General features: G+C 44.6%; 1 protein-coding gene across 1 annotated transcript; it reads right to left on the reverse strand.

The window, feature by feature from the left end:
* Positions 1 to 5400: 5400 nt before the first annotated feature.
* On the reverse strand, positions 5401 to 79305 carry GAS2L1 (growth arrest specific 2 like 1). The gene is made up of 6 exons (XM_077461236.1): positions 78847 to 79305; positions 69878 to 70527; positions 49141 to 49248; positions 36572 to 36668; positions 27173 to 27419; positions 5401 to 11942 (listed from the first exon to the last, which is right to left on the reverse strand). The coding sequence occupies exons 2-6, from the start codon at positions 70499 to 70501 to the stop codon at positions 10889 to 10891; spliced, it is 2130 nt and encodes a 709-aa protein (XP_077317362.1). The 5' UTR covers positions 70502 to 70527; positions 78847 to 79305; the 3' UTR covers positions 5401 to 10888.
* Positions 79306 to 141340: the final 62035 nt, after the last annotated feature.

The following is a 141340-nucleotide window of genomic DNA, read 5'->3' on the forward strand; positions in this document are numbered from 1 at the left end:
CTGTAATGTATTTCATTTATCTTTCAAACCTGGCCTGTTAGTGGGCCCTGAGGACAGGGATGGTGACCGCTGCCCTAAGTGGTTCAGTTATAATTTCTGGTTCAGATGGTCTTATTTAAAGGAATTGTAAACATTCAATTGTTTTTGTTGTTTTAACTAGGTAATAGTGTAGTTATATTTACTCTGTTATATTTACTCTGTCATTTGCATGCCCTAACTTGTAATGATTGGCTCACATGTTGTGGCTGCAGTTTGTAGTGTCACGCTCGATCAATTCCCCTATGCCCATGTATTCTTTCCCTTAGCTTGTCCCTATTAGCTAAAGGAACAGGAAACTTCTTGTTTTGGCTCACACAACATCAAATCCATGCCTTGCCACATTTGCCTCACAAATGCGGGGGTGCTAATGTGATGAAAAACGATATGGTGGTCTCTCTGTTAATTGTTCTGCCTGCTTGTGTCTGTGTCAGATCTAATTACTGTTTAATTCTCACCTGCACAGTACTAGACTGAGAGACCCACTAATTGTTTCTTCACAGGAAGTGTCAGTTCTTAGACTGCTGAAAGAGGTCATGCATTACCCCGTGTAGTGCCATGCTGCGTGCTTCATGATTGAATACAAACAGAAACGTAAACCAGAATTTGAAGATTTACTTTACTATAGGCTGTGTGTACAGGACAACAGATGACACCATGAAACTACACAAACAATGCACATCTCTTACAGCTGAAAAACACACACAAAGTCTTAGCTATATCCAGTTTTATTTGAACCACAATTTGTATATAGCAAAATACAAGATTTTTATGACAGCAAATATCTGTTTGTGACCACATATAAAAGACAGCGCTGCTCAAAAGCCTGTTGCCAGCCATTTCATCATTTCTTCTTCTACAGTGGGTGCCAGTCCCCCCAGGAGCACGTTTCACTCCATGAGACAACCATAACAGCAAGCTTAGGGGCACACTCCACCATAATCAGCCACATCTGCTGGTAAACAATGGAGGCTCCAGTTACAGTCCTCACATCTTGGCCACATACCTCTGACACTTTTTACCCTGATTGGGCTTAGCTGTAGAGCAAATGTCTCATAATATCCTCATTACCCACATCCATTAAATGATTTATGATAATCTTTCAAAAGTAGAAGTCCAGTTACTAACTACGCTATAACCTGCTCCCTCCACAATTTTAAGCCTATTATAACTACCCTGTAAAGGAAAGATGTCTATTATTACCTATTTTGAGGGAGCTCCGGTCCAGTCACATGATCACCCCAGTGGCAGCTTCAGTGAAGAGGTGAGAGCCTGGGAGATGATGTCATTTATAGGCTTACTATGGGGCTTCTGTTGTCAGCTGTCCCTCCTCTACAAAGAAGCCGCCACTGGGAGCTGATCATGTGACCAGAGCACTATCAGCATAGGTAGGTGTAGACATCTTTCCTTACAGGATAGTTACTATAGAGAATGGGAGCAGGTTTAAGCATTGTTCGTATTTGCACTTGTAGTGCAAAGTGGATTTGCCTTTCGTAAATAACCCCCGTTGTTTCAGTCTTTTTTGTTTATAGCGCAAAAAATAAAAACCACAGAGGTGATCAAACACCATCAAAAGAAAGCTCTATTTGTGGGAAAAATTATCAAAATGTGGGTACAGTGTTGTATGACCGTGCAATTGTCATTCGAAGCGTGATAGCGCTGAAAGCTGAAAACTGGCCTGGGCAGGAAGGGGGTGAAAATGCCCCGTATTAAAGTGGTTAAAAGAGGGTCTGAGGGAACAACTGACTAAGGCACTCAATAGCAACTGCAATGAGTCTAGGCAGTTAAAAAAACGCCCATTGTGATTGCCCTGACATATGTAACAGGGCTCAGTAACCCTGAGTTACATATATGGCATATTTTTATGCAAAATATAAAGCAGTAGCTTGAAACTGGAAGATTTTTTTTGGTCTATAAAACAGTCCAAAGTACATTTTATGTAAATCACTACCCATTTAACAGGAACTCAAACAAGTTACGTTAATATGCTGTGCAAGTATTTGAGGTTTCCCCTGCTCAAAGTGGGATTTAATGGTTATGTGGTCTATTACCATTGGGATCTAGAAGCATTTGTGAATACCACTTCCTCAGCATGAAGGTGATTCTATGGTCTTCCTTTTCTTGGCTCATCTTAATCAGCTTCAGGATGACCTTATTCCTGTGTATTAGATATATTATCGAGACACATTTGGATACAAGTGATTAAAGTGTAACCACAAACTGCATTACTTCATAAAATAAGCTGGTATGTCAGTAAACACAAGACATGTATGATCACACAGACGTGCGCAATTTGATAACAGACTTGCAATTTGGTAAAGCAGGTTAAATTTTTAAATGTTTAAATTCCTTTTTTTTTGTTCTGAATGGTGTTACAAAATTGCTAGATATTTATTTTTGCTGCTCCAACATACTCCAAAATACAAGATTTGGTATCACTTATTAGTGGCTATATTTTCTCACCAACCAGACTTTTGTTGTTCTTAACAACTGTTTTGGAGACCACACACATATCACAGTGTGAAAAAAATATTTAAAAAAGGAAAAAGCAGAGGAGTTATCAATAGGATTCAGATGGTCTGTTGCAGAGAATAATGAGAGCCTGCTTGCATCACCAAACCCACAGAAATTCTCTAACCAACTAATCCAGGATGGCTAATGGTGTGTTCCTTTTCTCTATAGAATGACTGGCAAACCACTACTTTGATGTTTTCAAACATTTTGGAAGATGTAAATTTGTGATAATGAGCATTCCAGTGCCCTTTATCGTTACAGTTCATGACAGCCACAGGCAAGGCAAACATTTGGCCATATTAGATTTAATTGGTATCTGTATGTAAACCCTTAGAAGCCCAAATTAAACATCTGCTTTCTATTTTCTAACAATATTTCCCCTCTCCTTTAATGTCTGGCCAGGCTGGTGGGCAGTAAGGAAACTGGTAACATGATCTGATCTTCAAACAGTTCTTTCAATTTATTATTGTTAGAAGTAATTTTTAGGACCCCTATTGTCACAGTCAGAGGTGAGACCAGTAGCTATAGCAGTAGAGAGGCTCCCACCAACCAGCTGGATAGGTGAACAAGCATGTCACCCTGGCAGATGACGCAAGTTCACTCGAGGTGCAGTGTCCATGTACTAACTAGTGTTTACCAGCGCTCCTGATGGTGGAGATGGGTTTTGTTTGCTGTGTGTTAGTACCAGGACGTGGTCCTCAGGATCGCCCCACCAGAAGGGGAGCAAGCCAGGGTCCAGTAGCAGATAGGGATCAAGCAGAAGTGCAGTCAGTAAACAAGCCAAAGGTTGGTAACAAGCGGTTGCAGGCTGGGGTCAAGCAAAAGCATAGTCAAGGAACAAGCCAAAGGTTGGTAACGATTAGTAGCAAAGATACAGACATCAGCAAGAGTGACAAGAGTGAGATATTGCCTGAAGAGCACACAATAGTCCAGCAAACAGGCAGTGCAGACACATGGCTTAAATCAGCAAGTTCATGGGAGGAGCAAAGAGTTCAAGGTTCACGAGAAGCAAGATATAAGGCAAGATTGTCTAAGCAATCAGGTAGGAAGCTGTCCGTATATCTCAGCAGAAGCCCAGGTTCAGGTCCAGGCCCTGACACCTAGGCAAGAAAAGGAATCACCCTCCCCATAATATGACTTTGGCAAGCTGAAGTTTTTGCATAAATTCAGAGAGGGAAAAATATGAATATATAGTATGACCTCTAATAGATTGCCCATGGTAATGTATAGAGGATTAACTTGATCTATCGACAATTAGAAATCAGCTGCTAAACCAAGTGTGACCTTGGATGGCCATGCCAGATATTGAGGTAGATCTATCTGTTAGATTAATTCATTAAGCCTTTACAATACTCACAACAGATACAAATATGAGTACACATTGCTGCAAATTGTATTTAAAACAGTGTGGAATTTTTTTTTTTCAAAGAAAATATTATTATTATTATTATTTACACGTTCAACATGTAAATAATAATAATGGAAAATTAATAATGTATATATCAGTCATCCACATGGGTGTAGCATAAGGGGTTACAGGGGTCACAATCACAACCCGGCCCCTAGCTCCAAGGGCCCCTGCAGCCTTCCTGTCATTGTATCATATCCTCCATAAAATCCAGCTCTGATCTGCCCTAGGGCCCCGGCAGCCACGCTCCAGTACTGGGCTTCCTGGGCTTACTTTGCCTTCCACAGTCCACACCCCTCCATTTCCATTGGCTGGGGAGAAGCTGTGAGCCATTTCCCGAATGGAAAGGAGGACGAAGTGAGAACAGCCCAGGTTGGGGAAGTGTCTGTGCTGGAAACATGGAATGGTAACCAAGCTCAGCGAGGCAAAAGCAGGAGAGTGACGTCCTGTAGCCACGATGGGACTGCTGTCACTGGTGAGGTATGACACCGCTCAGTGTCTCCTAATCACAAGCTGGGATTCTCTGTACCCCCCCACACGGGGATGTCTACTTAGTCCACTTCCCTGACAATTGGGAAAAAGACACAAACCTCCGGGGGGTGACCTTCTCCCAACACCTGCCAACACTGACAGAGAAACCTTCAGAAATTGCTAAATCAAATCCCTTAACACCCCCTCGGGGGGTGCCCTGAAGGGCTGCAAGCTCCAGTTTTTGTGTTACATGGCTTTGCCATCCCAGATCTAAGTTGCACCCCGACCACCCCCTCCACCCTGCATGCTATGCCCGGGCTGCTGAGCTCCTTTCACATTACAACACTCTATACTGTTCCTCCTCCGCAGGGCTGAAATCAAATTCCTTTACAACACAGCCAGTTAGCCATGATTTGCATAGGGTGTATCTGCCTACAGCAACTACACTGCTGTTCCGAACAGAGAATTTCACAGGTCAGAAGGGCAACATAAAAGCCAGATACACACCTGTGTGTGATTTCAGCATTGTGTAGTGTGTGTGTGCGTGTGTGTAGGGGCTGTATACAGTGCTGGGATGGTAAAGGAGCTCTGCCAAGTGACCTGCCAGGGGTCCTTGTCCTCTGATTCTCCAGCGGTGTTCCCTGTCTTCTGATTCTCCAGCGGTAATCCCTGTCTTCTGATGTAAAGAGGAACTGTGGGAACTCTAAACTCTTAAACCACTTTGAGTATCTTGGTGTGTGGTGGATGTATCTGCACGCACGTTGGAAGTAGTGGGGGGCCCAGATCAACTTTTGCATCGGGACCCACAAGCTTCAAGCTACGCCTCTGGTCATCCATAATGTTGAGTGGCATGTACTAATGTGAAACCCATATAAGTTGTGCTAAGAACACCTGTGTCACCAAAAGGCAATGAAGAAATGTTGTACAGTGATTTCTGGATTGTCATTGTCACACAAAAAACAACACCGGAGTTTATCAAAAGATTTAATCAGCAGCAACAGATCAGAATTGACAGCATACATTGGGTCACATACATTTTCCTTAGCATCGATGTCCATGACCATCCATTGATTCGCATACAATTGTGAGATCTGAGTCCACCCCCACAAACTTTAGGATCAAATACAAAAGCAAAAAAGTGCAGTTCAAGTAATACAAAATGCATTATGCATCACAATCAGTTTCTGTCTAATGCCCATATTTTATAGCTACATCCCAGATTAATTATAAGCATGTTGTAGCATATAAATACCTTATCCTGTGTCGACTTGATTAGGCAAGTTTTGTTTTCAGCCAAAGGCTTATGTAAATGATATTGGGCAGGGCACATTAGGTTAATCATTACAGTAAAACATAACACAACTTTTTAGCCTGTGCAAAATAGTTTATATTTTTTATGTTCTCAGGGAAAGGAAAGATAAAACAATTGTATTGTGATATCTCTTGTGGGTCTTTTTCAATTTATTTTCCATGCAAAATTAAAATGTGCTCTACTGAAACCTTCATAACAATAAAGACAAATTTGATGTTCTCTCATTCCGAATAATGTTTTCTCAGATCACAGTAGATGTCCCTGCACTTAAGGGCCATTACTATGTCGTCTGTCTTTGGGCTTATTGACTAATTCAGGGGCCCAAACACTACATTTTTCATTCACTGCTTTGGAACATTTAGAATAGATTTTGTACTTCCTTGTACATGGCCTGAAGTTAAGTGTATCACTGGCTGATGACCCCTTAAAGCTGTGCAGCCCAGGTACAACAGTCATATTGGAGTTAATCTTAGCAACCAGACTTCGTCTCACCCATGAACACAGAAAAGGGAAGCAGAGTGGAGAGACAGATACATGGGGAGACCTGAAGAAAGGTGTAGGCTTGGGAGGAGTGCACCAGAGTGCTGAGCTCTTTCACCTGGCCTTTGGAACATGTGTTCCAATCATCATTACCAAGCTGAGATCTTGCGGACTGTGCATCCATTTCCATCTGGTCTGCTAAAGCAGGTATTAGACTGCAGACTGCTCAAGAGAGCATCTGACGGGTATCTGAGTGGCCTCTGAGAAGGCCTTTGTCCACTCTTGTGGGTACTGAACCTGTTCATTACTGCAGGATTGTGCTGCTGCCAGTGGAATTCTTGATTTACCCTAGGATACTTTGAGAGTATTATTCCTCTTTCAGCTTACAAATACCTTAATTTGAAGGTTGAGCACTCCCATGCCAAGTTAAAGAGCCCCACTACCGACAGACTTTATATTTATTTTTCCACTGGCCAGTGGCCAGTGTTTTAGTCCTTACTAAAGCATTACAGATAGTCCACATGGTTACTTGCATTCTCTCACAATTCTGTGACATTCACCTTTGTGACTGCTGTTACTTTTGTTGGTAATTTTTCTCTAATTTGCCTAGCATCTTCTGGCATTGCCCTTCACAAGCAATTAAAGGGATCAACCCTTTTTCTGTTTCACTTTGAATATTTACACCGCCCTAGTGTTTTGTTGGGTCCAGTACAGGATGGGTCTCCACTGGACATGATAGGAGAACCCTACATAGATAATCATAGACATGGGAGGGTAGGTGAACTAAGAACTCTAGTGGGGAAATTTCAATGCTGAAGCCCCAATTAATAAAAAAGAAAGAACCTCTACCATCCTGCTTTTAGTGAATGCAGACTTTAATGAAGGCAGAGGTGATATGAGGCTAGACTTTACAAAATGTATTATGGCATATATATATATATATATATATATATATATATATATATATTTTTTTTTTTTAACAGAGCTCAACAAAGACAAATGGGCATGTACCAGGTTATCCAAACAGAAAATTTGTGTGATGCATGAAACGCAATTTTTTTGCTTTTTTTGTAAATTGCCTTTTGATAATCGTCCCATTAATTCAATAACATCACTGTTAATTTTTGCACTCCACAGTGTCAACATTCACTCCCATTCCTCTGCTCGCACACATCATTCTCCCTCCATACAATATTATAATGACAACATTAAATTCCACCCCGGAATAGCATTACAGCAGAAACGGTTTTAGGCAGGGGTCAAGACAGACAGAAAACCATTGGGTACACTCTACCTGTATAAATTAGGGGACATGCTTTAGGATTACAGCATCTGACATTAATACTCAAGCTCTTTCCTGCTTGGCCAAACAGTGAACACTACATTAAATTAGAAATTAAAAAAATAAAGCTAGCACCAGAACCCAGCAGCTGTAAAACTCCCATATTTAAAATACATTTTAAGAATGAATACAATCGCTGTCAGTTCCTAAACAGTCAACAAACACTAACCTGGATGAACAACTCTTGATTATGGTGACAAAACAACTGTTTTCAATGGATAAGTTAAACATAGTTCATATACTCTATACAGAGCAATGAGCCTTATTTATAAAAGTATCATAAGACCAATTTATATTAAAAAGCTTCTGCCTTTCATTTTGTAAACTGCAATAGCAAGAAGTGACTGATCGATTGATAATGGTCCAGCCTTTCCCGACCTTTTTCCCCCGAGAGGTACCCTTAAAATAATTTTCATGTCTTATGAACCCGAATTAAAACCAATTCATAGGGGTCCCTAGGAAAAGTTTCCCTTGCATTTGTGAATGAATGTCCCCCATACAGTGGTGGTACTAATGGCACCTTTAAAGATAGCTAAAAATAAAATATTTGTCTTGCTGCTTGTGCTGCTAAGTGGCGCTGATCCTGGAACTCTGTAGGCACCATCAAACTGAATGTCAATTAGTTATAGCTCAAGCAAGTTCTGGAGGAATCCTAAAGTTTCATGGAACCCAGGTTGAGAAAGGCTACCATAGGCTATACAGACTTTTCCTTTGATGCTTTTATACGAGGCCCAATTATAAAGATTTCTTAGCAAGGTGAGCTTACAAGACATTAAGACAAGAGTTTCTACATGCAGTTAAGTGGATAACACATTTTGCTGTACCTACCTAGTGACATTAATTGATTCTGCTAAAAAAAAAAAATTCCAAAAAAACAACACTGACGTATTTTCAAATACCGCACATTGAAAAGCAGTTAAAACAATTCATGTGCACATTAAGTGGATTTATACATAACAGCCATATTTTCTGTGATATTCAAGAAAATAAAAATAATTTAGGTTTACCTTTATCAGTTAGATAAAGAGTGGTCAAGTATTACACAAGAGAATAAACCCCTTGATGCCTATCTATATTAACAGAAACTGCTTGTATTAGGAAAAAAATAAAGTTTTATACTTCACATTTAATAAACCTTTTATTATGACACATAATCCCTTTCTTTAACATTCTAATTTTTACAACCTATAAACTACCCCTATTGCTTTGCATACATTTCCCTGTAGCAGTTTTGTATACATTCTACTATAACAAGTGTTTCAAACTAACTTGCCTGTCTGACACTTCTCAAACTTGAAAGTGATGACTACACAAATATGCAAAAAACTGAATTTAGATTAGATTATCGGCATGACATTTCCTGAAGAGACCCTGCCACCAACATAAAACAAAAAAAAAATACTAATAAAAATAACAAAAAAAGTGGTTACATGCTTACTTGCAGCCTTTTTCTTTTCTATAAATGAATATGTAGCTGTTGGGGAAAAAAACTGAATAATATAGAATGTCACTTAAGTGACAGCACTGAGTCTTCTGGAGCTACTGACATCATCAAACTTGCAGTGCCATTGGTTTTTGATATCTACACATGGGGGGCTTTTACAGATATAGAATATGCATAAGATACATTAAATGCACATAATAATCTTAAACACTTTTTTTTTTTAATAAATGGTCTGTCGACAGGGTTTCTTTAAGAACGTGGAGGTCATACAAAATCTGATATTTGCAAGAGATGGGACAGGCATAATTTTTTTGGCCATTGAGAAAGAAACTGCCCTATCGTCACGTCTTGACTTAACATCTTTGCGTTTGAGAAAAACTGCAATACTTATTTATTCTTATAGAGCAATGGCAGATATATAACCACTATCATTCACCGTGAGAGATCTGCCTATATATGGTTAGGCATAGAATTTTGATTTTTAATGATACATAACCATAACTTTGAAGGGCTGAAAAAAATTAAACCAATCTGGAATGAATGATGCAGGTAACTATGTTTGTCGCATTTAACTTATGGGTCATTCCTTTTAAACATTCAGTTATCTCCAGTAGGCAACTATTACCTTTCAAAATGTTAAATAACTATAGCTAGGATGATCACTATCAGTTAGGAAACCAAATATCTGTAACCTTCTACACTTCCTCTTATTGCTATATACACATTCATACTTTCCATTTATCTATATAACACCTTCTCTGTCTCCCTTTTATATCAACTCATTCTTTAATTTTCACACCTACTTACAATGTCATTTTTAAAAGCTGAACTCCAAGTAAACAGCTATACAGCCGAAATACATACAGTACACAATTGCTGTTTTTTTTAACTTCCAAAGGATCTGTTTTCTACTATTTGGTCCTGAGATATTGTGTTGTTTTAATTGAGTTTTAATATGTATTATTTATGACAGACGATTTATGGATGATGCTATTGTCTGAATTTACCTGCTTTGATAGTCTACATATAAACTGTCATCTCTTGGAACAGGAAATAATCTTTAAATGCTTGTCTTCAGAAATTCAGGATAGACACGTCCCACCCTCCCCCCTCAAAAAAAAAATCTATTTAGTGATCGTCGCTTTATAACCTAGCTAAATCGTATAGAAAAGTTACATGGCAAAATTAGATATTATTAATATCCTTTGACCATATAACCATGCTGATATTGTGACTGCTAGTTTGTTTCCTGAGAAATTACTTACAGTACATACAGCAGTGACAGTGTTCTTAGACAGTATATACAGCAGGCTTGGAATATATATTACAGAGAGCCATGAAGTAAGAATTTATTATCTTTTGGAGGGTCATCAGCAGCAAAGATGAAGATATATACCAAACCCATGTAGAGGGCATGGCCATTTTCTAACTTTGAACACTATTCTCTAAATAACTGCCCCCACTGTATAAAAGAGCAGAACCCTTGATTGCCTAGCTAGGTATAGCAAAATAAAGAGCATTCTATCCTGAGTAATGGTAACAACCTGGGATGTTGCGCTTCTCTTCTAGCATGTAACAGAATAAATGGCTTTATCCAACAGCAGGAATGAAGATAAAATGATTTTTGTTCCTTACACTTTCAACAAGTGCATGCATGCACATGCTGTAATATTCTATAGCGTATGGATGTGTAGTCATGCTAGCACTGTTGAGCATTCATGTGCAAAGTGTAGTCTACAATTGGTGAGGATTCATGAATAGCTCTGATTATTTTCCCCCATCCTAAAATCATTAGGACTAAAGCATAATTTGCAGTATATCAATTTCTAGCAAACTGCATGTATCAGAATAGAGTGAGGATAACTATACCAAAGAATTGACTCAGCCACCAGGATGATCTGCTTGTACTCCTGAATCAGAAAAGAAAACAGACTGAAGGGCTCTCCATGAACGTCGAGTGGTTGCAGGTTTAGGTGGAGAGCTTGCAGTTCTATAATTAAATGGGGTGGGAATTCGAGATGGTGACTTGTCTGGTTGAGTGTCTACTCGTGGTCTGATCTTTGGGCGCAGTTTGAGTTTATAGATGGAAGGTACTCTATCTGGGCGTTTCGAGGATTTTTTTGGTCGTAAGACCACCGCATCAGAATCAGCTTCAGCTGCCTCAGATGGCTCTTCTGGCTCCCCTTCCTCCTGAAGGTCCTCAGAAGCAGGTGGGCAGGAACTATCATCTGAAGAGCTGGACAGAGCAGGAAGTCTTCTCCAAGTAAATGGAGGAAGTACTACAGTGTTTCCGTCTGCATTCTGCTCTCTTCCACCTCCACTGATATAGAAGTTGAGTGAGGAAGATGATGAGCTAGAAGAACAGTATGCAGAGTCTATAACAGCTGGCTCAGAAGAGGGTGGACTTAGCAAGATGGTTCCCTGTGCTCCTCCAGCATTCTCTGAGGTCCCAAGGAGTCGTGAATTTTCAAGGAATTCTTTCTCAAAGCTACGATACATTTGTTGTTCCTGGCAAGCATCCAAAGGCTGTGAGGTGTATCCCAGCTGTCTTCTTGCATGTGTTTTGGGAGGCTCTGTTTGAGGACAAGTAATAGGGGGCTTGGAAGCATTAGGAGTTGTCACTGAATGTTGTCCTTCCTTATCCCGTGTAATCATCAACACTGTCTTCTTGTTACTTGAGGGCCCTTGACTTCGGGCACGCCTTGTTGAAGGGCCAGTACTTGAAATACCTTGGGTTCTGCCTCGATCAGACACTGCAGGCTGGGATACCTGGGATCGCCGGGAAAGAGGTCCGCGGTCCTGGGACTGACTGCGTGTTACTGAAGCACGGAATCCTGGTCTTAACACTTCGGATGATTTTCTGCCAGCAGGGGCACTCTGGACAGAGGAGGCAGAAGAGTCACTGTCACCAGAATAGCGTCGGGAACGAGGAGGCCTGAGACAGAAGGAAGGAGTGAGATGTAGCAAAGACAGTAAGTAAATTAACAGAAATTTTCAAGAAAAGCAAAATATGGCAGAAGGTTAAAGTTACCAAAGAAGAGTTTGTATTACATGATGCAACTCCAACACGTAGCAGTATATACCGTACACATTCAATCTCAGATAATCTCAATCTCACATACCAAAATGACAAGACTAGTTTAAGAATTTTTTATATTGTAAGACAATACTGTTAAACATTTTACTGGATGCATGTAAGTGGCCTCGGTACAGTGCATCTGGAAAGTATTCACAACACATCACTTGTTACACATTTGTTATGTTACAGACTTATTCCAAAATGGAATAAATTAATTTTTTCCTCAAAATTCTACAAACAATACCCCATAATGACAACGTGAAAGAAGTTTGTTTGAAATCTTTGCAAATGTAGTAAAAATAAAAAAGGAAAAAATCCCATGTATTCACAGCCTTTGCCATGACACTCAAAATTGTGCTCATGTTCATCCCGTTTCCACTGATTTACCTTGAGATGTTTTTACAACTTAATTGGAGTGCACCTATGGTAAATTCAGTTGATTGGACATGATTTGGAAAGGCACATACTTTTCTATATACGGTCCCACAGTTAACAGTGCATGTCTGAGAAAAAAACCAAGCCATAAAGTCCATGGAATTGTCTGTAGACCTCTGAGACGGGATTGTATGGAGGCACAGATCTGGGGAAGAGTACAGAAAAATTTCTGCAGCATTAAAAGTCCCATTGAGCACAGTAGCCTCCATCATTCATAAATGGAAGAAGTTTGGAACCAATAGGACTCTTCCTAGAGCAGGCCGCCCTGGCCAAACTGAGCAATTGGGGGAGAAGGGCCTTAGTCAGGGAGGTGACCAAGAACTTAAATGGTCACTCTGAGAGAGTTCCAGTGTTTCTCAGTGGAGAGAAACTTCCAGAAGAACCACGATCTCTACAGCACTCCATCCAGGGGCGGGTCCAGAGGGGAGGGGCATGGGGCAATTGCTCTTCCCGAGAAAATAGTGAGTGGGCCAGGGGTGAGCAGGCTAGTGAGCGGGCAGGCAGTCATGCCAGTAAGCAGGCTGGTAAGTGAGGGGGAAGGCAGGACAGTGACAGCCCTCAACGCCCTCCCTGCATCACTGCAGATCAGCCCTAACTGTGCAGCCACGGGCAGCAGACATATTACAACATCTCTCACTGCCTGCCCTCACTCTGGGCCACTGGCAAGTGATAATCTGCATCTGGTGGCAAGCAACACAACCACTGGCAAGTGACAATTCGAATCTTGTGGCAGGTGGCATGGCAAGTGACAATCCACATCTGGTGGCAGGTGACATGACAAGTAACAATTCGCATCTGGTGGCTGGCAAGGTGGCAAGTTGCAATCCGTATCTGGTGGCAGGCGACATGACAAGTGTCAATCTGCATCTGCTGGCAGGTGAGGTTATGTGACAATCTGAATCTGAAGGCAGGTGAGGTGGCAAGTGACAAGCTGCATTTGGTGGCAGGTGAAGTGGCAAATGACAAGCTGCATCTTGTGGCAGGTGACACAGATCCTCAGTAAAAGGCACATGACAGTCCACCTGGAGTTTGCCAAAAGGCACCTGAAGGACTCTGAGACCTTGAGAAACCAAATTCTCTTGTCTGATGAAACAAATATTTAACTCTTTGGCCAGAATGGCAAGCGCCATGTCTGGAGGAAACCAGCCACCGCTCATCATCTGGCCAATACCATTTCTACAGTGAAGCATTGTGGTGGCAGCATCATGCTGCGGGGATGTTTTTCAGCTGCAGGAATTGGGAGACTAGTCAGGATCGAGGGAAAGGTGAATGCAGCAATGTACATCAACATCCTTGATGAAAACCTGCTCCAGAGAAATTTGCAAAGATTTCAAATAAACTTCTTTCACGTTGTCATTAGGGGGTATTGTTTGTAGAATCTTGAGGAAAATAATGAATTTAATCCATTTTGGAATAAGGCTGTAACATAACAAAATGTGGAAAAAGTGAAGCGCTGTGAATACTTTCCGGATGCACTGTAAATATAGTCGCCTGAGCTGCTACAAACAGAGACCTGTACTGAAGTGATATACAAGGCATGGCGATGGGGGACAAGAGCAGGTAGGGCAAGGTTCGGTAGTCCTGTCTGGTTTCTATTTCCTAAATCAGAAGGGTGAGTGAATGTTGTTATTTTATGGATGGATGTGTCTTACTGGTAGAATCCCCAGGTGAAAAAAAAGGAAAAAACAGCTTGAAAAAAGAAAATGAATGTAGCCACCACATCTGGTAAGCTGAACTGGATGTGAAATTAGATATGAGTTAACAACAAGGCACATAATTTATAGCATATTTGAGCATCTAAAAAAAGGATAAGATTTGTAGCTTTGGTATACCATTTAGCTTTAAAGTATTGTTAAAAAAAAGTATATATATATTTTTTTTTTCTTTTAAATATATATACAGTATCTCACAAAAGTGAGTAGACCCCTCACATTTTTGTAAATATTTTATTATATCTTTTCCTGTGACAATACTGAAGAAATTACACTTTTCTACAATGTAAAGTAGTGAGTGTACAGGTTGTATAACAGTGTAAATTTGCTGTCCCCTCAAAATAACTCAACACACAGCCATTAATGTCTAAACCTCTGGCAACAAAAGTGAGTACCCCCCCAAGTGAAAATGTCCAAACTGGGCTCAAAGCGTCAATATTTCGTGTGGCCACTGTTATTTTCCAGCACTGCCTTAACCCTCTTGGGCATGGAGTTCACGAGAGCTTGACAGGTTGCCACTGGCGTCCTCTTCCACTCCTTCATGATGACATCATGGAGCTGGTGGATGTCAGAGAACTTGCGCTCCTCCACCTTCCATTTGAGGATGCCCCACAGGTGAACAAATAAGGTTTAGGTCTGGAGACATGTTTGGCCAGTCCATCACCATTACCCTCAGCTTCTTTAGCAAGGCAGTGGTCGTCTTGGAGGTGTGTTTGGGGTCGTTATCATGTTGGAATACTGCCCTGTGGCCCAGTCTCGGAAGGGAGGGGATCATGCTCTGCTTCAGTATGTCACAGTACTTGTTGGCATTAATGGTTCCCTCAATGAACTGTAGCTCCCCAGTGCCGGCAGCACTTATGCAGGCCCAGACCATAACACTCCCACCACCATACTTGACTGTAGGCAAGACACACTTGTCTTTGTACTCCTCACCTGGTTGCCGCACACACGCTTGACACCATCTGAACAAATTAAGTTTATCTTGGTCTCATCAGACCACAGGACATGGTTCCAGTAATCCATGTCCTTAGTCTGGTTGTCTTCAGCAAACCATTTGCAGCCTTTCTTGTGCATCATCTTTAGAAGAGGCTTCTTTCTGGGACTACAGCCATGCAGACCAATTTGATGCAGTGTACAGCCTATGGTCTGAGCACTAACAGGCTGACCCCCCCCCCCCCCTCCCCGGTTAAACCTCTGAAGCAATGCTGGCAGCACTTATAGTCTATTTCCCAAAGACAACCTCTGGATATAACGCTGAGCATGTGCACTCAACTTCTTTTGTTGACCATGGGGAGGCCTGTTCTGAGTGGGACCTGTCCTGTTAAACCACTGTATGGTCTTGGCCACCGTGCTGAAGCTCAGTTTCAGGGTCTTAGCAATCTTCTTATAGCTTAGGTCATCTTTATGTAGAGCAACAATTCTTTTTTTTTAGATCCTCAGAGAGTTCTTTGCCATGAGGTGCCATGTTGAACTTCCAGTGACCAGTATGAGAGAGTAACAGCAATTACACCAAATTTAACACACCTGCTACCCATTCGCACCTGAGACCTTGTAACACAAATGAGTCACATGACACTGGGGAGGGAAAATGGCTAATTGGGCCCAATTTATGTGCAATCACATTAATGGCTGTGTGTTGAGTTATTTTGAGGGGACAGCAAATTTACACTGTTATACAAGCTGTAGACTCACTACTTTACATTGTAGCAAAGTGTCATTTCTTCAGTGTTGTCACATGAAAAGATATAATAAAATATTTACAAAAATGTGAGGGGTGTACTCACTTTTGTGAGATACTGTATATATATTTAAAATAAAATAAATTTGTATATTTTTTGGAAAAAATGTTTTTGTTTGGACTTAAGATAGTTGAGCTATATGCAGCTACCTCCAGGCGATATGACACTGGAAGAAGCCTGCTGAGACATACCCCATATAACTCCTCCCACATCTAGCCTTAGTTTTGTAGCAAGCCATAGGGAAATCATATAAACAGAAGGGAGTGTTCTGTGACATCAAAAAGTAATCCAACTGAGGGGTGGACAATACAGTAAACAATGCCAACAGGCCCACATAACAACCAAATGGTTCAAGAAGACTCAAAAACTTAGGGAGCAGCCTGCAGCGTCTTACGCCAAAAACTGTCATCAGAAGAGGCTTTAACATTCACATGGTAAACCTTAAATCTAAGCTCCAGGTTTACTATGACATTATGGGTCAAGCTGGCCCCAACAAATTATTTCCTTGCCTAAGAGGTATGGCCGATGAGAGCATCAGATACAGTGCCTTGAAAAATTATTCATACCCCTTGACATTTCCCACATTTTGTCATGTTACAACCAAAAATGGAAATGTATTTTATTGGGATTTTATGTGATAAACAACACAAAGTGGCACACAATTGTGAAGTGGAAATAAAAAGGATAAATGGTTTTCAAAATCTTTTTACAAATAAATATGTGAAAAGTGTGGTGTGCATTTGTATTCAGCCCCCCTGAATCAATACTTTATAGAATCACCTTTCACTGCAATTACAGCCGCAAGTCATTTTGGGTATGTCTCTACCAGCTTTGCATATCTAGAGTGAAATTTTTGCCCATTCTTCTTTGCAAAATAGCTCAAGCTCTGTCAGATTGGATGGAGATCACATGTGAACAGTCTTGCCACTGATTCTCTATTGGATTTAGGTCTGGACTTTGACTGAGCCATTCTAACACATGAATATGCTTTAATCTAAACCATTCCATTGTAGCTCTGGCTGTATGTTTAGGGTCATTTTCCTGCTGGAAGGTGGACCTCTGCCCAGTCTCAAGTCTTTTGCAGACTCTAATAGGTTTGGCTGTATTTGGCTCCATCTATCTTCCCATCAAATCTGACAAGCTTCGCTGTGCTTGCTGAAGAAAATGGTGTGTTCAGGGTGATGTGCAGTGCAAGTTTTCTGCCACACATATCGTTTTGCTTTTCAGCCCAAAAGTTCAATTTTGGTCTCATCTGATAGGGGCACCATCTTCCACATGTTTGCTGTGCCCCCCCCCATATGTTTTCTCGCAAACTGTAAATGGGACTTCTTATGGCTTTCTTTCAACAATGGCTTTCTTCTTGCCACTCTTCAATAAAGGCCGGATTTGTGGAATGCACAACTAATAGTTGTCCTGTGGACAGATTCTTCCACCTGAGGTGTGGATCTCTGCTCCTGGCCTGTCAGCTTAGGTGACCATGTCTTTGTAGGTTTGCAGTTGTGGCATACCCTTTCCATTTTCAGATGATGGATTGAACAGTGGTCCTTGAGATGTTTAAAGCTTGGGATATTTTTTTATGATCTAACCCTGCTTTAAACGTCTCCACAACCCTGGCCTGTCTGGTGTGTTCCTTGGCCTTCATGATGTTGTTTGTTCACCAAGGTTCTCTAACAAACCTTTGAGGGCTTCACAGAATAGCTCTATTTATGCTGAAAAATTACACACAGGTGGACTATTTAATAATTAGGTGACTTCTGAAGGCGATTGGTTCCACTAGATTTTAGTTAGGGGTATCAGAATAAAGAGGGCTGAATACAAATGCATGCCACACTTTTCAAATATTTATTTGTAAAACATTTTGAAAACCATTTATTATTTTTCTTCCAATTCACAATTATGTGCCACTTTGTGTTGGTCTATCACATAAAATCCCAACAAAATCCATTTACATTTTTGGTTGTAACATGACAAAATGTGGAAAACGACAAGGAGTATGAATACTTTTTCAAGGCACTGTACATACAGTATACAGCGCTCTGTTCTGGCAGTGAGACAGGGACTTCCATCCCGTTCCCAGAACAAATTTGAGTCAGACAGCATTGCTCAGCCATTCATAGGAAGCCTTGTATTTATATGAATAAATATAAAACTGGTAGAGATTATAGGGTCATCTGCCCACCGCTCCACCTCAGTCAATCAGAAGAAGCATCTGAACAAACTATTTAAAGCAATATTAAACCTGGAGTACATTTTTAACAAATGTGTGAACAGAAGCCTTGCAGATCTGTACTTATCTAGTAAAGTATGTTCTAGCAGGAAAGAGAGGGACCCTATCCTCCAGGCTATAGATGTCACAATAATCTGTCAAACCCACATAGTAATGATGTTATGAGATACAGCAAGACCCTTGTGTGAGCCCTCAGGAAGCACAAAGAGGGAACCTGATTTTCAAATATGAATCAGTAGCAGAGAGGTAAACTTTTACAGCATACACAATGTTCAAACAGTGCAGAGAAATTTCCTTGGGATGCTTTGGAGCAGAATACAAGGAAAGAAGAAGAATATTCCACAACGTATTTAAGGTGGAATATTGGACAGAAGAGATGTGAGCTATGCCCTGGATAAAGGTCTTAAATAGAACATGAGAGTCCAAAGGTATCTTAAAAAAGAATGGCCAAGGCCATTCCCTTGCTGATATTTACAGCCAGATGTTAGTCCAGACCAGACTAGAGGAAGGATGAAATGTGTCTAAGGGGGTTTTAAAGTGGTTGTAAATCCTTACAAACCACTTTGACCTACAGGTAAGCCTAGATTAAGGCTTACCTGTAGGTCCAAGAAATATCTCCTAAACCTACAAGATTTAGGAGATATTTGCCAAAACACAGGCACCGCTGTCTATGGCGCATGCGCCGTAGACAGTGGCGTGCAGGCGCACAGAGCCCGGCTGTTGACGGTGATATGCCGCGAGTGGCGGCTCCCGTGTGCATGCGCGGGAGTGACGTCATCGCAGCTTCGTTGTGTGACAGCGCCGGAGCAGTGAGACCCACCAAGAAGATGGAGGCTCCGTACACAAGGGGACAGCGGTGACTTCACTGGCTCCTGTGTCAGGTAAGTGACACATAATGGACTACTATGCGATGCATAGTAGTCCATTATGCTTTATCTTTGCAGGGAATCAAAGAGGAAGTAAACCCATCAGGGTTTACTTCCTTTTTAAGCCTAGCACACACTATCAGCTTTTTTTTATGACAGCTCCAATTGTACTAAACATCCGACGTTAGTACAACGATCTCCCCTGTTGAGCTGTGGACAATCCCCCCCCCCCCCGCAAGAACCATCCAGTCAGTGCTCTCAGCCATTGAATGAGAGTGCTGATCGGGAGCTGGTCGGTCGGTTGCAGCATGCACGCAGACCAGCTGCCATGCACAGGCCAAATGTCGGCCATTTTTTTTTTAATCGGCCGATGTCGTCCGACATTTGTGTACTAGGCTTAACCTCTGAAACAGGTTAGCCTTCCATAAATGAATAGGTGGCACTACCTACAGCTTGAGTTTTTGTTTGACACGCCTGTTTTTATATATGTTTGTGAGTATGCAATTGTTTTTGGATTTAATAAATGTTAATGGTGGTAATGTGCTAGGCGTTTGTGCCCTTCTGTGTGCGTTTTTGCAGTTTGAAGATGACCAGATTTAAGGGGGGCTGCATCGAGTAAAACATTACGTGCCAGGATTTTATAAGAAGTACCTTTGTTTGAGCGCTCGAGTTTTTAGACTTTCTCAGCTTGGTGGAAATAGTCACAAAGTCCTTCATAGTTTAGAAATGTATCAGAAGAGAAATAAAGGCTCCCCTTTCATGAAGATATTCAAATTGGGAGTCTTGAAAGTTTTTTTAGGGCAACTGTGACCTCAGTATAGGAGTAAGGCTGGGTTCACACCGATGCAGCAGCGAGAACCGGATGTGATTCGCACCGCACTGCAGTGCAAATCACATCCAATCTCTTGTGCGATGCGAGTTCAGCCATACAGATAGTATGGCTGAATTCGCATCGCACCCACCGCAAACTCGCACGGGACCCTTTTTTTGGTCCGCAGCAGAATCGGATCGCATGGGTGTTCACACCATGCGATCCGATTCCTGTCCGAGTTTGCAGATTGCACTGCGATATACAAACTGATCTGGGGGTGTCATTAACATTTCACTGACACTCCCAGCAGTCCGCATAGGGCAGTGTGAACTGCCGGCGGGAGGCATGCGATGCAGGAAAACGCCGCGGATTTGCGGCGTTCCTGCATCGTTCCAGTGTGAACCCAGCCTCAGGGTGGAAGGAGTAGATGAAATGTTATGGCTGTACAAGAGAGATTTAGCTATTTTCTGTGTTACCAACTTGAACTTTGGTAGGGGCATTGGTCTGTGCAGGGACCCTACTGATAAAAGTGATGAGGAACATAGAGTTTGGTAGGTATTTGTGCTTCTGAGCTAGGGATGTTTTTTAGAAATGTATAGAGAGAAAGCTTTTAAAAAGTCAATGGGGTAATTTACTAAAGTAAAATCCACTTTGCACTGAAAGTGCACTTGGAAGTAAAGTCGCTGTAGATCCGAGGGGGACATGCAAGGAAAATAAAAAACAGCATTTTAGCTTGCACATGATTGGATGATAAAATCAGCAGAGCTTCCACTCATTTCAGATCTACCCCCTAGATATAGAGCAACTGCACTTTCAAGTGCACTTTCAGTGCAAAGTGGATTTGCCTTTTGTAAGTAACCCCCATTGTATACATGATGCATACAAGCAGGTTTTCATTAACTTTTTTTTTGTTATCATTCAGGAAATAAACAAATTCTTGCTGGTGCAGCTAGCACCATATACTGCAGTACATGGTAGGATGGTAAAAATGGCTGATGATCTGTTAAGATAACTAATAGATTGAACTACATGTTACCTTTTACCCGATTCTCATTTGTTTGTAAATGCAGCCAAGTCAAGAATGAATAAATGATTAATAATGAGAATGAACTTTGCACATACACAGAATGCCCTTGTTAATAAAAAAAAACTCATAATCTTTGTAAAAACAGTAAGCTAATTATTAGAAGCAAGTTAAAATGGCATAGCCAAAATAAAATATTATAAAAAAGAAAAAGCATAGAATGGTCAAGAAGTCAATGGTTTCCTTTCTACTAATAAATGTTTATTTATGTCAGTCGTCTTGAGCAGCTGACTATCCATAAGGCTTGCATTAACTATCTGCTGAAACCAGCGTTTCCTCGTGATCCTTTTCTGTTATTGTGGATGTTTTTTGACTTTCTGGAATCATAATTAAAAAGACATCCTCTTAAAACTATAGAAACACATTATGACTATTAACATTACATTTACTCCTGGTAAGGAGTGTGGCTTTAACTGTAGTTGTTTTGAGTGCTTCATTTAAAAAAATAAGTGCATTTTGACATACTGTATTTCATCTTCTTTAATTTAAATGTTCAAGCAAATCAAGTGTTGAAATATATCTTTTCGCATACCTATAATGTACAGTAATGCACGAAAGGCTCACATGTGATGAGTACAGAAGCTAACACCTGGCCAGGTACTGGAGACAGACAGTAGAAGTCCTATTCTATCTATAGTCCTTCTGTCATGCTTTATACGGGTAAAAGGAGGACCAGTAGTTGTGAGGGCCCTACTTTTATCATTTTTCAAATTGTGTTACAACTGTTTACCTTTTTTCTTATCCCCCAGGGAATTCTTCCAGGATCATCAGTGTCCTGCAAGTTTAAGGCTGGATTCACACCTATGCATTTCTAGTGCTCTTTGCATTTTTCACTACAGAACGTGTTCCATAGGAAACAATGTTAAATGGCCTGTAGTGCAAATCTGCAAACTGCAAAAAGCATTAAAACTGCATATGTGTGAATCCAGCCTTAATGACCTAGCTAATGATTAATAAAGTCATCACCAGACAAAGGACTCTATGGACAGATTTAGGCTACATTCACATGGGCGCTAACATTTTACTGATCTAATTACACATGCTTTTTACGCATCTAATTATGCATGCATGCACAAGAGTTCTTGCGTAATGATCAGTAAATACTTTTGTAAAATTGTCCTTTTTTTTAACCAATGCCTGTATCTGGCATACGTGTATTTGTATGTCTTCAGATGCAGATTTTTGGATTTTGTGTTACTGATCTGAACGCAGTGCATGTTTACACACCTGTGTGAATGTCTCAATTGAAAACAATGGAGCTGCGTTCAGATCCATAAATAAAAACCTCTTGTAAATGTGTTTTTTCTGTTCGTTTTTACGCCTGTGTGATTTAGGCTACAGTACATTCACAATTTTACTGATCTTATTTTACGTTTTTTGTTCTAGCACAAAAGTTCTTGCATAATGATCAGTAAATATTTGCGTAAAATTATCCTGCTTTTTTTTCCAAATGACTGCTTCTTTATAAGTGTATACACTCCATGGTCATATCTCGCCTCGACTACAAAAACTCCCTCCTCATTGGCTTACCCCTACATAGGCTATCCTCCCTTCAAGTGATTATAAAGTCTTGTTTTTTTTCAATAAAAATAACAAACCTGTTATACTTACCTGTCCTGTGCAGTGGATTTGCATAGAGCAGCCCAGGTCACCCTCTTCTAGGGTGCCTCTTCTGTGCTCCTGGCCCCTCCCTTCTGTCAAGTGCCCCCACAGCAAGCAGCTTGCTATGGAGGCACCCGAACCACAGCTCCCCAGATTCACAGCTCCCTAATTCCATTCAGACACGGAGCTGTGGCCTAGCCCCTCTCTGTCCTGATTGGCTGATCATAGTCAGTCAGCCAATCAGGAAAGAGAGTCTCGGACTGCCAAGACACTCATGGACATCGCTGCACAGAGAGGGGGCTCAGGTGAGTATTAGGATAAAAAACCTTCTGACTTTACAACTCCTTTCGGTCTGTCATGAATTCTGCTGCCAGGCTCATCCACCTTACCAACCGCTCTGTGTCTGCTACTCCTCTCTGCCAATCCCTCCACTGGCTTACCCTCACCCAATGTATTAAATTCAAAATACTAGCAACAACTTTACAAAGCCATCCACGACGTGGCCTCCAGCTACGTCACTAACCTAGTCTCAAAATACCAACCAAATCGTTCTCTTTGTTCCTCTCAAGACCTCCTGCATTCTAGTTCCCTTGTCAACTCCCATGCTTGCCTTCAGGACTTTTCCAGAGCTTCTCCTATCCTTTGGAATTCCCTACCCCAAACTGACTGACCTATTCTGTCCACTTTCAGACAATCCCTGAAAACTCATCTCTTCAGAGAAGCCTATCTGGCCCCCACCCAACAATTGTATAGTTATTTTCTCCATCAGCCCACCCCCCACAGTTATTACCCTTTGTTTCTCTTGACCCTCCCTCTTAGATTATAAGCTCTAATGAGCAGGGCACTCTGATTCCTACTGTATTCAATTTTATTGTAATTTTACTGTCTGCCCTTATGCTGTAAAGCGCTGGGTAAACTGTTGGACCTATATAAATCCTGTATCATAATAATACAGTGCCTTGAAAAAGTATTCATACTCCTTGAAAGTTTCCACATTTTGTCATGTTACAGCAAAAAACATAAATGTATTTTATTGGGATTTTTTGTGATAGACCAACACAAAGTGGCACATAATTGTGAAGTGGAAGGAAAACATTTTTTTACAAATAAATATGTGAAAAGTGTGGTGTGCATTTGTATTCAGCCCCCCTGAGTTAATACCTTGTAGAACCACCTTTTGCTGCAATTCCAGCTGCAAGTCTTTTTGGGTATGTCTCTACCAGCTTTTTGGCCATTCTTCTTTGTAAAATAGTTCAAGCTCTGTCAGATTGGATGGAGAGCATCTGCGAACAGCAATTTTCAAGTCTTGCCACAGATTCTAAATAGGATTTAGGTCTGGACTTTGACTGGGCCATTCTAACAGATGAATATGCTTTGATCTAAACAATTTCATTGTAGCTCTGGCTGTATGTTTAGGGTCATTGTCCTGCTGGAAGATGAACCTCCACCCCAGTCTCAAGTCTTTTGTAGACTAACAGGTTTTCTTCTAAGATTGCCTTCTATTTATCAAGATCCATCTTCCCATAAACTCTGACCAGCTTCCCTGTCCCTGCTGAAGAAAAGCATCCCCACAACATGATGCTGCCACCACCATGTTTCACAATGGGGATGGTGTGTTCAGGGGGGGTGTGCAGTGTTAATTTCCACCACACATGGCATTTTGCTTTTAGGTCCAAGAGTTCAATTTTGGTCTCATCTGACCAGAGCACCTTCTACCACATGTTTGCTGTGTCCCCCCACATGATTTCTCGCAAACTGCAAACGGGACTTCTTATGGCTTTCTTTCAACAATGACTTTCTTCTTGCCCCTCCTCCATAAAGGCCAGATTTGTGGCGTGCACAACTAATAGTTGTCCTGTGGACAGATTCTCCTACCTGAGCTGTAGATCTCGGCAGCATGGGCATTTTGGCTGATTCTATGTTTAAGCTCTCCTTGCCCGGCCTGTCAGTTTAGGTAGATGGCCATGTCTTGGTAGGTTTTCAGTTGTGCCATACTCTTTCCATTTTTAAATGATAAATGAAACAGTGCTCCGTGGGATGTTTAAAGCTTGAGATATTTTTTTTTTTTAATAATCTAACCCTGCTTTAAACGTTTCCACAACTTTATCCCTGACCTGTCTGGTGTGTTCCTTTGGCCTTCATGATGCTGTTTGCTCACTAAGGTTCTCTAACAAACCTTCGAGGGCTACACAGAACAGCTGTATTTATACTGAGATTAAATTACACACAGGTGACTCTATTTACTAGTTAGGTGACTTCTGAAGGCAATTTGTTCCACTAGATTTTAGTTAGGGGTATCAGAGTAATGGGGGCTGATTACAAATGTACTCCACACTTTTTCCAAATTTATTTGTAAAAATTAAAACCATTTATCATTTTCCTTCCACGTCACAGTTATGTGCAACTTTGTGTTGGTCTATCACATAAAATCCCAATAAAATACATTTACCTTTTTGGTTTTAACATGAAAAAATGTGGAAAATTTCAAGGGGTGTAAATACTTTTTCAAGACACTGTAATATCTCCTCAGATACAGATTTTTGGATTTTGCGCTATGGATCTGAACGCAGAGCATGTTTACGCACAAGTGTGAATGCCTTCAAACAAAACAGCTGTGTTCAGATCTGTACATAAAAAAACACTTTTTGTTTTTGACAGAAAGATCCTGAGTATAATGTTACGTGCATAAAATTCTTCTTCATCCTCTTCTAGTTGCCAGTGTTGCAATATATTCATATATGGCTCTGTACTGATCGCTGTATTAGAGATCTTTACGCAGCTGTGTGCATTGTTCCATCCATCCATTGTTCCTAAAATAGTTCTTAAGCCTCCCTCTTCTTATCTTGTTGTGTTGTGTTCAGGGCTAGGGCAAGGTAGGGGGGCAGAGGCACATGCCCTGGGTACAGTGTTGATATGTTGAAGGGGTAGATGGCTCACTGGGAGTTTTGACTACTGTGTTTTCCAGCATTTCAGTGACAGAAGGGACTACAGCATCATTCCTGTCAGGAGAGATAGGATGACCCCTAAAAACATACCTCCATCTTAGCGTGGCACCACTGGAGAGTGAAGGCAGATCTATCTTCCTGACTCGCTCTGTCATGTGACATATTACATGACCTGAGATGGGAAGAAGAGGGAGCTGCCTTCATTCCCAGTGGGCACCATGCTTAGAAGGAGATCTGAACTGAGTAAGTACGCCCCTCTACTATCCGTACACATTGGACACCAGCCTGCAGGCTAGAATTGATCAAATAGGCCCTTAAAATGTTTGTAAAGTCACATTGTGACTCTACAGGTATCCCTTCTGGATTATGCAAGCATTAACTATAGTTTGTGTGTTTTAAAAAAAAAATGAAACAGCTAAATACCTTTTCTCACACTGCAGCTGTGCGGTCACATGATCCCACCTCCGCTCTCCTTCCCCGATCTATGGGGAGCAGCAGGAGGGGCTGAGATTCCACTATAACGTCAGCCAGCCAGCAAAGGAAAGTCACGTGACCGCACAGCAGCAGTGTAAGAAAAGGTATTTGGCCTTTTCATATTAAAAGAACACAAACACTATTGTTAATGCCAGCATAAGGGGATGCATGTATGTTTGCTGAATATTGCAGCTGAATAGTGACAGGAGGGGCGGGCAGGAGAGCCGCTCTCACGCTGACAGGCAGGGAGGGAGGGGGAGAGACTCACAGCAGAAAGTGGGATGACAGAGGCACGTAAACTGACCCAGCTCAAAAGCCATGATTACCATGGTCAGCACAGACAGGGGGACCCAGGGACAAATGACATAACACAAGCACTATGCTACAGATCAGGACTTTTGTTTTTTTAGGGTTTAAACTACACTATATTATGTCTTCACTGGTTACTCCTTCCCCCCCATGCTAATGAAATTATTATATAAGACTATATATCTGGGAAGGCACAGAGATGATTTGTCACCTTGCTTACAGAAAGCAGGCAGCAGTGACCAGTCCCTATCACAGTAAACACTGGTGTGCAGAAAGGCCACCTTTTCATGAATGTTAGAGTGCACAGGGTCACCAAACATGAAAAGACACATGGATGTGTGACACGTATGCCACAATTTAACTTATTAGCTTTACCACACTTTTAACTGTTCAGCTGCAAGCAATTGCCCATTTTAGAAAAGCTTAGGGTAATGATAATTTTAGGGCAGCAAACTGCTGAGCATACATAAACCAGATATGAGAAGCAACATATCAGTTACCATTTTTAAATAACGGTGCACTTATTTTTTAAAAAGCAGCTCAGTCTAAAGTTTGATGCTTATCAGGAAGCTTAGATCCTGAAAGAAAGCTCTCTGCACTGTGATAGGGCTTAGTCAGCTATCTGGGCAGCTGTATCATTTAGCAGCGAAAAATCCACCGCAAGAGTGAATTTCTTTCACTTTTCGGAGATATAACAAATATATACGAGAGGAGAGCCATTTTATGATCAGGAATAGGCCACCTTTCCCAGTTATCAGATCATAAATAGAAATTTGACAAGTCCCTTTCATAACTGGTCCTTAAGGTTCATTTGTAGACGCCATGGTGGCACAATGCCAATATCATTTGCAATCAGTGAGTGCGTTCACTTGGTAGACATACCTGAATGAATTAATGCCATGTAGTCCTGGACGCTCCTTTTGAGATGATGGCGTCTTGGAGGTGTTGTTCAATGAAGAAGAGGGGGCTGGAGTGGATCGTCGCGGAGTGCTTGGTTCTGGCTTCTGAGCGTTCCTGGGCAGGCCCTCAGAATTACGTCCGCGGGATGGGCTGGAGGTGCGGGGAGGAGCAACATTGGACATTCGTTGGGGGGAAAATGTTGTGGGACGTGATGTCTGCACACGATGGGCTATGAAGTAAATGAGAACTGATGAAGACATGTAGCTAATGAATTGATGACCCTCAAGAAACATATAATGCAGCATACATACCACATCTAGTCTATAAACACACTACACAGTGATTTGGCCATCCAGGCAATAGGCTATTAAGCAATGTGCACATGTTAACAGACATATGGAACATAATAACATTTCAAAGCTATACTCTTATATTAATACACTTACATATTCATTAATAGATCATTATTGTATTTTTAAAGTAATACTAAAGCCTCTTTTTTTAACCTAAAATTAAAAAAGAGGTTTATACTTACCTGCTCTGTGCAAGGATATTGCACAGATCAGCCTCTTACCTCCTCTTCTGGGTTCCCCCACTAATGCTGGCCATTTCTCTCCTGAGCGTGCCCCCATAGCAACCCGTGTGCTATGGTGGCACACATGCGGGTGTGTTCCCAAGTCATGTTGTGTGTGTCCATAGACACACAGCACGGCTTGGCCCTGCTGCCTCCTTACTGGATCTGACTGAGAGCAGCAGGAGCCAATGCCTCCCACTGGTATTGGTCTGTACTCTGATAGCAACTAGAAAGGACAGCGCTTCTGCAGCTGGACACAGTGCTGGATCGAGAGAGGACCCAGGTAAGTATTTAGAGAGGGGGAAGGGGGAAAAACAGCAAGGTGAAGGTATTTTACCTTAATGCATGTATTAGGGTACAAAAACTTTTGACTTTAGAATAGCTACTGTAAGTACTTGAATTACTCCTGAAAACTTTTGTAGCAGCACTTAGACTGAAAGAGGGAGGGATAACACCTTGCTACATGCTCTGCTGCAGGCACATAATCTGACAAGGAACATGTTACTAGAAGGACCGAACAAAGTGAAAAGAGTGCTGCTGTGCCTTTGCAGTCTGTAAGCTGGGATGTTTTCTTAACCACACTTTACTGTAGCAGCGGAAGTCCGGGACCCGGTTGTACTGTCTAGTAGATGTGCCTGGATCACTGGCTGCACAAAATTACTAGTCCTTTGGCAGGTTACACACTTCCTATTTATGTAGTTCAAGTGTGTTTTTAGCTGCTAGCTTGGAGTTCAAGCAGGTAGCTAAAAACACATGGCCTATGCTAGTTAGGTATATTCATAACATAGCTATCATTTATACTACGGTGAAACACTACAAAAGCAGCATAAATGAAAATTAAATAGGGATCATTCTGCAACCATGAAACTTGGTTTATATACATCGTACAGACTATAAGTGACCCTTTTTTTTGGTTGGCATTCAGTTTCTATGTGTCTGAGCTTACAAGCATAACTTACTTCTTATAGTTTTTTTAATTATTTTTTTTTTTTAATGATCTATAATATCTGGAAAGCTGCTACAAGATTTCTATATATACTACCAAAAGTGTGCGCCTTCAAGAATGGGAAAGCTTTGGGATATAACGAAGGTATGATATATGGCAGTATGCACTGTAGAGGACTGCAGGGAGTGTGATAGCAGACAGTATGTGAAGTAAAGGAGGGCGGGGGGTGTGGCAGGATGCAGTATTCACAGGAGAGGAAAGCATTGTGCATGACAGAGGACAGGATGTGCAAGAGAGGTGTGCAGAGGGTATAACAGAGGGCAGGATGCGCAGAAGAGTAGTGCAGAGGGTATGACAGAGGGCAGCATGTGCAGGAGAGGACAGCACTGGGTATGACAGAGGGCAAGGTGTGCAGGAGAGGAGAACATTGAGTATGACAGAAGGCAGGATGTGCAGGAGAGGAACGCATTGAGTATGACAGAGTGCAGGATGTGCAGGAGAGGGGAGCACTGAGTATGACAGAGTGCAGGATGTGCAGGAGCGAACAGCACTGGGCAAGACAGAGGGCAGGACGTGCAGGAGAGGAGAACATTGAGTATGAAAGAGGGCAGGATATGCAGGAGCGAACAGCACTGGGTATGATAGAGAGCAGGATGTGTAGGAGATGAGAACACTGTGTATGACAGAAGGCAGGATGTGCAGGAGAGGGGAGCATTGAGTATAGCAGAGGGCCGGATGTGCAGGAGAGAACAGCACTGGGTATGACAGAGGACAGGATGTGCAGGAGAGGAGAAAACTGGGTATGACAGAGGGCAGGATGTGCAGGAGAGGGGAGCATTAAATATGACAGAGGGCACAATGTGCAGGAGAGAACATTGGGTACGACAGAGGGCAGGATGTGCAGGAGAGAACATTGGGTATGGCAGATTGCAGGATGTGCAGAAGAGAAGTTCAGAGGGTGTGACAGAGGGCAGGATGTGCAGGAGAGGAGAACACTGGGTATGAAAGAGGGCAGGATGTGTAGGAGAGGAGAATACTGGGTATGACAGTAAGCAGGATGTGCAGGAGAGGAGAGCATTGAGTATGAAAGAGGGCAGAATGCGCAGTAGAGGAAAGCATTGAGCATGACAGAAGGCGGGGTGTGCAGGCGAGAACAGTACTGGGTATGACAGAGGGCAGGACGTGCAGGAAAGGAGAACACTGGGTATGACAGAGGGCAGTATGTGTAGGAGAGGGGGGCATTGAGTATGACAGATGGCAGGATGTGCAGGAGAGAACATTGGGTATGACAGAGGGCAAGTCATGCAGGAAAAGAGAACACTGGGTATGACAGAGGGCAGGATGTGCAGGAGAGAACATTGGGTATGACAGAGGGGAGGATTTGCAGGAGAGGAGTTTAGAGGGTATGGCAAAGAGCAGGATGTGCAGAAGAGGAGAACATTGGGTATGAAAGTAGACAATATGCGGAGGAGAGAAGTGCAGAGGATATGCCAGGTAGTAATATATGCAGGAGGAGAGAACACCATGTATGAAAGCAGACAGTTTGGGTCAGAGCGAGGATATTACCAGGGGGAAATACACTATATTGCCAAAAGTATTGGGACACCTGCCTTTACATAACAACTTCAACTCTTCTGGGAAGGCTGTCCACAAGGTTTAGGAGTGTGTCTATGGGAATGTTTGACCATTCTTCCAGAAGTACATTTGTGAGGTTAAGCACTGATGTAGATGAGAAGGCCTGGCTTGCAGTATAAGCTCTAATTCATCCCAAAGGTGTTCTATCGGGCCCCGGACAGTCAAAATCCTCCACGCCAAACTGTCTCATCCATGTCTTTATGGACCTTGCTTTGTGCACTGGTCCAAATCATTTGGAGGAGGGAGGATTTTGGTGTGGGGTTGTTTTTTTAGAGTTTGGGCTTTGCCCCTTAGTTCCAGTGAAGGGAACTTTTAAGTCGTCAGCATACCACGGCATTTTGGACAATTTCATGCTCCCAAATTTGTGAAAACAGTTTGGGGATGGCCCCTTCCTGTTCCAACATGACTACACACCAGTGCACAAAGCAAGATCCATAAAGACATGGATGAGCGAGTTTGGGCCTTCTTGTCCAACATCAGTGACTGACCTCACAAATGCGCTTCTGGAAGAATGGTCAAACATTCCCATAGACACACTCCTAAACCTTGTGGACAGCCTTCCCAGAAGAGTTGAAGCTGTTATAGCTGCAAAGGGTGGGCCAACTCAATATTGAACCCTACAGACTAATGCCGCGTACACACGTAGCCGACTATCCGGCGGACTTAGTCCGGCGGACTTCCCGCTGCATTGTCCGCCGGACTTTCCAAATGGGCTACTTGCCCACACACGGCACTTTTTCAGCGGACTAATACGGCGTACTAAGTCAGCCGGACTATCCGCCGTACTTTTGAAATGAACGGACTCGCCCACACACGCGGAGGAAAGTCCGCTCATTTTGAGTGCGTCTCCAGGTAGGCGGGGCCCGCGAAGGAGACGTCGCTGGCCCCGCCACCTGGTATGGACTTAAAGGGGAACCCCAACGCCGAAAAAAATCGGCGTGGGGCCCCCCCCGGTCCACATCAGACCCTTGTCCAAACGCGCTACCCAGCCATCCAGGAAAGGGGGGGACGAGCGAGCGCTCCCCCCTCCTGAGCCGTACCAGGCCGCGTGCCCTCAACATGGGGGGGTGCCTTGGGGAAGGGGGGGCCGTGTGGCCCCCTACCCCAAAGCACCTTGTCCCCATGTTGATGAGGACAAGGGCCTCTTCCCGACAACCCAGGCCGTTGGTTGTCGGGGTCTGTGGGCGGGGGGCTTATCGGAATCCGGGAGCTCCCTTTAATAAGGGGGCCCCCGGATCCCGGCCCCCCACCCTATGTGAATGAGGCACCCCCCATGTTGAGGGCACGCGGCCTGGTACGGCTCAGGAGGGGGGGGGCGCTTGCTCGTCCCCCCCCTTTCCTGGCCGGCCGGGTAGCGTGCTCGGACAAGGGTCTGATGTGGACCTGAGGGGGACCCCCATGCCGATTTTTTCCGGCATTGGGGTTCCCCTTTAAGTCCATACCAGGTGGCGGGGCCAGCAACGTCTCCTTCGCGGGCCCCGCCTACCTGGAGACGCGCTCAAAATGAGCGGACTTTTCTCTGCGCGGGAAAAGTCCGCTCATTTCAAAATTACGTCGGACTGGCATACCAACGGCCGGATTGTCCGCCGAAATGCAAGTCCGGCGGGAAGATTGGAGTGCAAAAATACTTTCTAAGTCCGCCGTACTTTCGGGTAAAAAAAAGTCCGCCGGAGGCTACACACGGGGAATTGTCCGGTGGACTTGAGTTTGCCAGACTTTTCCACCCGTTTGTTTGATCGTGTGTACGCGGCATAAGACTGGGATACCATTAAAGTTCATGTGCGTGTAAAGGCGGGTGTCCCAATACTTTTGGTAATATAGTGTAAGTGCATGAGAGAAATATAGAAGGTATGACAGTGGGCAGTATGTGCAAGAGTGGAGCATGAGGGGGTATGACAGTGAGGAGTAGAAGAGACCAGAGGTAAGACCGGGGCAGTATGGGCAGGAGAAAATTGTGGAAAGTGTAACAACAGGCAATTTGTGCAGGAGAAAAGTTTGGAGGGTATGACAGCAGGAAGAATAGTCATTGCCATACAATTAAATGACAGGGGTGAAGAAATGTGACTAATAATGCATTTGGCACCAATTGACAAAACTGAGTAATAACAGAGCAGTAGCATGGGAGCCAAGCAGAGCAGAATAGAGGTTACAACCAGCGTCCAGGAAATGGTCTGGATGGAATGGAAGCAGGCTACTCTAGGACAGTGTAGGTGGTGGGTTGGACACTGAAAAAGGCAGACACGAGAATTGAATCAGGTTTTTAGCAGGGACTGTTTTTATAGAGTCCAGGAACAGCAGAAGTGGTGATAAGGATGTGGGAAATGAGGCAGGGCTTTGTTACTGGCGATTGTTTAAAGAGGAAATGGGGCACTGGAGCTGAGATTACCACTTGGCCAAAATAAGTGCAAGTAAGATATCTGGTGTGATGCACTGAAAAAAGTTTCATTGCACATGTGCTGGAGACTAAGTGCTAAGGGGATAACACACATGACTTGGGAATAGAGGGGTTATTACCCATGCGCGGGGTACTGGCTGCTGAGGGGTAAATGCACATGCGCTGGATATTGGCAGCTAAGGGGTTAATGCACATAAGCAGAAGAATGGGTGCTGAGAGGTTAAAGCACATCCACTGGGTACTGGAGGATTAACCTACATGAGCTGGCTACTGGGCTCTGAGCAGTTAACATACATGCAAAGGGGGCAATTGAAAAGATGATGCACATGTGCTAAGGACTGGATGATAATGAGTTATCACATAAGCGAAGAATAACAGGAGCTGAGCGGATAACGCACCTGATCTGGGCCTAGGGGATTATTTCTTATACACTGATCAGCAATAACTTTATGACCACTGACAGGTAAAGTGAATAACATTGATTATCTTATTATTAGGCAGCAAGTGAACATGTTGTCCCTGAAGTTAATTGCCCCTGTTGAAGACTTTGAGGTCGAAACGCGTAGGGCCAGCAGTTGTTTGCTCCCCACATTGCTATTGTTTTTATGTATCACGTGATTTTATAATTTTAGTTCTGTCTATCAGAATTGTTTTTCAATAAACCATCATTGGTTGTATTTTACCATGCGAGGCGTTTTTTATGCTTTGTTCCTTTTATGGTGAACCCTCACGAGATTTCTGGCACCAAGCCCTACAGCAGTTTATGGTACGGAAACCCTACTCACATTCCCCATCCGGATACCGTAAGGAACCCTGAGAGGAAAACAACATCTGGTCGGTGTACTGGGGTGAGTGGCTGGAGCCCCCCCATAAGCTTGCAAGACACACTACTATAAGGTGGATGTGTCCAACCCATCTGGTAAGGGTATCTACTTTCTCTACTTGCCTATAACCCATTTTCAAGAGTTTTTGAGGTCTGAGAACGTGGCAAGATAATTTACCTTGAATGCCATCTGTGGACTTTTAACCAAGCTCTAGATGCACCAGAGTGATTCATTTTGGGACTGTTCTTAAATATTTCATGGACTTTCCATTCACTTGTTTGTTCGTTAGTTATGCACAATTTTTTTTCACCCATTTAAATAGGTGCCTTTAAGCGCAGCACTAATTTATATAAGACCATAATGGCCGAGAGTCCGAAGACCCTATTGGCCGGGAAGAGAAACAACAGCCAGGACACAGAGGATATGGAGGGGGGATGCCGCCGCAGCCATGACCTGCATGTGGTAAGAGGGCGAGCGGGTGCTGGAGGTTGTGGGTATGGTGTGCGGGTGGGCTCAAGCATAGGGTTAGTATGGGGCGGCCAGCTGGACCAACGGAGGTGGGGGGGATGTCTGCCGCACCCCCCCCCCCCAGCCGATGGAGCACCAGCGGCCACTGCAGGGTAACGAGGGGTGACCGGTCACTGGACAGACTGATCAGTGAAGGGTTATTGCACATACACTTCAGATTTGTTAATACACATACACTGCAGACTGGTTATTAATACACATCTTCCTCTGAAAACAGGCTAAAGAGCTCTGTGCATTGGGGAGTGATGTGTGTTCAGGGGGAAGATTACAGATTAACTGACTCTCTGATGGAAGAAATGCTCTGACAATCATTTTCCGTTTGTCACTCATGTGTACCCAACTTAACTTTGCTTGAACTGGACTTTGGCTACCCCTTCCGAATGCAAATATCCTTCCTTCTGATTTTCTTTTTTTTATTCTTCTTTTCACTTTCCTTTTAATATCCCATCATACCTTCTCTTTCATGCCCTTCCTTCCCTCAATTGACTGAACTGCCTTTATGTCCCCAGATTATAGGTTGACTGTCTATATGTCTTAACATACTGTGCTTTTTGTGCTACCATAAAGCGCCGTACACGCGGTCGGACCTTCCGACGGAAAATGTGCGATCGGATTTTGTTGTCGGAAAATCCGATCGTGTGTGGGCTCCATCTGACTTTTTCCGTCTGAATTTCCGACACACAAAGTTTGAGAGCTGGATCTAAATTTTTCCGACAACAAAATCCGATCATTTAAATTCCGATTGTGTGTGGACAAAGTGCCACGCATGCTCAGAATAAATTACGAGACGAAAGCTATTGGCTACTGGCCCGTTTATAGTCCCGTCGTACGTGTTCTACGTCACCGCGTTCATTTGGATTTTCCGACTACTTTGTGTGACCGTGTGTATGCAAGACAAGTTTGGGCCAAAATCCGTCGGGAAAAAAAATCTGACGGATTTTGTCGTCGGAAAGTCCGACAGTGTGTACAGGGCATAAGAGTGGTTTGGTTGGCCACTAGATATGCATTATATTGAAACTGCTAGCTTGTATGCCATTTAAACTGTGTGTTCATGCTGATTGTATTTGAAAGATTTTTTTCTATAAATAAAATTTTCTGTTAAAAAAAAAAAACAACAACTGCATTCTTATTTATGCAGTGGGTTCCAATCCACACCCACCCACACCCTTTCATTCACATCTCACAATTCTCATATCAACCGTTCTTCTCACAACCCAGGGTACTAAATGACAGGTACTAAAAACTTCAGCCAATCTCACCCTTGTCATTCATAAACGGTTTAAGCCTCCATTTTATTACCCCCCCACCCTAACAAACTAAAGGCAAATATGGTCCCTCCACACATGCCAAGGGTCCTGGGTGTGATCCTTGACTCTGAGATCTCCTTCAGCCCCCATATCCAATCACTGGCTAAATCCTGCCGCCTTCACCTCCACAATATCTCCAGAATTCGACCCTTCCCGACTAATGACACCGCAAAGCAACTCGTTCACTCCTTGATTATTCCCCACCTTGACTACTGCAACTCTCTCCTTAATGGCCTACCCTTAAGCAGGCTATCCCCCCTTCAGTCTATTATTAATGCTGCTGCTAGACTAATACACCTCTCTAATCGATCTGTGACTGCCGCCCCTCTCTGCCAATCCCTTCACTGGCTTCCCCCACCCCACCGTGTAAAATTCAAAATGCTAACCATAACATACAAAGCCATCCACAACTTCGCCCCCATCTACATCACCAACCTCATCTGTAGATATTGCCCAAATTGTCCCCTCCGCTCCTCCCAGGACCTCCTGCTTTCTAGCTCCCTTGTTACCTCCTCCCATGCTCGCCTTCATGACTTCTCCAGAGCCTCTCCCATCCTCTGGAACTCCCTACCCCAGTCTGTCCAATCAGCCCCCACCCTGTCCCCCTTTAGGAGATCCCTGAAAACTCATTTATTCAGGGAAGCCTATCCCATGCCCACCTAACTGTCCCCGAGCCACCCCCATCAAATCATTCTCTGCACCTATTACCTTTTGTACCACCACCCCCTCCCTTTAGAATGTAAGCTCTACGAGCAGGGCCCTTCTATACCTTTTGTATTGTACTGTAATTGTGTTGTCCCCCCCTATACATTGTAAAGCGCTGCATAAACTGTTGGCGCTATATAAATCATGTATAATAATAAAATAATAATAATGGCCAATTTATGCACAGTATAGGACCATATCCATTGTACCTTATACCTTCCTAGGGGGACCCCTAGCTCTTTCTCAAGCCTGTTTATATAGCTCTTTCTCAAGCCTGTTTATATGTGTTGTCACTTTAACCTGATTCTTACCAACCTGTACACTGATACATCTATTGTTATGTATAACATCTCTTTTGAAATTTGTCGAAAAATCATTAAAATACTTATGGGAAAAAACGTTTTGTAACCTAGTACATTAGGCTCCTAAGAAAGGCTTATGCAATCTTTTATTGGCATAATACTTACAAGCAAACTGACACCTGCAGGGATCATGCTTATCCAGATAATGTTCTAGCGTGTCCCATCCTCCCCCAACACGCACCATGACATGACTCCGTAGAACCTACAAAGAATAGAAGGTTTATGAAAAGGTTTGCTGGTCATTCCATCATCCTGTATAATAATAATAATAATAATAATAATAATGGTGCAATTACCACTAATGTCCTGCAATGTAACTACCAGTGAGATTTCAGATTAAAGTGCGTACAGTCAAAACTTTTTTTTTTAACTTTGGATAGACTATGAAGTGTTAAAATATGTCAGGTTATTTTTTGCTGTGTGTGCACCATTGGGAAAATCTCCCTTCAATTCCTGCCCCAGAGACACAACAGGAATTCCCCTCTTAGACAGTTGTCCCTGGTACATGTGTTCTGTGAGCAACTCCAAATCTTGGATTAATCTTCACTTTATTTCTCAGTGACATTTTCTTAGCACAAATAGAGGGAAGTTCCCCAATGGGGACCTTAGACAGCAATAAAAACATATGGACTACATTTTGCTGAAGTGTAAATTGTTGTTTCGTTTGATTACACTAACGGGCCATACAGTACACACGGGCCTAATGTCGGGCAGCATCAGCCAGTACAATAGAAACTGTCCGACATTTTACCTGCAACCCTCTGTCAGAACACAATAGCGGAGCGGGGGAGATGGCTGTACTAACATTGGATAGTTAGTACAGACAGCGGCTTCTCCCGAGCTCTTCCATTTTTTTTCGTTCAGCCTGCTGGACTGCAAACTGCAGCCAGAAATGTGTGAACCTAGCAATACAGCACAAAATGTACAGGATCATCAATAAAATTGATGCAAATAGTGAATATTGTACTAATAAATGACTACACAAAGGTGAAATCAACATTTTGGGAATAATAACAAGCAAAATTGTGATAATTCTATGTGCGGGTGGGGCTATGGGATCACGATGATCAAAGAAACCTTATATCTGGTGGCTTGGAATTGGTAGAATAAACAGGGTTCAGAAAAGTAGCCAAAGTGTGTCCTTTTCAGGCTCAGTATAATACACATACAAAGGCTCAGCTCAATAATATGACCATAATGTACACTGCATATATACAGTGTAAATATGTTGAATGTAGAGCAAATAGTGTACATCAGATGTGTAGTATATAATACACAGTAAAATATATACAACAAAGCACTTCAGAGTTTATAACATAGTATAGCATAGTTTATGTAGTTAAGAACTATGGAGTGTATAATGCAAAGTACAGTGTATACAGCTGACAGTAGCACATAATATAAGATATACAGCATTATGGCCCTCTGATTCCTCTTGTATTGAACTGTATTGTACCTGTACTGTCTGCCTTTATGTTGAAGAGTGCTGTGCAATCTGTTGGTGCTATATAAATCCTGTATAATAATAATAATAATAATAATAATATTGTCTAATAGTGTGCAGTGTAAACTTTATAAAGAAGAGCACAGTGTGGATTATATCATGTAAAGCACAATTTATATAATAAAACAGTGTGAAATATGAAAATACACTGCACAATGTGTACAACCAAGACGTATCTGTTTGGAAATGGACTTTTATTTCTATTACAGTGGAGAAAATAATTATTTGTGCCACTTCAGATTTTGTAAGTTTGCCCACTTAGAAAGAAAGACAGAATATCGAATATCAAATGTTTGTTGTCGGACTTTCCGATCATGTGTACACAAGTCCGTCAGACAAAAGTCCACGCATACTCGGAATCAGCTACGAGCTGGAAGTGCTCGGTCTTGTAAAACCAGCGTTCTTAATGGAGACATCACATACGTCTTGTACATCATTACGTTCGTAATTGTTGGCCAACATTTGTGTGACCGTGTGTATGCAAGACAAGTTGGAGCCAACACCCTTCGAACAAAAATTCACGGTTTTGTTGTCGAAAAGTCCAATCGCATGTATGGGGCATTACTCCAACACTGGTTGCTTTTATGCTCTAGTGCAGCCTTTCTCAACCTTTTCAGCACAGAGGAACCCTTGAAATAGTTGTCCGGAACCCTTGCTAAAAATTAGAAATCTACAACTCATGATACATTAGTGTGATGGCCAGTGGGAAGAATGGTCCTTACACTTGTGGTCATTGGGAAGAAGGATCCTTACACTTGTGGTCATTGGGAAGAATGATCCTTACACTTGTGGTCATTGGGAAGAAGGATCCTTACACTTGTGGTCATTGGGAAGAAGGGTCCTTACACATGTGGTCATTGGGAAGAAGGATCCTTACACTTGTGGTCATTGGGAAGTAGGATCCTTACACTTGTGGTCATTGGGAAGAAGGATCCTTATACTTGTGGTCATTGGGAAGAAGGATCCTTATACTTGTGGTCATTGGGAAGTAGGATCCTTACACTTGTGGTCATTGGGAAGAAGGATTCTTACACTTGTGGTCATTGGGAAGAAGGACCCTTACACTTGTGGTCATTGGGAAGAAGGATCCTTACACTTGTGGTCATTGGGAAGAAGGATCCTTACACTTGTGGTCATTGGGAAGTAGGATCCTTACACTTGTAGTCATTGGGAAGAAGGATCCTTACACTTGTGGTCATTGGGAAGAAGGATCCTTACACTTGTGGTCATTGGGAAGAAGGATCCTTACACTTGTGGTCATTGGGAAGAAGGATCCTTACACTTGTGGTCATTGGGAAGAAGGATCCTTACACTTGTGGTCATTGGGAAGTAGGATCCTTACACTTGTAGTCATTGGGAAGAAGGATCCTTACACTTGTAGTCATTGGGAAGAAGGATCCTTACACTTGTGGTCATTGGGAAGAAGGATCCTTACACTTGTGGTCATTGGGAAGAAGGATCCTTACACTTGTGGTCATTGGGAAGAAGGATCCTTACACTTGTGGTCATTGGGAAGTAGGATCCTTACACTTGTAGTCATTGGGAAGAAGGATCCTTACACTTGTGGTCATTGGGAAGAAGGATCCTTACACTTGTGGTCATTGGGAAGTAGGATCCTTACACTTGTAGTCATTGGGAAGAAGGATCCTTACACTTGTGGTCATTGGGAAGAAGGATCCTTACACTTGTGGTCATTGGGAAGAAGGATCCTTACACTTGTGGTCATTGGGAAGAATTACCTCCTTACAGATAGCTAAAAAGATCAATGGTGTCAGTGGAAACTTATCTGAGTTAATGCTGAAGGAACCCCTAGCAACCTCTGGAGGAACCGTAGGGTTCCACAAAACCCTGGCTGAGAATAACTGCTCTAGTGCTTCTTCCTCCTATTTCTATAAATCAAGTAATCAGTATATAAAACAATAATAAAGTACATATAGAATAGGAATGAGAGCCGGAAGTAAATGTTCTCCATTTGATGACGTGTCATTTTTGCAGCTATCAGTGTTCCATTTATCTTTATCCATTTCGTTTGGAACTAAGACCTTATTGTGCCCTGAAATGCTGCATTTTACAGACATACATATGTTATTCATTTCTGGTAATATGACATTCAGAAACCAGTGTCAGAGAGAGCATAGCATGGACACCATGTTGAGGCAGTACAATATAACATGGTGTACGCCTGTCAGTACACAGCATGCACACAACTGAAAAGCAGCCTGGCTCCTCTGCCATACCAAGGGAAGCAATGAAACGCAGTCTATAATGTGGGGATCCATAATGAATGAAATATGAGAGGAGAGCACAGCAGAGTAGAAAGAACAAGGTGACTTAACCTCAGTCCTAAATAATTCAAGCTACAGCTCATGTTCCACGTTTACTTACTCACCAGTCCCATTGTCAGAATCCAATGGAGAGTAACTGAGGTTATTAACCTTTTTACTTCACATGTCTGGAAATAAGATCTTTCATATCTCAGCACACTAGATCCCTTGTACCTAACTAGCCTTTCTAAAGGACAATGGAAACTGAAAATAATGTTTCCACTTTACATTTGCCATTGTGTGACAAACATTGAATTTTCCTGCAATCCAGCTCAAAACATGAACATACGCACTATCAATGTCTATTTACCATTCATGGTCATGTAAAGAAAGGATTTCAAATGTTTCAAATGGATTTGTTCGTTGAATGTAAATACATTTGAAAGCCTGAAAAATCTATGGTTATATAGTTAAAGTGTTACTAAACCCACAACAGTAAAATCAGTGTGTATATGCAGTAAAGCATGCTTGTTATGCTCACTGTGGAATCTAAGGGGTTAGTCCACTGTATTATGTAAAAAGGCTGTTTGATCCTGTCTTCTTTGATCCTCCCCTTCCTCCACAGTCCCCAATCTCCTGATAGTACAGAGCCTTGGGGACACTCTGCAGATACCAAATTTGGTGTGTATTGCTAGAGAATTTCTTGGAAGGATGCATGTGATCAGCACAGGGCCAATCAGCACTGTCCAGACAGAGGGTCAGGGGTCCTGCAGCCTCGTAGTCCACAGTCCATATTCCTATTGCACGTGTTCCTGGAATAAGCTCTTTTAGGCTACTGGGTGCTGTAGAGCTGTAGTGACCGCCAGTTGGATACTGGATCCTACGCAATATGTCGATTTTCGCCAGCACACTAGGGATCATCAATTTCCTCCAAAACTAAATTGATGATCTTTGGTTACATAGTTACATAGTTAGTCAGGTTGAAAAAAGACACAAGTCCATCCAGTTCAACCACAAAAAAAAAATAATAATAATAATATCATACAATCCCATATACCCAATTCTATACCCACAATTGATCCAGAGCAAGGCAAAAAAAAAACAGCAGAGCATGGTGTGCTGGCGAATATCTACATACTGCAGCCTCATAGGACAATAAGGGGAGATTGAAGTTTTAACCAGACACTGATAGAAGTCACAAGACTGCTATAGACTACCGATGAGAAAAGGTATTGAGCAGTTTATATTTACTAAAATAATTGCATTTCCATGTTCTGTGTACTGTGGGAGACCAGATATAGTGAATGCATGGTCCTGGGTTTAGTAACACAGCACAATTCATTTAACTGCTATCCAAGGCTTTAGAGAGATATTGCCCTATTACTGTCACCATAAAGAAAGTGAGGGAACAGGGATTAAAAGCTGTTGGCGGTTTTAGTATTTCTCTATTTCTGGATTCACATAAAGTTTAAAAAGAAAAACACTAACCCCTGGTTCACACCGATGAGATTTTGGATGCATTCCAGAATGCATTTATTTGGATGACAAGTGAAATAACATGTGTAGCTATGGAGGCCATTAAAACATATGCAGACAGAACACAATGTGACTTTAAAAATGGTCCTGTGTGTGTTTGGTGCGATGTGGTGCAATTTTAAGCCCCATATAGTTTTATGGAAAGTGATTGGAGATTGTTCAAATACATTGCAATTTCAGTGTATTTTCTAGGACTCCGTGCCTCGTTTCTCAGGAGCGAGAAAACCAGCAGGCCACAGCAAACACAGTGGAATCACAGATGAACACGGCTGAAGTCGCACTGGCTTTTATCCTTCAAATTGCACTACAAAACTCATTCAAATTGTACCGCATCGGTGCCAAAAACGAATTTTCCCCTGGGAAAGTCTTAGCAAGGACAATACACATTACAAAACACAGCTATATTGTAAACTAGTTTGAAAAAAGATAAAGGCGCATCAGACCTATGAAGTCCAAATATAAACTGCATTTCCAGACTTTCCGGCAAACTAGGTCCGATGAAATCAGTATGTCGGACAATCTGATTGTGTGTGGGCTAATCTGATCGTTTTTCGTAAAAAAAAAAAAATCAGATGGACATAGAAATAGAACATGTTTCAAATCTGTCCAACTAACTCAATTCCTATCTGGAAAACCGTTCGTCTGTATGCTGGTCCGACGGACCAAATACGACGCAAGGGAAGCTATTGGCTACTGGCTATTGAACTTCCTTTTTTAGTCCCGTCTTATGTCATCACGCTCAAAATAAACTGACTTTCAATCTGACTTAGTCCGTCCGTGTGTGGCCAAGTCCGTTCGTTCGGAAAGTCCGTTGGAACTCCGCTGAAAGTCCGTCGGGAAGACCGTCAGACCTAGTCTGCCGGAAAGTCCCGTCATGTGTACGCGGCATTACAGTATTCAACCTTGTCATGATGAGTGTTCAAGGTGAATGTCATGGATGGTGCCGTGCCAGAACCAGATGCAAAGATATAAAGTCACCAGCACTCAAAACAAATGCAAAGGTGCCAAAGGGCAGTATTTGGCTTTTGGCCACAGGTTGGGTGCCAGGGGTGTATATCAATAATTTTAAGAAAATCATCCAGTCCCTTTTTAAATTACATTATTGATTTTGTAAATAATACCCCTTGCAGGTGCATTTTGCAAGTTAAAGAGAAGTTCAAAAAAGTACAACAAATGAAGCTGTGCTAAAGTCAGAAAGTTAAAGGTGGTATTTAGCTAAAAAAAAAAACACAAAACCCTACAACTGTAGTCACATCATTTACAGTGAGGGAAAAAAGTATTTGATCCCCTGCTGATTTTGTACATTTGCCCACTGACGAAGAAATGCTCAGCCTATAATTTTAATGGTAGGTTTATTTTAACAGTGAGAGACAGAATAACAACAAAAATATCCAAGAAAATGCATTTCAAAAAGATTACAAATTGATTTGCATTTTAATGAGTGAAAGAAGTATTTGACCCCTTCGCAAAACATGACTTAGTACTTGGTGGCAAAACCCTTGTTGGCAATCACAGAAGTCGGACGTTTCTTGTAGTTGGCCACCAGGTTTGCACACATCGCAGGAGGGATTTTGTCCCATTCCTCTTTGCAGATCCTCTCCAAGTTATTAAGGTTTCAAGGCTGATGTTTGGTAACTCAACCCTTCAGCTCCCTCCACTTATTTTCTATGGGATTAAGGTCTGGAAACTGGCTAGGGCACTCCAGGACCTTAATGTGCTTCTTCTTGAGCCACTACTTTGTTGCCTTGGCCGTGTGTTTTAGGTCATTTTCTTGCTGGAAGACCCATCCACAAGCCATTTTCAATGCCCTGGCTGAGGGAAGGAGGTTTCCACCCAAGATTTGACAGTACATGGCCCCGTCCATCGTCCCTTTGATGCAATGAATTTGTCCTGCCCCCTTAGCAGGAAAACACTCCCAAAGCATAATGTTTCAACCTCCATGTTTGATGGTGGGGATGGTGTTCTTGGGGTGAGAGGAAGCATTCCTCCTCTTCCAAACATGGTGAGTTGAGTTGAAGCCAAAGAGCTTGATTTTGGTCTCATCTGACTATAACACTTTCACCCAGTTCTCCTCCGAATCATTCAGATGTTCATTAGCAGACTTCAGATGGGCCTGTACATGTGCTTTCTTTAGCAGGGGGACCTTGCGGGCGCTGCAGGATTTCAGTACTTCATGGAGTAGTATGTTACCAATTGTTTTCTTGGTGAGTCTGGTTCCAGCTGCCTTGAGATCATTGACAATATTCTCCCGTGTAGTTCTGGGCTGATTCCTCACCGTTCTCATAATCATTGATACTCCATGAGGTGAGAACTTGCATGGAGCCCCAAACCAAGGGAGATTGACTGTTATTTTGTGTTTCTCATAAAGCTGATTGGCAATGGTCTTGTAGCCCATTCTTGTCCCTGACCTCCTTGGACAGCTCTTTGGTCTTGGCCATGGTGGAGAGATTGCAATCTGATTGATTGCTTCTGTGGACAGGTACTTTTATACAGGTAACAAGCTTAGATAAGGAACAATCCCTTTAAGAGAGTGCTCCTAATCTCAGCTCATTACCTGTATAGAAGACACCTGGGAGCCAGAAATCTTGCTGATTGATAGGGGATCAAATACTTATTTCGCTCATTAAAATGCAAATCAATATAGAACTTTTTTTAAATTAGTTTTTCTGGATATTTTTGTTGTTATTCTGTCTCTCATTGTTAAAATAAACATACTATTACAATTTTAGACTGATCATTTCTTTGTCAGTGGGCAAACATACAAAATCAGCAGGGGATCAAATACTTTTTTCCCCTCACTGTAACTGTTATATAGTACAGTATTTGAAAAATTGTAGAAGCAGCTGGATTTTGGAGAAATCTTCACTGCAAGGATGCCTGTCCTCTTCCTGTCTCTGCACTTCCAGCACTGCAGTGGTTAACAGCTTCGGCCTTCAGACAGAACAGCAGTACAGATGGCCTGATGGGGATACACCACCTCCTTTCTGTTCAATTGTTAAAAATTCTTGCCCTGATTACACTGCTTGTAACTTGATCTGTGATTGGGGGAATCAGGCACAGGATTCTCTCCCTCATTCACACACTGAAGCTGGTAACCTCTGCAGTGCTAAAAATTCAGTAACAGAAAAGGACAGGCATCCCTGCAGTGAAGATTTTTCCAGGATCCAGCTGCCTCTATAATGTGGGACATATTTAATTCTAAGTAAGTATAAAGCTGTAGAGATTTTTTGAATCACTTCCTCTCTGGCAGATTTACCCCCCCTTTCAGACCAAGCCATTTTTTGCGATTCGGCACTGCGTTATTTTAACAGACAATTGCTCAGTTGTGCGACACTGTACCCAAATAAAATTGATGTCCTTTTATTCCCAAAAATGTCTGTGGTTTTTATTTTTTGCGCTATAAAAAATGACCGACAATTTTTTGCTTACTTTCTGCTATAAAACAGATCCAATAAAAATGTAAAAAATTTAATTTCTTCATGAATTTAGGCCACTATTAACTTTCTTTTTTTTAGGCAAATTTTTCTTCTTTATTTTCACCTAGTGAACCTGCCAGCAAAACACTTCCAGCCCTAGAGTGACAACACTCTACTCTACAACACTCACTGTACTGTATCTAGGGACAAGCAGCCTTGTCACTCTAGGACAGGACTACAGAACACCTCCCCCTCTCCCACTGAAAAAAGTGCAGGAAGATACCAGCTGGGAAGATCATATTTTTTTCACTTATTACACAGATTACAATAAAATGGTATATTTAACAGACCAAATTGGAGCAAACAAAAGCAAATTATTGTTAGGCTTTACATACATTTCAATGTGAACTCCTCCACTGGGTCACTGGGAGTGTATTTCCTGAAGCTTCTATTGTTCAATCTTTCTAAATTCTGTGTTTTCAATCAAATTAAAACATCCAAGGAATATTTGACTTTGATTGTTCTTTGTAAACATGACTTTGTACTGTATTATTATTATTTTTTCACTTCAGCCTTCCTGTATGTGGCAAGCAGCAAGAAACCAATAGTGGGTATAGCTAAGAATAGCTCTAGTTCTCAGTTCACCAAATTAATTATAAAGGAGATGAGCTACTCTGGTACATTACATCAATGTCTGCATGAAACATGGAAGTTCTGAGAATGTAGGTCATAGTCCTTGTATTCATATTATGGTTTCATTTTCAGTTTGACTGGTGACTTACCTTTAATTACTCTTATTATAAAGAATCCCTTCCAAAAACGGATTGTAACATGTTCTTTACTTTATATGCAACTGATGTCCCCTTATGATTTACACAGCCAATGAGATTAATGCCGCCTACACACGACCGGACTTTCCGGCAGACTAGGTCCGACAGTCTTCCCAACTGACTTTTCTGCGGAGTTCCGACGGACTTATGAACGAACAGACTTGGCCACACATGAACGGACTAAGTCAGTTCATTTTGAACGTGATGAAGTAAGACGGGACTAAAAAAGGAAGTTCAATATCCAGTAACCAATAGCTTCCCTTGCGTCGGTTTTCTCAATAGGAATTTAGTCCGTCGGACAGATTTGAAACATGTTCTATTTCTAGTTCCGTCGTTTTTTTAAATGGAAAATCTTCGGATTAGCCTACACACAATCGGATTGTCCGATGGACTAATTCCGTCAGACCTAGTCTGGTCGCGTGTACACGGCATAACAGGTCAATCATGTCATTTATACATTAAACTATAACTAAAGGCAAAACTTTTTAGTTTTGGATAGAGGAAAGGTGGATTAGAACACCTATCAGTTTGTATTAATATCTGTGTACCCAATACGGAGATTCATCCTCTCTATTTGGCCTGCTTAACATTGTCGTTGAAAGTGAAAGTAAAAGGAGATCCCAAATTATTATTATTATGCCTTATTTAGAAAGCATCAACAGTTTACGCAGCCTTTTACAATATAAAGGGAGACACTACAGCCACAATACAAATCAATACAAGAGGGTTAGGAGAGCTTAGAGGGTTATACAATTTTGGGTTGTAGAACGGAAATATTCCAATGGGGACACTAGTTCTGGGGATACCCAAGAGATTACCTAATTTCTGTTTTGGGTATGGGACAGGAAGAGAAGTTAAATTTCCCCAATGGGAAAACAGTGGAAAACATTGGCAAAAATAAACCTTACAGGGGTTATAACCAACCTTTTCTCTATCCAAAATGAAAAAAACAAAAAAAAGTTTTCATATAGTCTTACTTTAACCTTATTCGCTGTATGAAGGAGTTTCCATCCCTTTAATAATCATGTTGTCTTTATCCAACCCCTTTTTAAAACCCCCATATCCTTCTTACAATATGATGCCCAAAACTATACCCCATATTCTAAATGTGACTATAAATGAATGTACTGTATACACTAGCATCAAGTGTTTTTATCTTTCTTTTTATACATCCAAAGATAGTGTTTGCTTTTGCAGCCGCTACATGACCTGAGTGATTACACCAGTAATCTCAAGTCTTTTTCCAAACTATGTTTTACGCAACTACTAATTTTACATTTAATGTATGAGAAGCAAAGCTGTTATGATGGCCTAAATGCGTGCTTTCAAATTTTCCAACATGGCATCTGCTATTTACCTGATCATGTTGCCAGTTTGTTGAGATTGTTCTTTATGATGGAACAATCCTTCTGTGAATTTATATCTCTAAATAAACATAAATGTCTGTCATTAGCAAAAGTTAGTAGTAGTATAACATCAGAAAGAAGATCCCAAAAACTGCCTTTAAAAAAAAGGCATTCATACCCTAGTCTGACCTTCTAATTTCTTGAGATGGAACCCATCTGCACTAATGTTATGCTAGCTAAGCATTCACTGTATTTAAGAAATGGCTCCTTCAGGGTATAAGTTTTATTCCTTAAAATCCTACATAAGTGACTCTGTCATTAGAAAAGTATGGGGCTTTACAGATGTGAGACAAGCATGCTATTAAATGAGTGCCACAAAAGTGTCTGAAATACTTAACTCCATACTGGTTCTGGGTTAGAAAATCAGAAAAAGCTGAATTACAAGAGTTCAGCCTCTTTGTAAAAAGAGTAGAGAACACTATGACTTAAGTCCAAGGAGATGCATGACATGAACTTATCTCTATTATTTATATATGGTGAGTTTGTGGCTCTGCTGCAGCCGGGCTGTGAGAGAGGAGAGAGAGGCACACCAGCTATGCCTGGTCCTTCCCTTTGCTGCCCATTCAGAGAAGCCTTTGCATTTTGTGAATGAGTTCACATAATACAAAACCTTCTGTGATTGGGCAGGAGGAAGGGAGGGGCAGCCATAGCAGCTGCACAGACTAATGTTGAAGATGCTTAGACCTGAAGCATCAGCGCTGGGCTCCCAGAAATACAGCCGTTAGCTGTCTTCCAGAAATGCAATAAATCTGTCAGATGTAAATAGTAGAGATAAATCCAGGAGATGTCATGCAGCTCCTTGGACATAACTCAAAGTGTGCCTTCACTTTTTACAAAGGAGCTGAGTTCAGGAATTCAGCTTTAAAGCCAAAGAAAGACAGCCAGAGAACTAATATTCTCGAATGACAGGTAGCAATGGCAGCCAAAAATACTTTTCTCGCGACAGAGTCATTAGTGAATATGATCAGTGTACAGTAAATAATTTTATCAAGGAATAATAATTTTTTATTTAAAACAAATTGCTACTGTGCATAGTTTATGATTGCGTACAAAGAAGCAGATATATTTGCCCATTAAAAACCCAGGCTCTGCTTCCTACCTTCCTACTTAGTAGTACTGCACAATAACTATACTTCACTTCTACCTCATTGTAAGTCTATGGTCAGGTCAAGACCACATTGAAAACTATGGAATCTTTGCTTAATTTTCTCACAACCAACCAGATAAAAACAAGCAACACTGCCATTTTAAAGCATCTTAGGAACCTAATTATATATCCTATCTATATGTTCTATTTCACACTTATAGCAGTAGTTTGCATGGTCACCGAGGACTAGGACCCAGTGTTGGAAATCTGTTGTCCTAAGGCGTGTCTGCACATCTATGACCAACCTTATGCTAGCCATATAAGACTCAAATTTTTGCCAATCTGTGCCGAGTCAGACAAAATTTGAATCATGGTTGTACACAGAATAAAATTATGGCTATTTTTACAAACATATGCCTCTGTTTAGTTTTCAGTACAGCTAAATTTATAGTCTTAAAGGTCAATTCCATCTAAAACTTATATTTTTAGTTTTGAGTTGAAGCATTAGTGAGATTTTTCTGTAGCATACCATGACTTGGCTGTGTAATGGCAGTGACAAAATTTAAAAATACTAAATTAAAATTCAATTAGGCAAACATCAGTTTTGAGTAAAGCTACAATTCATTCTTACCCGCACAAAGATGAGTGTATTACTGTCCCCAACTTGATATTTTCCCTCTGATACTTTAATCATTGGAAACTGAGATGGACAGCGGCAGCAGCCTAATATCTCACGAACCTACAGACAAAAAAAACAACAACGTTAGGAGGCAACAAGCTGACAGTATGAACCAACTAAAATGAGTGCGCCTGCATGCCTGAGCTAAGGGCAGATATATTCCAGGAAGTAAATGCTACATCAGGGATATGCAATTAGTGGACCTCCAGCTGTTGCAGAACTACAAGTCCCATGATGCATATCAAGACTCTGACAGCCACAAGCATGACACCCAGAGGCAGAGGCATGGAGGTCCGCTAATTGAATATTCCTGTGCTACATGATTCATCTGCCCTTACTCAAAATGAAGAGAGATAAGAAAACACTGCAGATATATGTGTCCAGCTCAAATTTCATGAATTGTGTTTACATCCACTTTAAGTAACATTTACAGCAGGGCTCAACAAACCCCAAGCGACCAGAAGTTTTGCCCTGGCGCCTAGGGTGCGGTCCAAATTCTCCTCACTCCCCGCTATGTATCTCCAGACCTCCTTCATAACGCTAAACTGATGACCTAAGGGGGGCTTTTAGAGCGTTGTTTGTGGAAAATATAAGGTACGGACATGTTCAAGGTTTGACATGTTGAGTATGTATTTACTTGGTGCAACCTCAGTTTTTATACTTTAGCAAAAAATTGGGTAATTTATAGCATTTTTGTGCCCCCTAAAATTAAGTTTTAATGTGCCTTTTTACTGAAATGTTGTGTTTCCTAGACCTTTGCCATAATATTGTGTGACATAAATTGGAACTACCACTATTTTATTCTCTAGGGTGTCTTCTTTCAGAAAATATATAATGTTTGGGGGTTTTATGTAATCTTCAGGCCTAAAATGATTTTTTAAGCGTGTGAAAAAATGCAAAAAATGGCATTAAAGGGTTAAAGGATAAGTTCCCCCGTCGGGAACATGTTACATGTTCCAACCGTATAATTTATTAGTTAAAAAGAAAAAAGCTCCTAACTTTTTTAGCTGGCTCCTATATTCGAAGCAAATTTGTCAAGCCCTTACAGGTCTTGTCCATCCCCAACCCCGTGACTGGACAGTGAAAGGAGAAGCAGTAGACTGAGCTCAGCTCTTTGTTACTTTGCTCCTTCCTTCTATTAGCATGTCCTTTATTAGCACATAAGCAATGCAGCAAGGCTGATTGGCCACTTGTACTGCTTTTCCTTCACCCAGTCTGAGTACTGCTGTACATGAATTGCAAGGCCGATGCCAGGTCAAATTCATGTACTTACACTGCATGCATTAAAATACATTTAATTATGTATTAATAAACACAGAGCTGCATCATGTGTGTCTTTTTTATCTACCTAGAGTTCAACTTTAAACAAGATATTGTCATTGCAGATAATGGACATTGATGTGGACATAGTGTTCCTCCATATTTGCTGTTAAATGCATATATCTGATTTTAAACTTTATGAACTTGATACTTTGTGATGAATTGGTAAACAACGTAACAGGTGCAAACGTTATATTATATGGACTCTACTCTATTGATCTATCACTCATTTTTACAGCACACAAGTTTCGGTGGAAACCATGTGATCAAACTGGCACAGTACACAGACTTAGAATAAATAATAGCTGGGGAGAATATACTTTATCACCTATCACACGCCCTTTCTTAGAATATCATAAAGGGTGAATCCACCCAATAGTAAATCTTCCTCCAAAGACAAAGGGATTATTTTATTGATCTATATGCATACATCCTCTAGGATAGGAAAACTTATTTTGCATATTTTTTACAGTAATCAAACAGATATTTGCATCTATGTTCTTATATACGCAAAAATAGAGGAATGACAACAGCCTGACTTGTGGAACGCAAACACTTTCCATTCCTTCTTGTTAATACTATAACTTAAAGTGGTACTAAAGGCAACAATCAAAAATGACATATATTATCTACTTCCGGACCGGATCACGCCGATTTACATCAGAACCTTGAAGAGGGATATGGTTGTTATGGCGGCAGCTAGCTACCATAACCCCAGTATCCTCTTCTACAGTGAGCGGTCCGGTTTCACAAAAAAGTGGCCTCTGTGGCAGATTCGCTGCGAGATCACATTTATCGGAGGCGGGAGAGGGCCTTCCTACTGTTCTGCGGTGCCCTCCACCGCTTACCGGAGCCGTCGGTAGTGGCGGAGGTGATCTGGTCCTCTCCCTGTTGTCAGTAGTGGCAGAGGCGATCTGGTCCTCTCCCTGTTGTCGGTAGTGGTGGAGGCGATCTGGTCCTCTCCCTGTTGTCGGTAGTGGCAAAAGCGATCTGGTCCTCTCTCTGTTGTGGTAGTGGCGGAGGCGATCTGGTCCTCTCCCTGTTGTCGGTAGTGGTGGAGGCGATCTGGTCCTCTCCCTGTTGTCGGTAGTGGCAAAAGCGATCTGGTCCTCTCTCTGTTGTGGTAGTGGCGGAGGCGATCTGGTCCTCTCCCTGTTGTCGGTAGTGGCAAAGGCGATCTGGTCCTCTCTCTGTTGTCAGTAGTGGCGGAGGCGATCTGGGCCTCTCCCTTTATGGTATGGAGCTGAGTGAGGGGAAGATGGCCCCCACCTGTCTCCATACCATTGCAGGGTGTAAGCAACCTCAAAATGTCACTTCCGCCTGTAGCTCTTAAAGAGACTTTTTTTTTATTACATGTAATTGTTTTTTTTATTGCATTTTAACGTAAATATGAGATCTGGGGTCTTTTTGATCCCAGATCTCATATTTAAGTGGTCCTGTCATGTTTTTTTTCTATTACAAGGGATGTTTACATTCCTTGTAATAGGAATAAAAGTGACACTATTTTATTTTTTTTTTTACAAGAACAGTGTAAAAATAAAATTTAAATTAAAGTGGATCTAAACCCTCCCATCCTTTACAGCTAAAACAATTTGCCATTTTAGCCTCTGTTTGATCTGCGGTTGCCATGGTGCTGCACATGTAATCAGTCATGACACCAGTCATTTCCTGGCTTGCAAGTTTGGCTGGGAGCACAAGCAACAGTCATCATTGATGGAATGCCTTAAATGTAACTGTCTGAAACAGTTAAATTGATGGGTTTTATTTCCCCTTTAACAAAACAGTCTTTGTTTTTCCAATAACAGACAGGCACTTAGTAAAGTGCTGGATGAAAAAAAGCCCCCTTTCTAATAAGAAATTCTTATTTAGGACACTTTCACACTGAGGCGGTTTACAGGTGCTATATCGCTAAAAATAGTGCCTGCAAAGCGCCTGTAAAGCGCCTCTCCTGTCACTCCAGTGTGAAAGCCCTCGCTTAAAAAAGTCCTGCAAGCAGCATCTTTGAGGTGCTTTAGGAGCGGTGTACACACCGCTCCTAAAGCACCCCTGCCCATTGAAATGGGAAGCGCCGGCAAATCGCAGATGCAGTGGTGCTTTTATCCCTCTTTCGGCCGATAGCGGGAGTTAAAAGCGCTCCGCTAGCGGCTGAAAAATCGCTGCTAAAACGACGGTAAAGTGCCGCTAAAAATTAGCGATGCTCTACCACCGACGCTGCAGCGCCTCAGTGTGAAAGTGCCCTTGATATAACCAGGGTTAAAGGAGGGCCACCATCCTTATTTTACTCAGGATGGTGGTCCTCCTTTACCCCTGGTTACATTACTAGAACTTTACTAAGAGGCTGTCTATTATTGGATATATATGCAGGTTATGGACAGGAGTGACATCTGTGTCCAGCATACTATGTTATCTCAAAAGCTGGAGTTGGCTTTTAATTTATTCACTTATGTAAAGTTCTTCTAGTCCATCTGACACTACCCTCTACAGACAGTGCTTTTGGCCAAGGGTGTTTCCGTTGCTACTCTGTGAATAGAGGAGACGCTCTAATGCCCTGTACACACGGTCGGACTTTCTGACGGAAAATGTGCGATCGGATCATGTTGTCGGAAATTCCGATCGTGTGTGGGCTCCATCGGACTTTTTCCGTCGGAATTTCCAAAACACAAAGTTTGAGAGCTGGATCTAAACTTTTCCGACAACAACATCCGACTGCTTAAATTCCGATTGTGTGTAGACAATTCTGACAGACAAAGTGCCACGCATGCTCAGAATAAATTACGAGACGAAAGCTATTGGCTTCTTTATAGTTCCGTCGTATGTGGTTTACGTCACCTTGTTCTGAACGATCGTATTTCCTGACAACTTTGTGCAACCGTGTGTATGCAAGACAAGTTTGGGCCAAAATCCATCGGAAAACATCCAACGGATTTTGTGTGCCTGTACACACGGGGCCTTGTCTAACGCCCTGTGTGTACAGGGCATTAGACAAGGTCTGTGCTACTGATCTGATTACTGGGTAAAAAAAATAAAAAATAAAAGAGAAAAACGAATGCAATCGCCACATGTAAGAACTGGTAAACTGCAATATATTACATTTGGTTTGTGGATTTAGGTATACGCTTTAACTCACGCTCCCTGCAGCTTTTTATATCTTACAGGGACCCTATGCAGAAGTCTGCATCTCAAATTCTTTCCACAAATGTACTCACTTTTATGTAAGTAATGGATAATTCATGGGTAGGGGAGGATGGGGTGTGTTTGGGAGGGGGGGGGTGACACCATTATTCAGTTGTAATGCCTGTGGAATATGGGTAAAATTGGAAATTCAGGTTGGATTTCCTACTATATATGTCCTCAAGAGAGATAAACAGCCAGCAGATGATGTTCCCTGACAGGCACAATGTAAAACCAAGGTATCTGTTTTTAATGGTGTTTACCTTTAAGCACTTGACTGCTGGGCACTTTTACTCCCTTTCTGCCCAGGCCAATTTTCAGTTTTCATCGCTGTCACACTTTGAATGACAATTGCATGGTCATGCAACACTGTACTCAAATAACATTTTTTTTTCAAACAAATACAGCTTTCTTTTTGTAGTATTTAACCACTTTCAGACCGGACCATTTTGCTGGTAAATGACCAGAGGTCTTTTTACAATTTGGCACTGCGCTGCTTTAACTGGTAATTGCGCGGTCATGCAATGTTGTACCCAAACAAAATTTGCGTCCTTTTCTTCCCACAAATAGCGCTTTCGTTTGATGGTATTTGATTGCCTCTGCGATTTTTATTTTTTGCGATATAAACGTAAAAAGACCGCAAATTTTGAAAAAAAATGATATTTTCTACTTTTTGTTATTAGAAAAATCCAATAAACTCAATTTTAGTCATACATTTAGGCCAAAATGTATTCAGCCACATGTCTTTGGTAAAAAAAAAGTCAATAACTGTATATTTATTGGTTTGCGCAAAAGTTGTCACATCTACAAACTAAGGTACGTTTTCTGGAATTTACGCAGCTTTTAGTTTACGACTGCCTATCTCATTTCTTGAGGTGCTAAAATGGCAGGGCAGTACAAAACCCCCCCAAATGACCCCATTTTGGAAAGTAGACCCCCTAAGGAAATTGATAAGTGGCATGTTGAGCCCATTGAATATTTTATTTTTTTGCCTCAAGCGATTGAATAATGACAAAAAAAATTTTTTATTTTTTTTTACACAAAGTTGTCACTAATTGATATATTGCTCACACATGCTATGGGCATATGTGAAATGACACCCCAAAATAAATTCTGCTGCTTCTCCTGAGTACGGGGATACCACATGTGTGGGATTTTTTGGGAGCCTAGCCGCGTACGGGGCCCCGAAAGCCAAGAACCGCCTTCAGGTTTTCTAAGGGCGTAAATATTTGACTTCACTCCTCACTACCTATTACAGTTTTGAAGGCCATAAAATGCCAAGATGGCACAAAACCCCCACAAATTACCCCATTTTAGAAAGTAGACACCCCAAGCTATTTGCTGAGAGGCATGTTGAGTCCATGGAATATTTTATATTTTGCCACAAGTTGCGGGAAAATTACAAACTTTAATTGTTTTTTATTTTTTTTTCACAAAGTTGTCACTAAATGATATATTGCTCACACATGCCATGGGCATATGTGAAATGACACCCCAAAATAAATTCTGCTGCTTCTCCTGAGTACGGGGATACCACATGTGTGGGATTTTTTGGGAGCCTAGCCGCGTACGGGGCCCCGAAAGCCAAGAACCGCCTTCAGGTTTTCTAAGGGCGTAAATATTTGACTTCACTCCTCACTACCTATTACAGTTTTGAAGGCCATAAAATGCCAAGATGGCACAAAACCCCCACAAATGACCCAATTTTAGAAAGTAGACACCCCAAGCTATTTGCTGAGAGGCATGTTGAGTCCATGGAATATTTTATATTTTGCCACAAGTTGCGGGAAAATTACAAACTTTTTTTTTTTTTTTTTTTTTTCACAAAGTTGTCACTAAATGATATATTGCTCACGCATGCCATGGGCTTATGTGAAATGACACCCCAAAATAAATTCTGCTGCTTCTCCTGAGTACGGGGATACCACATATGTGGGACTTTTTGGGAGCCTAGCCGCGTACGGGGCCCCGAAAACCAAGCACCGCCTTCAGGCTTTCTAAGGGCGTTACAGTTTTGAAGGCCATAAAATGCCAAGATGGCACAAACGCCCCCCAAATGACCCCATTTTGGAAAGTAGACACCCCTAAATTTAGGGGTACACTAGTGAGACTAGGTAATAAATGGCGGGTGCCCTGAAACTATAAAAAAATAACTAACCAACCAGCGTCACCTGTAACCGTTATATGGTGATCACTGGTGAAAGGGTTAACTAGGGGGCAATCAGGGGGCTTTATGCGGTAGTATATGGGGGTCCCTGGCGCTATAAAAAGCTGCGGCGAACCTAAATACCTACCTGCCTAATTAGCGTCACCTGTGACACTAATACAGCGATCAGAAAAACGATCGCTTATTAGGCTGGGTTCACACTGGAGCGATGCAGGAACGCCACAAATCCGCGGCGGGTTCCCGCATCGCATGCCTCCCGGCGGCAGTTCACACTGCCCTATGCGAACTGCTGGGAGTGTCAGTGAAATGTTAATGACACCCCCAGATCAGTTCGCATATCGCAGTGCGATCTGCAAACTCGGATCGCATGGTGTGAACACCCATGCGATCCGATTCTGCTGCGGACCAAAAAAAGGGTCCCGTGCGAATTTGCGGCGGGTGCGGCGCGAATTCAGCCATACTATCTGTATGGCTGAACTCGAATCGCACAGAGATCGGATGTGATTTGCACTGCACTGCGGTGCGAATCACATCCGTTCTCATAAACCGCTGCAATGTGAACCCAGCCTTAGTGACACTGGCGACGGGGGGTGATCACGGGGTTAAACCTTTATTGGGGGGGGTTAGGGGGGCACATTAGAACTAAAGGGGGCTAACCCTAACTGCCCTAACAGTTATTACAGTCACAAATGACACCAATGCAAAAAAAAAAAAAAAATGCAATTGGTGTCACTGTGACTGGGGGGGCAGGGGTAATTGGGGGGGTGATCGGGGGTAAAGGGGGGGTGTGAGTGTGCCTGGCATGTTCTACTGTACGTGTGGTGTGTTGGTGCAACTCACCGATCCTCTCTGCTCGGTGCCGGAATGAAAAATACCGACACGGAGGAGAGATCACATCACTTCCTCTCCTGTGAGGAGAGGAAGTGATGTCACGGAGCATTTTCATTCGTCGGGAGCGATCGCGAGGGGGTGGCCATGAATGAATGGCCGCCCCCTCATTCCGGATCGCTCCCGAACGAATGCCGACCGCCGCAGGCACCGGGGGGGGCCCGATCGGGCCCCCCACCCGCGGGAAGGCAGGGACTTATATATACGCCCATATGCCTGCCCGTGCCATTCTGCCGACGTATATCGTCGTGCGGCGGTCGGCAAGTGGTTAATCACCACTGGGTTTTTATTTTTTGCTAAATAAGCAAATAAAGACAGATTTTTTTTTTTTAATAAACAAACTCTTTCATAGTTTTTTGCAAAATTTTGCAAACAGGTAATTTTTCTCCTTCAATGTGGACTGATGAGGCAGCACTGATAGGCACTGATAGGCAGCACCGATGGGCACTAATAGGCAGCACTGATGGGTACTGGTAGGCGGCACTGATGGGCACTGGTATGTGGCACTGATAGGTGACACTGACGAAGAGACACTGGTGGGCACTGATTGGCAGCACTGGTGGGCACTGTTGGGATGGCACTGATAATCCGGACACTGATAATCGGTGCCCTAATTATTAGTGTACATGTCCCTTTTAGAGAAGCTGGTTATCGACTCTCTTCTCCTCAGGCTGTCAGCATGAGAAAAAGAGTGCCAATAGCCGCTTCTGATGACATCTCTGATCAGCTGTGATTAGACACATCTGATCATCTGGTAAAGAGCCATTGATTGGCTCTTTACCTCAATATGTTTTCAGCAGTGTCCTGCAGACACTATGATCAGAGAGTGAACTGCCTGCTCCCCGCAGAGGGCCTAATCATGGGACGCTGTCATATGACGGCATCCCAGAAGTTGACGCTTTAATGATTAAAGCGGCATTAAACCCAAAACTAAAAATTTTATATATTGCAGCTTATCAATCATTAGATGTGGTGGCTTTCTTTTCTTTGTCTTTTTCCCTCTGCTTAATATATTGGTGAGACACAAATCTGTATGAATGAGAACAGGAGGCACAGCAGGCAGTAAACTTGTCAGTCTGGGGGTAGGGTAGTGTTAGATGTATTAGCAGATTTAAATACACTAACAACTTGAAGCCAAACTGCAGCTCACACTTGAACGCTGTTTTTTTTTCCTTTTGATATAAAGGTTTTACATGAATAAAAGCGGATCATTTTAATCACCTCAGTGTTAAATGGTCTATCTCATCCCTGTAAACTGATACATTCTGCTGAAGAGCTTGTTCTTTTGAAAAATTAACAGACTTACTGGCTGGATCACCAGATGACAACAGAAGAAAGAAAGCCAAAAAAAGGAAACGAATGCAGCAATCACATCTAAGAATTAATAAGCTGCAATATAAGAAATGTTTGCTTTTGGGTTTACTACCACTTTAACCAGTTCCCGACCAGCGCACGCCGATGTACATTGGCAGAATGGCACGGGCAGGCATATTGGTGTACAGGTACATCCATTTTTAAATGCCACCCTGCCATCGCGAGTGCGCCGGCGGCGGCACGCTTGTGTACCGGTCGGGGCCCCCGTGAGTCCGGTCGCAGGTCCCATGGACTCGATTGCCACGGGGATACCCGCGATCGTATCACGAGGAGGCTGAACGGGGAGATGCCGTTGTAAACAGCATTTCCCCGTTCTGCCTAGCAACAAGTGACGCTGATCTCTGCTCCATGTGATTGGAGCAGAGATCAGTGTTCACTTACACAAAGCCCAGCCCCCCACAGTTAGTAACACGCCCCTAGGAACACTTAACCCCTACACTGCCACCCCTGGTTAACCCCTTCACTGCCAGTGTCATTTACACAGGAATCAATGCATTTGTATAGCATTGATTGCTGTATAAATGACAATGGTCCCAAAAATGTGTCAAAAATGTACGATGTGTACGCCACAATGTCGCAGTCACAATAAAAATCGCTGATCGCCGCCATTAGTAAAAAAAAATAATTATTAATAATAATGCCATAAAACTATCCCCTATTTTGTAAATGCTATAACTTTTGCGCAAACCAATCAATAATCGCTTATTGCGATTTCTTTTATCATAAATATGTAGAAGAATACGTATTGGCCTAAACTGAGGGAAAAAAATGTTTTTTTATATATTTTTGGGGGATATTTATTATAACAAAAAGTAAACAATTATGCGTTTTTTTCAAAATTGTCTTTTTTTTGTTTATAGCGCAAAAAATAAAAAACGCAGGAGTGATCAAATACCACCAAAAGAAAGCTCTATTTGTGGGAAAAAAAGGACGTCAATTTTGTCTGGGAGCCACGTCGCATGACCGCGCAATTGTCAGTTAAAGCGACGCAGTGCCAAATCGCAAAAAAGTGGTCTGGTCTTAAGTCAGCAAAATGGTCCGGTCTGAAAGTGGTTAAGAGTATTAACTCACGGGTTTTCCTGTTCTCTGAGATGTAGATTTAAATGTATGATTGTTCTGAGAATCAGGACACCGGAGTTTATTCAATTTTCCGCAGGAAGTCTTAGTCTCTGCGTTACCTTGGAAACACAAACATTTAGGGAAAGTCTACAGACTGGGTTGACATACAAGAACTGCGGGCAGGAAAAACATGTCATGATATCACTTCCTTTTTACGAGGTAGTGATGGGTCATTGTACAGAACGCTCCTACGCTGGTGTTCTGCATAATGCAGACTTAAATCACGCAAAATGACTCAACAGCAAAAACACATTTACATGTGACAATAATAATAATAATAATTTAGTGTGAGGAGTAAAATTCTATTCTTTTTTCAACCATGTAACCCATAGTTGATTAAAATTGTATAAATTTTAATTACAACATTTAAAGAGATCACCTCTTAAAAAAATCTGTCTCAGGAACCTGCAAAGTGGCAATATGTCACACTAATCACTGAAATATTCCCAAATGAAGGGACATATGACACTGTGATATGTGTGTTGTTTAACCCCACCAACAATAACTGCTTCCAAATCACTGGGGTGAATGTAGTTTAATGCTGGGGCCACTATGATCTGAGCCCAGGGTGAAATTAAATACAGAACTTCTATTGTTCATAAAGTCTGACACAATTCTACTTCAATGCCAAAACTAACCAACGATACAACCCATGCCTTATTAGCAGCCTTTAGCAAAGTCCAATGCCGCGTACACCCAAGCGGAATGTCTGACAGAAAAAGTCAGACGGAAGCTTTTCACCGTATATTCCGATCGTGTGTGGGCTCCATCAGACTTTTTACGTTGAAAATTCTGACAGACCTAGAAATAGAACATGTTCTAAAAATTTCCAACTGAACCAATTCCTATCAGGAAAACAGCTCGTCTGTATGCTGTTCCGACGGACCAAAAACGACGCATGCTCTGAAGCAAGTACTAGATGGAAGCTATTGGCTACTGGCTATTGAACGTCCTTTTTCTAGTCCCGTCATACGTTTTGTATGTCACCGCGTTCCTGACGGTCGGACTTTGGTGTGATCGTGTGTACGCAGGACAGTTTCAGAGGAACTCCGTTGGAAAAACCTTCAGAGTTTATTCCGATGGAAAAAACGGTCGTGCGTATGGGGCATTAGGTGGCCTTCATAGGGCTCCTTCATATGAAAACCTAGTGTCATTGTACCCTTCTATTATTATCTGAAAGATTAAATCTGCTCATGGAATTTAGAGGGCGGTTGGGTTTGCAGAATCCTCCATAAAATTGTAATCTCGGCTAAGATTTCAAGTTTATTTTAAAGTTGGTGGGAGAGGCAGTGAACAGTAGAAGGTAATCTCCTGCTTTTTTTCTAAGAACATTACCAAATGTTGGACAATTAGAAAGAATGATTGGCTATTGTAACTGTACCACGTCCATTGTATTTAGCATTTCAAAGAACCATATATGTTGGACTTTAATGGTGTTGGAAGGGACAAGCACATAGAGTTATATAAAATAAATATGAATTTCTATTGCAAATATTTCAAATACGATATTAAAATAATATATTAAAACCATTGTTTTTTCATATATAGGTCCTGGTATACTTCTATTTAGTATGTATCACCCCAACATAGTCAGCTGACCATGCCAGCTACATACTGACACCCGCCATTCGATTACCGTCTCTCTGCCAGACTCCCTAAACATCATGTAAGTGGCACAGATGATAATGAATAATGAGAAATACATTATGATGATGTTATATAGTATGCTTTTATTGGGTATATTTTTTTCATTTAGGCCAACTTTGCTGCCATGATTAAAGGTCCTAAAAAAGCTACCGATGTGAAACGCATCGACCTCTTAGTTATACAGCAAAAATTAAAATAAGGTATAGGCCAAAAGTTAGGATTAAGGAAAGGTTGGTGACTTACAAAGATCACTTAAAGCGTTTGTATACCGCTGGAGTTTTTTTTTTCTGCAAAGTAAAGTCCAAAATGTGCTAATTATGTGAAACAAATCTGTTCCAGCGCCGGCAATGTCAGCGCTGCAGCCACTTCCATCTTCACCCATCTTGCTTCTGGATTCACAGGCTCCAGCTCTGTGACTGGCCGGAGCCACAATGACATCACTCCCGTGAGATGACATGCGTGCAGGAGCCACTGTTTATGGCACAGAGCTCGGAATGAACAGTACGGGTGGTCGTTCCTTCACAGCGCATGCGCTGGAAATGTAACTGGCTGCATATATTGTAAATATCTCCTAAACGGCGCACATTTAGTAGATATTTACTCTACCTATAGGTAAGCCTTATTATATGCTTACCTATAGGTAAATGACAGCAAGGGAAGTTTACTTAAAAAAAAGTTGAAGATGTTGAAGTAGAGGACCTTTTACTTAAAGTGATTGTAAAGTCTCGTTTTTAAAAAGTAAAAATTATCAAACATGTCATACTTACCTCTCTGTGCTGTGGTTTTGCACAGAACAGCCTGTATCCTCCTCATCTCGGGTCCCTTTTTGCTGCTCCTAGCCCCCCCCCCCCTCCTGTCGAGTGCTCCCACAGCAAGCAGCTTGCTATGGGGGCACCCAAGCTGAGCTGCAGCTTCATGTGTCCATTCAGACACAGAGCTGTCATTTGGCCCCTGCCCCTCTCTCTCCCGATTGGCTAACTGACTTTGATCAACAGCCATGGGAGCCCATGGCACCGTTGCTGTGTTTTAGCCAATCAGGAGGGAGAGGGATGGCCGAGGGACTTGTGGACATCGCTGGACAGAGAGGGGGCTCAGGTAAGTATTAGGAGGTGCTGGGGGCGGCTGCTATGCACAGAAGGCTTTTTATCTTAATGCATAACAACAAAATGCATAACAAAAACCACAGTGGAGGCATTCTAATGGATACTTGCCCTCATCTATCCATTAGAATGCATGTGCCTCCACTGTGGGGACACTCATATTTTAGTGTTAGGACCACACATACTAGGGTGCCTTGATGAGGCTCTGTGGCTTACGCATGCGTTTGCAAATGCGTGCGGACTAAATCCCTGTTTTTAACGTACTGTTTGACAGGTTAATTTGGTTGTCTGCGAGCTGGTGGTAAGTAGGCTTGGGTTTTTCCCGGGCATTCCCCTGGGTTTTGTTGTTATCTGACTCAGCCTTCCAATGCCTCTTACTGCTATAGCCAGCTATAGATGAAGGCGGTGGCGAGTTTTTTCATATTTTATCTTAATGCATAGAATGCTTTAAGATAAAAAAAACTTCTGCCTTTACAACTACTTTTAAAGCAACACTATAATGGTCTGGGACCAATTTATTTCGTGTTTTTGTTTTTACTTATTAAACTGTTTTTATATCTGCTTTATTATATATGAACAATCTTTGTTTTACCCCAATTCCAAAAAAGTTGGGACGCTGTTTTAAATTTACATAAAAACAAAATGCATTGATTTGCAATCCTCATAAACCTATATTTTATTGCAACACACACACAGCTACTTTTTTTTTCTTTTTTTGTATAAACTTTTTTTGAAGTGTACAAAAATACACTTCATTCATGCTTGCATGTTCCATGCAATTCTGCACTGCACACCACGATAAAATGTAGCATGTCTGCATTTTATAGCAGCACATTGCTACACAGCCATGGGCTGCATTGCAGTGTGAATGATACACCCATAAAATGATTGTTTTAATATGCAAGGCCTTCTCTGAAAAATACATTGTCTGGATGGAAGCATATGCTGCTCCAAAACCTGGATATTTCTTTCAGCATTATTGGTCCCTTTCCAGATGTGCAAACTGCCTATTCCATACACACTAATGCACCCCCATATCATCAGAGATGCAGGCTTTTGAACTGAATGCTGATAACAAGCTGGAAGGTCCCTTTCCTCTTTAGTCTGGAGGATGCGGAGCCCAAGATTGCTAGAAAGAACGGCAAATTTTGATTTGTCTGACCACAGAACAGTTTTCCACTTTGCAAAAGACCATTTAACCACTTCTGGACCTCCGCACGCCGATATACGTCCTAACTTTGAAGAGGGATATCTTTGTTATGGCAGTAACTAGCTGGCATAACCCTGGTATCCTCTTCTTCGGCGGGTGGTCCGTTTTCCGATAATAGTGGTCTCTGCAGTGGATTTGCATGAGATCACTTTTATCAGCGGCCCTCCGCCGCTTACTGGAGCTGTCGGTAGCTGCGGAGGCGATCGTATCCTTGTCCTTTCTGGGTATGGAGATGAGTGAGGGGAAGATGGCCCCCAGCCGTCTCCATACCATTGCAGGGCAGAAGCAATGTCAAAACGTCACTTCCACCCATAGCTCTTAAAGGGCCATTTTTTTTTTCAAATGACAAAAAAAAAAATTTTTATTGCATTTTTGTGTAAATATGAGATCTGAGGTATTTTTGACCCCAGATCTCATATTTAAGAGGTCCTGTCATGATTTTTTTTCTATTACAAGGGATGTTTACATTCCTTGTAATAGAAATAAAAGTGACCCGATTGTGTAAGTGTAAAAATAAAAAATAAAATAAATAATAAAAAAAAGTTAAAAAAATGCAAACGCTCTCCATCCCGCCGAGCATGTGTGAAGAAGCAACCGCATACGTGACTAGCACCCGCATATGAAAATGGCGTTCAAACCACACATGTGAGGATCGACAGAGTGAGAGCAATAATTCTAGCCCCAGACTTCCTCTAACTCAAAACATGCAGCCTGTAAAAAAAATTTAAACGTTGCCTATGGAGATTTTTAAGGGTAAAAATATGTTGTCATTCCACAAGCGGGTGCAATTTTGAATTGTGACATGTTGGGTATCAATTTAATCAGCGTAACATTATCTTTCACAATATAAAAAAAAATGGGCTAACTTCACTGTTTAGGGTTCTAAGTAATGTTCTAGCAAATAAAACTGTTTTTAGCTTGTAAACAACAAATCTCAGAAAGAGGCCTGGTCCTTAAGTGGTTAAATGAGAAGATGCAGAGTTTCTGGATCACGTTGAGATACAGGTCCTCTTTTCATGATAGACCTTTACCTTATATTTTTAGATGGCACAGCAAACTGTGTTCACAGATGGTGATTTTTAGTACGTATTCTTGAACCCATGCAATGATGTCCATCAGAGAGTCATACCTTTCTGAGGGCCTGAAGATCATGGCCATTGAATATCGCATTTCAGCCTTGTCCCTTGTGCACAGAGATTTCTCCAGATTCTCTGAATTTTTTGATAACATTATGTACTGTAGATGATAATATATTTAAAGTCTTTGCAATTTTACATTGAGGAACATTATTTTGAAATTGTCCAGCTTTACTTCTGAAATGCTGTGACTCTCTAAGATGCTCTTTTTATACCTAATCATGTTACTAACCTGTTGCCAATTAACCTTAATAATTACAAAATGTTGCCCTGTCCCAACTTGTGTTGCTGCCAACAATTTCAAAATTACCTTTTTTTCCTAAAATGGTACATTTTCTCAGTTTAAACATTTGATATGTTTTCTATTTTCTGTTGTGAATAAAATATGGGTTTATGAGATTTGCAATTCATTGCATTCTGTCCCAACTTTTTTGGAATTGTGGTTGTAGCAGTGGTGAAAGGGATACAATGCCTTACATTTCAAAAAATAGACTAGGGTGACATCTGTTGGCTGGATAGTGGACTTATGCCCCGTACACACGAGCGGACTTTTCGACATCCAAACTCCGACGGACTGAGTCCGGCGGACTATCCGATCGTGTGTGGGCTGCAACGGACTTTAGCGAAGCTAAAGTCTGACGGACTTTAGAAATGAAGCATGCTTTAAATTTTCCCGACGGAACTCCGCCGGACCCGGTCCCCTTTGAAAAATCCGCTCGTGTGTGTGCTACTCCGACGGACTAAAACCGACGCTAGGGCAGCTATTGGCTACTGTCTATGAACTTCCTACGTCGAATCCAGTCGTACGTCATCACGTTCGACTCCGTCGGAGTTTGGTGTGATGGTGTGTGGTCAAGTCCGTTCGGTCGAAAAGTCCGCCAGAACTCCGTCGGAACTCCAGCGGAACTCCGGCGGAACTCCTTTGGAGGTCTGTCAGACTTAATTCCTCTCGTGTGTACGGGGCATAACAGTAATATATGTATGTTTATATATTTTTGAATCCCTATCATAATAAAGAAAGAAAGCATTGTTCCTCCACAAAAATAATGAAGCCAAGATAAAACCTAGGTAAACTTCTTAATGATTTATATGCCACGGCATATGAATGAAATTGCATAGCACACACAAAATTCACAGGGGTTGGGGGTGTATGGTAGCCAATTAGCTTCTAACTTCAGCTTATTCAATTAAAGTGGATGTAAACCCTCTCCTGAACCCAGTGAAGTGAACGGCCTCAGATGATACTCAAGGATGAAACAAATCTCCCTACATAAGTTTTACATGCATATCTGCTGTCTTCAGCTTCCTATATTCTTTAGAATTATAACATCGTGTTAGAATTTTTACTTCCTCATTCTGCAGTAGGAGTGGATTCTTGGCTTACACTGTGTAACAGTTGATTGGAGGAAAGGCACATCCCCCCCCCCCCCCCCCCCCTCCACATAGGCAGAAGAACAAAGATACTTTCAGAGCTGTGCTGTGACAAGACAAGCTCTCTGCCAATCTATTTATAGCACCCACCCCTACACAAATTTGAGGCTGGTTTTATCTCCCATCTCAGAGAACTTGTCAGAAGTTATCATGCTGATAACAGAGGAATGAAACAGCAGAAAGACATGGGACTCAGGGCTTTGGAGAGAGATAAGTAAACACTATAGATAGTTGTGCCTAGGTCAAATTTCATGAATCAGGTTCACATCCACTTTAAGCTTTGGCAATAAAATATGACGTCTGAGCTATTATTGAGATACAGTATCTCACAAAAGTGAATACACCCCTCACATTTTTGTAATATGTTATTATATCTTTTCATGTGACAACACTGAAGAAATGACACTTTGCTACAATGTAAAGTAGTGAGTGTACAGCTTGTATAATGCCCTGTGCACTCAGTCAGACATTCCGGCGACAAAATCCGTGAGATTTTTTCCGACGGATTTTGCCCCAAACTTGTCTTGCATACACAAGGTCGCACAAAGTTGTCGGAAAATCCGATCATTCAGAACGAGGTGACGCACAACGCATACGACGGGACTAAAAAGAGGCCAGTAGCCAATAGCTTTCGTCTTGTAGTTTATTTTGATAATGTGTGGCACTTTGTGCGTCGGAATTGTCTACACACGATCGGAATTTAAATGATCGGATTTCGTTGTGGGAAAACTTTGTGTGTCGGAAATTCCGACGGAAAAAGTCCGATGGAGCCCACACACGATCGGAATTTCCGACAACACAGTCCGATCGTACATTTTCCGTCTAAAAGTCCGCCCGTAGTACAGGGCATAACAGTGTAAATTTGCCGTCCCCTTAAAATAACTCAATACACAGCCATTAATGTCTAAACCGCTGGCAACAAAAGTGAGTACACCCCCTAAGTAAAAATGTCCAAATTGGGCCCAAAGTGTCAATATTTTGTGTGGCCACCATTATTTTCCAGCACTGCCTTAACCCTTTTGGGCATGAAGTTCACAAGAGCTTCACAGGTTGCCACTAGAGTCCTCTTCCACTCCTCCATGACAAAATCGCGGAGCTGGTAGATGTTAGAGACCTTGCGCTCCTCCACCTTCCATTTGAGGATGCCCTACAGATGCTCAATAGGGTTTAGGTCTGGAGACATGCTTGGCCAGTCTATCACCTTTACCCTCAGCTTCTTTAGCAAGGCAATGGTCGTCTTGGAGATGTGTTTTGGGTCGTTATCAAGTTGGAATACTGCCCTGCAGCCCAGTCCCGGGAGGGAGGGGATCATGCTCTGCTTCAGTACGTCACAATACATGTTGGCATTCATGGTTCCCTCAATGAATTGTAGCTCCCCAGTGCAGGCAGTACTCATGCAGCCCCAGACCATGACACTCTCACCACCATGCTTGACTGTAGGCAAGACACACTTGTCTTTGTACTCCTCACCTGGTTGCCGCCACACATGCTTGACACCATCTGAACCAAATAAGTTTATCTTGGTCTCATCAGACCCCAGGATATGGTTCCAGTAATCCATGTCCTTAGTCTGCTTATCTTCATCAAACTGTTTGCAGGCTTTCTTGTGCATCATCTTTAGAAGAGACTTCCTTCTGGGACGACAGCAATGCAGACCAATTTGATGCAGTGTGCAGCATATGGTCTGAGCACTGACAGGCTGACCCCCCACCCCCACCCCTTCAACCTTTGCAGCAATGCTGGCAGCACTCATACGTCAATTTACCAAAGACAACCTCCGGATATCATGCTGAGCATGTGCACTCAACTTCTTTGGTTCACCATGGTGAGGCCTGTTCTGAGTGGAACCTGTCCTCTTAAATCTCTGTACGGTCTTGGTCACCATGCTGCAGCTCAGTTTCAGGACCTTGGCAATCTTCTTATAGCCTGGCCATCTTTATGTAGAGAAACAATTCTTTTTTCAGATCCTCAGAGAGTTCTTTGCCATGATTGATCTTCCAGTGACCAGTATGAGAGAGTGAGAGCGATAACACCAAATTTTAACACACCTGCTCCCCATTCACACCTGAGACCTTGTAAAACTAACGAGTCACATGACACCGGGGAGGGAAAATGGCTAATTGGGCCCAATTTGGACATTTTCACTTAGGGGTGTACTTACTTTTGTTGACAGTGGTTTAGACATTAATGGGATGTGTGTTGAGTTATTTTGAGGGGGCAGCAAATTTACACTGTTATACAAGCTGTACACTTACTACTTTACATTGTAGCAAAGTGTCATTTCTTCCGTGTTGTCACATGAAAAGATATAATAAAATATTTACAAAAATGTGAGATACTGTATGTACATCCAATTGGACCATATTGTTTTTTTATCAAGGGTATCCAAGAAAGAATACAAGTATGGGATGTATAAAAGACCTTTGTTTTACTATAAAGAGAGCTAACATTTTTTTTTAAGATCAGGAACAGGAAAACTGTGAGTAACAGGTGCCTAAATGTTAGTTCATGTACAAAGGTGCATACTGATTGAGTCCTGATATTTATTTAAAGCATTTGTTAACCCTTCATATTCCTGATATGTGCATGCCGTACCATGTACTTGTATGAGAAAGTTTCCTGTTCTTTTGTATTGCTTCCTTTGTATGAAATCCCTGGTGTTCCTGCTAGTCCCCTTAATTTCCTATTAATAAAACTAACCACACTAAGCAGGAGAGCACAATCTGGTCAGTTCTCTAGCTATGCTGAGAACTCAATCTGCTTTCCTCCAATGATTAGACTTGTCCTGAAACACTCCCGCAGCACAGCCATTCACTGGGAAGCTTAGTGTGCTGCTGCATTTCCACCCCCAGCTCTTAAACTGAGAAATTGGGAGCAAGTACCAGCAAAAACAAGGAATTGCTTCCCTAAATAAATGTAACTGTGTAAGAAGCTAAGGGGCAGAATTGAGTGATAATGAATGTCATTTTTAGGCGAAGGTCTGTTTCAATAGCTTTTGTTTGCTTTTAGAATCCACTGTTACCCAAATGCAGCTTCGTTTGGTTTTGGGCCATTATAGAGCCTGCAATATAAAACCATAGCTTTATGTTGGAGGTGCAATAGTAGCTTCTCTTTAGCCAAAGAAAGGTGACAAGTGACAGCCAGAGACGTGGCCTAAAGGGAAACATCTTTAAACTTCCTTGTATCATAATCTGTGAAAGTGAACTAATATCTTTTTGGACAGGTATCAGATATCCACCAAGAAGAAAAAGCACAATGATGTACATTTACCAGAATAACTAGTACATCAGGATTCATGTTCTGGTGTCTGCACTTTTCCAACATCAACTCCAAATTTAAACCTCAACTTATACATAGTAGGGCCCATTTAAACTACTCACAGAAGGTGATTCCGACCACTGTTGACATTTTATTTCCTAGGGCTGGTTAGAAAATAACCCATAACATGTGGTTGTCAACTACACTACGTATTCTTTGCATTTGTGTTTGAGCTCCATGATGTGTGTGTATATTTGCACATGAATGTATTATGAACAGCTATTAGTACAAAACAGAACTGAATTAGTTCAGTATAATACATTGTTTTAGTATTAAAATGGAACATAATGATAACATGCATTTTTTTAAATCCCCTTAAAAAACTGACAGGACAGTATAGACTTGGGCCTTTCTCAACCATTTTACCCCAGAGAAACCCTAGGACTAATCGTTTTCAGATCTTGGAGATCCCCAGCTAAAATTAATTAATCAGGGTCAGTAGGAAGAATATCCCTTACACTGGTAGTCAGTGGGAAGAATGTCTATTACATTGGGGGTCAATGGGAAGAATGTTCCTTACAATGATGGTCAGTGGGACACACGTCTTTTATATTGGTGGTTAGTGGGAGGAATGTTCATTACATTGGTGGTCAGCGAGAAGAATGCTCCGCTTACAGTGATCATCTGTACGACATACTTATAGACACCTAAAAAGATCATTGATGTCATGCTGGTGGCTCTGCCAAGTGGTGATGGACCTGGACACCGTCAGGTGAGAGGTCAATCAGCCACAGCTCATGGAATCTCTAACACCCTCTGGAGGAAACCTGGTTGAGAAAGGCTTATATGGACTACATAAGATGCATACCAACTCATCCAGGTTCTTGAGATCATATATGGTACGGGGTGGTTGAACAGGAATCGGTGCCCGTGGATACTTGCGCTGTTCTAAATTGGGTTTGCCCCGACTAAGCTCTTCATCAATCTCTTCTTCCATCTGAATGAGCATTGGTGCCGGCATACCAAATCGTGCCCCACGTCGGGCCACCTCCAGCAAGCATAACACAAAACTCTTCTCCCCTTTCCTCAGTACCAGATCATTGGTTTCAAACATTAGGACCTCTGGTATGCCAAGCTCCTTGCGGCACCAGCTAATGAAGTTAGATACATTGTCCCTGGCCATGAATGAACTTGGGGTGGCTCCTTTAACCTGGAATGTTACATCCTTTTGTGGCAATCTCATGCTAGCTGCAGCTTCTGGATACTGTTTTTTAAAATCTTGTGCCAGCCGATTGAGATTATTAGCATGCTGACAAAGTGTGTACCCGGTCTCTAGTGCCTCCATGAAAGTGCCAGCATCCATGTCCAGATCGTACAACATATTGAGCCAATCTGTGAGATCTTCTTTCATGGCTTCAAGGTACTCCTCGCTGGAGCGAAAAGGTCGTATGCTTTTTGAAGCAGATGACTGAATTTGGCTTTGGTCTGCCATCTCTTCTCATTATTCTCTTCTGTCACCTGCAAACATTTGCAAACATTTATTAGCAATGTAGCTATATTGTTTATTACAACATGTATTTTCACATTCAAGCATTAAAGTATTACTAAACCCACAACAGTAAAATCAGTCTGTATATGCAGTAAAGCATTCTTGTTACACTCACTGTGGAACCTAAGGGGTTAATCCTCTGCATTGTGTAAAAAAGGCGTTTTGATCCTGTCTTCTCCTTACCTACATTTCTTCCAATGCCCCCAATCTATCTGCTGATAGAACAGAGCCTTGGGGGCAAGCTGCACATGCTCAGTTTTTTTTTCCCTTGGGAGGGTGCATGTGATCAGCACAGACCAATCAGCACTGTCCCGATAGAGGGTCAGGGGTCCCGCAGCCTCATACCCTGTTTCCCCGAAAATAAGACCTAGCATGATTGTCGGTGATGGCTGCAATATAAGCCATACCCCTCAAATAAGCCCTACCCGGTTTCCCCCGAAAATATGCCCTACCCTGTAAATAAGGCCTACAAGGACTTTAACTAGGGCTTATTTTGGGGGAAGGGCTTATATTGCAGCCATCACTGACAATCACGCTAGGTCTTATTTTCGGGGAAACAGGGTAGGTCAGTCAGAGTAAAATGAAAACTCCAGACACTGATAGAAGTCACAAGACTGCTCTAAGGCTGCATTCACACCTGAGCGGTTTGTAGCTTGAAGCGCAGCTGGAGGGGGAAAAATCAAGTATTCTCTATGGAGATGGTTCAAATCTCCACTCTATATAGTCCATCCAAAAACAAATAAATTAAACAAAAAATAATCATACATTCCAATATACCCAATTTTATGCCCAGAATTGATCCAGAGGAAGGCGAAAAAAAAAAACATCAGAGCATGCTCCAATTTGCTACAGCAGGGGAAAAAAATTCCTTCCTGATCCCCCAAGAGGCAATCGGATTTTCCCTGGATCAACTTTACCTATAAATGTTAGTACCCAGTTATATTATGTACATTCAGGAAAGTATCCAGGCATTTCTTAACCACTTTCAGACCGGACCAATTTGCTGGTCAAAGACCAGACCACTTTTTGCGATTCGGCACTGCGTCGCTTTAACTGACAATTGCGCGGTCGTGCGACGTGGCTCCCAAACAAAATTGACGTCCTTTTTTTCCCACAAATAGAGCTTTCTTTTGGTGGTATTTGATCACCCCTAAGGTTTCTATTTTTTGCACTATAAACAAAAATAGAGCGACAATTTTGAAAAAAACGCATTATTTTTTACTTTTTGTTATAATAAATATCCCCCAAAAATATATAAAAAAACATTTTTTTCCCTCAGTTTAGGCCTATACGTATTCTTCTACATATTTTTGGTTAAAAAAAACGCAATAAGCGATTATTGATTGGTTTGCGCAAAAGTTATAGCGTTTACAAAATAGGGATAGTTTTATAGCATTTTTATTAATAATTTTTTATTTATTTTTTTTACTAGTAATGGCGGCGATCAGCGATTTTTATTGTGACTGCGACATTGTGGGGGACCCATCGGACATTTTTGACACATTTTTGGGACCATTGTCATTTATACAGTAATCACTGCTATATAAATGCAGTAATTCCTGTGTAAATGACACTGGCAGTGAAGGGGTTAACCAGTGGGTGGCAGTGTAGGGGTTAAAGCGGAGGTCCACCCTAAAGTGGACCTTCCGCTCATCGGAACCCTCCCCCCCTCCGGCGCCACAATTGGCACCTTTCAGGGGGGAGGGGGGTGCAGATACCTGTACAGTACAGGTATCTGCACCCACTTCCGGGATAGCTCTCTGCGGAAAGGGGCGTATATTACGCCCCTTTCCGCAAGTGCCCGCCCCTTTCCGCAAGTGCCCCGCTGCCTGCTGGGAAAATACACAGATCCCAGAGGCAGCGGGGACCGTCCTTATTGCGCAGCGCGGCTCGCGCATGCGCAGTAAGGAACCGGGAAATGAAGCCGAAAGCCAAGATGGCGGCGGCAGCACCCGAGAGACGATCTACAGATTGGCTTCGGGTGCCGACATCGCGGGCGCGCTGGACAGGTAAGTGTCACTATTTTAAAAATCGCCGGGACTCCGCATTTTTTTTTTTTTTTTAAAAGCCAGCAGCTACAAATACTGCAGCTGCTGGCTTTTAAAAAAAAAAAAAAATGCGGAGTCCCGGCGGACTCCCGCTTTAAGTGTTCCTAGGGGCGTGTTACTAACTGTGGGGGGGTTGGGCTTTCATTTAGTGAACACTGATCTCTGCTCCAATCACATGGAGCAGAGATCAGCGTCACTAGTTGCTAGGCAGAATGGAGAAATGTTGTTTACAACGGCACTTCTCCATTTGGCCGCTCCGTGAGATGATCGCGGGGATGCCCGCGACGATCGAGTCCGCGGGTCCCGCGACCGGACTCACGGGGGTCCCGACCAGCGCGGGAGCGCGCCGCCGGCGGCGCGCTCCCGATGGCATGGCGGCAAATTTAAAGGGACGTACATGTACGCCTATTTGCCTGCCCGTGCCATTCTGTCGACGTACATCGTCGTGCGCTGGTCGGCAAGTGGTTAAAGCAATCTACTGAGCTGGCCAGAACCACCTCTGGCGGGAGTCTATTCCATGTCGCCTGAAAGAAAATGCCTGAAGCTCAAAAAGTTACGGAGCTCAAATATGCTCAAATGAAAAAATGTGAAAAAAATAAAATGGTAATAATATATAAATAAATGTAAAATGAAAACACAAATAAAAATCATCATAAATAAGTAAAATAAATTAATAATATGTAATAACACATTAATAAATAATAATTAACCTCTAACCTTAAAAAAATATTAAATACATTATAATAATAAAATAACAATAAACACCCAAACTCAAACAAAACAATACATTATTAATAATAATCATAATAATAATTTATTTTGTGTTAGGGTGTTTAGTTATTTATTATTATTTTTTTAAGGGGTAAGGGTCAAATTAAGGGTTAATTATTTATTTATTGTTACTTAGTATTAATTTATTGAATTTATATATTTTTGATTTATGATTTTTATTTATTTGTGTATTTATTTTACATTTATTTATTCATTTATTATTATTTGTATAACTAATAACTAGAATAACATAAAACATAAATAAAATAATAATAAATAACCCTAACCCCAACTCCTAACCTAACCCTAAGTGAACTTGAACCCCTTACCCTAACAAAAAAAAACATTATAATAAATGAATAATAATAATAAAAGAAGAAATAAAAGCTAATAGAAAAGCTAAAAAAAAGCTGAAATACCTAGCAACAAATGATGCAAAAGATAATAGCTTTCTCTAATGGCTAATAAAAAAAACACCAAAGCCCAAAAACGCTGCATAAAAATGCGCAAGTTGCTCATAAAAACACACCAAAATCGTGCATAACAAATGCACAAAAAAAACGCCGGAAAACCTTATCTATTTGCCTTGAAATGGGACCATGGGGCAATCCCCCAATAGGAGCTCCCCCCCCCACTATGGCTCTAAAGCTATTATAGTGGTGTTCCAACTTAACTGTCGCCAGACCCACAGTGGATTGGGATACATTGTGCCCTCTCCCAATAGCTACATTTACCATTTATGTTGTTATAGGGTACTTGCACATTCATAGCACAGTGGTGTAGTGGGTAGCACTCTTGCCTAGCAGTAAAAAGGGTTGCTGGTTTGAATCCCAACCATGACACTACCTGCCTGGAGTTTGCATGTTGTCCCTGTGCCTGTGTGGGTTTCCTCCAGTTTCCTCCTACCCTCCAAAGACATGCTGGTAGGTTAATTGGCTTCTGTCTAAATTGGCCCTAGTATATGAATATGAGTTAGACTAGAGCCCTTAGTTTGTAAGCTCCCTGAGGGTAGGGACAGATGTGAATATATATGAATGTATATGTAAAGCAGTGCATAAATTGACAGCACTATATAATTACCTTATTAATAATATTACAAGTAATGCCTAGATGCAATAGCACAGTGATTGCGAACCATGGCAGCCTATATGTTTTGGAACTACATTTCCCATGATGCTCCACTACACTGCAGAGTGGATGAGCATCATGGGAAATGTAGTTCCAAAACATCTGGGGGTGACAAGGTTCGCCATTACTGCACTAGCACCTGCATTTCAATTCTATACCCCAGGGGTCATCAACAGCTGGTCCCCGGCCCACTAGCAGCCGTGGCCCTTCTGCAGGCCAGGCTGTGGATGCGGGCGTATGGCAAGAGAAATGCTGGGATACCGGCATGAGGGTGCTGTGTGGAAGGAAGAAGCGAGCGGGCGGGCAAGCAGAGATGATATCATCTCCCTCTGCCCCCTGCATCACCGCTCTTCTGCCCTCAAAGCCAGTGCTCTGTCTCAGTTTCGGTGGTGCGGCGGGGAGCAGAGAGATGACATCATCTCATACTGCCCGCCCCGCATCACCGCTCTCCTGCGGCTCCTCGCTGTGTGACTGTGAAAGTGTTCAGCGGCGCAGATTGCCTGCCCCCCCCAGACAGCTAATCGGGAGCCATTCCTGAGAAGGGTGGAGCCAGAGAGTGACAGCCGCAGGAGTCCCGGACCCTCTCTTTGCCAGGTGAGACCGGCTGCAGCATGAGGAGGGAGGCACCCTTCTACATCCAGAGGGGCAATCCCACAGATATGTGACCTCATCAGTGACAGGTGAGCCATGTGTGGGAGTACAGGTGAGGTGTGCTGGGACTTGTAGTTCACCCCACTCAGCTATCTGCCTGACATACCACAAGGGGCGCTCCACTCACTCCGCATCTGGTGGCAGGTGGCATGACAAGTGACATTCTGCATCTTGGGGCATTCAACGTAGCAAGTGACATTCCACATCTGGTGGTAGGCAACGTGGCAGGTGGCAATCCACATCTTGTGGCAGTAAGTGTGGCAGGTGATGTGGCAAGTGACATTCTGCATCTGGTGACAGGCAATGTGGCAAGTGACTATCCACATCTGGTGGCAGGCGACAGTGGCAAGTGACACACACAGTGCTTCAATGGTGAATTGAACTATTTCCTTTATTACTACAATGTAATAATAGAAATAATGCGCTTCAATCACCCTGACACCATATCAAGCATGGTGCCATGATGATTGAAGCGCTAACACCAGCCATTGCCCGTGAATAAGCGTGACCGCCCGGTCCTTGGCACAGTTTTCTTCCACGCAGACGGTCCCCGGTGCCACAAAAGGTTGGGGACCACTGCTATAAACCATGTCATGATATGTATTCCTATATGCTTGAAATTCAATTACGCTTTTGTGCATAAAAACAAAACAAAAAAATAAACAAGAAAAAATACAATGTACTGAGTTTTAATGAATACATAGCTGCATTCATTTGTATTTCTAATATTGAACTTGAGTTTTGAGTCTGGTAGGGTAATAAACTCAATAACAGTACAACATATGCTCAATAGAATATCTAAACAGCTGAGACAGAAAAAGTCTTATCATATTGTAAACGGCCTTATCATATTGTAAACAATCTTCAGCAGGTTACATACAGCACATACAGGCTGGTGTCATGGGATGATACAATCTTAGACACTACGGTCTTAGCAGTTTATTTAATTAGGCAGTACAAGTAGTAATGATATGCAGAATGCAGTGACCCAAACCAGCATAAATGTCCAATAGCTGCCAAAAAATCCTTAAACATTGAGTTCTGATTGGCTACTATGGACTGCTGCATTCTGCATATTGCCCTCTGTATTTTCATGTGTTTATTGGTAAATACAGTCAGTTTCACTACAAGCATATATATATATATATATATATATATATATATATATATATATATATATATATATATATATATATATATATATATATATATGTATATATATATACATTAAATACATGGCAGTGTTTGACATTGGCTGTTCCATATTTATTTATTTATTCCAGGCACTGTAAAATGTTTGCTTCTAAAGATCATAGAGTTTAAACAGAGAGAGGGGAGAGATTAGGTTCACACTGTCCTTCATTGTCTTGCTTTTTTTTTTGTATGTGTTTGGTGCATTGTGCTATGTTTTTATTCCACATAAATGTTATTGTTTATTTTCTAATAAGAACGTTATGTAAAGGACAGCAAACAAAAGAAGGCAATCACAGCACACACAGTATATGGAAAAGAAAGTGTCATAAAGATGGGTAAAAAAAAAGGATAGTGGGGGGGATAAGAAAAATATATACATAAGAGAAATGGGGGGTTTCAGCAGTGAGCACACAATGTGTTGATGCTCCTCCTGAAGTGTATGGGACCAGAAGAAGCACCTGCATATTTTTCCAAGTCGCACGGAAACGCATTGTAGAAATGTGATATGAACGGAGCCTCAAGCTGAGCAATGCCCTAAGCACATACCTTTACCAGAGCAGAACAATTTACAGGTGCATTTGAGCTTTGCCTGAGTATACGAGGCTTTTAGAAGTGTATATCAAGAGCTCTACATGTGCATTCAAACTTCAGGCATTTTTGTTTTAGCCAGTTGAAAGCTCTAGGGAGGGGGGGAGGGGAATTCCTTTCTACTGTTGACTGCTGAGACAAGGTGGGGGGGCAAAGATGAGGGAGGTGCTGCGGCTGTGTAGAGACACACAGGATCTGGCGAGGAGTTCTGTCCTCCTCTCTGCTGCTGAGACAAGGTGGGGGGCAAAGATGAGGGAGGTGTTGCGGCTGTGTAGAGACGCACAGGATCTGGTGGAGGAGTTATGTCCTCCTCTCTGCTGCTGAGACAAGGTGGGGGGCAAAGATGAGGGAGGTGTTGCGGCTGTGTAGAGACGCACAGGATCTGGTGGAGGAACTCTGTCCTCCTCTCTGCTGCTGAGAGAAGGTGGGGGTGGAGATGAGGGGGGTACAGCAGCTGTGGGGAGACACACAGGATCGGGTGGAGTTCTGTCCTCCTCTCTACCGCTGAGACAAGGTGGGGGCAGAAACGAGGGAGGGCTTCTGCAGCGGTGTGGGGAAGTACAGGTTTTGGAGGAGGAGTTCTGTCCTCCTCTCTGCTGTTCAGACAAGGGAGGTGCTGCGGCTGTGCGGAGAAGCACAGAATCTGGTGGAGGAGTTCTGTCCTCCTCTCTGCTGCTGACACAAGGTTGGAGGCAGAGATGAGGGGGGTGCTGCAGCTGCAGAAGAGGTGTGAGGACCACATGAAATGGCCTGGCGTGTCTGATTCAGCCTGCGGGCTTCTCTGCTGTTTAGAGGTGAAGGTGAAGATGGGAGAGGTGCTGCGGCTGTGAGGAGAAGCACAGGATCTGGTGGAAGCGTTCTGTCCTCCTCTCTGCTGCTCAGACAAGGTGAAGGTGAAGACAAGGGCGGTGCTGCGGCTGTGCAGAAAAGCACAGGATCTGGTGGAGGAGTTCTGTCCTCCTCTCTGCTGCTCAGACAAGAGCGGTGCTGTGGCTGTGCGGAGAAGCACAGAATCTGGTGAAGGAGTTCTGTCCTCTCTGCTGCTGACACAAGGTGGGGGGGGCAGAGATGAGGGGGGTGCCGCAGCTGCAGGAGAGGTGTGAGGACCACATGAAATGGCCTGACGTGTCGATTCAGTCCGCAGGGCCTGGTGTTTGACACATGTGGTGTGTATATATAGCACAACGATGATAACTTACCTTTGCAAGATAATCAGGGCTGGTGCAAGGATTTTTGACACCCTAGCCCTCCAGCTGTTGCAGAACTACAATTCCGATGAGGCATTGCAACGCTAACAGTTACAAGCATGACTCCCATAGGCATAGGAATGATGGGACTTGTAGTTCCTGCAACAGCTGCAGGGCCGCCAGTTTAAGACCCCTGCCCTAGGCAAAACCAAATTTTGACAGCGGGGAGCTGAGAGGGACACATCGGGGAATTGGTGGCACCTGCAGTAGACATGTTCCAGGATAACCAGCACTGAACGGGACTCACGGCGACTAGGAGAGGAGAGCCAGGAGAGGGGCCTACATGCCTGGGGCTTCACCGGGACAGAGGCCGTGGCTGCCCCCTAAATGGTAGTGCGCCCCAGGCGGCTACCTGGTGGTAGCGCCAGCCCTGGAGGTAACATCTAAATTTGCTGTATGATTTATCTCCTTTGGGGCTATTGAGGAATATGTTTATGGGAAAGTTTTTGTGTAACTTTAAAAATATGAATGTATGGTGTGCTAGTCTGTTGCTTTTCACTTATGTGTATGATAGAGTCATTAGGATATTCTCTTCCTTTATATTCCTCTTATATATACATTGTGTTCATTTATTGTATGCATGAAGTGTATGGAAAGCTGCCATAGACATACATAGGAATTAGAGACATCTAGAAATGAGGAAGCCGTAGGTGCTCCTTACCTGGAGTAGAAAGTTGTCCTCCCTGAGTCAGTTGACTCCATGAATGTCCATACACAGTGCACATGTCATCCTGTCTCCGGAGCTCTAATACCACGACGTCATCAGACTGCCAAATCCTCTGCTGTCACTTCAACTGTCCCCTCCCCTCCCCCCTGGTCACAGCATGTCCCCCCGATAATACTAGGTGCCTACAGGCTGCCGAGCTTCTTCTACGAGGAGGAGGATGAAGGAGGAGAAGAGGAGAGCCTCGCCCTCTGTACAAGGTTAATCAATGTAATCCTCTGCCAGTCACCTGAGTCACCATCCTTGTCACAGCGCCTTACTTGTGTCTTCCTGTCCTGGCCGAGAACCGAGGAGCCCATCAATGACTAAGCTGCCTGGCCGCCCCCTCCTCCTCTGGGAGGGAGAGGAGAGAGGGAGAGGAGAGGAGACTCAGCTTCATTACAACTTCCTGCCAGCCCGGCCCGGCCCGGGTGTCCATTCATTACTGGTGACATCATAGTACAGGCAGCTCCTCTCCTCAGCACTCCATCCTGACTCAATGCAGCCCATAGAGCCCATTCCCACCACAAGCTGCATGTGTACGCCGCGCTTTTTTTACGCACACATGCAGCTGACGCGCGTTTTTCCATCCGTATTTGTCCTGTATGATCACTTCCCTTCTTCTTTACTTTCTGTGGGCTTCAAGGACCACACTATAGAGCATAGCCATGTTCCTGCACCGCATTCTGATCGCAATGCCCTTGCGGTCTGCTAAAAAGTAGTGCAGCATGTGCAGTGCGGTTTCAGCCCATTCAAAAAAAGAATGCGGCTGAAATTGCACTGCACAGAACTGCATGTGAAGCACACAGAAACTGCATGGCGTTCTCATGCAGAACCGGGCGTTCTCATGCATGCACAGGCACTGTGACGCAGTGCGCGTGCGTGCCTTGAGCCGCAGTTCACACTTGCGCGAATTCTATGTGGATCAGATGCGATACAAAAAACTTAGATTTGCATGTCATGTAAAAAAAAACGTTATTTCCAATGATGGCTGTTCACATACACTATATTACCAAATGTATTGGGACTCCTGCCTTTACATGCACATTAACTTTAATGGCATCCCAGTCTTAGTCTGTAGGGCTCAATATATAGTTGCCCACCCTTTGCAGCTAAAACAGCTTCAACTCTTCCGGGAAGGCTGTCCATAAGGTTTAGGAGTGTGCCTATGGGAATTTTTGACCATTCTTCCAGAAGCGCATTTGTGAGGTCAGGCACTGATGTTGGACGAGAAGGCCTGGCTCACAGTCTCCGCTCTAATTCATCACAAAGGTGTTCTATCGGGTTGAGGTCAGGACTCTGTGCAGGCAAGTCAAGTTCCTCCACCTCAAACTCACTCATCCATGTCTTTATGGACCTTGTTTTTTGCACTGGTCCAAATAATTTGGTGGAGGGGGGGATTATGATGAGGGGTTGTTTTTCAGGGGTTGGACTGGCCCCTTAGTTCCAGTAAAGGGAACTCTTAATATGTCAGCATACCAAGACATTTTGGACAATTTCATGCTCCAAACTTTGTGAAAACAGTTTGGGGATGGCCTCTTCCTGTTCCAACATGACTGCACACCCGTGTACAAAGCAAGGTCCATAAAGACATGGATGAGTGAGTTTGTGGTGGAGGAACTTGACTGGGCTGCACAGACTCCTGACCTCAACCTGATAGAACACCTTTGGAATGAATTATAGCAGACACTGCGAGCCAGGCCTTCTCGCCCACATCAGTGCCTGACTTCACAAACGCACTTCTGGAAGAATGGTCAAACATTCCCATAGACACACTGCTAAACCTTGTGGACAGCCTTCCCAGAAGAGTTTAAGCTTTTATAGCTGCAAAGGGAGGGCCAACTCAATATTAAATCCTACAGACCAAGACTGTAATGCCATTAAAGTTCATGTGCATGTAAAGGCGGATGTCCCAATACTTTTGGTAATATATTCTATATGCGGTGTGAATTTGATGCGGTTCAAAAAAGGGTCCTGTGTGAGTTTAGTGTGGTGTGGTGCAAATTTCAGCTCCAAAGACTTCTATGAGGCTGGATTGAAATCGCAGTCCGGTGCTCACATCACTGCAAATTTCTTTTTATAGAAAATAAAATCGCAGATGTGACCACTCCCCTCACAAATTCATCACTAAATTTGCATAGAAACCGCAAATGCTAAGCAGAATTAACATTGCGATGCAAAAAAAAAATCGCAAGGTGAATTTGCACCCAATGTGCACCACATCAGTGTGAACCGGAGCTTACATGCATTTGCAGTGCAAAAAAGATGTAGCGTGTTGTACTTTTTTTTTTCACTGCACTGTAATAGTGTAAAGTGGTTCTAAAGGCTGAAAGTGTTTTGCCTTCATGTATTCTATGTAGTAAGGTAAAAAGACCCTCAGTATGCAGCTCCCCCTACAGCCCCCCTAATACTTACTCCAGCCCAATCCCAATCCAGCAATGTTTATGAGAGCCGCTGCTTTCCAGGGTCTCTGCCTCCTGATTGGCTGAATGTCAATCAAAACTTACAAGACTCCCTCCAGGTCCCAAAATCACTCAGCTCCAATAACATGTGCCATCATATACACTTAGTCAGGCCCTTGGGAGCCCCTAGCAAATAATTCGTGAAAAATCAAAAAATAAAGTAGCTAGTTTTGGGCCCAAGACCAAATCATCACAGAACTGGGTCTCTGTAAAGTTTCCTAAAAATCTAAACCAATGCATCATAAAAGACAACTATACATATAGACAAATATAAAATCAATCCTCAACCCCATACCACCCTGAATGTCTATCACAGCTCACAGCCAGTGAGGAGGGAGCAGGGGGCGGGGCCGAGCCCCGTTCTGATTGTTTTATGGATACGCAGAGAGGGGCTCAGGAGCAAGCACGCACGAGTGCCGCCATAGCAAGCAGCTTGCTATGGGGGCATTTGGAGAATAGAGGAGCCAGGAACTCTGGCGGAGGACTCTAGAAGAGGAGGAGTCGGGCTGCTCTGTGCAAAACCATTACACAGAACAGGTAAGAATAACATGTTTGTTATTAAAAAAAAAAAAAACTCTAATATCACTTAACTATGTCCATAGGATAACCTTGGTTTTGCACTGTCTGTCTATGCAGGTGGAATGCAGTAAAAATGCATCCAACTACATCTAGTGTGAATGGGCCCTAAAGGGTGTCTGGTGTTTTTCTTGTCCTGCCTCTAAACGCCCCTGCATGTTAGCCTATGTGTCCATATTAGGCATTTACAGGCGTTTAAAGGCAGAAAAAAAAAAAAAACCGCCAGCGCATACAGGAGCAGCAGTATTTGATGCTAGGCACGTCAAGCCCTTGAGCATTAATTCATTTCAGTGGGTAGAATAAATTATTATTCTGGCCAAAAAAAATTAACTAACGCTCCAGCGCTTGACCAGCCTAAACACGTACAGATGCAATTACACGCATCAAACGTTTTTTCTGCCAAAACGCAGGGAAGGCAAATTGGAATGATAGGCAAACTTCCTGTGTGCATGACACAGCCTGACACTTTTCGGGTCACTGGGGCCCAGCCAGAAGATAATCTGCCATGGCACACACTTTATAATATGGAGAGATATGTGTCTTATGTGTGACTATGGAATTTTTATTTTATTTTTCTTGCTTAGTCATTGTATACTGTATTTATATCATTTTGGACAATATGTATTTTTGTGTATCCTATTGGTGTTGTAAATGCATGTATTATATATTAAAATATATTATATATTAAAAATTATAAAAATGGGGAATAGTGGATTGCCAGCTTTCAGAGAACCCCACTATACAGTATGTGTTCCCATTCACACAGCATACCTACAAATCAATATAACATATAGATTTCTTTCATTATACCTAGGACTTTATCAGTTGCTTCTATTGTTCAGGATAGCTTGCTACAGTATGTGAAATCAGAAGATAGATTTGTTTGAAAGTGCATTAACGTACGGTGAGGGAAATTTATAAGGCTTCTTTCAGACAGGCGCTCTCTAAAAAGTCATCCACTGTGGATCACTTATCAGAGGGTGGTATAGCAGCATTTGTCTTCTTTTTGTTTTTTCCATCCCAAGCGTGATATTGTATTAAAAAAACAAACAGCATTTGGCTGGTGGTTGCAGTGTGCCCCCATTGAACACAATGGGCGAGCTTGAAAGATGGGGCTGACTGTCAAACCTTGCAGCCCAAGTTTAAAATGCCCAAGTTTAAAATGCATATGTACAGCTCTATCAGGCTGTAACGTTAGCATTTAGGTGGGCAGTCATGGGGCAATGAAACCGCAACTCAGCCTCCTGTTTTTCTGCCTCCCCTGGCCACCCCTGTGAATGACACCTAAGATGAGAAAACAATCTGGAGCAGTAGTCCATAGCAACCAATCAGCTTCTAGTTTTCATTTTGAAAGCTTATGACCATTTCACACATACGCCACTGACAATGTCTTTTATTGACAAAACACATAGGGTGGAGCTACGGTGTGTGATGTCATCGCATAACGGACCACGGCCATCTTGTTGGTTTGAAACTTTTACTGCTACATGATATGCTGAGTTTGCTTTGACATATGTGAGTGCATTAAACTTTTATTAAATGTGTGCACTAGAATTTGCTACACTATGAGGTAGTTTTGTTTTCTTTCTGTTTTATGCATTATGGAGAATTAAACCTTCACTGAAGCAGTGTTGTCCTTTTTCCTGGGAGTATGCTACAGCATATAAGTAACAGTGGAGTGGGATGTCGAAAGTCCGGCCATCGCTATATGACATACGAGTGCTTTCTTCCTGACTGCTTGATTCTGGAGGTCAGTGTTATGTGGTAAGAGGCTTTTGTGGGCACCATTACATCTTTAAGCACACTTTCACGTGGTCTTGATGGGTCACTCACTGGATACTCCCTAAGTATTGTTTCAATTGACTTTATTAGGGTTTCACTGCTAGATTTGTTATTTTGATGTAATGATTAGTGTTGCGTGCTATTTTTAACATATTTTGTTATGTTTGTAGACCTTTTGATGTAATTAATCATTTCACACATACTACAGTGACCAGAGTTTTTTTTTTCACTGGAAGCCTACCAGGAACACCAGTCACTGCTAGCACACACAGAAAACAATGTTTTTTTTGTGTGGCATATTTACACTGAAGCGTAGCCCAGAGTGCTGCTGTAGAGTGACATGAATGTAGTGTCACTTTGTACACTTCAAATAAAGTTGAGAAAAAAGGGAATTTTATGAAGCACTGAGACGTGCATCCCACCGAAAGGAGCCTGCAGGAAGCAGTCTAACAGCATGGAGGGAGCCTGCTGAAGCAGAGAATCGAATAAGAAAAACAGATTTTTTCAGTACTCTAGACCTAAACAAGTGTGTAACTCTTGCAGTGCAGGGGCATCACCTCTGCACTAGAGCATTTTTCCTTTCCCTGGAGTTTAGCTTTAACCCTTTGTTAGGACAGACAGAGTGCACATCCAGATTACAACTAGTAATGAAATCTGCCAGCACAGCATGGACAGGGTTGATTATGGTAAACATAACTCCCCAGACCCCTTCCTTAAAGTTGTACTCCAGGGAAAGCAAAAATCATTTTCTGTGGGGCTACTCCCAAACTGCAAGGGTTGAATGCTCATTTAGGTCCATGCTACCAGAAAAAGCACTTTTACTTACCTGATCCACTGCTTCTGCAGGCTCTCTCTGCACTGCTAGTCCAGTCCCCGCATCATCGTTTGCCCTACATTCCAGTGGTCGCAGGTCCTCTGACGTCATCAAGTACAATGTAGAGCCCAGTGCCTTGCCCTGGACACAAGGAAACTGAGAGACAATCCAGGACCATCCAATAAGGAGAGCGGGGCTGGGACAAGGAGTGGGCAGGAGGGGTGGCTGCCCTGGGCACTGTGGCATCATGTGAGGTAGGGGCGTAGCTGTAAGGAGATTGGGGATGGAGGTTGGTGTTAGTAGGGGGAATATGGGGACGGCAGGGGGTAAGAATTGTTCTAGGAGGGGAAATTTGGGTGGAAATGCTGGGAGTGGTGATTTAGGGGGATTTGCGTTGGGATGGGGAATGGGAAAAGAGGATTTGTGCTAGGAGGGGGGATTTGGGGGGTCTGTGCTAGAAGAGGGCATATGGCGGAGGGGGGAGGGGATTTTATTTAAGGTAGGGACATTTTTTTCTAGTGCAAGAAAGGGAAATTATTTGGAGGGGGAAGTATTTGTGCTAGGAGGGGGAATTGCGGGGGGGGGGGGGTTGGAGTGGGAGGGGAGAGTATATGTACTTGGAGGATAAATTTGAGGGGTGGAAGATATGTGCTAGGAGGTGTGATTTTTCTTTTTTTTGGGGGGGGGGGGGGGGGACAAAATTTGCATTGAGGTAGGGGGTTTCAGCAGGGGGGCAGATTTGTCATGGAAGGAAGAGGAATTTATGCTTAGGGGGTAGTAAGCATGCAGATTCGTGTTCAATTTTTGGGGAAGAAATTTTGCTGACACATGATGCTCATACACCTTTGGGGGGGGGGCAGTTTGGCATGTTAGCCCTGGGCTCTAGATGACCTTGCCCTGGTACTGAAGCAGAGCATTGGCTCTTGGGGGAATGGAGGATCGATTAAGTAAAACAGTACTCTAGATATGGAAATAGGATTTTTCAGCAAGTGAAAAGGTAAACAGCAATTTTTTAATATTTTATAAACTTATGCTATGTGAATGGGAACATTAAACAAATATAAAGAAGGTGTTGTCCCAATATGGCTGCAAAAGTTGAAATACAAATTAAAGGGACACAGAAAACACAATAGCGATTCCCACAATAGCGATCTTTAACATTTCTAACCAGTAACGTCACAGCCTGAATTTAATTCTTCTGCTGCTTAGTTGATAAATGAGCTTTTTTTTTTGCTGCAGCAACCAGGACAGTATGAAATGTACTGCAAGCCCAACTGTAGGCTCAGTTCATCAAGAAGATATTTACGTACATAAAAGTTATCTTCAGCTGTGTCCAATGAGATTTGAAAATGCAAGTCACATGGCTAAAATCAAGCTTGCATGTTGTGTGAATTTAGCTTTGTATATCGTGAAAGCCAAGCTTGTAAGAAAAATAGAAAGGGGCTTTATAAAAGGTCTAGCCTCCAGCTGTGTAGCACTCCCTTGCACTGTACATCAGCCTGTGGCTTTAAGGATGATCTCACGCCAGGCAGAGGAGGGCGAGGCTGCCTTGTTTCACGACTCCAGACTGTTTGGCCTCAATCCCAAGTTTAAATATTTTAACGTCTTGGCCAATGCGGAAAAAAGAAATAATGGCTGATTCTTAACCCTTTGCTGTGGAATCTAATCTCTTCTAATGTAATCTGTTCAGTGAGTTGTTATTTTTTTTTTTAGTCAATACTACCCTAATATAGATCTGGGTTCTCACTATTTTATCGGAAGCAGTCTGCAGATTCATCCTTTGAAATAAATCCTGTTTGATTTTCAAATCATTTTATTGGCTTGAATATGAGTGGTATGCAGAGGCCAAAAATGAAAAAAAAAAGGCTGTGATGGCTAGCCCTAGGTCCGGTTATAGCAAATATTGTTTAGAATAGATATTTTATATGATAAATGCACAGTTTACAGATCTATATGTATGCATTTAGTTCATAATTAGAAGGAAAATTAATTATTTTTATCTATAATTGTTTTGTATCTGGCCGATCAGCAGTGGCGGCCGCTCCACATGGGGCGCAGGGGCGCTGCCCCCCTAATCCATGCACCCGGCTCCTAATCTACATGCAGGGTGCTGGACGCATGGATTCCAATGGGGTTTTTTCTTTTTTTATTTGAAGCACATGATTAGAGCCTCAGGCTTTAATTGGCTTCCAAAAAGGGTGAGAGCACTGCCCCCCAAGCCCAAACAGTTCTGTGACAATAGCGAATTAATATTCCATATTGTCTTCCTGATTCTCTTCCTGGCCAATCAGGAAGCGGGAGGATCGCGATTGGCCGAGAGGAGAACAATCGTATTGGCCGGCTGGAGCACCAGCTGCAACTGCCGATCAGATCGAAATCTCCTGGTCCCAGACATCTATACTTGGGCAGCCTTGTAAAAACTACATAGTCTTAGCATGCGAGCATGTTTTTCAGTATATTCTATGTTGGGACATGTACATGTAGCGGCCATTACCCGTTGCAGGGCGGCCTTGACTGAATGGGCTTACTGGTTACCTTCTCCTGGCCTGCTCTTCCGCATCTAAGGGTTCCCAGGGTTGATACCCAACGACTTGTTGTACACTGACACAGATAAAGTCCTTTGAAAAGGTTTTATTTTGCAGTAGAACTTTCACAAAACGCAGTCTCTTAGGGAACAGAGGGCACGGCTGAAGAACTCAGGTACCTTGAACTGCAGGTTTAACAAGTCTCTACTTCCACTCAGAGAGTAGCCACTCGCAGCTGGGCACTTCAAGGCTGAACAGACCTCTAGCCAGAGATCATGGCTGGCAGCACGTTGACTCAAAACTTGAACAATCAACTAAAGATGAACAGGAACCTTTTTCCAACCGCACCTGGAACGTTTCCCGCTTCCTTTGAGGTACTGGAAAAGTGTGAACTCATCAATGTCCTTCCCAACTCAGTAACCAAGCACTTCTCAGGATGCCACCTGTCGGTCCTCCTCCGAAGAGTCCTCCCCCGGTCACTTCCACGAGCTGTGGTGCCCCTCCAAGCCGAGAGCACACCCGGACACTTTGAATCCTCCCTCAGTTACAGCGCCTCAGACCAGCAGGTTCTGAGACTCGGGAACAGACGGATCCCTACCCCAGACCAGACGGGTCTATCAGGGGCCACTGACAGGAACATGCTGCGGGATGTCGAACACCCCGTGACCGGGACCCCTCACGGGGCTACCCCAGTCGTGGAACCAGAACAGACCACATGGGTCTCACGAGCAACTCCGGAACCCCGAACACGTGACCCACACCTGTTTAAATACCCCCTCCCAGACTCCTCAGCGGGCCCAGCACTCCTGCTGATTGGCTCCAAGAGGGCCATACCCAAACATTCAACCAGGCCTGGTTCTAGCCTCTCATGTGCACCTCACCGTTCACATGACCAGGCAGAACTTCAAACATGGCCTGGCCAGACTGGTGTTAAGGCTTACCTACAAAATTAACCCTCAGTACCGTAGGGTGCTGAGGCAAAAACGAAATTTACAATGCGTGTGACATTTGATCCCAAATGTCATCCGCTACATACCATATCATGAAATATGATTTGACGTGAAAGGATAGCCCCTCTCTTTCATTTGAAATTTTGAATCAAAATGTAATCAAATGCAACAGCCATTCAAGTATTTTGACAGCCAGAGATTCGTACTTCAGTGCTGTATAGCATGGATAGAGGAATCAGTTTTTTTTTTTCTTTCCACCTCAGTGAATAAGTAGCCTTAGCCCCTGTTCACACTGATACGACTTGTCATGCGATTTGGCAGTTCCAAATCATATGACAAGTCCCACCCTATTGCCAGCAATGGAACTGTTCATATCACCGCGACTCATGTTGCAGCAATTATGAAAAAGGTGTCTGCACTACTCTTTACCGATTTAATTGCGACTTGCATAGACTTCTGTTAAATGAAGTTGCAAGCCACAATGAAATCGGGTGTAAATCGCACTGATGTGCAGCTTTGAAACCGTGCTAAAGAAGCATTGTGAACGGGGGCTTAAGCTGACCATGCTCTAATAGAATTTTGTATGGACATTTCATACAAAAATTCTCAGAATGTCAACCAATGCTATATAAATGTATTAAACAGGTTTAAGTACAATATATACAATTTCTCTTTTGTTTATTGACAGACATAGCTTCTTTAAATCTTGACCATAGAGTTATCATGCCACCTTCAGGAGAGGGCTAGGCAGAACATGTAATACATGTAAAAACAGCAGAACTGCATAGCTCCACCCAGGGTGCGGTCCCTCTGGCTATAACTCCTTAGCCTGCTTCCTGCAGCTCAGCTCAGTTTGTTTCTAGTGAAGAAAGAAGGACCTAGGCTCTCTGAAGGAACCATTGGTCCTGGGGATATTAGGATTTTTCTGCAAGAATTTTGATCCTGTGATCTTCTATCATCAGCCGGCTGGGTGACAGGCTGGATAATGTAAATGCTTGTAGTCTCCCCAGCCTGGCCATCGAGCATGAGCAGGCCCTAGCTACCCGCTGGGTCGGCCACGACATGCCCCTTCTGCTTCAGGGGCGGTTGTTGAGCTATATGCTCCGGGGCACACATATGACTGGGCTACTGCTCTGTTTCACAGTGTGCCGTAGCCAGCAGCCACCCCATACTGCTTGGGCGATAGGTCTGTGGTGGAATGCCTCCAGCTATTCTGACCGGATGGGTAAGTACAGCTTTCCCTGCCTTGGCAGTATAGAGCAGCTGGGCATTCCCTGGGAGGTTGATTAAGGGGTCTCTCGCTCTCCCTTTCCTCTCTCCCTATCCCTGTTTTCCCTCCTCTCCCTGCGGGGGATGCTGCTGACTGGGCATGAGGTACGGTGTGTGTACCTGGGCTGGGGAGGCTCTGTACCTTGACAGGGGCTGCGCTGGCTGTTTGGGTCCACGTGTTGTTTTCTCTGTCCTTTTTTTCTCTGTGTCTACGGTGCCTGTGTAAACTTTTCCTCAGCATGTGCCGCCGCCAGTTTCTTTGCAGAGCATGGCTGTCAGACATTTTCTAGTGGTCTGACGGTAATTTTCTGGTGTTCTTTGTATACAAGAATGGCCAGCGGCCATTTTCTTGTAGCCTCAGAGCGGTTTTTACCTTCAGTGCTGGGTCATTTTACCTCAGAACAGCGCAGTTTTTCTCTCTGGGCACCTGTGACTGGACACAGAACACAGCGGTCAGCGGCAGCATGGCGCAGCACTCGGTCAGGGTGGTGAGTCGTGTGGTGGGGCCCCTCAGTCTGTGAGCAGCTAGGAGGGTGGGATTGTGTACCTTGTCCTAAGTCCCCAGTGTGGCAGACGAGGAGGGACAGCATGGCATCAGAAGCTGGCGCTTCTTCCCCAGACACCCCTGTAATTGCAACCGTCTCACCTGAAAATAATGCAGTGCCTATGGACGCTTTGTCAGCAGTTCTGGAAACGTTGCCAGGGTGGAGGCGGTGTGCGGGCGCAAGGGGGGTATAAAACGTCCCCTGCCCCCCGTCCTCTGGGAAAGCTCTGATTCAGACTCGGGCCCCGCTGTGTCTGGCGGCCCCTGTTTTGACATGTCAGAGGATGCAAACCAGGACCGTTTGGACAGTGAGGATGATTCCGTGTCCGGGTCAGCGCAGGAAAAATAGCTAGTTGGAGCACTTATCACCGCTGTGTGGGATACCCTGAAAATACAGGATGCAGCAGGATCTTCTGCTGATCCTCCTATCCAACTTATTTTACTGTCCCCAGTTCACCTTGTGCTCCCTGCCCCCCCCCAGTGCTCTCCTCCACCACCACACTCTCCTGCCGCCCCCCCCCACGGTTCTCTCCTCCCCTGTTCTTGCCTCCCCCCCCTGCTCTCCAGCTCTCCCCATCCTTCTATAGCCACCATCCCAGTGCTTTCCCCCTGTTCCCCTCCAGTGCTCTCCCCTGTTCCCCCCAGTGCTCTCCCCCCTGTTCTCCCCCCCCCCGTTGCTCTCCACTCCTCCCAGTGTTCTCCCCCCTGTTCCCCCCCAGTGCTCTCCCCCCGTTCTCCCCCGTTGCTCTCCACTCCTCCCAGTTCGCTCCCCCCTGTTCCCACCGCAGTGCTACCCTTCCCCCCCAGTGCTCCCCCCCTGTTCTCCCCCCCAGTGCTCTCCCCCCTGTTCTCCCTCCGTTCCCCCCTCAGTGATCCCCCCTGTTCCCCCCCAATGCTCTCCACTCCCCCCAGTGTTCTCCCCCCCAGTTCTCCCCCTGTGCTCTCCCCCTGTTCTCCCCCCTGTTCTACCCCCCAGTGCTCTCCACTCCCCCCAGTGCTCTCCCCCCCTCTCCCCTCCAGTGTTCTCCCCCCCAGTGCTCTCCCACCGTCCCCCCAGTGCTCCCCCTGTTCCCCTCCAGTGCTCTCCCCCGTTCTCCTCCCCCCAGTGCTCTCCCCCGTTCCCCCTCCCAGTGCTCTCACCCCTGTTCTCCACTCCCCCTATCCCCCCAGTGCTCTCCACTCCCCCCAGTGCTCACCCCCGTTCCCCCCGCCAGTGCTCTCCCCCCTGTTCTCCCCCCCAGTACTCTCCCCCCTGTTCTCCCCCCAGTGCTCTCCCCCCTGTTCTCCCTCCGTTCCCCCCTCAGTGATCCCCCCTGTTCCCCCCCAATGCTCTCCACTCCCCCCAGTGTTCTCCCCCCCAGTTCTCCCCCTGTGCTCTCCCCCTGTTCTCCCCCCTGTTCTACCCCCCAGTGCTCTCCACTCCCCCCAGTGCTCTCCCCCCCTCTCCCCTCCAGTGTTCTCCCCCCCAGTGCTCTCCCACCGTCCCCCCAGTGCTCCCCCTGTTCCCCTCCAGTGCTCTCCCCCGTTCTCCTCCCCCCAGTGCTCTCCCCCGTTCCCCCTCCCAGTGCTCTCACCCCTGTTCTCCACTCCCCCTATCCCCCCAGTGCTCTCCACTCCCCCCAGTGCTCACCCCCGTTCCCCCCGCCAGTGCTCTCCCCCCTGTTCTCCCCCCCTGTTCTCCCCCCAGTGCTCTCCCCCCTGTTCTCCCCCCCAAGTGCTCTCCCCCCTGTTCTTTCCCCCCTCCCAGTGCTCTCCACCCCCCCAGTGCTCTCCACTCCCCCCAGTGCTCCCCCCTGTTCTTCCCCCCCAGTGCTCTCCACTCCCCCAGTGCTCTCCCCCCTGTTATTTCCCCCCCCAGTGCTCTTCCCCCTCTTCTTCCCCCCAGTGCTCTCCCCCCGTTCTTCCCCCCGTGCTCTCCTCTCCCCCTAGTGCTCTCCACTCCCCCCAGTGCTCTCCCCCCTGTTCTCCCCCCCCAGTGCTCTCCAGCTCTCCCCATCACTCTCCAGCCCCCACCCCAGTGCTCTTCAGCCCCCCATTCTCCCCACCCCTGTTCTTTCTGGCCCCCGGTGCTCTCCAGCCCCCCCCCCCCTTGCTCTCCACCCCTGTTCTTTTTGGCTCTCCCCAGCACTCTCCACTCCACACCCCTGTACTCTCCACTCCCCCCTGCATTTTGCCCCCACCCATGTGCTTTCCAGTCCCCCGTGCTTTCCACCTCTGTACTTTCTGGCCCCCACTGGTGCTCTCAAGCTCCCCCCATTGCTCTCCACTCCCCCCTGCTCTTTGTACCCCCCAGTACTCTCCAGCCCCTGTGCTCTCCATCCCTGTTTTTCTGCCCCCCGTGCTCTTCACCACCCCACACTCTTAGCCCCCCCAGTGCTCTCAGCCTACCGTGCTCTCCACCCCTCTTTTTTTGGCCCCCCAGTGCTCTCAAGTTCCCCCCCAGCGCTCTCCCCCCTGTTCTCCCCCCCCCCAGTGCTCTCCAGCTCTCCCCATCACTCTCCAGCCCCCACCCCAGTGCTCTTCAGCCCCCCATTCTCCCCACCCCTGTTCTTTCTGGCCCCCGGTGCTCTCCAGCCCCCCCCCCTGCTCTCCACCCCTGTTCTTTTTGGCTCTCCCCAGCACTCTCCACTCCACACCCCTGTACTCTCCACTCCCCCCTGCATTTTGCCCCCACCCATGTGCTCACCGTCCCCATCCAAAACTAGAACAGACCCTGCCTGCTGCTGCCCGTAATGGATAACCTGCTGGCATGCAAGGTACCATACCGAGCATCAACAACACACCTTCCCACACACAGGGACTGCAGACTGGGACATGGGGCACAGGAGGGGCTGCAATGATGGGCACAGTGAGGCCGCATTGGCGGGCACAGTGAGGCCGCATTGGCGGGCACAGTGAGGCCGCATTGGCGGGCACAGTGAGGCCGCATTGGCGGGCACAGTGAGGCTGCACTGATGGGGACAGTGAGGCTGCATTTGATGGGCACTGGTCAGGCTGCATTGAACTCTTGTATTCTCTGACCATTTCCTGTATCATGTCTGCAGTCTCTGAGGGAGTCTGGAATTTGAATATATATATATATATATATATATATATATCCCTATGTGATTTCATATCTATATATAATATTCTCTTCATCAAATGTGCTTTAAAATGTATGGTTTTCCCTTTCATGAACAAGATAATGACGTTATGCTGTTAGGCTGGTATAATAATGCTGTGGGGCTGGTATGAAATTTTTTCCAGGGCTGGTTTTTATTCACAGTCCGGCCCTGTATCCAGGACGTGTACTGGTGTGTACTTGCATATACCCATATGCCTCAGGCATCAGAGGTTTCTGCGATTTGCAGTTGGGGAAGAGCACTACCAATTTGTAGCTCTCCCTTTTGGCCTGGCGTCAGCACCCTGAGTCTTTACCAAAGTGTTAGCTCCAATTCTGACACTGTTAAAGCAACCTGGGATCCCAATCGTGGGTTACCTAGACGACCTCCTTCTGAGAACAGCTTCCGCCTCAGAATTAAGGGAGGATGTGGCGATCACAGGAGCTTGGTTGGGTGCTGAACCTAGAAAAGTCTGTGCTCATGCCGACTCAATGCCTGGAGTACCTAGGCTTATTGCTGGACTCTGTGGAAGCGAGAGTTTTTCTCCCTTCAGACAAACTGCAGACTTTCCGAGCCGCGGTGAAGTTGTTGATGAACTGCAGGTGGTTGTCGCTGCACTTCTGCATGCGAGTTCTGGGCCTCATTGTAGCCTCCTTCGAGGCGGTACCGTATGCCCAATTTCACACTCGAGTCTTGCAGAAAGAGATCCTGTCAAAATGGGACAAATCTCCATTATCCCTGGATCGTCAGATTCATGTGAGCCAGTTAGTCAGGGATTCCCTCCTCTGGTGGCTGAGATCTTCGGCTCTTCGGTCCAGGAGATCTTCCTTCCTATCCACTGGACGGTGATCACAACAGACGCCACCCTGACCGGCTGGGGTGGAGTGCTGGGGGTACAGTCGACCCAGGGCCTCTGATCGTGGGAAGAATCCCAGTTGCCGATCAATGTGCTTGAACTTCGGGCGATCAGGCTATGCCTCTCCACATGGAGACTACAGGGGCGTCCGATCGAGATCCAGTCAGACAACCCCACGGCTGTGGCATATGTCAACCATCAAGGAGGAACAAGGAGCTCAGCTGCAGCAAGAGAGGTTGCTCACATTTTCCTGTGGGCAGAACAACACGTGCCGGCCCTGTCGGCCATATACATCCCAGGCGTAGAAAACTGGCAGGCGGACTACCTAAGTTGCCAGATGCTGGACCCAGGAGAATGGTCATTGCATCCAGGGGTGTTCAGGTTTCTTTGCCTGAAGTGGGGCACACCAGATGTGTATCTCTTGGCCTCTCGGCTCAATCGAAAGGTGCAGAGGTTTGTGTCCAGGACAAGAGACCCCTGGGTGGACGCGTCAGATGCGTTAGTGGCAGTACCGGCTGATTTATGCCTTTCCTCCACTAAAACTGTTACCACGTTTGCTAAGCAGCATGGAGGCCAAGGGGATTCCAGTCATACTGATTGCCCCAGGTTGGCCTCGGCATCCTTGGTATGCCGACCTAGTACGCCTGGTGGCGGAAGCTCCTTGGAGGTTGCCGATGCTTGAAGACCTCCTATCACAAGGTCCAATACTCCATCCTGCTTTACCATCGCTGGTTTTAACGGCATGGCTGTTGAAAGCCAGGTGCTCAAGGAAAGTCTGTCAGACTCTGTAATTTCCACTATGCTGAGGGCACGGAAATTTTCTTCTCTGAAAATTTACCATCGTACGTGAAAGGCCTACATCTCCATGTGTGAGGAGATGGGGTGGCGAATGTGCACGTATTTGGTTTCCAGGATCCTACTGTTTTTACAGCGAGGTGTGGATCAGAAACTTGCCTTAAGCACCATCAAGGGACAGATATCAGCCTTGGCTGTCTTTTTCCAACACCCCTTGGCATCTCACTCATTGGTAAGCACCTTTGTGCAAGCGGTTCAGAATGTAGTCCCTCCGGTTCAACCATCACTACCTCTGTGGGATCTGAACCTGGTGCTATCAGTGCTTCAGAAACCACCGTTTGAGAACATCAGGGAAATTCCCTTGTTGACTCTTTCCCAGAAGGTTGTCTTTTTAGTGGCTATTACATCTGCCAGGAGGGTTTCTGAGTTGGTGGCCTTGTCTTACAAGTTACCCGATCTGGTTATCCACAAGGAACATTCCTTGCAACATTCATCTGGAGTTATTTCTATTAATAACTATATATACCCAGGTATATGTGTACTATTCCACCAGGACTGCTATCAGGCTCCTTGCTGATAATTTCTGTTTGTACATTGGGTGTATGTACTGTTATTAGTCTCTTCCTACATAAAGCTTGTATTATTTCTATACTGTTGTGCATCTATATGCTTATATAGAATAAAATACATGATACTGTCAAGAGTATTGGGATGCCTGCCTTTACATGCACATAAACTTTAATGGCATCCCAGTCTTAGTCCGTAGGGTACAATATTGAGTTGGCACACCCTTTGCAGCTATAACAGCTTCAACTCTTCAGGGAAGGTTGTCCATAAGGTTTAGGAGTGGGTCTATGGGAATGTTTGACCATTCTTCCAGAAGAGCATTTGTGAAGTCAGGCACTGATGTTGGAGGGGAAGGCCTGGCTCGCAGTATTCACTCTAATTCATCCCAAAGGTGTTCTATCGGGTTGAGGTACAGGCCAGTTAAGTTCATCCACCCTAATCTCACTCATCAATGTCTTTATGGATCTTGCTTGGTGCACTGGTCCAAATAATTTGGTGGAGGGGGGATTATGGTGTGGGGTTGTTTTTCAGGGGTTGGGATTGACCCCCTAGTTTCATTGAAGGAGACACTTAAGGCGTCAGCATACCACAACATTTTGGACAATTTCATGCTCCCAACATTGTGAGAAGAGTTTGGGGTTTGCCCCTTCCTGTTCCAACATGACTGTGCACCAGTGCAGAAAGCAAGGTCCATAAAGACATAGATGAGCGAGTTTTGGGTGGAGGAACTTGACTGGCCTGAACAGAGTCCTGACCTCAACCTGATAGAACACCTTTGGGATGATTTAGAACAGAGACTCCGAGCCAGACCTTCTCATCCAACATCAGTGTCTGACTTCACAAATGCGCTTGTGGAAGATTGGTCAAACATTCCTATAGACACACTCCTAAATCTTGTGGATATCGTTCCCAGAAGAATTGAAGCTGTTATAGCTGCAAAGGGTGACCAACTCAATATTGAACCCTAGAGACTAAGACTGGGGTGCCATTAAAATTCATATGCGTGTAAAGGCAGGCATCCCAATACTCTTGACAGTATCAGGTATTTTATTCTATATAAGCATATAGATGCACAACAGTATAGAAATAATACAAGCTTTATGTAGGAAGAGACTAATAACAGTACATACATCCAATGTACAAACAGAAATTATCAGCAAGGAGTCTGATAGCAGTCCTGGTGGAATAGTACACATATACCTGGGTATATATAGTTATTAATAGAAATAACTCCAGATGAATGTTGCAGCAAAATCCAGTTGCAGGGGTCCCTGAGGATGATGCCTTGTCTATTCTTGTGTTGGAGACCTTAAGGTTATATCAAGTCTTCTTTTTAAAAAAAATTGTGTTATACTTAACTGCTCTGTGCAGTGGTTTTGCACAGAGCAGCCCCGATCCTCCTCTTTTCAGGTTCCCTGCCGGCGCTCCTGGCCCCTCCCTCCTGCTGAGTGCCCCCAGAGCAAGAAGCTCCCAAGCAGGCATGCTCCAGAGCTGTGGCTCTGTGTGTCATTTCACACACAGAGCAGCAGCTTGGCCCCACCCCTCCCTCTCTTGATTGGCTCACTGGCTATGATTGACTTAGCCAATCAGGAATGAGAGTCCCTGGAGAGGCAAGGTTCTTATGGACATCACTGGATCGAGAGAGGGCTTAGGTAAGTATTATGGAGGCTGCTGCACATGTAAACACATGCTTAAAATGCATGAAGGTAAAAAACCTTGAGCCTTTAGAATCACTTTAAGACAAGGTCAGTGGTCGTGGAGTATCCTCAAACTGCTGCCAACCAGCCTGTAATTGAACTTCTCACCTGCAGAAACTGTGGTGTGGCACTGCTTATTTACCCTGCACTTTATTCCCACCCCAGCAGCATGAACAGTGTTCTCTTTGATGAGGTGGGGAGGTGATATCACATTCTCCATCTCATCCATTCAGAGTACGCTTTGCTGAGTGGGTAACCTTCTGTGTTTACTAAGCAGCAGGGCAGGCACTTGTCATGGAACCCAGAAGCTGGCAGCAATCATTGTAGTAGGGGTATCTACTAAGGTTGCCACCTTTTGTTCAAGTCAAACCCGAACACTTTAGCTGAGCACGGCAATTTTTTTTTTTTTTTTTTTTAGTATAAACTATACATATATTTTGCTATTAAATGACATTTCTAATCATATGAAGTTAATAACAAGAGTCCCCTTTTACATCAGAGCCCACGGAGTTCCCCTTTTTACATCTGAACTCGCTGAGTTCCCTTTCACTGTAAGGGAGGACTCTGCAGACTCTGATGTAAGGGAGAACTCTGGGGACTCTAACATAAGGGATGCTCTGGGAACCCTGATGTAAGGGGGAACACTGATGTATGGAGAGGACTCTAATGTAAGGGGGAACACTGTGGCCTCTGGTTTAAAGGGGAAATCTGATGTAAGGGGTGCTCTGAGAACCCTGATTTACCTTAGTGTACTCACTCAGAGGCAGGGGAGAGAGAAGGGGGAGACTTCAGTCACAGACAGGGGTGGATGGTGAGCTCACTCACCCCTTGGCAATTAGCATCTCTCATCCAGATGTATCTGAGGCTGCTGAATTCAAATTTTTCCGGTCCCAACTTTCCTTTTCTGAGGCACAGTGCCAGGGATTGGAGTGTGGGCAGACACAGAGGGGTAGGGTGGGGGGAAGAGGTGCTGATCGAGCCCTCTCTCCTCTCCCATCTGTGTGTGTGTGTGTTTCGGGGGGGGGGGGGGGGGGTTAGTGTTGGCTTTGAGCAGTGTGAAAGAGTGTAACAGACACTTTCAGCTTAGACAACTGCAGCCAGCAACCCTGCTGGGAAGCCATAGTCCAGTTTAAATAATGTGTCCGGGTTTCAGGCAGTCTGAAACCCGGACGCATGATTCCAAACCCGAACTGTCCGGGTGAATCCTGGACAGGTGGCAACCCTAGTATCTACTACAGTGGTTTCCAGCTTCCACGGGGATCGGCCATATATGAAATATGCATACTTACACCATGCAAAGACATGCATACCTAAACTTCAGCTTTAAATAAATCAAACCTTTCAGGAGTAAAAATATCCAAGCGAAATACCATGGGAGGAAGCTGCAAATATTTTTTTAACCCCTGAGAGGGTTAAAATATGCTGATTTAAAGTTCCAGGTACCTTGTGTAGTTGTGCTGGGATTAGCATCCATAGGTTTTGCAGGAGTACTGCTGAGCTATGGATGGAGGACAAAGACTTCCTTGTACTGTACATTGTGCTGCTGAGCCAGAAATTAATTAATGCCAAAAATGAATGCACATGACCATTTCTCAGGACAGCGTGGGGCTTTACTATAGATGGGGAGCAGTTATTTTGCACTGGTACTGCTATATTTTGAATAGGGAGATTTCCCAGCTACCATGTACTGCTGACAGACACCTGACTGAGGGATAAGGGACATTTCCAGGGATGCTTTGGCACTGAGAGGGAGATAGTAAGTAGTCCTTCTGCATGGGGCTTTGCCAATTTCTGGATGGGGGTGGCATAGAGGTGTTCTAGTCCAGTATGCTGCTGGGTCAGGGTGAGAGTGCAGGAACATTTCCAGGGATGCGGTGGTGCTAAGCTGGAGATAGGGAGCAGTTCATTAATAGGGACACAACTGATTTGTGGATGGGGAAGGGGGGCTGAGCTAGGGATGCTGCATGTAGACATGGAGCAGTTCTTTAGGAGGGGCACAACTAATTTGTGTGTGGGAGGCATAGAGAGTTTTTAAGTACAGCATGCCGCTGAGCCAGGCATGAGAGTACATGGATGGTGTAGTCAGGGCCGTCTTTAATACTGATTGGGCCCTGGGCAAAAATTTGCTTAGGGCCCCCCTCCCCCCATGCAATTTCGCTCTCCACCTTCTCTGAGACATACAATAAATAGCAGCTAGACTTAAAATCAGTTTACTGTATCAGATCAGGCAGCGAGTGCGATTGGTTGCCAGAGGTTACAGCATATCATTACTGCTTACTGACTGGTTGCTATAGGTTACAGCACTCCTTAAGGCTCACTGATTAGTTGCTAGAGGTTACAGCACATGATTTCAGCTTGTTGATTGGCTGCTAGAGATTACTGTACAGTAATACTGCTCACTGGTTGCTGTAGGTTACAGCACATCATCTCCTCACTGCAGGGGGCATGATATACATATGAATGCTTCCTTATTTACATATCAATGCCGTTGGCCTCAGCTATTTACATATGCATTTCACTGCTATTTACATATGAATGCTGGTTATTTACATGTAAACACAGGGTCTGCAGGTGAGTCATCTGTACACAACAACAGGACTTAAACCTCAAGGGACAAGGGAATGTAAACTGGGATAGTTGGCAAGTATGGGGCAGCTGCTTTGGGCCCCACAACAATGACAGGGCCCAGGGCAGCTGCCCCTTTTGCCCTGCCTTAAAGACGGCCCTGTGTGTAGTGTTAAATTGTAAAGATGCAGAAGGAGAGCAGACATGGTTTTATGGAAATGCACTGTACTGATTATTTTCTTTCACACATGTACTTTTATCTATGCTATCTGTGCGGTTCTGAGAGTCTAATTTCAAAAACTTAAAGACAGATTGTAAGCAACAGTGTTATATAACTTATATAGTTTGTTATTAATAACAATTTGAACACAAGGAGATTATTATCTTGGCAATAAACCTTTTATGTAACTCGATATTTATGCAACTCAGTTGTTAAAATAGAACTGTTAAAGTGGTTGTAAACCCTTTACAGCCACTTTAAAGCGGGAGTCCGCCGGGACTCCGCTTTTTTTTTTTTTTTTTAAAGCCAGCAGCTACAAATACTGCAGCTGCTGACTTTTAAAATAGTGACACTTACCTGTCCAGCGCGCCCGCGATGTCGGCACCCGAAGCCGATCTCTAGATCGTCTCTCGGGTCCTGCCGCCGCCATCTTGGGTATGGGAATCAGGAAATGGAGCCTTTCGGCTTCATTTCCCGGTTCCCTACTGCGCATGCGCGAGTCGCGCTGCGCAATAAGGACGGTCCCCGCTGTATCTGGGATCTGTGTGTTTCCCAGCAGGCAGCGGGCACTTGCGGAAAGGGGCGTAATCTACGCCCCTTTCCGCAGAGAGCTATCCCGGAAGTGGGTGCAGATACCTGTACTGTACAGGTATCTGCACCCCCCTCCCCCCTGAAAGGTGCCAATTGTGGCGCCGGAGGGGGGGAGGGTTCCGATGAGCGGAAGGTCCACTTTAGGGTGGGCCTCCACTTTAACCTACAGGTAAGCCTAGATTAAGGGTCCGTTCACACAGGGGCAACACGACTTGTAGGCGACTTGAGTGAGGCAACTTGGACACGACTTGAGTTTAGATCACAGCGCGACTTGGGACGACTTCATCACGACTTGTGATGACTTCAACCTGACTTGGGACGACTTACAAGTCGCCCCAGGCCAGGCGACTTTTGCCGTGGCCAATCAGAGAATGAGCTCTGAAGGGGGAACTCCACGCCAAATTTATGAAAAAAATTTGGCGTGGGTTCCCCCTCCGAGAGCATACGAGGCCCTTAGGTCTGGTATGGATTCCAAGGGGAACCCCCTACGCCGAAAAAACGGCGTGGGGGTCCCCCCAGATACACACCAGACCCTTATCCGAGCACGCTACCCGGCCGGCCAGGAAAGGGGGTGGGGACGAGCGGGTTGTCGGGGTCTGCGGGCGGGGGGCTTATCGGAATCCGGGAGCCCCCTTTAATAAGGGGGCCCCCGGATACCGGCCCCCCCACCCTATGTGAATGAGTATGGGGTACAATGTACCCCTACCCATTCACCTCTAAAATAAAAGTACCAAAAAAAAACACAACACAGGGTTAAAATATTCTATTGCACGGCAACGGGGGTCTTCCGTCTTCGGGGGTCTTCTCGCCGGACTCCTCCGCTATCTTCTTGTAGCTCTTTTGCTAGCGGAGGAGTCCGGCTTTCTTCCTCGCCGCCGGCCTCTTCTCCCGACTTCGGGGGTCTTGTCCCCCTCTTCGGTTCTTCTGCCAGGCCACCGCGCCTTCTTATAGCTCTTTTACAGGCGGTGGCCCGGTCTTCTGTCGCCGCTGTCGCCGCCGCCTTCCGTTCTTCTTCTTCTTCTTCTTCTCCAGGAGATGTTGCCTCGACGATCTCTCCGGCCGGAATGCCAGAGCCGCGCTGCGCGGCCACTTATATAGTGACAATGGGGCGGTGTCACATGGTATATGTCACATGGGTTGGTCACATGGGTTGATGTCACATGGGGACTATGACATCGTAAGGGGGCGGGGTCACCATGTGACACCAACCCATGTGACATATACCATGTGACACCGCCCCATTGTCACTATATAAGTGGCCGCGCAGCGCGGCTCTGGCATTCCGGCCGGAGAGATCGTCGAGGCAACATCTCCTGGAGAAGAAGAAGAACGGAAGGCGGCGGCGGCGACAGCGGCGACAGAAGACCGGGCCACCGCCTGTAAAAGAGCTATAAGAAGGCGCGGTGGCCCGGCAGAAGAACCGAAGAGGGGGACAAGACCCCCGAAGTCGTGAGAAGAGGCCGGCGGCGGGGAGGAAGAAAGCCTGACTCCTCCGCTAGCAAAAGAGCTACAAGAAGATAGCGGAGGAGTCCGGCGAGAAGACCCCCGAAGACGGAAGACCCCCGGAGCCGTGCAATAAAATATTTTAACCCTGTGTTGTGTTTTTTTTTTGGTACTTTTATTTTACAGGTGAATGGGTAGGGGTACATTGTACCCCATACTCATTCACAAAGGGTGGGGGGGCCGGTATCCGGGGGCCCCCTTATTAAAGGGGGCTCCCGGATTCCGATAAGCCCCCCGCCCGCAGACCCCGACAACCAACGGCCAGGGTTGTCGGGAAGAGGCCCTTGTCCTCATCAACATGGAGACAAGGTGCTTTGGGGTGGGGGGGCCGCGCCAATTTTTTTTCATAAATTTGGCGTGGAGTTCCCCCCTTCAGAGCTAATATTTCTGTCAAAGTCGCCTCCGTATAGACAGAGATCCGACTTGGAGGCGACCTCCATTGAAATCAATGGGTACCGGTCGCCTACAAGTCGGATTCAAGTAGTACAGGAACTTCTTTTGAATTCGGAGCGACTTCAGTAGCGTGCATTAAGACAGCTCTCATTCACTTACATTGGTTTTTAAATGTTGTCCGACCTGAGGCGACTTAGGGCGACTTGAAGTCGGATCCCAAGTTGCCCCTGTGTGAACGGACTCTAAGGCCGCGTACACACGCGCGGACTGTTCGCCCAACTTTGTCCGTCCAACAGTTTTGGCAAACAGACCGCTCAAACTTAGCATGGACGGACATGGCCACACACGACGGACGAACAGTTTGTTGAAACCGTGCGCGATGACGTGAACGGCACGTACGACGGGACGAAAAATACGACGTCCTATACACTGCATTATAGCTTTCGGCGTGAAAATCCTTTCTGAGCATGCGCGCAACTTTGTTTGACGAACAAGCCTACACACGGGCGGACTGTTCGCTCAAACAAGGTTTCAGCGGACAGTTTTTCGGAAATTCCGAAAAACCTTGTCCGTCCAACTGTCCGCTGAAACTGTCCGCTGAAAGCCCACACACGAGCGGACTGTCCGCCCAAACACTGTTCAGTGGACAAAGTTGGGCGAACAGTCCGCCCGTGTGTACGCGGCCTAAGGCTTACATGTAGGTGTTTGAAATATCTCCCAGACCTGCATGGTCTAGGATATATTTGCAAATCGCCTTATGGGGATTTCTTCTGCGTATGCGCCGGAGTTAAAAAAGGGCACGCTGTGCCGTTGTTTCGTCACATATGGCGACCCATCACATTTGGCTACCTGCTGGACTGCGCATTCGCGACGCCGCCATATGCATTCTAACACTGTGGAAATTTGCACTTGCGCAGAATTTTGTGGACACACCCCTGAGTCCAGGTTCAAGCCCCACCATCCAAGTGGACATACAGTGCCTTGCGAAAGTATTCGGCCCCCTTGAACTTTTCAACCTTTTGCCACATTTCAGGCTTCAAACATAAAGATATAACATTTTATTTTTTTCTGAAGAATCACCAACAAGTGGGACACAATTGTGAAGTGGAACGTAATCTATTGGATATTTTAAACTTTTTTAGCAAATAAAAAACTGAAAAGTGGTGCGTGCAAAATTATTCGGCCCCTTTACTTTCAGTGCAGCAAACTCACTCCAGAAGTTCAGCGAGGATCTCTGAATGATCCAATGTTGTCCTAAATGACTGATGGTGATAAATAGAATCCACCTGTGTGTAATCAAGTCTCTGTATAAATGCACCTGCTCTGTGATAGTCTCAGGGTTCTGTTGAAAGCCCAAAGAGCATCATGAAGACCAAGGAAAACACCAGGCAGGTCCTTAATACTGTTGTGGAGAAGTTTAAAGCCGGATTTGGATACAAAAAGATTTCCCAAGCTTTAAACATCCCAAGGAGCACTGTGCAAGCGATCATTTTGAAATGGAAGGAGTATCAGACCACTGCAAATCTACCAAGACCTGGCCGTCCCTCTAAACTTTCAGCTCAGACAAGGAGAAGACTGATCAGAGATGCAGCCAAGAGGCCCATGATCACTCTGAATGAACTGCAGAGAACTACAGCTGAGGTGGGAGAGTCTGTCCATAGGACAACAATCAGTCGTACACTGCACAAATCTGGCCTTTATGGAAGAGTGGCAAGAAGAAAGCCATTTCTCAAAGATATTCATAAAAAGTCTCGTCTAAAGTTTGCCACAAGCCACCTGGGAGACACACCAAACATGTGGAAGAAGGTGCTCTGCTCAGATGAAACCAAAATCAAACTTTTTGCCCACAATGCAAAACAATATGTTTGGCGTAAAAGCAACACAGCTCATCACCCTCAACACACCATCCCCACTGTCAAACATGGTGGTGGCAGCATCATGGTTTGGGCCTGCTTTTCTTCAGCAGGGACAGGGAAGATGGTTAAAATTGAGGGGAAGATGGATGCAGCCAAATACAGGACCATTCTGGATGAAAACCTGTTGGAGTCTGCAAAAGACCTGAAACTGGGACGGAGATTTATCTTCCAACAAGACAATGATCCCAAACATACAGCAAAATCTACAAAGGAATGGTTCACAAATAAACGTATCCAGGTGTTAGAATGGCCAAATCAATGTCCAGACCTGAATCCAATCGAGAATCTGTGGAAAGAGCTGAAAACTGCTGTTCACAAACGCTCTCCATCCAACCTCACTGAGCTCGAGCTGTTTTGCAAGGAAGAATGGGCAAGAATTTCAGTCTCTCGATGTGTAAAACTGATAGAGACATACCCCAAGCGACTTGCAGCTGTAACCGCAGCAAAAGGTGGCTCTACAAAGTATTAACGCAAGGGGGCCGAATAATTTTGCACGCCCCACTTTTCATTTTTTTATTAGTTAAAAAAGTTTCAAAAATCCAATAGATTTCATTCCACTTCACAATTGTGTCCCACTTGTTGGTGATTCTTCACAAAAAATAAAAATGTTATATCTTTATGTTTGAAGCCTGAAATGTGGCAAAAGGTTGAAAAGTTCAAGGGGGCCGAATACTTTCGCAAGGCACTGTAGAGTTAGACTATAGTTATTGCGAGCGAAGCACGGTGAGCAAAGCGAGTGTCAGAAACCACGAATCAGACCGAGACAGAAGTACAATTAAATCACATTTGTTTATTAAATAAAAATAAAAAGGTAAATAGAGAAAGCGTAGTCAAAGCATAGCCAGAGTCCAGTAACCCGGATTGAGTAGTCAGCCAGTCCAGAGTTCAATAATCAGATCGGGTAATCAGCCAGGCCAGAAGTCAGGGATCCAAGTAGAGCAACAGCAAGCAGGATAAGTAGCCAGAAGGGATGTCAGCAATCCAGTCTTTGAACAGACCCGCAGGAGATGGTTTTTTGTGATGTGACCAAGACGAAGGCAGATATGAAGTGAGCTGGACAGCTTTAAGTAGGCAGGTCAGACGAGCTGGATAATGAACAGCTGGTAACTGTGGAGAGAAATGGGAGCTGGCAATTAGCTGACAGCTGAGCAGCCAGCCCAGAGAAGGAAGGGCTAAGCCAGCCCTGACAGTACCCCCTCCTCAATGACCCCTCTCCCTCGGAGGGCCACCGGGCTTGAGGGGAAAATGTCTATGGAAATCGCGGAGGAGGACAGGGGCATGTACGTCTGAGGATGAAACCCAGGAGTGTTTCTCCGGACCCTACCCCTTCCAATGCACCAGGTAATGTATGCGCCCATGGAACATACGGTAGTCAACAATGGATTGTACCTCATACTCCTCATGGTTCTCAACCTGAATAGGGTGAGGACGTGGCACCAAGGTGGTAAATCGGTTGCAGACCAACAGTTTTAATAAGGAGACATGAAACACATTTGAGATGCGCATACTAGGAGGAAGGTCCAACGCGTAAGCCACTGGGTTAATCCTGCGAAGGATACAGAAACTTGCGCACGGGAGTCGACACGCGCGGCAGCTCCATTCTTGGAAAGGCCGCGCTCAGTGCGCATGCGCGCCGCTGTCTACGGGCAAAAGTTTTCGGGCAAATATCTCCTAAACCATATAGGTTTAGGAGATATTGCTTGGACCTACAGGTAAGCCTTAATCTAGGCTTACCTGTAGGTCAAAGTGGTTTGTAAGGGTTTACAACCACTTTAAGACAAAATAATCAGACTAACAAAATTCCAACAAGATCTTTCCAGAGAGATGCCCTTCTAGAATACCTATAGAAGCAGACTAAAGAAAGAAAAAAAAAACAAGCCACGACCCAATTTTAGAAAGTATCACTTTGGACCCAGAACTGGAAGAAGCTGTAAGCAATGCCTCGGATGCTGAACTCTTTGCAAGGTTCCTGTCAAACACTATGCATAGTTTCTATTCCTTTTGAGCTGTATTGTTGGTGAAGCTCTTGCTGGGTTTATATCACATCGCTGACAATGATGGAGGAGTCCGGAGGAAGCACCTGGATGTTTGGAGTGGCCAATAAAGATCCCTTCAAGGGGAAAAGCACATGGTGACCTATATTAGGTTAATTTGTTAAGGTGAGCGCAGAGATTGAATGGTGGTAGTATTCACTGAACAGTGTTCACAATGTGGAACGTGGGATTTCTGAACTGTTAGCAATTGAGTTGGCCCAGTATTTATTAGTTGTACAACACATTTACAGCGTTGTACTGGTGGTGGAACCCTCTCTTTTGTATTCTTATGGACTTTAACCACTTCCCGACCAGCGCACGACGATGTACGTCGACAGAATGGCACGGGCAGGCATATTGGCGTACATGTACGTCCAATATTCGTTGCCGCCGTGCCATCGGGAGCCGCGCCACCAGCGGCGCGCTCCCGCGCTGGTCGGGACCCCCGTGATTCCGGTCGCGGGACCCGCGGACTCGATCGCCGCGGGCATCCCCGCGATCGTCTCACGGAGCGGCCGAATGGAGGAAATGCTGTATAAACAACATTTTCCCATTCTGCCTAGCAACTAGTGACGCTGATCTCTGCTCCATGTGATTGGAGCAGAGATCAGTGTACACTAAATGAAAGCCCAACCCCCCCACAGTTAGTAACACACCCCTAGGAACACTTAACCCCTACATTGCCACCCACTGGTTAACCCTTTCACTGCCAGTGTCATTTACACAGGAATCACTGCATTTATATAGCAGTAATTACTGTATAAATGACAATGGTCCCAAAAATGTGTCAAAAATGTCCGATGGGTCCCCGACAATGTCGCAGTCACAATAAAAATCGCAGATCGCCGCCATTACTAGTAAAAAAATAAATAATAAAAAAATATTAATAAAAATGCTATAAAACTATCCCTATTTTGTAAACGCTATAACTTTTGCGCAAACCAATCAATAATCGCTTATTGCGATTTTTTTTACCAAAAATATGTAGAAGAATACGTATCGGCCTAAATTGAGGGAAAAAAATGTTTTTTTATATATTTTTGGGGGATATTTATTATAACAAAAAGTAAAAAATAATGCATTTTTTTCAAAATTGTCGCTCTATTTTTGTTTATAGCGCAAAAAATAAAAACCGCAGGGGTGATCAAATACCACCAAATAAAGCTCTATTTGTGGGAAAAAAAGGATGTCAATTTTGTTTGGGAGCCACGTCGCACGACCGCACAATTGTCAGTTAAAGCGACGCAGTGCTGAATCGCAAAAAGTGGTCTGGTCTTTGACCAGCAAATTGGTCCGGTCTGAAAGTGGTTAAATATGTTTTTTTTTTTTCGTTTTGAATATTGTACACATTGGATATGTGGTGTGTATATATATATATATATATATATATATATATATATATATATATATATAATATAGTTTATTGGTGAGTTAATATATTATATTGATCACCATATTGGAACATTTGTATACTGCTTATACATCATTGGTTATATGATTAAGAATTTATGTTGTGCAGCACTTTTTAAGTTATGTATTTTATATTTTTTATTTTATTAGAATTTACATTTGTTTTGCAGTTTAAGTTTGACTTGAATGTAAAATCATTTTCTTGGAGTCCAGTACAGGGCACAGGATCTTTAGTTTTACCATGGGTTATATGCAGCTACAATCAGGTAAATTGACACTGACAAAAAAGAAAGCTGTAGGGATAGCCACTATATAACCTCTACCACTACCAGCAACCCCCAGTATTGTAGCAAGCAATAGGAAGAATATAAAGAATATATGGGGGGGGGGGGGGGGCACCTGTTCTATTTTACATTATGCGCAGTCTCTAACATGAGGTCTTGTTTTTGTCCCCCCAACTCCATTCAAGAGAACCTGTGCAGAAGGTCTCTCTAGACAGGCCATGATTTCTGATATACACTATATTACTAAAAGTATTGTGATACCTGCCTTTAAACGCACATGAACTTTAATGGCATCCCAGTCTTAGTCCGTAGGGTTCAATATTGAGTTGCCCACCCTTTGCAGCTAAAACAGCTTCAACTCTTCTGGGAAGGCTGTCCACGAGGTTTAGGAGCGTGTCTATAGAAATGTTTGACCATTCTTCCAGAAGCGCATTTGTGAAGTCAGGCACTGATGTGGACGAGAAGGCCTGGTTCGCAGTTTCCGCTCCAATTCATCCCGAAGGTGTTCTATCAGGTTGAGGTCAGGACTCTGTGCAGGCAAGTCAAGTTCCTCCACCCCAAACTCGCTCATCCATGTCTTCATGGACCTTGCTTTGTGCACTGGTGTGCAGTCATGTTGGAACAGGAAGGGGCCATCCCCAAACTGTTTCCACAAAGTTGGGAGCATGAAATTGTCCAAAATGTCTAGGTATGCTGGAACTAAGGGGACAGTGCAAATTCCATAAAGACACGGGTGAGTGACTTTGGAGTGGAGGAACTTGACTGAGGCGAGGTTATGTGGTTAGTGACGTCACATCCAGGTGACGGAGTTTCCAGTTGCTGGAATGCATGTTGAATCTCCATTTTGGGAGAAGACAGCTGGAGACATTCCATACACTGCTGATATCACTGGTTGCTGGCAACATGTGAATTGTGCTTTGACTATATTTTTTAAATATTTTAATAAATGTAAGCCTTGTTGCGCTATGAGAAGCATGTCTGCCTTTTGTTTCTGAGCTATTTATCCGGTGAGAAGCAGAGGTCTGGAGAGAGCTACGATTGTCTGCATGAATTAGAGCACCATTTGGAGGTGGCGATTTACCAGTGGTCACATTGTTGATGTCTTTGCAATGGACTAAAATATGGACATTTTTTCTTATGTATCAGTTTAGCATGCTATTTGTTTAATTTGTGTTTTAATTGATGAAATTTACCTCAGTAAGGAGATACCTAGCGCCCAGGCCCAGACTGGGGAAAAAACATAGGCCTGGGCATTTTGGGCTGAGCAGCCCATGACATGTTAACTGGCCCCTTCTCAACTCTCTATCCTGACAGATCCCCCAGGAGAGGGGATGGAGGAACTTGACAGAGGTTCGGGGGGCTGGGAAAGAGCACAGGGGGCCCATAGAGCATAGGGAGGAAACAGGAGAACACGGGGTGGGGCGGAGAGCACTGGGGGGGGGGGGCTGGAGAGAACTAGGGAAGAGGCAGAGAGCACGGGGGGGACCTGGAGAACACTGGGTGGGGTGGAGAGCACAGGGCGGCTGGATAGCACTGGGGGGATGCGCAGAGCATGGGAAGCAAAGAGCACAGGGGAGAAGAGGAGAGCACAGGAAGGCCTGAGAACATGGGGAGGCTGGAGAGCACAGGGAGGTCTGGAGAGTACAAGGGGGCCAGAGAGCACTGGGGGTGACAGAGAGCACAGAGGGAAGAAAGAACATGGGGTGGGCCAGAGAGCATAGAGGGGCGAGAGCGCAGGGGGCTGGAGAGCACAGGGTGGAGGCAGAGAGGACTGGGAGAGGCGAGAGCATGGCGGGGCTGTCTGCTTCTCATCTTTTACGCAGGCTTTCAGAGGCTGCAGGAGGAAATTAAGAGAATGATTCTTCTATATGCAGCCACCCCCACCGCTTTTCCTATCGAAGTTACAGGGGGGCACACTCACGTTCTCTCTGATCCGGCTCCATAGTATCTGCGGCAAGTGTCTCCTCTAGCTCCTCCTCACTTCATGGTCATAAGTCCGGCACTGACGGCTAACTATACTGGCGGCTGTACAGCTACAGAGAGGCCAAAGTTGTCTCCTCTAGCTCCTCCCCCTTCATGTTTCCGTCCCCCTGGCACAGACAACTGAACTGAACTGGCAGCCGGACAGCTGCGGAGAAGCTGGGTGAGTGGTGTGGCCTCAAAGAGCAGCTCAGCTGCCTTGGGCCCTGCAAGGACAAGCGGCCTGGCAGCCCCAGCCCACCAGGCTAGAGCCCGGTGTGCCCTTTGGCCAGTCCAGGCCTGCTAGTGCCCATACACTATAAGATTTTTTAGGTGTTGGAGATGAGACTCGACGGTGGGGTCTGTTTCACATTTTATGGATGTGTCCAAAAATGATACCTTTCTATGAGGAGGTGGCTTACTCACTCCTTTCCAAGATCGTTAACAGACCTGTCCAACTAGACCCAATGATACATCTTTTGGGCCTTCCCATGCAGAGCTAAGGAAAAACCTTAAAAAATCGGTGACACACATTCTCACAGTGGCTAGATGTGTAATTGCTACCTGGTGGAAACAGACATCCCACCCCCCTAAATTTTCTGCCTTTCTACAGCAGGTTAGAGAAGTAAGATACATGAAATACCTTACTGCTAGACTGCAAAATAATCTAGCTAAATTTACTGCTATATGGGATGCTTGGGTTGATTACTTAGCCCTAATGTGCCTTAGTCATCTTGGGCTACCAGACACTGAGTGGCTTCCTTTCCCTCTCTTTTTGGAGTCTGGTACTGGTACCCCATCTCTTTTGTCTTTCCTTTCTGCTCTTAAAATATTTAATCCCTTTTAAAGTGGAACTTTAGTGAGAAAATAAGTCCTGCTAGATCACTTCAGGCTGCCCCCTTTTATAGGTATATGTAAAACATAAAAAACAAGCGCCGTATAATGTTTAACCACTTGCTTACTGGGCACTTAAACCCCCCTCCTATCTAGACCAATTTTCAGCTTTCAGTGCTGATGCACTTTGAATGACAATTGCGCGGTCATACAGCACTGTACTCAAATGAAATTTTTATAATTTTTTCCCCCAAATAGACCTTTCTTTTGGTGGTATTTGATCACCTGTGCGATTTTTATTTTTTGTTAAAAAATGTAAAAAGACCAAATTTAAAAAAAAGAAAAACATTTTTACATTTTTTTATTTTGTTATAAAAAAATTTAAATGGGTCATTTTTGTCCATCATTGATGTACGCTGATGATGCGGAGAAAAGAAAGCGATCACCAACCTTTTGTTTTGATCATGTGATCAGCTGTCATGGCTGACAGCTGATCACATGGTAAGGGGCCGGGACCGGCTCCTTACTCAAATCGGTGGTCACCCGAGTCTCAGTGACTCGGTAATCACAGTGTGGTCCACGCGTGCCCTGTAGGGAGCGTGCACAATGGAGGCTGTCATATGACAGCTTCCCGGGAATTCACATCTGCGCTGTGGCCATCATTCGGCCATAGTGCGGATGTCAAGTGGTTAAAATCCAGTAATTCACTGTCTCACCCTGCTCTGCACATTCTGAATTGCTCTTATTTTTAGTCACTGCCGAGATTGTAGAGGCCAATTTGCTGACAGCCTTATGCCGCGTACACACGATCAAACAAGCGGGTGGAAAAGTCCGGCAAACTGAAGTCCGCCGGACAATCCCCCCGTGTGTAGCCTCCGGCATACTTTTTTGACCCGAAAGTACGGCGGACTTAGAATGCCATGTTGCACTCCAATCTTCCCGCCGGACTCGCATTTCGGCGGACAATCCGGCCGTGTGTATGCCAGTCCGCCGTACTTTTGAAATGAGCGGACTTTTCCCGCCCGGAGAAAAGTCCGCTCATTTCGAGTGGGTCTCCAGGTAGGCAGGGCCCGCGAAGGAGACGCCGCCGGCCCCGCCACCTGGTATGGACTTAAAGGTCCCCCCCAAGTCCACAACAGACCCTTGTCCGAGCACGCTACCCGCCCGGCCAGGAAAGGGGGGTGAGCGAGCGCCCCTCCTGAGCCGTACCAGGCCGCGTGCCCTCAACATGGGGGTGCCTTGGGGAAGGGGGGCCGCGCGGCCCCCCCACCCCAAAGCACCTTGTCCCCATGTTGATGAGGACAAGGGCCTCTTCCCGACAACCCTGGCCGTTGGTTGTCGGGGTCTGCGGGCGGGGGGCTTATCGTAATCCGGGAGCCCCCTTTAATAAGGGGGCCCCCGGATACCGGCCCCCCCACCCTATGTGAATGAGTATGGGGTACAATGTACCCCTACCCATTCACCTCTAAAATAAAAGTAAAAAAAAAACACAACACACGAGATAAAATACTTTATTTCACAGCTCCGGGGGTCTTCCGTCTTCGGGGGTCTTCTCGCCGGACTCCTCCGCTATCTTCTTGTAGCTCTTTTGCTAGCGGAGGAGTCCGGCTTTCTTCCTCGCCGCCGGCCTCTTCTTCCAACTTCGGGGGTCTTGTACCCCTCTTCGGTTCTTCTGTCGCCGCCGCCTTCCGTTCTTCTGTTCTTCTCTTCTTCTTCTTCTTCAGATGTTGCCTCGCCAAGTCCTCCGCTCACAATGACAGGGAACGGGCACGCGGCGACTTATATAGGGACAAGGGGCAGGGTCTTCGGTGGATGTCACATGGGTTCATGTCACATGGTGACCCCGCCCCCTTACGATGTCACAGTTCCGGAGGATGCTGGGACTGTCGCCATGTGACATCAACCCATGTGATATGGTATTTGACTTGGAGCCCCTGATAGAGCTGACAGGAAGCACCGAGATGCAGAGTTGCATGAGTGCCTGGCGGGATCGCTGAACCTGGAGCTGGATCGGAGCACTCGGCCGGGCTGTAGAGGTGTCTATAGGAATCCCAGAGCAGTGGTAGGCAGGTAGCTGGAATGAGTAGACAACCGGTCCCCACAGGCAGGAGTGCAGATGCAGCAGAAGGGATGGTGGCACAATCAAGGCGGAAGAGAAGGCAGGTACAGGCAGGCCGGGTCATACACAAAGGGCACGTCAGGAACAGGGGCAGAAGCGGAATCATATTACAGGCCGGGCTGTCAACAGGCTGGCAGCGGAGTGGCAGAAGGAGCAGGCAGAGTGCGGGACAAGCCGGGGTCGGATGCAGGCAGGAAACAGGAACATCAGGAAGCAAGCCGGGTCACAACAGGAACAGAAGGCAGGTAAGTAATTTCAGGTTACACAGGGAACGCTGTAGAGCAGACAGCACTGAGTCTGGAAACTGGCTGAGTTTAAATAGCCTGTTTGGGCGGCAAAAGCTGTCACATGGTGCGTGCTCACCAATGGCATCCTGACTGGGGCAGAAGTAACAGGTCATCTTCTTCTGCAGCCATCTTGGGTGCTGGCATGCCCTTCCTGACAGGTGGACAGATGTCATCCTTTATCCTTTTTTTTTTTTTAAATCAAAAAAGTTTTTATTGCAAAACACACATGGTACAAATCAAACGTAGAAACAAAGTACAGTCATACAGCAGCATTGGTTGTTACATCCAAAGGTATACAAGAAACACAAAGTACAAATTGACCCGGTTTGTAAACCACTGAGACATAGAAAATGTCAACGAAACTAAAAAAAAATAAGAAAAATGAACCAAGAATAGAAATAAAAGTAGCAGTCTCTCAGAGATCACATTGCGTCAGGAGACAACCAGATAATTACAATGACTATGCACTGCGGTCAGCGTCCCTCCACCCAGTCCTGCTGGTGTCTCCCTACACCCCTTACAAACACCGGGTGAGGGAGAGACTTAGAAGTATCCCCTTAACGAGATCAAGAGTGTCTATGTGCCTCCATGCATATGGCCCTGGACCTACATTCAGCCCTGTAAAAGTCTGTCCTGTATAAGTTGGTGGGGGGCTAGCCCCGGAACCTCGAGCCAGTCCCCCCACATAGCATTAAATTTGTGCGGTGCATTTCTGTGTTGGTATGTTAGCTTTTCCCTGATCAGCATCTGGTTCACCTGGTCTGTCCATTGCTGCCTGGTGGGAACCCTGTGTGTCATCCACAATCGTGCTATCAATTTCCTGGCTACGTATAGTAACCTAATAATGGCTGTATGAACCGAAGGCGTTAACAATTCTTCATCCAGGGCCCCCAGCAGGCAGACCAACGGACACCGCGGAATACCAACAGAGAACACAGAAGAGATAGTGTCAAGGATCTCATCCCAATACCGCTTGAGTTTCAGGCACCTCCAGAACATATGCATGAGATCCCCATGGTCCCTCATACATTTAGGGCAAAGGGGAGATCCCCTAACACCCCAACTGTGCAGTTTAACCGGTGTCCTATAAGCCCTATGCAGTAAATATAAGTGGGAGAGCCTATGGGAGGCCGATACCGACACCAATGGAGCGGAGGACAAACAAAGGCTCCAGGTCTCCGCGTCCACAGGCCCCAGGTCCGCCTCCCACCTCTGCCGACATGGAAGACGTGCCGGGTCCTGCACCACGCCAAGAAGAATAGCATACCCCCTAGATATCATACCCTTACGCTCAGTCTGCATGAATATTCCTTGTACTACAGCATGGTCCGTTTGGCAAAGCTGCATACTTCGTGCTTGTGTCTGTAGCGCATGTCGTAACTGTAAGTATTTAAAAAAGTCCCTACGTGGTATGCCAAACTCAGCCTGTATTTCCATGAAGGACTTTAGCACCCGGCCACTATACAACTGCGAGAGGTATCGGAGACCTCTCCTTCTCCAGTTACCAAATCCCTTGAGCTTAAAAAGCTCACCATAATTAGCATTCCGCCAGATAGGGGTGAGCGCTAGGAAGCCACGTATTCGCAGTAGTCGTTTAACATGGGACCACAGGGTATTCAGCAGTATAATAGTCGGGGAACTCCTGTCCATATGAGGGAAGCCCGCCTCCAACCTGGATAATGCTATGTCCGGGGCGACAGTGTCATCAAGTATCCTCCGTATCGGGTCCAGGGGATCATCCAACCCCCAACCCCCCAGGTGCTGGAGCTGCGAAGCCAAATAATATAACCTAGCATGAGGAAGTGCCAACCCCCCTTCGTCCTTATTATATTGCAGGGTAAGTAAACTAATCCTGGCCGTCTTTCTACACCATATTAGTTCCCTAAACTGAGAGTCAATTTTATCGAACCAACGTTTCGGAATCCAGGTCGGCGAGTTGTGACAAACGTAGAGCAACTGCGGGGCCCATACCATTTTAATGAGGTTCACCCTTCCCACTACCGATAGCGGTAATTTACACCAAATTTTACACTTTTCTCTGAACTTAAGTAATAGCGGTAAAAGATTCAGATTGGCATAGTTCGTCACCTCAGGGGATATCTGCACCCCCAGGTATTTAAACGACGCAACCGTCTGGATCATGTTTGCACATGGGGGTAGAGGTGCCGTTAGAGGGGACAAGGGCATTAACACAGACTTATCCCAGTTTATCTTAAAACCGGATAATGTACCAAAAAGGGTAATCAAATGCATAGTTGCTGTGAGGGAACCCTGTGTGTCTCCCAAATATATAAGCGTGTCATCCGCGTATAGTGAAACCACATCCGTCCCAGTGGGCCTGCAGAATCCAACAATGTCTGGGGCCGATCTCATTCTGGCTGCCAGTGGCTCAAGCGCCATGGCAAAGAGCAGGGGTGACAAAGGGCACCCCTGTCTCGTGCCTCTATACAGCAGAAATGGGTCGGAGAGCTCTGCATTAGCCCTAATTCTAGCCGTAGGCTTCGCGTATAGCAGTTGGACCCAACTAATAAAGGTACTGCCCAGCCCCATCCTCTCCATCACCTTCCACAGATAAGGCCATTCAACACTATCAAAGGCCTTAGCCGCGTCCAGCGAGAGGACGGCCTGATTACCGGGGTTATCCACAGGGACCTGTATGTTCAGGAATAAACGGCGAATATTTAGGGCAGTCGACAGCGAGGGAATAAACCCTGATTGATCCCTATGAATAAGTTTGTGTATTACCAGGGACAATCTCGTAGCCAAGACCCGAGCCAATAGTTTAACGTCTGTCGTGAGCAAGGAGATGGGTCTATATGCGTCCGGTGATGTCGCTACCTTACCCGGTTTTAGAAGTACAATTATGATTGCTTCGTTCATAGAAGCAGGCAGAACCCCCGTCTCTAGTGCGTTGTTGAACACTTTCAAAAGGGTGGGCAAAAGAACACCAGCGTAACGCCTGTATACCTCGGACGGGAGGCCATCCGCCCCCGGAGCTTTGTTATTATGGGAACGTTCCAGTGCAGAAGCCAATTCATCCTCCGTTATGGGGGCGTTCAACAGCTCCCCATCCGACGCAGACAGGCATGGGATATCACATCCATCTAAAAAGTCCACAATCTCCCCGTCACCCGGCTGCACCTTGGATGAGTACAAGTCTGCGTAAAAGGACCGAAACACCTGCAAGATCCCAGGGGTGTCCGTATGGGTCACCCCCTGCGAGTCACACAGCGAATGAACCATAGGTGCAGAACCCTGAGCCTTTGCCAGCAGAGCCAGCATATGGCCTGTCGATTCCCCCTCCTCAAAGTGTGTTTGTTGCAGGAAAAATCGCTTATTTTCTGCCAGTTGTAAAGCCACCTGTCTGGACATAGACTGTGCCCCCAGCCAAGTTCTCTTAGTGTCCTCTGAGGGGTTGGTAACATATGCCCGCTCCGACTCTCTGAGTGCTCTACTGACCTCCATTTACCAGGCTTTGGTGTTCCGTTTTATACCATTTATAGCAGTGATAAATTGCCCTCTAAGGAAGGCCTTAGCTGCATCCCAGACTACGCCTATAGAGGCCGAGCCTAAATTGTCCTGCAGGAAGAGTTTAAGGGCACTTACTATGGGGTCAGGTTGCGGAAAAAGTGCAAGCCAAAAGGGGTTAAGCTTCCAACTCCTAGGTGCAAGGTCAGCAGACAGGGATATCTCAATCCACAAAGAAGAGTGGTCGGACACACGTCTAACTCCATAGTCAGAGTCACTAATTAGGGGAAGAAGGGCGGAGTTCCCCAGTCCCAAGTCTATTCTAGACAAGCTCCCAAACGCTGGAGAGCAACAGGAGTACAGACGGGTGTGGGGGTGGGCTCTCCGCCAGACATCTACCAGCCCAAGTTCGGCTAATAGGGCTGCAAAGGGAGTATCGCCATTAGGGCGGGAGGGGACTACAGGAGGAGTTGGAATCTTATCCCACAGGCCGTTAACATAGTTATTAAAATCACCCATTGCCAGCAGGGGTATGCCAGGGAACTGTGCCATGAACCCAGCTAGGCACCTAAGAATCTCCGCTGAGTACGGAGGCGGGATATAAATGTTGGCAATAATACAGTGTACAGTAGCAATCTTACACAGCAAGAAGATGTACCGCCCCCCAGGGTCAATAACCTGTTGTGAGCAAGAGAATTGAGTATGGTGTCTAATCAGGATACTCACTCCTCTTGCATAAGCAGAGTATGTAGAGTGGAATTGCTGGGTATATAACCTAGACCCAAGGCTATGTGTACCAGCAGGAGCAAAATGCGTCTCCTGCAGACACACAATACCAGCCTTCATATCTTTAAGGTGCCGCAACACCGCCATCCTCTTGACCGGGCTGCCCAGTCCCCTGACATTCCAAGAAAGAAATCTAACCTTAGCCATCAGAAATACAAAACATAAGTGCAGATAGGAGTGACCATGTTAACATATGTAAACAACCAGGGAGGAAAAATGCAGTTAACACATATAGTACAGCAACAAGCAACTGGGAAGTCGCATCACCTGAGATGCCCCAAAATAGGGGGGGGAAAAAGTCCGGCACGGGCAGCAGCATCTAGGAAGAAGCGCCCAGACGGGCGCAGGCAGACCTGGATATAGTCATTGTCCATTGTGATCCTGAGAGAGAGAAAATTAAGTAAAAGGAAAAAGAAAATAAAAACAGTTAAACAGCAAAAAACCGTGGTATCTTCTGTAGTGAAGCCTGCGGGGCTCCCACACGGGAAAAGTAGCAAACTAATAGCCCCCATCCGGAACTCTGGGGCAGGGGGAAGGCCAAGGAAACACCCATAGAAGACTCTTCTAGATGACAAACAGGGTTTCACATGTGCAGGCATACTGTAGCTCTAAAGGGATTACAATGGAGCCAAAAACCTCTACCTTCCGCCGGACCTGAAGAATTGTAAGTCCAGTCATCTTGTCTGAAAGTGTCATTATCGTGGAGGAGATCTTTGGAGCTTGGCGGCCTTAAGTGCGTTGTGCTCCTGGTCAAGCCACTGTGCCGCCGCCGCAGGGCGATCAAAAAGTGCGTGGAGCCCAGAGCCGTAACCCTGAGCCTGGCCGGATACAGCATACCATATTGAACGTTAAGGTCCCGAAGGCGTCTCTTAACCTCAAGAAATGTTGCACGCTTTTTCTGAAGCTCTGCTGAAAAGTCCGGGAATAGCAAAATCCTGGAATTCTCAATCTCCATTTTGTCTGACAACCCCCGCTCTTTAGAGAGAATGGTGTCCCTGTCTCTATAGTTGAGGAGTTTAAACAAGAAGGGCCTGGGGCGGTTGCCCGGAGGTAGGGGGCGAGACGGCACTCGATGGGCGCGTTCCACAGCAAAAAGCGGTGATAAGGATTCTTTCCCAAAGGTGGCAATCAACCAATTTTCAATAAAGTCAACCGGGTTTTTACCCTCAACACGTTCTGGGATCCCCAAAGCGCGAATATTATTGCGTCTCATGCGATTTTCCATCTCATCAAGTCGCATAGCGTGCTGTTCAGTAAGATGGCAATTATATTTCAGGTCCCGTTGCATGGGGGCCAGATCATCTTCTACTGTACTCAGTCTGCCTTCCAGGGCAGCCGTCCTCTCCCTGAGCTTTTGCATGTCATGTCGGACAAAAGTGATTTCAGCTTTAACCCCTTTAATGTCCTCAGAGAGGGCTGCAATAGAGTGATTACAGGAGGTGACAGCAGCAAATATGTCCCTTAGTGTAGGCTCTCCCTCCAGCACTGGAGAAGGGATGGCCTGTGCCTCAGGCCTAGCACTGTGTCTCTAGGTGTACTCACTGTGTGCCATGCTGCAGACAATCCATCCTCATCCTCCAAGGGGACCGTGTCATCTGCCTCAAGAGAACCGCCAGGGGTAGCTTGAGAAGAGGGCTGGCCAGCCAGGGCATCCTTATACGATTTACCACCATAGAGGAGCTTTTGTGCTGCTTCCTTGTATTGGTCTCTGGCTGCACGCCGCGCGCCGGCGCCATCTTGGCCTGGGGGGTTCGTCAGCCCCTTCCCTCCGGTATGGCGTCTGGACATCACAGCGGGGGTCCCAAGATGTACCGCGGTGGTCCGGAATGCTTCTCCTAGCGTGGCAGAAGGTAAGGGCTCCAAAAACAGCGTTTCAGAGCAGACTGTAAGGATGTAAGCACGGATGGCCGGCGGAGCTCAAGGCATGCACGTCTTCCTACATCAGCCGCTAAGCCACGCCCCCATCCTTTATCCTTACACATAGAGATGTATGTCTTCCAGGTATTATCTTCCGAGAAAAAGATTTCTGTGATCCCAACATAGTCTAGATCACCAAGTCCGATAGGTCTCGGTACTTTAGCATCTGACTCTTAACAGCCATGCCGTTGAAACCAGCATTGGTAAAACAAGATGGAGAATCGGACCTTGACACAGAAGGTCCTCTCGCAACAGCCAGGGAGCCTTCGCAACCAGGCATACTAGGTCGATGCGTGAGAGACGCCGAGGCCAATCCGGGGCATTAGTATTACTGGAACCCCCTCGGCCTCCACTCTGTGGATGTGGTAGTAGCTTTATCAGAGTAAAGTCGTATATCAGTCGGTACTGATCCCATGGAACGACCAGCGCGATTGACGTATCTGCCCAAGGATCTATTATCCTGTATACGAATCTCGGCCCCTTCCGATTGAGACGGGAGGCCAGGAGATCCACGTCTGGTGTGCCCCTCCGCAGGCATAGCAGCCTGAACATCTCTGGATGCAATTCCCATTCTCCTGGGCCCAGCATCTGGCGACTTAGGTAGTCCGCCTGCCAGTTTTCAACTCCTGGGATGTAAATGACCGACAAGGCTGGTACCTGTCGCTCTGTCCACTGAAGGATGTGAGCGTCCTCCTGTGCTGCAGCCGAGCTACTTGTTCCTTCCTTGAAGGCAGACATACAGTGCCTTGCAAAAGTATTCGGCCCCCTTGAACTTTTCAACCTTTTGCCACATTTCAGGCTTCAAACATAAAGATATAAAATTTTTATTTTTTGTGAAGAATCACCAACAATTGGGACACAATTGTGAAGTGGAACGAAATCTATTGGATTTTTGAAACTTTTTTAACTAATAAAAAAAGAAAAGTGGGGCGTGCAAAATTATTCGGCCCCCTTGCGTTAATACTTTGTAGAGCCACCTTTTGCTGCGATTACAGCTGCAAGTCGCTTGGGGTATGTCTCTATCAGTTTTGCACATCGAGAGACTGAAATTCTTGCCCATTCTTCCTTGCAAAACAGCTCGAACTGGATGGATGGAGAGCGTTTGTGAACAGCAGTTTTCAGCTCTTTCCACAGATTCTCGATTGGATTCAGGTCTGGACTTTGACTTGGCCATTCTAACACCTGGATACGTTTATTTGTGAAGCATTCCTTTGTAGATTTTGCTGTATGTTTGGGATCATTGTCTTGTTGGAAGATAAATCTCCGTCCCAGTTTCAGGTCTTTTGCAGACTCCAACAGGTTTTCATCCAGAATGGTCCTGTATTTGGCTGCATCCATCTTCCCCTCAATTTTAACCATCTTCCCTGTCCCTGCTGAAGAAAAGCAGGCCCAAACCATGATGCTGCCACCACCATGTTTGACAGTGGGGATGGTGTGTTGAGGGTGATGAGCTGTGTTGCTTTTACGCCAAACATATCGTTTTGCATTGTGGGCAAAAAGTTCGATTTTGGTTTCATCTGACCAGAGCACCTTCTTCCACATGTTTGGTGTGTCTCCCAGGTGGCTTGTGGCAAACTTTAGACGAGACTTTTTATGGATATCTTTGAGAAATGTCTTTCTTCTTGCCACTCTTCCATAAAGGCCAGATTTGTGCAGTGTACGACTGATTGTTGTCCTATGGCCAGACTCTCCCACCTCAGCTGTAGTTCTGTGCAGTTCATCCAGAGTGATCATGGGCCTCTTGGCTGCATCTCTGATCAGTCTTCTCCTTGTCTGAGCTGAAAGTTTAGAGGGACGGCCAGGTCTTGGTAGATTTGCAGTGGTCTGATACTCCTTCCATTTCAAAATGATCGCTTGCACAGTGCTCCTTGGGATGTTTAAAGCTTGGAAAATCTTTTTGTATCCAAATCCGGCTTTAAACTTCTCCACAACAGTATTACTGACCTGCTTGGTGTGTTCCTTGGTCTTCATGATGCTCTCTGCGCTTTCAACAGAACCCTGAGACTATCACAGAGCAGGTGCATTTATACAGAGACTTGATTACACACAGGTGGATTCTATTTATCACCATCAGTCATTTAGGACAACTGTGGATCATTCAGAGATCCCCGCTGAACTTCTGGAGTGAGTTTGCTGCACTGAAAGTAAAGGGGCCGAATAATTTTGCACGCACCACTTTTCAGTTTTTTATTTGCTAAAAAAGTTTAAATTATCCAATAGATTTTGTTCCACTTCACAATTGTGTCCCACTTGTTGGTGATTCTTCACAAAAAATAAAAATTTTATATCTTTATGTTCGAAGCCTGAAATGTGGCAAGAGGTTGAAAAGTTCAAGGGGGCCGAATACTTTCGCAAGGCACTGTATGCCACTGTCGAGGCATTGTCTGACCCGATCCTGATTGGACGCCCTCTCTCATCGACTATGTGGAGAAGCAATGCCTGATTGCTCAGAGTTTGAGCACATTGATAAGCAACTTAGGTTCCGCACCCAACTGGAGACCCTGGGTCGACTGTACTCCCAGTACTCCACCCCAGCTGGTCAGGCTGGCATCTGTTGTGATCACAGTCCAATGCAGAGGTAGGGACGACTTCCCAGACCAAAGTTCGGGGGACCTCAGTCACCAAAGCAGGGAGTCGCGGACTGACCAGGGATAATGGAGATTTGTCCCATGTTGTCAACATCTCCTTCTGCAAGACTTTGTTGTGAAACTGGACGTACGGTACCTCCTTGAAGGAGGCCACCCTGAGGCCCAGAACTCGCATGCAGAAACGCAGCGATGAAAACCTGCGGTTCAGCAATAGTTTTACTGTGGCTCTGAGTCTGCAGTTTTGTCTGAAGGGAGAACACGCTCGCTTCCATGGAGTCCAGCGGTAAGCCCAGGTATTCCAAGCGCTGAATCAGTATGAACATCAACCTTTTTAGGAAGAGGGGAAATTAAAGAGAAGGGACTGGAGGGCAACCAACCCCCGGGACTTTAAAGGCACCAGATATATTTAAACACTTGTCTTCCTCACAGGCTACAGTAAGCACTAGGTCGGATAAGAAAACACGTCACGCTAAGCGCACCAATGAGAAGGAAGGTAGTTCTCAAATGAAACCTATTTCGCACGCACTTAACACTTCTATTCACACCAGATTCTCAGCAGCCAAAGCGGCTTCTGTGACCAAACCCAATATTTCACTCCCTTCACATCAAAATTTTCCACCCGACCCACAGATGCCCATGGCCTCGCCCCAAATGGAAGGGGGGCGGACTATGGGCACCACTGAGTCGGGTTTTCGCACGGCCCCTATTTTCAGTCAGCCAGTTCCCAAGTTATCAGATCCAACCACGACTCACTCGAGACACAACAAAATCCTTTCGAAATAATCAATCTTTCCTCTAGTTCACTCACTGAAGCCCAAATCTCCTTATTGAGATTGGGTCTTTCTTTTTGTCCCACACAACCCATTGACACTTTTGAAATAGTTAAGGACACATACCTGTTTGCTCGAAGACTGATGTTTAAAGTGATTTTTGATAAATCATCAAACTGGAAACAAGATTCACAACCATCAAATACATCACTCGATGACCTGAGTATATCTGAGATCAGGGCCATTGAAGACTTAATGGAATTATGGGATGAGGGGGGGAATCAATTCCACTGATCTTGAGGAGGCATCTGTTTTGCTCGCTGACCAAGAATCTGGCCAGGGGCATCTGGATGCAACCTCAAAATCACATTCTCCTTTTGTGGTTAAAGAATATAAGCCTCGGTCCAATAAGTTCCCCACGTTACAAAACAATCCCAATATATGGGCTTTCGTACAACAGGTGACCAAAGAAATAACAAAAACCAAGTGGAGAGGTGCACAACAACCCAATCTCACCAAACAGCAAAAAGAAGCTTTATTGGCATTAAAATCTAATACAGACATCATAATTAAACCGGCAGACAAAGGGGGCAACCTTGTAATAATGGATGTCACCCAATATGAAAAAATGGTTTTGGATCTCTTGCAAAATAAACAATGGTATCGAAAAATTCCAGCTAGCCACATTGGCTATATCAGTGCCCAATTTGGCCAACTGATTGCAAAAGTCTACAGACAAGGAACCATCACTAAAAAAACTTGGGAATATCTTCATGTTCCAAACCCTAAAACTCCAACAACGTATGCCCTTCCAAAGGTGCACAAACACCCTTTGAATCCCCCGGGTCGTCCTATTGTATCAGGACGAGGTTGTCTGACTGAGCATGCAAGTGCTCTAGTCGACGACTTTCTACGCCCCTATGTGGAGAACTTAACATCATATTTACGAGATACCTCTGATTTGCTGCGGGCTCTGGATGGGATCTCGCTATCGGAGGGGACCTGGTTGGTGACCTTGGATGTAGAAGCTTTATATAATTCAATCCCCCATGATCTGGGGGTTCAGACGATTGAAAGCTTTATTATGGAGGATGGGCGCATTCCTTCCGACTACAGAAAATTTATTCTGGATCTTCTATATTTTATTCTTACCAACAACATCTTTATGTTCGGGTGCTCCCATTACCTCCAGGTGCAGGGGGTTGCTATGGGGACCAAGTGTGCTCCCTCATATGCCAACCTGTACCTGGGGGGATGGGACGCCAGATCTTTCGCCAAGAGAATCTACAACGATTCTTCGATCTGATACCAATGTGGCGAAGGTTCATTAATGACATTTTCTTTGTTTGGATGGGTGGTGAGGAAGATCTGGATACTTTTGTAAATTTGCTGGGAATGAATTCCTTTAATTTAAAATTTACCATGGAAAAGAGTCGCTCTAGGATAACTTTCCTTGATGTGCAAATCTTTACTGATTCGGAGGGAGTGATTCAGTCAACTCTCCACCGAAAGGCGACTGCGGCAAATTCACTTCTACATGCCTCACGCTCACACCCGTCCCCTCTGATAGCGAGTATCCCATACGGACAATATCTCCGGCTCAGACGGAATTGCAGTAATCATGATGACTTTGTCTTAAAAGCCAAAGAACTAAGACTACGCCTTCGTCAAAGAGGCTACAGCAACAAAAGCCTCAAAAGGGCATATATACAGGCAAAAAAACAAAATAGGGCTTCTTTGATCCACAGTTTTAAACCTTCTAAAAATATGGAAGAGGTCAGATTTATCACTACATTTAACGAACAACACTTGCAAGTTAAAGGAATCCTTCAGAGATACTGGTATCTCCTAAAGGGGGATCCCCTCTTAGCAAAACATCTCCCAGAATACCCGGGTATCACATACAGGAGATCACGATCCTTGAAGGACTCTCTAGTACAAAGTCACTTTTCCCCTCCAACAAAGGTGGGCCGTAAACAGACAGGATGCGCCCCCTGCCACAAATGTGGCTTCTGTTGATACTTATATGCATCCAAATCCATACGTCTGCCAAATGGTCATCTGCTCAAGCCCAAATTTGCTGTGACTTGCCAGTCAGTGGGGGTTGTATACATCATGATCTTCTATGTGGGGAAGACGAAGCGTCCCTTCTTCCACCGCATCAGGGACCATGTGTCCCTGGTGCGGGGGAGGAAAATGGAAACTCCAATTAGCCGACATTTCGGTTTATATCATCAGTTTGATGATAACCTTATGCACTTTTTTCCTTTGGAATATGTTCCTCCGGGAGAAAGAGGGGGGGACTACAATCACACCCTCTTACAACGAGAAACTCGATGGATTCACAATTTGGAGGCTACCCGATCCCCGGGACTTAATGATGCAATTAGTTTCAAGCCGTTCCTTCTATGAAGAGGGTAATGGAGGGAGAGGGTTTTTTTTTTTTTTATTATTGTGGATTACAGTATTAATATGGATGTTCGGGGGCTGGCGGACTGTGATGCGGGCTCTGTTTTTTCAAAAGGGGGCCTACCCAAAAACCCTTTGCCCCCTCCAAAAAGGGATCTGTACGGGCACTCCGGGGCGGGTTCGGACTTGTAACCCTTTCCAACTAGTTGGGGGTTTGATCAGCCCGCCCCGTTTCTATTATGGGAGACTCCCCTTTTTTGTTTTTGCCGGTTTATTGCAAGTACAATTTTCTCTTTTTCCATTCTTTGAGACTAGGGGCACATGGAGATCGATACATGTAACGACCCATGCCTATCCCCATGTACTTGCACCAAGGCCCATCCGTGAGGAAGACCAGGGCATTTTGCCCCTAACCACTATGGTTACTTACTTCTGACCGAATACTAAGTCTTTGTCACAATATAGGCATTGATGGGTCACTACTGGCAAAATCCTTGATTTCGGCCAGAATCCAAAATGGCCATCGCGCTGCCGGGACGTGTTACACGTCCTTCGCGCATGCACACTAGACGTGTTTCACGTCCTCTGCGCAGGCGCACTAGACATCAACACGCGCACGTAGGGGTTCCTCCCTATGGGTGTGCCCGCAGCCCGGCGGTGACGTCAGACGCCGCCGGGCTGGAGGCACGAGTCAAAATGCGGGTCCCGGTCAGTGTTATCCAAGCAAGCATTGGAAGCTGACACGTGGAGCTACCGCACGGACAGATGAGAGACTGAAATCCATTTGATTTCACCACAGCATTCCATCTAACAGGTATGAATGGGAATGCTTCCATATAACCAAATGGATGTTTTAAATCCAAGTTCAGAGTTATGTACTCTTTACTTGTGAAATAGACATACAATACATCTTTTTTTACCCTCTGTTCCACAGACCAAGTACAGAGATATCTCTCTTGTTTACACATACATTGTATCCAATTCCCATCTGACAAATATACGTTATCCGTGGGTATCGGGCATGCTTGAACTGGTTCTACTTTAGTTACCGTCTTTGCATTATCAGGTACGTCTGCAACAGTGATTGTGCCATCCTTTGCAGGCATATTTAAATGGCCCAAATGTAATGTTATATACATGTTTCTCGTGCCTCTGCAGATCCCTGGGGGTAGGAATGGGAGATCCCCAAAAGGGCTCTCACCGCGGTCCGCTTGCTTGCTGACAATAGAGGAGAAAACAATTTGACCCCATCTAATTACCATTTGATATATACTATATGTCTATACAACGATAGATAACTACATTTACTTATCAGACATATGGGGTAAGATGGTTCCTTTATTTCTACTTGCTCTATTTTGTATATTTTATGTTTTCTATTTTTCATTCTTATTTTCATTTATTTTTCATTTATTTTTTATTTTTTGTTTTTTTCTGTTGTTTTTGTTCTGTGGTTTTCATAATTTTGTCTGCAATCTCCATAATAGGAAATTTTCCTTGTACTTTATGTACTAAACTATGAGCTTTTACTTAAGGGAATGGTTTAGCTGCTCCCTTTTAAATAAGGAATTCTATTCAATATTGATATGTTAAATATGTCCTTGTGCTTTAGTATTGTAAGGGTGACGGTTCTGCTCGTTTTCAGCCAAACAGGTTTGATGTGAGCAAACCCGCCACCAGATAAAATTAATTGGATGTGTCATCCTTTTTGGATAGACACGTTTTACGCCCCCCCGGGGGTTCTTGTGTACAGAATATATTCATGTATTTGTATTTTCAAACAAATCTCTTTGTATAATTTCAGTTATCTATTGATTGCTGTATGCTGTAATTTTCCTGAGGAAGCTCTGAAGAGCGAAACATGTAGGAAAGAAACAATGCAGTTCAAACCATATACCAATGTGGTAACTCATGGATCTCTGTAGGCTTATATATCAACCTCTATATTTTTGCACCTCTTTACTTTGTATGTAAACAGATGTAATTATTCAATGTATTTGTTAAAATGTCTTTTGTACACCAAATAATACATTTTCATTGATTTTATACAGTGTTTAAATATATCTTGTGCCTTTAAAGTCCCGGGGGTTGGTTGCCCTCCAGTCCCTTCTCTTCAATTTCCCCTCTTCTTAAAAGAATCCTTTACTGGGATGTGGCACTTTTTTATTAATTAGATGAGCATGACCATTAATCCTTCTCTATATATATCTTTTATTTATCAACCTTTTTAGGTTCAACAGCCACCCAAATTCCTGCAGGGTTTGCATGGTGATCACCACATCCTCCTTTAATTCTGAGGCGGAAGCTGCTCTCAGAAGGAGATCGTCAATACCGTGGTAAAGACTCTGGGTTCTGAAACCCCAGCCGAAAAAGGGGGGAGCCACAAACTGGTAGTGGGCTTCCCCGACTGCAATTCACAGAACTCTCTGATGCCCGAGGCACATGGGTATATGCAGGTACGCATCCTGGAGTCCAAAGACGCCAGGGAGTCCCCTTGATGGGAGTGCAGTGACTACTGAGTGAACTGATTCCATTCTGAACCTCTGTACTTTAACAAAGCAATTGAGGCTATTAGGTCCAAGATTGGACGTACCCCTTCCTTTTTGGGGACTACAAACAGATTGGAGTAGAACCCCTGAAACCTTTCCGACTCCAGAACAGGCACTATCACTCTGCAGCTTAGCAGGTCCCATACTGCCCCCAATAGGGTATGCTGGAGGGGAAGAGTCTGTTTAGTGGCCAAGAGAGGAACTCTATCTTGTAGCCAGAGGAAATCAGTTCGCAGACCCATTGGTCAGATAGCCGAGAGGCCCACTGGGCTGAAACTCCCGAAGGCGACCCCCCACCTGTATGACAGGCAGGGGCAACCTTCATGCGGTAGCAGGCTTGTTAGGCTTGCGGTTCCAGGGATGCTTTTGTCCCTCAGAGGTCGTCCTGTTGGACTGGGAGCGTTTAGCCGAAGTCCCGGACGGATGATAAAGCCTCTTTTGAGTGGAAAATGAGGGCCCTTGCCTTTGGCATAGCTCCTTAGCCTTCCTGGCCTGTGGGAGCAAGGTACTCTTCCCACCATCCTTAATAATGTCATCCAACAAGGCTCCAAAGAGCCGCTCACCAAGGAAGGGTAGATTTGTAAAGCCTGGTCCGCCGACAGCATTTCAGCCAAATCAGGCGCCTCAGCACCACTGCGGACACTTAAATCCTGGATAGCAGAGGAAGCGTATCCAGAGCCACATCCCAAGCGTACTTAAGACCGTGCACTAACTGGTCTGCTAGTTCCACGCAGACGGGAGTAGCCTGCTGCTTCTCCAATTCGCAGTGCAAAAGTTTGCCCATTCAGTAAGTGTCTGCGACACAAGTGCTGTGGTCAGTACTGGTCGTATTGCTGAACCCCAACCGTAAATAAGGAATGGGCCACTGCCTCGGTTCCTGCCCATGGGGTCCTTAACCACAGGAGCCCCCTCTACTGGGATTATGGTTACCTTATCTAACCTGGATACTAGGGGGTCCATGACCAGAGGAGTCAACCATTATTGCAGAAGGGGGTAAAAGCACCGCCATGCTTTTTGGGACCGAAAGGGTCCATTGCGGTCACCCCATTCCTGTATATGAACTTATTGAAATAAGTCAGATACAGAAACACCTTAGGTGTACGGGCTGGCTTACGGGACCCAAAAGGGACCACTACTGCAGCAGAAGGACCTGCTGTGTCCTGATCTTCAGGGTATCACGCACAGCTGTGATAAGTGCTCCAACTGGCGCTTCTCTTGCGCGGACCCAGACAGGGACTCATCCTCACTGTCTGATCGGTCCTGGTCAGATTCATCTGAAACTACAGAGCCGGGGCCACCAGTCTCAGCAGGGCCGAGTCTGTGTCAGAGCTCTTCCCGGAGGAGGGGGGGGGGGGCAGGGGCCGCTTTCTACCACCTTGCACCCGCAAACCACCTCCACCCTGGCAACAAACGTTTTCAGGACCGCAGACAAGGTGTCCAAAGGCACTGCACTGTTTGGAGACGAGCCGGTTGCAATTGCAGGGAGTTAGGGGGAAGAAACATCAGTTTCTGAAGCCATGCTGACCCACCCTGTCTACACCTGTCCTAATTCTAAAAATGTAGCATAGTCCCACCCTCCTAGCTGCTGCAGGCTGAGGGGCCCCCACTGCAGGACTCACCACCCTGACCGAGTTCTGCGCCGCTCAGCTAGTCGTGCCTGAGTCCTGTGTCAGCTCCCAGGTGTCTGTGAGAAGAAACCATGCTGTTCTGAGCCCTCAGGGACCAGCGCTGGGCAAAAAAAACCTAGCTGGGCTACAACAAAATGGCCACCGAGCGTCCAGTATAAAGGACATAATCACAGTGAAAATGGCCGCCTTACTACAGTAAAATGGTTCCTGACCATGCTTCTACCTGAGTCACACCAAACATGGCTGCCAAACAACTGTACACAGAGAGGGACAGTGAAAAAAGACAGAGAAAATGGCGGCAGAACAGCGCTATGGCAATCAGCATGTGCAGACCTCCAGACACCCAGCGGTGAGACAACAGACACCCAAGGGCACAGCCCAGCGCGGCCCCCCACCCAAGGTGATAGCCCCCAGGGGACCCCTATCTATATGGCACACACGCGGCTCATCAGCCCATGCAGCATCCCCCATGGGGGGAGGGGAGATAGGGACAGGGAGAGAAGAGAGGGACCCCGAATCGACCTCCCAGGGAATGCCCAGCTGCTCAGCCGCACTGAGACAGTTGTACTTACCATTCCAGATGAGTTGGGAACATTCCATCACAGACCCACTCTCTGATCAGTACGGGGTGGCTGTTGGCCACAGCACACTGTGACTCAGACATCAGTAGCCCAGTCATATGTGTGCCCTGGAGCATTGCGCAAACCGGCCGCCCCTGGAGCCTGAGGGACATGGCATGGAAAAAAAATCCCCGAACCAATGGGCCCGCAGGGTTCCTAGGTCCATCTACTTCACTAGGCAGAAAAAAACTGAGGCTGCAGGAAGCAGGCTGGGGGGTTGTTACTGAAGGGACCGCCCCTTGGGCAGAACTAGAAAGTTATTTTTTTTGTACATGTTAACATGTTCTGCCTAGTCCTCTCCTGAAGGTGGCGTAACAACACAATGGTCAAGAATAAATGAGCTTTGTCAGTCCCCCTCCCAGAGGATGTCACATTTGTTCTTACTGTATAGAACTTACTATTCGCCTAGGAAACTTTTCAAGTTCGGCCATTGGCCAATCTCAAGTTGACCTAGGTGTGGGAACTTAGAAGCGGATGTGCCCCATATGTTTTGGAGATGCCCGAAGCTGTTCTGTTACTGGACGGAGAGTTACGGGAGTCATCAACCGGATGTTTGGATCCTCCACTGAGTTGGAGTTAAAACGTTGCCTAGTGGGACTAGTGGAGGGAGTGGAAATCCAAGAAACATCCAGGACTGTCATGAGATCTTTATTCCAAGCAAGGAACCTGATCGCCCGGAGATGGCAGTCGGCCCCGACTCCGTCCATTGGGGAATGGCTTAATAGCATGAATGGGGTAATTCTTAAGGAGAAAACAATATATACAAAACAAGGGGTGTTAAAGAAATATGACTTGATTTGGAAACACTGGTGGGAAGCAAGAGGCTTTATTGTCTAATGTTTACTAGTCTGGAAAAAAAAATAAAAAATAAAACCCCCGAAAGGTCGGGTAACGACTTGAAAGGAAATAGACCTGGAGAGATTGTAAGATGAGCGATTGTGAGGAAAGGATGGCGTTGAGAGAATGTAGCAAATTGGTTTTGAATTCAGACTCAAATTGACCACTAGACAGGTCCTCCTGTAGGATGACTTCCCCACACAGGCTTCTGTCAACAAGTGTATAGTTGATATTACACTTATTGCTTTTAAATGGGGTGGAAAGTATGGGGGAGGGAGGTTGGGTGTTGGAGGAAATGTCTGTTTTGATATATTGTGTAAAAATTCCAAAATTTGTGAATAAAGAAATAAAGTAAAAAAAATAAAATAAAGTGTTATCAAGAACATTCTGCCCAAAATAGACCACCGCGGTGCCTGGTCCTGCTCAATTTCAAGGAAGCTATAACACCAATTATTTCCCTGGAACCTCCTATGAGAATCGCCCAAACCCATACACACCTGCTGCTGGTTTATCTTATGGAATGCCTTAACATTTCCATACTCCACGTTTGCAGGGAGGGGCATTTCATCCACATAACCAACCTCCCCCCTGCTCCCCCTCTAGAGGAGCCACACCATCCCTGTCCCTCTTATCATAGTCTCTAAAATTCAAAGTTCAATTATTTTTTTGCATTTTGAATGTATAGCAGTTGTTAAATATAATAACGAAAGAAAACTGCGCCACACAAAAAAATATACCGTACTAAAAAATGAAAATGAATAGTGAAATACCCAAGCGGTGTATATATATATACCCAAACAATATATATATATATATATATATATATATATATATAAAAACAAATGCTATACAATCAAGTGCAAATCTCAGTGCCTTGTTAATAGTGAAATGAACAGTATTTGCACTGTGATTATTACAGTTCATAAATGTAGAAAAAGAGTGATGTTAAACTTGAATAGACAAACTCTTCATATGCCAATGTCCATCTTGGACCACCGCTGTGCTCCACGCAAATAGTGGGAACAGTCACCAATATAAAAGCCACTTACCAGATGGTAATAAACAAATAGCATTCATATGTGCCCAGCCAAGATCGTTAACCACAGGAAAAAGGAACCCTCACGGCAGCCTCCTCGCAGTAAGTCTAACCCTTAGTCTCAACGATTCATATAATACGTAGTGACATGGCTTAAATAAGAGAACAGAGGACTATAATTTAAGCGTAATAACGTACGGATATGGAATTTATTTAAAATTAGAATAGCACACACAATGTATCAAAAGTTTGCGAACATATAAAATCAAAACGCCGGCCGGCATTCAGGAGCCCTTCCTCCTTCCTAGAACAATGCGGTGACGTCACTGCACGTCCTCCCAGACGCGTTTCTTCATCAGACGTTCTCAATGGGGATAGGGCAGTACAGTGATTCACCACTAGATATACACCCACGCCTCGTTTTGAAATGCAAGGAAGTGGCTGGAAGCCATCTTGGCTAAGGGAAAAAATTCCCAAAGGTCCCTGATGGCTGAATTAATTACTCAAAAAAATGTAATAAAGAAAAGAATGGTGAAGATTAAAAAATATTTTTAATATTAGAGACTATATTATATTGTGACAGACAACTGATAACTCAGTCCTGTAATAAAAGCCATCCCATTTTACATAGGATCATGCCAAAATATATACAGCCATATATGGAAATGTCACAAACATCTCAGCAAAGGACATAAACACCAATCCAGCCCAATAGGGAAGGTAGGTGGTTTCAAAAGGAAATTTATATATAACTAAAAAGTAATAAATAAAAAAATATACTGACCAACTGAATGAACAAGCTGTGCTTCAAATTAAATACCATATAGTGACATATAGACATTTGTGACATAGCAAAAAAAATAAAAATAATAATAATTAGAAGACCAATACGGAAACACCATATTCGGTGAAGTGAAAAAAAGAGAATTACTAGCCCCACAAAGCTGAAGATAACAGCTCTATATAAGAAATTCCCAATTTAATTAAATTAATGTAATCTAAATACAAAATGAAAAAAAAACATTTAATCAAATAACATAATGAAAAATACATAGATGAAATAATATGATATTAAAAAAATATAAAAAATAAATTTTAATAAAAATATATAATAAATTAATAAAATGCCCATCCTTGCATGTCACAACAGGCAGCATTCTATCATAAAACATCCTACATCAATATTAGATATAACAATTAAAAATATCAAGGCATATCAAATACACATCCAAAGAAAAATAGAAAAGTGATGACTAATAATAACAATTATACAATACATATCATCCTCTAAGGCCTCAGGGAAATCATGCGTTATTGATGAAGGCATTAATGTCTGTGTCAACGTTTAACCCATACGGGACATAGGTTTTTAAACGATGGATCCATGCCATCTCAAGCTTAGAAATGTCTCTCACCATAAAACTACCCCTCCAGTTGAGCTTATATTTATCAATCCCCAGAAATAAGGTATTAGCTGGGTCCCTATTATGTACCTGGAGGTACTGTTTTGAGACGGAATGGTTTTTGAAACCTGTTAGAATATTCGTGATGTGTCCGTTGAGACGAACCTGTAAAGGACTTTGGTCCATCCCACATATTGCAGGCCACATGGGCACTGCAATAGGTAAACCACTCCTGCCGTGGCACACGTAATACAAGGTTTTATAGTGAACAGCTTCTGAGTGGCAGAGGACCTAACAGAAGTAGTCCTTCTCTGGGAGCTGAAATTAAGTTGGCAAACCCTGCAATGTCTACACTGGTAGTAACCAGTGAGCTGGTCAAAAAAAACCTCTACTGGTGACCGGGGAGTTCAGAATATTAGGGGCCACTCGACTCTGGAGCGATGTGGCACCTCTAAAGATCACCCTTGGCCTGGAGGGCAAAAGATTTGACAGGACTGTGTCATTAGTAACAATATGCCAATGTTTATTTATGAGTTTCTTGATACCTCTATGTTGTATCGAGTACGTAGTGATAAAGGGGACCCCCGTCATTAACCCCTCACCACCCCTAGGTACTCTTTCTGTCAAAGGATCTTTTCTATTTGTGGCCAACACAGTGTCCAGAGTATCCTTAAGGTAATTTCTCTGGTAACCCTTTTCTATAAAACGACAAGTGAGTACTTCAGCCTGTACCAAAAATTCCTGAGGGTCAGAGTAGTTCCTCAGAAGCCTCAAAAATTGTCTACCGCTCTGAGCCAGGAATTATAGTGACAGCTCCCAACAGGAATAAATTAATTCCTGTCAGTCTCCTTGAAAAAGGTAGGAGTAGAAAAGTTATTCTCTTTAATCACAATCTTTAGGTCCAAATAATGGATCTCGGACTGACTAGCCTCATATTTCAAATGAATGCCTCTCTGGTTGGGATTGAGGGCATCCATGAAATTGACTAAGTCTCGGTGTTGACCATCCCAAAGGAGGAGGATGTCATCGATGTACCTAGCCCAAAGGGCAATTTGGGGTACATGCTGAGAATAAATGACATCCTCCTCCTACTTGGCCATAAACAAATTTGCCAAACTGGGGGCATATTTTGCCCCAATGGCAACACCAGTAACTTGTTTGTAGAACTGACCCTCAAACCAAAAATAATTTGAGACCGCAGGAGGGACATAAGGAAATGCACCTGTCTCCCAGGAAGGCCCGAATCTCTGTCCAGATACGATTGAACAGCCTCAAACCCCAGTTCATGTGGGATGATGATGTATAAAGATGTGACATCAATTGTCACCATCCACATATCTGGGCTGGGGGAAATATTAGACAATAAGTTGATAATATGTCTTGAGTCTTGAGAAATCAATATATCTGCCCACCCGGGACATAATGGAATCAATCCCACTCACAATGGGACGTCCCGGGGGGCAGACAGGATTCTTATGTAGTTTAGGTAGATAATATATAGTGGGTGTACGGGAGCTCTAGGTATCAGAAAAAGTCTCTCCTTTGCAGTAAGGGTATCTTCATAGAAACCCTCAGCCACCAATGGCTCCAGTTCCCTCGTATATTTGGCTTTTGGATCCACTGGGAGAAGTGTGTACGTATTAGAGTCACCCAATATATTAAAAATGGACAAATGGACAACCCTATCCACAATCAATATTTAACCCCCCTTATCGGCTGGTCTGACCACCAAATCTTTGTTGCTACAAAAAGAATCCAAGCCTTTTTGTAAAGACTTATTCAGCCTTGCTTTTTTAACCTACATTAAATCGAGATCTCTTAGCAAAACATCTCTAAAAACTCTAAGGGATGGTGCCAGAGTCCCGGGGGGGGGGGGGTTAAAAAGGGAGGCATTCGCCAGCCCAGAGTGGACATACTCATTTGTTTCCGTGTGATTATTGTGTGTGATCCCAGGCATATATATCTCTTTATGTTTAATCTCCTAATATACTTATGGATATCCATAAATGTTTGTAATTTATCAAGACGTTTAGGTGGTGTGAACTTTAGGCCCTTATCTGAAAGAAGTTTGGACTCAGACAATATTTTAGAGCTTAAATTAAAAATCCCTTGTCCTACTACATCCTTGGTCGTTTTAGCTGTTCTACTCTGCCTCCCCCCTCTGGTTCCTTTCCTCATTCGCCTTGTCTTTTTATACCTTGTAAAGGTTTGTGAAAACCCCAATTTCCCTGTCCATTGGACACCAAAGGACCCTGAAAGCCAGCCATTCGGGTAGGGGCTCTATAAGGGGGAATCAAACCGCCACCTGATCCCTGTTAATAGAACTGGGAGCCTTCAAAGGTCAGATCGTCTCCTGGGCATTCCTTATCTTTTTTTTTTTTTTTTATTATTTTTATTAATTTGCAAAGTAAACATAAAACAACTTACAGCCTATTGGGCATACCCAGGCTGGTCACTACTATACCCCCCTTAGTCAAAACAGTCAAGAACCAACCCCCCCCCCCAACCGACATACATTCACTGGCATGTACGTCTAACAAACCCATTGTACGCTCTACCACCAATGCATATCCTGCAGAACAACTTCCAAGTTTGCCCATACCCTACTGCTTCCTTTGATCATTGCTAGGATGAAATATACAATTAATACCCTTCACCTGCTATTCGCTCTCCTCCCCATTAAGTATTTGCTTGGGACCTCAGGAATGTCAATACGTCAGGGATGCCCCCACTACCTTCCCAATGCTGAATATAAAGAGGCTAATCATCATTCGAGTCAGTGATGGTGTCCCGCGACTCCGTCCATATATCCCATATTTTATGAAATTTGGCGCCGCAGCCACGCGACAGATATGTAGCCTTATACAGTGGTAGAGCCGTATTCACTAAACTCTTCCAGAAATTAATTGAGGAGGCGGCTGAGGCCTTCCATTTGAGTATTATAGATTTACGGGCATAGTATAATAATAGTCCTAGCAGTGTTCTGATCGCCCGGCGTGGAGCCAGTGGCCTGACCAATCCCAGCAAACATATCTCTACAGACAATGGTACAGAAACGGTGGTGACTGTCAGAATAAATTTGGTCACCTCCACCCAAAAGATTTCTATCTGAGGACAGCTCCAGAACATGTGTATGAAATCCGCCGACTGCGAGTTACAACAAGAGGCAGGGACGGAGGGGTAAATTCTGTGAAGACGTGTAGGTGTGTAGTATACCTTATGTACTATTTTAAATTGCACCAGTTTATCTCTGGCTGACACTAACTGTGAGAAGGTATACTCCCATATGTCTTCCCAGTCCTCTGTGTCTAATGTAGGGAAATCCACCTCCCACTTTGCCTTAAGGTTTTCCAGACCCGTATGAACGTTAGGGAGTAATGCTTTGTATATGGTGGATAGGGGTTTAGATAGATTCTCATCCCTAAGCAAAGTCTCCAGCCTCGAGGTATAGAAAGCCACTGGGGCGTTTCTAAACTGCGTCTGGAAAGCGTGATTAAGTTGTAAGAATCTAAATAGGTGTGAGTTAGGTATATTGTTGTTTCAGCCTGTCAAAAGTCTGTATCTTGCCCTCAAAACAGAGCTGATCAATATACTTGATACCCCTACTCGCCCACACGTTAGGGTCAGGAATGGATCCAAATTCTGATAAGTTTGGGTTAAACCAAAGAGGACTATGCAGGGAGATGTGTCCCGAGGGAACGGAGCGTATTGAGTTAGCCATTGACCATGCCCTTAGGACCGCTCTCATTGCAGCGGTGAGAGGGTACGGAGCTTTAGGACCTCGGTAAAGTATGTTTCGTAGTGCCTCATATGATCCCAAACATGCCGTTTCCAGGACCACCGCCGCATTGGACTCATCCGAGACCAACCAATTATGGGCGTGGAACAGGAGAGCTGCCAAAAAATAGGAGTGTAGGTCCAGGCAAGCCAGACCACCCTCTCCCCAAGGCCTCTGCAGCACCGTCAACCTTAAATCTCGGCTGACCGGCGCCCCAGAGAAAGGATACCAAGATGGAATTTATCATGCGGAATACTCTTTTTGGAATCCAAACTGGTGCATGTCTAAGAACATAGAGGAAGGCAGGCAAGAGCTTCATCTTAAATAAATTAATCCTCCCAATCAAGGTGAGAGGGAGATGCGCCCATGTCTTCAGTCTAGACCTCATCTTCTGCACCAGTGGCTCCAAGTTGAGGGCAAAAAATTCAGAGGTAGAAATGGAAATATGAATCCCTAGATATTTAATTGTGTCTGTCCACAGTAATGGCAGGTTGGGATCCGCTACCACTTTGGCTTCCCTATCTATTGACATAATTTGAGACTTGTCCCAGTTTACCTTCAGTCCCGAACAGTTAGTAAAATGAGAGAGAATGATTAGTGTCTCTCTGAGGGACTGGGCAGGATCACTTAAAAAAAGGATAAGATCGTCTGCATACAAAGCTACTTTCTCTTGTATGGAACCCACCTGTATCCCTCTAACCCTTTCCGCCTGTCTGAGGGCCGATGCAAGTGGCTCCATCACCAAGGCAAAAAGAGCCGGTGACAGTGGACAACCTTGCCTCGTTCCTCTTCTGACAGCAAAGGGTGCTGACAGAGCGCCACCAATCTTAATCTGCGCCGATAGTTCCTTGTATAAAATAGTAATCCATTTACGAAATTCTACTCCAAAACCCATAACCTCCAGGAATGAGGACATAAACTGCCACGCCACTAAATCGAACGCTTTTTCGATGTCTAATGTAACAAGTACCCTCGTGGAGGACTCAGTGGGAGGTAATTGAAGATGGGTAAACACTCTACGTAGATTTAAATCTGTGGATTTCCCTGGCATTAAGCCGGTCTGGTCTATATCAATCAGGGATGGCAGGACTGATCGCAATCTGGTGGCCAGAATTTTTGTCAAAATCTTAGGCCGCGTACACACGGGCGGACTGTATGGCGTACTTAGTCCGTCATACAATCCGACGGACAGTCCGTCATACTTTCGACTGAACGGACTTGACCACACACGGATGCACAAACAGTCCGTTGAAAGCTTGCGCGATGACGTGTACAGCACGTACGACGGGACTAGAAATAGGAAGTCCAATACACAGCAAAGCACCCTTCCGCTGTGTAAATCCTTTCTGGGCATGCGCCATTCTTAGTCCGTCGAACTAGCCTACTGACGAGCGGATTGTCCGCTGAAACCAAAGTACGACGGACAGAATTTCGAAAAATCCGAAATACTTAGTACGCCAGACTGCACGCTGAAAAAGTCCGCTGAAGCCCACACACGAGCGGACTGTCCGCTGAAATGTGTTTCGACGGACTAAGTACGCCATACAGTCCGCCCGTGTGTACGCGGCCTTAAGGTCATAATTTAGCAGGGAGATCGGTCTGTAAGAAGCACAGAGGGAGACATCCTTGCCAGGCTTGGGAATAAGCACTATGTGTGCCTGATACATAGAAGGGGGTAATTCCATCTGATGTTTGCTGTCGGAGAATACTTTTAACAATTTTGGAGCAATTAAGGGGGCGTACATTCTGTACCACTCTCCAGGTAGACCATCAGGTCCAGGTGTCTTCCCGCTAGGGAATAAACAAATTGCCTCTTCTATTTCCTCCAGAGTAAGGTCTTTATCTAGAACCTCACTATCCTCCAATGAAAGAGTGGGTAGATTTAGGGACTAGAGAAACTCCCTTTGTTCGTCCACCGACCCCCTGGGACCGCACTATACAATTTTTCATAAAAGGATCTGAATTCATCAAGAATCAGTTCGGGCGTAGATACCAGATGACCATCCGACCCACAGATCTCTGAGATCACCGTCTGCATTTTGGAATCAGCCACTAAATTTGCTAAAAGTTTGCTATTTTTGTCTCCGGACTCAAAGATTTTCCCCACCATAGTCTTTAAATCTAAATGGGTAGCCACTGCAAGGTGTAGGGATAGGGCCCTTCTTGCCTCGGCTAGCCGGGTATAGTGGTCCAAAGTCGGTGAGCCAGAAAACGCTTCAGCCGCCTCAGCCTCTCCCTCGAGTGTCCGAACCTGGTAGGACATCTCAGAAAGGACCGTCTTGATAGCCAAGATGTATTCACCTCTGGTATTGGCTTTAAAAGCGTCCCAGACCATCTGTGCTGAGGTAGAATCCTCATTAATCTCCCAGTATTGTTGTAATTTAGGAGCGACCTCCTCCCCCACCCTCGAGTCCTGCAGCCATTTGGGTGCTAAACACCAACAGTCTCTACCCCTGGCAATCGACAACTGCAAGGTGACCTCCAAGGGTGCGTGATCTGAAAGGCCCGCAGGTAAGTACGAGGCCCCCCTCACCGTTGCTAGGGCACCGGAGTGGCCAAATACTAGGTCAATTCTGGAGCCCGATTTATGAGTGGAGGAGTGAAAGGAATAAGCCCTAGTACTTAGGTGCTTCCATCTCCAGATCTCAGTGTAGTTAAATGTTCGAGCCCATAGCAGCAGGTCTGGCAAGTATACCCTATGTGGGTTGGACGAATCCAGGGACGGATCCAAAATAGAGTTAAAACCACCAGCTATATACAGTCTGGAGAACTGCAGTGGGGCCAGCAGTTCACTCAGCCTGTACAGGACCTGTGTGTGAAAGGGGGGAGGCACATATATGTTTACGAAAGCATAGACCACCTGTCCAATTTCCAACAGTAGGATTATGAATCGACCCCCCTGGTCATTATGGAGATGAACAACATTGTAAGCTAGGGATTTATTTAGTAAAATGGCCACTCCCCTCGCATAGTTAGAATACATCGCATGAAATGCTTGTCTCACCCAGGGCCTGCGCAATGCCAGTATCCTGTTCCCCAGGAGATGGGTCTCCTGCAGAAACAAGACATGTGGCCTATGATTATTCAGATATTTAAACATTAGTGCCCTTTTAACCTTGTCATTAAGACCCCAAACACACCAGTCTTAACTCCATGTAAGCAATGAGAAATATAATACAGCATAGCAATACTTATATAGGAACTAACTGCCCTGCCAGTGGGTATGATGTGCATTAAGATAACATTCAAGACACACGCAAACAGTCAGTGGATATAGAGCGTACAATGAAAAAAAGAAAAGAAAGAAAAATAACCCGTGAACTCCCTACTGACCATGAGTACCGTAACCTTGAAAAAAGAAACCCAAAAAGAAAAATTAGTACCAATAACTATGGCCAGTTTGATACCCAAAAACCTAAACCAAACAGTTAAGTCTTCAGACTTCTTAAAAACAAAAAAAGTTCCGAAGTTGCAGCGACACTATGCCGCTTATGCCACCTCAAGGTGAGTTGAAACCTGCTATGAAGGGGGAGATCCAATGTGTCCCTGAGTGTCATCTAACCAGGGAGCTCCGAGGTAGAAGGAGTTGTAAAAAACAAATAAAAAACAAAAACAAAAACAAAAAAAACAAGGCAAATCTAGTGTAGACCCAGTTCAGAATCATCAGGAGTTAAAGTGAGCAATGGCAGTACATCCCGACTGTCTCAGGAAAGGAGGAGGTCAATACACCATCAGCCAGAGTTAAATGCACCACCGCCCTCCAAGACGGGTAAATACTGCTCGGTGGGCTCCGGAGATAACCAGCAGCAGCAAGCTGATAAGAAGAGCCAGGGAGCCCACATCAGGATAACATCTCGGGCAAGCACAACCCCCCCAGTCCCCGGATCTAGAAAAAAAAAAATAGGGAATTGACATAAAGACTGACAAACAGTAGTGTAGCATGGGGATGCCAGTGTGATTAACGTAGGGCGTTCAGCCAGTCATTTGCTTCCTCAGGCGTATCAAAGAACCTCACCGAGCCATTATGAGGAACTCGAAGACGGCTGGGGTACAGCATGCTGTATTTAATATCTTTTTCACATAGGCGCTTGCGGACATCATTAAAGGACTTCCTTTTGCACTGTAGGTCCGCCGAAAAATCCAGAAACAGAAGGATTGAGGAGTTGCCATATGGAAGAGAAGGGTGTTTGCAAGCTGCAGAAAGGATCCTGTCACGGTCCCTAAAATTCAGGAAGGGGACCAAGAAGGGTCGGGGATTTGCCCCTGGGATATAACGTCCTGTGGGCACGCAGTGAGCACTCTCAACAACATACGTCGGGGAGACAAATCCGCGAGACTCAACAGCTTCTTGAAGAATTCTTCCGCAAACTCTGCTGGCCGGTCACCCTCTTCCCCCTCCGGAAGACCTAAGACACAGATATTGTTACGTCTTGCTCGGTTCTCCGCATAGTCAGATTTAGCGACTAGCAGTTGTACCGTGCATTGCAGGTCCGCTATATTGTTGGTGTGGGTAGCTGTGAGGTCCTCAGCTGCAGAGATTCGAGATTCCGATTCAGTCAGCCTGCCCCTGATCTTATCCAGGGCATTTCTAATGAGATTACATTCTTCTGC

Source organism: Lithobates pipiens, unplaced genomic scaffold, assembly GCF_037356315.1.
Source record: "Lithobates pipiens isolate NorthernLeopardFrog02 unplaced genomic scaffold, aLitPip1_a1.2 Scaffold_3, whole genome shotgun sequence".
In the NCBI taxonomy this organism is placed as follows: Eukaryota; Metazoa; Chordata; class Amphibia; order Anura; family Ranidae; genus Lithobates; species Lithobates pipiens.

Bases quoted from the DNA above. Each gene is read 5' to 3' on its own strand.
- GAS2L1 (XM_077461236.1), bottom strand. From the start codon at position 70,501: ATGGCAGACCAAAGCCAAATTCAGTCATCTGCTTCAAAAAGCATACGA. The intron at 49,249-69,877 runs GTATGCATCTTA...TTTTGTCTGTAG, and splicing joins TCAAGAACCTGGATGAGTTG to GTTCGTGAGATATTAGGCTG. The intron at 27,420-36,571 runs GTAAGTATTATG...TTTACTTCATAG, and splicing joins CTGCAGGTGTCAGTTTGCTT to CCCATCGTGTGCAGACATCA.